Source organism: Sorghum bicolor, chromosome 2 (genome assembly GCF_000003195.3).
Source record: "Sorghum bicolor cultivar BTx623 chromosome 2, Sorghum_bicolor_NCBIv3, whole genome shotgun sequence".
Taxonomy (NCBI): domain Eukaryota; kingdom Viridiplantae; phylum Streptophyta; class Magnoliopsida; order Poales; family Poaceae; genus Sorghum; species Sorghum bicolor.
Window position 1 is genome coordinate 62,754,210 of NC_012871.2, and position 140,896 is coordinate 62,895,105.

General features: G+C 43.4%; 10 protein-coding genes, 1 long non-coding RNA gene and 2 pseudogenes across 20 annotated transcripts; 8 read left to right on the forward strand and 5 right to left on the reverse strand.

Annotated features, from left to right (window-relative positions):
• LOC8083282 lies at positions 1,390 to 22,535 on the forward strand. Its single transcript, XM_002460354.2, has 4 exons — positions 1,390 to 1,591; positions 1,862 to 2,035; positions 7,978 to 8,280; positions 22,079 to 22,535. Exons 1-3 carry the CDS (start codon positions 1,469 to 1,471, stop codon positions 8,275 to 8,277), a joined length of 597 nt encoding a protein of 198 aa, XP_002460399.1. The 5' UTR covers positions 1,390 to 1,468; the 3' UTR covers positions 8,278 to 8,280; positions 22,079 to 22,535.
• LOC110432309 lies at positions 37,393 to 38,435 on the forward strand. The gene is made up of 2 exons (XR_002449736.1): positions 37,393 to 37,908; positions 38,069 to 38,435. It is a non-coding gene; the product is annotated as an uncharacterized LOC110432309 (long non-coding RNA).
• LOC8063746 (fatty acyl-CoA reductase 1) lies at positions 38,371 to 42,032 on the reverse strand. Its single transcript, XM_002462487.2, has 10 exons — positions 41,860 to 42,032; positions 41,655 to 41,758; positions 41,302 to 41,504; positions 41,132 to 41,232; positions 40,853 to 41,045; positions 40,566 to 40,727; positions 40,379 to 40,460; positions 39,991 to 40,257; positions 39,784 to 39,908; positions 38,371 to 39,695 (listed from the first exon to the last, which is right to left on the reverse strand). The coding sequence occupies exons 1-10, from the start codon at positions 41,936 to 41,938 to the stop codon at positions 39,527 to 39,529; spliced, it is 1,485 nt and encodes a 494-aa protein (XP_002462532.1). The 5' UTR covers positions 41,939 to 42,032; the 3' UTR covers positions 38,371 to 39,526.
• Positions 42,944 to 50,882, forward strand: LOC8063747. 2 transcript variants are annotated; one of them, XM_021454434.1, is made up of 10 exons: positions 42,944 to 43,324; positions 44,140 to 45,275; positions 45,366 to 46,059; positions 46,154 to 46,824; positions 47,351 to 48,599; positions 49,003 to 49,337; positions 49,422 to 49,604; positions 49,831 to 49,934; positions 50,276 to 50,367; positions 50,448 to 50,882. In XM_021454434.1, the coding sequence occupies exons 1-10, from the start codon at positions 43,165 to 43,167 to the stop codon at positions 50,483 to 50,485; spliced, it is 4,662 nt and encodes a 1,553-aa protein (XP_021310109.1). In that variant the 5' UTR covers positions 42,944 to 43,164; the 3' UTR covers positions 50,486 to 50,882. The 2 variants fall into 2 exon arrangements, with proteins under 2 accessions (XP_021310109.1, XP_002460401.2); XM_002460356.2 differs by having other exon boundaries at positions 42,945 to 43,324; positions 44,140 to 46,059.
• On the forward strand, positions 55,735 to 68,089 carry LOC8083285 (probable ribosomal RNA small subunit methyltransferase B). Of its 7 annotated transcripts, none has more exons than XR_002450302.1 (22): positions 55,735 to 55,950; positions 56,060 to 56,119; positions 56,211 to 56,267; positions 57,008 to 57,058; positions 57,135 to 57,185; positions 57,311 to 57,468; positions 57,958 to 58,071; positions 58,165 to 58,230; positions 59,077 to 59,160; positions 59,241 to 59,327; positions 59,609 to 59,700; positions 59,787 to 59,847; positions 60,244 to 60,300; positions 60,856 to 60,916; positions 61,195 to 61,302; positions 62,595 to 62,713; positions 62,884 to 62,955; positions 63,086 to 63,171; positions 63,247 to 63,343; positions 65,051 to 65,217; positions 65,410 to 65,497; positions 68,071 to 68,089. XR_002450302.1 is itself a non-coding variant. In XM_021454285.1 (21 exons), the coding sequence occupies exons 1-20, from the start codon at positions 55,839 to 55,841 to the stop codon at positions 65,183 to 65,185; spliced, it is 1,728 nt and encodes a 575-aa protein (XP_021309960.1). In that variant the 5' UTR covers positions 55,735 to 55,838; the 3' UTR covers positions 65,186 to 65,217; positions 65,410 to 65,819. The 7 variants fall into 7 exon arrangements, 4 of the variants coding, with proteins under 4 accessions (XP_021309960.1, XP_002460402.1, XP_021309961.1 ...); XR_002450303.1 differs by lacking the exon at positions 68,071 to 68,089 and adding an exon at positions 66,258 to 66,358; XR_002450301.1 differs by lacking the exon at positions 68,071 to 68,089 and adding an exon at positions 65,727 to 65,819.
• On the reverse strand, positions 66,471 to 67,369 carry LOC8083286 (annotated as a pseudogene).
• On the reverse strand, positions 70,926 to 75,672 carry LOC8063748 (cellulose synthase-like protein E6). The gene is made up of 7 exons (XM_002462489.2): positions 75,341 to 75,672; positions 73,513 to 73,831; positions 73,258 to 73,398; positions 73,041 to 73,172; positions 72,418 to 72,630; positions 71,753 to 72,322; positions 70,926 to 71,670 (listed from the first exon to the last, which is right to left on the reverse strand). Exons 1-7 carry the CDS (start codon positions 75,598 to 75,600, stop codon positions 71,119 to 71,121), a joined length of 2,187 nt encoding a protein of 728 aa, XP_002462534.1. The 5' UTR covers positions 75,601 to 75,672; the 3' UTR covers positions 70,926 to 71,118.
• LOC8063749 (probable RNA 3'-terminal phosphate cyclase-like protein) lies at positions 97,246 to 100,862 on the forward strand. The gene is made up of 6 exons (XM_002460358.2): positions 97,246 to 97,556; positions 97,652 to 97,801; positions 99,381 to 99,562; positions 99,643 to 99,818; positions 99,933 to 100,143; positions 100,452 to 100,862. The coding sequence occupies exons 1-6, from the start codon at positions 97,352 to 97,354 to the stop codon at positions 100,659 to 100,661; spliced, it is 1,134 nt and encodes a 377-aa protein (XP_002460403.1). The 5' UTR covers positions 97,246 to 97,351; the 3' UTR covers positions 100,662 to 100,862.
• Positions 102,145 to 106,062, forward strand: LOC8083287 (putative serine carboxypeptidase-like 23). The gene is made up of 8 exons (XM_021453557.1): positions 102,145 to 102,556; positions 102,757 to 102,864; positions 102,968 to 103,242; positions 103,342 to 103,587; positions 103,676 to 103,782; positions 103,885 to 103,971; positions 104,104 to 104,209; positions 105,821 to 106,062. The coding sequence occupies exons 1-8, from the start codon at positions 102,145 to 102,147 to the stop codon at positions 105,974 to 105,976; spliced, it is 1,497 nt and encodes a 498-aa protein (XP_021309232.1). The 3' UTR covers positions 105,977 to 106,062.
• On the forward strand, positions 109,250 to 112,788 carry LOC8086447 (annotated as a pseudogene).
• LOC8055827 (cellulose synthase-like protein E6) lies at positions 115,701 to 124,230 on the reverse strand. The gene is made up of 7 exons (XM_002462490.2): positions 123,836 to 124,230; positions 118,479 to 118,818; positions 118,061 to 118,204; positions 117,727 to 117,858; positions 117,189 to 117,401; positions 116,481 to 117,065; positions 115,701 to 116,397 (listed from the first exon to the last, which is right to left on the reverse strand). The coding sequence occupies exons 1-7, from the start codon at positions 124,114 to 124,116 to the stop codon at positions 115,825 to 115,827; spliced, it is 2,268 nt and encodes a 755-aa protein (XP_002462535.1). The 5' UTR covers positions 124,117 to 124,230; the 3' UTR covers positions 115,701 to 115,824.
• On the reverse strand, positions 126,943 to 128,826 carry LOC8063750. The gene is made up of 3 exons (XM_002462491.2): positions 128,535 to 128,826; positions 127,648 to 127,836; positions 126,943 to 127,359 (listed from the first exon to the last, which is right to left on the reverse strand). The coding sequence occupies exons 1-3, from the start codon at positions 128,784 to 128,786 to the stop codon at positions 127,282 to 127,284; spliced, it is 519 nt and encodes a 172-aa protein (XP_002462536.1). The 5' UTR covers positions 128,787 to 128,826; the 3' UTR covers positions 126,943 to 127,281.
• LOC110432876 (serine/threonine-protein kinase D6PK-like) lies at positions 136,056 to 139,914 on the forward strand. 3 transcript variants are annotated; one of them, XM_021453938.1, is made up of 3 exons: positions 136,056 to 136,283; positions 137,252 to 138,251; positions 138,670 to 139,914. In XM_021453938.1, exons 2-3 carry the CDS (start codon positions 137,404 to 137,406, stop codon positions 139,553 to 139,555), a joined length of 1,734 nt encoding a protein of 577 aa, XP_021309613.1. In that variant the 5' UTR covers positions 136,056 to 136,283; positions 137,252 to 137,403; the 3' UTR covers positions 139,556 to 139,914. The 3 variants fall into 3 exon arrangements, with proteins under 3 accessions (XP_021309613.1, XP_021309616.1, XP_021309614.1); XM_021453941.1 differs by lacking the exon at positions 136,056 to 136,283 and adding an exon at positions 136,412 to 136,602 and having other exon boundaries at positions 138,670 to 139,831; XM_021453939.1 differs by lacking the exon at positions 136,056 to 136,283 and adding an exon at positions 136,654 to 137,021 and having other exon boundaries at positions 138,670 to 139,831.

Genomic DNA, 140,896 nt, shown 5'->3' on the forward strand with positions numbered 1-140,896 from the left:
ACCTTAGTACCGCACGTGAATTATTTTTTATTCTTTGTTTCTATCTTTTTAGTTAATTTTCCCATTCTTAGGATCATGTTCTTGATCGACGCCTCCTACAACAATTAAAATGTGTAATTTCTTGCAGTGACTTGGGTTCTTCCGGTGTTTTTCAACATTTATTATAGATATTATCTACCAAATGCCTTCAGCGAGGTTTTTCATGCGCTATAAGCCTATAACTGATGGTAGCATTTTATTACTATTTTGGTAGCGTACATTCATTGCTGCAAGCTATTGTATGCTGATGTTGTCTTTTATTCATTGATTTCTATCATCCTTGTATGCTTATTTGATGAACAATACTATAAGAGCAACTCCAACCATTATGCAAATGGACTTGACATTTACCAAAATACATAAAACTCAAAAAAAACCCTCCAATCGTTATGCATTTGGACTTTGCATTTTACATAGCTATGCATTTGGAGGGAGAAACTTGGCATATATGCCAAAGGAGTCCGGCTATGCAAATAGAGATCACGGGATTCTCGGTAACACCTCACGGGCTTTTTTCTTCCCTTCGCGCGGTTTCCCTTCGCGCCGCCACCACTTCGCGCGATAGGAGAAGCATCGCGCGTCCTCCTTCGCCAGCTTGACTGATGGCAGCGACCTGATGGAGATCGGTACTGGAGCCAAGGGGCGAACCTGTACGACGACGAACTGATGGCCAACAGACGACGAACTGGTACGGTGAACGGGAACTAACGGAACGGGAGATCGGTACTGCGAACGGGAACGACGAACTGCGCAGCTCACGATCGGTACTGCGCGGCTGTTTGGCGCGGGAATTGATGAACAGGAGACGACGGCGAGCTATTTGGCGCGGGATCGATTGGCCGCGCGGAAAGGAGTGCCGCGAAACAAAATTTCCGGGAAAAAAAAGATGATGGACTTGGCATTTTGCATAACGGTTGGAGATCACCCGATTTTAGCCTTGCCATTTTCATTTAGGGGTTTGCAATTTGCCTAAAATACATAACTTCAAATGCATAATGGTTGGAGATGCTCTAACATAGTATTACGGTCGTAGCTACCCCGCTTTAACAATATATGGTATCTGTTTTTTCTCCATATTTGTGGTATTCTAATTATAGTTTCAAATGTTATTGTTCTGTATGCTTGCAGGATATGTCCGTCACTAGTTTGTCCTAAACAGAATATAATTTTGAGAACATTCTTGTTTAAAGTGTTCAAAGTTTAACTAAATATATAAATAAAAATATTAATGTTTTTGTCATCAAATAAGTCTATTATAAAAAATATCCTATAACAAATCTAATAATACTTACTCATTTTAACTTGATACTGATTTTACTAGAGGGAGTGAGTCCTCAAAAACCAAAGGACGACCCGCATCGACCGAGCCGCAACGCCACTGCAACCAAAACCAGCCGACGACCGTTCGTACAACCCAAGAAGGGGCGCAATGCCGGCGCGGCGGGGGCGGCCCAGGAAGGGCGACCGCCGGATCGACGCGGCCATCGACCACTTCACCGTCATGGGCTACGCGGCGCGCGACGTTAAGGCCGTCGTCACTGATCTCCTCAAGGTGATTTTTCGATTAGGTCTCTTCTTCTTAATTCCCCCCTGCAAGCAGCGTCGGGATTATGGCGGCACTGTAGGGTTTGGGTTTTCTGTTTGTCCGCGGATCGATTAGGGGTTCGAAATCCGTTTTTTTTGTTTGGTGCCGTGAACAGACATTTGCAAGGCGTTCTCTTGTGTTTGCGGCGATCGGCGCTTCAATTCGAGTGTGAATGAGAATGGATGAGTGCACTATCTGATGGCTCAATTGTGTGTTTTTTCTCTGCTATGGCTGTAGGTGTACGGGGGGCCTGATGCGTGGCCCTTACTGGAGGAAGGTGGCTCCTACCAGGTTGTGCAAGAGAGGCTCTTCGAGATCGAGGAGAAGGAGAAGGAGAAGAAGGACCAGCAGCTGCTGCTGGAGTATCACCAACAGCAGGATGGCCAGCAAGTGGAGGATGAGCTTCCTCAGGTTGGGTGATTCCTCATTTCTTTTTGTTGTCTCTCAAATTCTCACTCTCATTTCAGAACAACATGGCCAATATGGATCGTTTATTACTGCTCATACTCTGAAAAACAAAAAAACACCTAGTCTCTCCTTATCGAAAGACCCATTCCTGGTTTGCCCAACATGTCTACTAAAAAATCCATCATCATCCATGGTTTCTCAATTTTATCTAACTGCTGCCAAGGCCACCTAGTTTCAATTGTGATAGATCATATTTAGCAAATCGAATAAGAGGACATTTGGACGTCTGAATCGTCCTGCAAATCAAGACACATCTTTTGTTCGTTAGCAATACCCTGATGTCCCATTGTATCCGTTCTTATCACTTTGTTGGTACCAGCCCGAGTCCCACCTAACCAGAGTTAAGTGAGGGACTTCTGATAATATTTCTTTTTCAAGACCTCATGTTAGAGGCGTATGACATGGGCCTACCTAGTGGCTAACAGCCACTCTCAATTAGAGTCAAATCTGTTCAGCTAGTTAGCTGATTGGGTTAGTTTGGAAGGTTGGAGGAATAATAGGAAAGAAGAGAGGAATTATAGGGAGTGGTTAGCCAGGGAGGCTATTTATCTATAACCCGTATTAGAGGCAAGCCTTAATTAGAAGGAAAAGCCTTCTCTCTTGCCCGGTCGTGGGCAAGACCTCCGGCCAGCCCCCTCTCTTACTCTGAACACGATCTGCCACCATAACATTTGGTATCATAGATGCCAGGTTCTGATGAGGGTGACAAGCAGCCGAAGGTGCCACTGATGCTGCCGTTAGATCCCATCGCCAAGGCGCTGGCTGACCTCGCCCAGCAGAAGGCGTCTCTTTGGGCGCACCTAGAGGCCCTGGAATCCCGACCGCCGGCGACCACCACCACCATGCAGTCGGTGTTCCCCTGCAGCTTGCCGGCACACCCCTCCTTGCCATTCTCCATCGGAAGCCCTCCTCTCTTCCGGTCTTCCCTGTGCGGTGTGGACTAGTAGGCATCCGGTGGGGAGAAGGCATGGGTCACAGACAGGCGCGCACCATGTAGCGTCGCTGCATTCCACCATCGACTGCTGGGGGGTGCCTCCATTGGTCACTGTTGCGGCATGGCCAACCTTGGTGATGCGCGTGCTGACTAGAGATGACAATGGGGACATCCCCGGTGGGAAGTGACACCCTGTCCCCGTCCTCATCCTCGATTTCCCTCATTTTCCCCACTCCCCGGCCCCGATCCCATCTCGGGGAAGACTTTCTCCCATCCCCGTCCCCATCCTCGATTAGCGTTTCAGGCCTCGACAAGTCTGACATCCCAGAAGCGAAGGACGCCCATTCAAAGCAAAGGATTGAGGGGAAGAGTAGGACTGCAGGAGATTGAATCTGAGAAGGACGGAGGAGCAGCCTAGTCGAAGACTAGAATCTGGGAAGGGTGGAGGAGGAAAAGGGGATCAACATTAGGATTGGGAAAGAGGGTCAAAGGAACAACACAAAAGAAAGAGCAAGCATCGCCATGTGAGGAAGAAGGACAACATCGCCTTGGACTTGGGCGGCGCCACTGGCGGAGCCACCCTAGGGGCGGGGTGGGGCGGCCACCCCAGCTTCTGGCGAGCTCGCCCTAGACTCCAGAACCCTTCTTCCCTAGCACCGGCAGTGAGGCGAGCACGAGCAGGATGCAGCGACTTGTGGCGCTCGAGCGTGGAAAAAGAAAAGCAGAGGTGAAGAGAAGAAACGAGCACGGGATGGGCCTTTTCTTCACTTTGTTGAGGCCGACAGAGGTGAGACCGTGAGTGGGCCCTTGAAAGCTCACCATTGCACACAGGCACGCTCCTTCCCCAACCAGTGGATTCGTTCCCAAATTTCTAAGGAAAAAGTCCACTTTAGGTCCCTTAACTTTCACGAAAGTCTAATTTTCATCCCTGAGCTCTAAAACCAGACAAAATACATCCCTCAACTTTTAAAACCGTGCACATTACATCCTTGACATGGTTTTGAAAGCGGTTTTGTCTTTTTCTTTTTATTTATTTTGGCTGATTTTTTTTGAAAAATCACAGTAAATCACATAAAAATTATAAAATAGAAAACTCAATTTTGTTGAACTTCAGATGAGTAGATCTACACATTAAATATATAATATAGTATATTTTAGTATAAATTTTTTTGATGCAGCTTTAGATATATGCTTTTCTATAATTAATTAGACTAATTATAGCTATAGTTTCTATGGTCCAATTGTGATGAAATTTATATGGTGGGCTAATTATTCTATGATTGAGTTGTAGTAAAAATTTCATACTCATTGGATCATGTATTACTTAGTTATAGATTTATTTAGGTTTATGCTTGTTAAATCTTAATAAATCTATAACTAAGTTATACATGATCTAATGAGTTTTAGATTTTTACCACAATTTAAACATATAATAATTAGCCCAACATAAAAAATTCATCATAGTTGAACCATATAAACTATAGCTATGAACTATTCTAATTAATTATAGAAAAACACAGATCTAAAGATACAACAAAAATTTTCTATTAAAGCATACCATATTATATGTTCATTGTGTAAATCTACTTATCTAGAGTCTAACAAAATCAGATTTACTATTTTATGAATTTTATGTGATTTACTATAATTTTACAAATATTTAGCCGAAATAAATAAAAATGAAAAAGACAAAACAGCCTTCAAAACCGCTCATAACCATGTCAGGGACGTAATATGCACGGTTTCGAAAGTTAAGGGATGTATTTTACCCGGTTTTGAAGTTCAAGGATGAAAAATAGACTTTCGTGAAAGTTGAGGGACCTAAAATGGACTTCTTCCAATTCCTAATCGCCATCACGGCTTGCGACGAAGCTTGCGAGGTCACGCCCGCCGCCTAGGTGCCCACCGGCCACCGCGGCTTGGCCTCTGCGCTGACTGCCGAGTGCCGACCGTCGTGCAGTCACCAGATCGCCTGACGCTGTGCGTCGCTCGACATTGGCTGTTGGCGTCCCCGCATCAACCGTCGCTGGCTCGCCCCTGGGCCAACCTCTGCGGTCCCTGTGCGGCCTCAGCCTCGCCCGCCTCCCACGGGTCGGCCAAGACTATAGGATGCAGGAGCTGCTCAACTGCTACTGCTTTGGTAGCTCTGTTGCGAGCCTGTGCTTGCCAGCCTGCGATGGAGGGAGGAAAGGAACAGGTTCACTAGGAAACCCTGCTTTTGGTAAGCGTGATTGGTTGTGTGATACTAATTTTGTGTTTAGCATGTAGTTTGTGCATAGAGTTCGCCCCAGGTAAAAAAAAATTCTGGCTCCGTCATTGGGCGCCGCAGCATCGGTGTCGAGGGCTCGGCTGCTGGCGCATTGCAGAGTTGCATGGAGGTAGAGGACCGCGACTCTGTGGTCGCAAGGGCGACATAGAAGGTGAAAGCGGCTGCTACTGGTGGGAGTTTGGGAGAGGAGCAATGATTCTAGGGTTTCATGGTATATATATCAGTGCTATGGGCTTGGAATGAAAATACACTAGCTGGACATCTTTTGGCTTACCTTCTCGTGGTCTCGATGGATTTCAGGGGCAGGGACCTGTAGAACGTCCCCGACCCCGCCTCACTTGACAGGACTGACTTTTGGCATCTTAAGCTCCCCGCGGGGATGAAATTTGGCCCATTTTAATCCCCTAATGGATGAATTCCTCGTCGGGTATCGAGAATGGAGGCCCCGTTGCCATCCCTAATGCTGACGGCGCAGACAGTCGGAGCTCCATTTTCCTCGGCAAGATGTATGGCTCAGATGTTGTGCTTTGCTCATCTGTTCTTGACCTGCGGGGGGTAAGACAGCCCCCAGGCATTGCATTAAGAAGAAGACCTTCTCACGCAGGTCGAGAAAACCCTCGAACCCCTGCCCCACCCATACACAGCGGCACCGTAGCCCATGTGAGAACGACCGGGACTTGGCCTTAGACCTGTGCTTTGGCATGGGACAGACGAGGGGATTTTTTAACCTTAGCCTGAAAATTCGCTCCCACGGGGAGTCAAACCCAGGACCTAAGGAGTGCCGCCGGGTTCCTCTAACCAACTAGACTAGAGGCCCTTTGGCTTGCTCATCTGTTCTGATGGGGCTGGGTCTGGGCTCGTCGCTTGGGCTGGATGTGGTGGCCAAGCTGCATGGGCTGCTGTGCTCTTGTTTCTTCAAGACTTCAGCCCATGTGCGGACTGCTCCATGGCATCCAGGTGGTAAACTGGTAATACGTGTGCAATCATTGCGTTCAGATGGTGTCCACGGTCCACCTTCCATTGAGGAGGCCACCAAAATAAAGAGTCAAAATCTATTTCAGGTCAAGAATAATAAACTGAGCCGGGACATAAAAGGCTTGTTTTTAAGTGTTAGGTTTGTGTCGAGTCAAGTTATTGTTATGAGCTAGTTAGGTTGCAGCTCGAGGATGAGCTGCTTGTCAGGCAGGGGTGGTGTTAGAGGCGTATGTTGTCATGTGGGGCAAGAGATTCACCCGTAGAGCAAAGAAGGCAAGCTCAGCAAATCAGGAAAGTGGCTAGATTGGTGCCAAATTGAGGGTAATCCTGGGCGCACCATTAGCAGATGCAAATTTAGAAGCTTAGCAAGAGTGATCGAGACAGAATTACGTGGTGATTGGGCTGCCTAATGGCTATGTATACCATGTGCTACAATGAGAATAAGCAAGCAGGAATTAGAAGGAAAATCCTTCTCTCTTGCTCCGCCATGGGCAAGGCCACCGGCCGGCCTCCTCTCTCCCTCTCAACCCTAGCCACCACCGTAACACCTCACCGGATACCTGTGTATTTCCATGTTAAAAAGAAGTTATGTGCAAACTTAAAGGGTTGAGGTTAATTCATGAGAAAAAAAGATGCCATACTGTGTCTATAATGACAAAACAAACTGAGCAATTAAGTAAAATATACTGACATCTTGCACACACACTCCTAAGTGCTGCAAGCAACCTGCTTCACCTATTCTCCACTGCAAGGCTTCTTCTCTGATGTTTTATATCTAACTGAGATTGTACCACATTTTGTTGACAAAATATTCTGCTTTTTATCTCTTTCCAAGTGCGCAAAACCAGGTTGGTGGGTAGTTCTGAAAGAACTGATTTCACCACCAAATAACTTTGAGTTGGTATTAATTTTTGTTTCAAGCCAACAATCTTACTTCTGTATGTGTCCATGAACATTCAAATGCCTAAGTATGCAACATGAACCAGTGTAAATGAAAAGTTTTATGGCCTTGTTTACTTTCAATTTTTTTTGCAAAATAGGAATAGTAGCACTTTCATTTGTATTTGACAAATATTGTCCAATTATGGATTAACTAGGCTCAAAAGATTCGTCTCGTCAATTCCGACCAAACTGTGCAATTAGTTTTTATTTTCATCTATATTTAATACTTCATGCATATGTCTAAAGATTCGATGTGACGGGGAATCTGAAAAATTTTGCAAAATTTTTGGGCCATTTTGTGTTTGTACAATAATATATCTTGGATATCGCTATGACTTTTGGTATTACCATGTTTTCAGGGTCATTAAGTCCCTTACACTACAATGATGATGCCAAAGTTGATACTGGCACAATGCAGCAAACTGAAAGTTAACCAACTGTCAGTCTGTTGTTTCGTCTAACTAAAGACCTTTGGGTCATTATTCATTAATTTATGATTATGGTTTCTGTTGTTATCCAATCGCCACATGCTTATGCATGTTGTGGAATTCTCAAATAGGATGATATAAATTTCAACACTAGTAGAATGCAGAAAACTAAAAAAGAACAGTAAACAAACTGTCATGCCATAATACGACATTTTTCTCTAAGCAGAAACTCTGAGTCATAATATACGATTATGACTTATGTTATCTATTTGATGATGCATATGCATGTTGTGAAATTGCTACTGGGCTAAATCCAATATGTTTTGTACATTTGTAGCACCAAGAACCAGCAGCAGATGAGGAAGCGGAAGACCCTATGTTCATTGAACCACAAGATACCATATCAATTTCAAATGAGGCACCAGCAGAGACTAAGTCAGCAGATAAGGAAGTGGAAGACCCTATGTTCATCGAACCGCCTGCTCGTGAAGCTGCATTGGCACTTAATGCTGCTAGGACTGGCCCAAGGCGACCCTGCTATGGATGGCTTAGTGAGTCAGAAGATGAGGAAGAGGAACAACCTACTTGTCAAAAACATGAGGTGCATGTTCCAAGTCCAGGAGAGCAAGCCCAGTAGATGGTAGTGCACCCTATTACTATGCTATTATTGAGTTGTTACTTAAACTAAATTTCTATAAATAGTCAACATCTTGAATTTTATTGCCACTGTGACTTTGATCCAAAGATGGTCAGTATGGCTTATGATCTCCTCAATTATGAACTATGCATTCCCTTGTCACCATGAACATGATACTAGCCATATATCACATAGCAAGGCAGGCATGCACTATTGAAACCTCCTTGTAATCAATAAGCTATTAAGCTACAAGCCTACAAGATAGTCAATGGTGTTCTTCTGAGAAACGAACTTGCTGGTATAGGCTCTCAAAGATGCCGCTGCAGTGGTTTGGTATGTTAAAATATTAGGTAGAGAAAAATATATACAGTGGTGTTACTGTTGGGGAATGGCCACATCCTTCCCCCTGGTGTCGTCTGAGGATGCCCTTTAAGCCCGGGAACCTCCGACCTCAGGAGCGTCGGAGGATATCCTCCGCCCAGGGAACCTCCGTGCGATTGCGTGCGAAGGACCCTGAAAAGAGACTATTATTGGCAATTCGTCTCGTCATGATCTGTGCAGGGACTGATACTGGCGGAGGACCACAAGCAGAGAAAGGAGCAGCCTCCGACCCTCCCAAGTCCGAGGATGGCGAGGGACGCGGAGGATGCGAGGAACCTCCGACGAGTCCAAGCCGAGGAACCTCTGACATAGACGCGTCGAGGGATCGGCGACCAAGCAAGCCGAGGAACCTCCGACACACGAAGTGGCGAAGGATCCTCGGTCGCGCGAAGGATCCGAGCCACCGACCAGCTGAAGCTCTAGACAGAGGATGCGTGTGGGGTTTGTAGTGTGAAATTACACAGATGACTTAGGGCCAGTAGACTGTAATAGGAGGATATGCTGGGATATTCTCCCACCGTCACGGGGCATTTTTGTAAATATCACTAGGTCGGTTTTCGAGCCCTATATAAGGGGGGATGCCGTCATTAATAAAGGAGAGAGGGCATTCATTGTATTCACCTACTGTTGAGCTCATTGTTCATTACTGTTCACCGTCTCACGGCACCGAGTGAGAAGGTTCTCGATCCACAGTGTTGCTGGGGAGTGCGGTGAGCATTTTCTCCAACATTGGCGCCCACCGTGGGGCTCGAAGGATCACCCGCGATGGCTGGAAAGAGAACAAGCACCACAAGACCTCGGGCAGAGCCCTCCAGGAGAGGAAGGCCGAGAAGGGCCGAGCGGAGCACGTATGCGACCGCAGAGGGGGAAGGCTCTGAGGGCGAGCAGCCGGAGAACGAGCAGCCGGAGCCCGGCCAGGAACCTCCTCCCGCCGCGGGGCCGGCTCAACCCACGGCCACGCAGGAGCTACAGCTACTGCAGACGCAGCTGCAGAACCTTCAGCAGGAGCGAGACCGGATCGCTGCCGCCTACGCCGCCAGCCAAGAGGCAGCACTGGCCGCGGCACAAGCTGCTGAGATCAGGCAGCAGCTTTCGATCCTGCAGGCAGAGATCCTTAGCATGCAACCTACAAACCCCACGCCTCAGCCGACGATCCAGCCCACTGTCCTGCCCAACACCGGCCCAACGTTAGATGCGCAGCCGGCGAACTACGGTGGCACGCTGCGGAGCACGTTGGACCTTCGTTCCCCTCTGTCCGAAGGACTGCAGACCTCGCCTTGGCCAACAACCTACAAACCGATCACGCTCCCTAAGTTCAACGGAAAGGCCGACCCTCGCCAATTCCTGATGAGTTTCGAGGCAGCCGTGGCCTCAGCTGGAGGGAATGAAACTGTGATGGCTAAATCCTTCGTGATCGCAGCCGAAGGAGATGCCTTGGCATGGTACTCAATGCTCAGGCCCGGGTCAATCTATTCGTGGGAGAACCTCCGAGACAAGATTTTGGTAAATTTCCAAGGATTCGCTGTTGAGTCGCTAACCTCCACAGACCTGTTCCAGTGTCGCCAGAGTCAAGGAGAAGCACTGCGGGAATATTTCCAAAGGTTTGTGCAGACTAAGGCAAGAGCACCCGGCGTGTCGGAGGAGGTTGCCATTGAAGCAGCCATCAAAGGTCTTCGCATAGGGCCCTTTGCAGCTCACTTGGCCAGAGAAAAGCCAGCATCCATGCACGAGCTGTACCATGAGTTCGAGAAGTATTGCAGGTCCGACAATGACTACCGCAAGAGGTTGGAAGACCAAAACTCTCAGAAGAGGCAGAGCAATGACAGAAACTCGCAGAAGAAGAACCTTAGCCAGGATGAACGCCGGCCACAGCGAGAGGCTGGTGGACAGATGATGAATATTGAGCAACCAAAGAATGACGGGCCGGAACGTAACCGTCCACCGGCGGAAACGCGAAACTCGGAACGCAGACCCAATCAAGCCGGAAGAGGGGGCCGAAACGCAGAATGGCCGAAAAATCAAAATCAGCGGCCACGGAAGCAATATTGTTTCTTCCATGGGGAGGAGAAGGGTCACTCCACCAGGGATTGCCCGGATGCAAAGGAAACTCAGAAGAGGATCAAGAGCAGGTCAGCTCCACAACCTCCGACACCAGTCGCTCAACCTCGGGAGGTGAATCACACATTCCCTCAAACCTTCTACCAATCATATGTCGGAGGATCAAGCCAGCAGCACCTAGCTCCAGCTCAGTCGAACGCGCTAGCCTCCGCTTACTATCCCAGCTTCCTACCAGCTTGGCGCCCAGCACAGCAGCCCGCGGATCACAACCTTCCACCAAACTATGTTCCTCCACGATCCCCACATATTACATACATCGAAACCCCGCAGCCCCACCAGCAGTCACTACCTCCTCCCCCTAATCAGCTGCAGCTACTCCAAGCTCCACCCCCACCAAAAACCGAACCCCACCCCGATAACCAAATCGGCCCTCACACACCCTTACCTACGATTGGAATGATCTTACCAATAGCTGGAGGGTCCTCAATGAAGTTCCAGACAAAGAAGCAGAAGAAGGATCACCTCCGGCTCGTTAACAACGTTGCAGTTCAAGGGCCAGTAAGATGCACCGATTGGTCCAGAACCCCAATAACCTTCACCGAGGAAGATCTAAGGTTGGAAAGCTACCCTCACACAGATGCCTTGGTCATAACAACGAATGTTGCGGGTTGGGGAGTAAGCAGGATCTTAGTGGATTCAGGGAGTTCCGCAGACATAATATTTGCCGGAACATTCGACCAAATGAAGCTCAGCAGAAGCCAGCTCCAACCTTCGGAATCACCTTTGATCGGGTTCGGAGGAAAGCAAATACATGCTCTGGGGAAGGTCGCCCTGCCCGTATCCTTCGGCACATCGGAGAACGCAAGAACAGAGTATGTCACCTTCGACGTGGTAGACCTGCACTACCCATATAACGCCATATTCGGGCGGGGGTTCCTGAACAAGTTCAATGCGGCCGCCCATATGGGATACCTGTGCATGAAAATCCCAGCTCTGCACGGAGTGATCACAGTTCACGGAAGTCAAAAGGAGGCAAGGAACATAGAGAAAGCAATCTACAAGTCTTTCCGGAACATAAACTCCGTAGACTCCACGCAACAAGAAGCTTCCCAGCCACCAAACATGCCAAGGGGGAAGACGGACCTCCACGATCAGGAGGAAACGAAATGTATCCCTCTGCAGGAAGCTGTTCCAGATAGGAAGGTCACCATCTCCGCCACCCTCAGTAGAGAGGAGGAACTCGAGTTGCTGGACGTGTTGCAAAAGAACCAAGATATCTTCGCTTGGAGTGCCGCTGACATGCAAGGAGTCAGCAGAGACATCATAGAGCATTCGCTGGACATCGATCCAAGAATGAGGCCGAGGAAGCAGAGACAAAGGAAAATGTCTGAAGAAAGAACCTTAGCCGCGAAGGCAGAGGTACAAAGACTCCTGGACGCAAAGGTCATCAGAGAAGTCATGTACCCGGAATGGTTGGCGAATGTGGTCCTGGTCCCCAAGAAGAATGGCAAAATGAGAATGTGCATAGATTTCACGGATCTCAACAAGGCTTGTGTCAAAGACTCCTTCCCCTTGCCAAGGATAGATACTTCTGTTGACAAAGCAGCTGGTTGTCAGAGATTTTCACTACTGGACTGTTTTTCTGGATACCACCAAATTTGGCTCAAAAAAGAAGACGAGGGAAAGGCAAGCTTCACAACTCCATTCGGCACGTATTGCTACACCAGAATGCCCGAAGGTCTTAAAAACGCTGGAGCAACCTTCTCCAGAATGATGGAGAAGGTTCTGGGAAGTCAGCTGCAGAGAAACATCATAGCCTATGTTGACGACGTTGTCGTCATGAGCAAGCGCAAAGAAGATCATATCAAGGACCTGCAGGAAACCTTTGTCAACCTCAGATCCGCCGGTCTGAAACTCAACCCAGAGAAATGCGTATTCGGGGTCAGCAAAGGAAAAATGCTGGGGTATATCATCAGCTCTGAAGGAATCAGAGCTAATCCAGACAAGACAAAGGCAATCATGTCAATGGCAGAACCTTCAAGCAGGAAAGAAGTGCAAAGGTTGACCGGCCGAATAGCAGCCCTCAACAGATTCATTTCAAGATCCGCAGAACGAAGCCTTCCATTCTTCAAAGTGCTGAGAGGAGGAGGCAAAACAAAATGGGGTCCGGAACAATCAGAGGCCTTCGGGCAACTCAAGAACTATATTGCGTCCAGCCTGGTGGTAACTGTGCCCGAGCCGGACACTCCACTACTGCTGTATGTGGCTGCCTCCGAACACGTCGTCAGTGCTGTTTTGGTACACGAAACAAACGACAGCAAGGGAACATTGCAAAGACCCGTCTACTATGTGTCCGAAGCTCTGTCAGGAGCAAAATTGAACTACACGGAGATAGAGAAAATTGCGTACGCAGTCTTGTGCGCATCAAGGAAGCTCAAGCATTACTTCCAAAGCCATGAGATCAAAGTACCCACTTCACAGCCATTGGGTGATATCCTTAGGAACAAGGAGGCTTCCGGACGTATAGGAAAATGGGCGGCTGAACTATCTCAGTTTGACATCACTTATGTCCCCAGAACCTCCATCAAATCCCAGGCCCTGGCTGACTTTATGGCAGATTGGACACCTTCGAACAAAGAAGAGGAGAAGGTAGTCGACCAGCCGTGGACGCTGTACACAGATGGCGCCTGGGGGCAAGCAGGAGCAGGAGCAGCAGCCGTTCTGATCGCACCATCTGGGCCAAAACTAAAATATGCCGCAAGACTCGAATTCAAAGCGACAAATAACATAGCTGAGTACGAAGGTCTCATCCTCGGACTAAACAAAGCTAAGGCTTCAGGAGCAAAAACCCTGCTCATCAAAACGGACTCCCAGGTGGTGGCAGGACAAGTGGAGAAGGAATACTTAGTACACAACCCCGAGCTGGCAAAATATCTGGCTGTTGTAAGGGGGCTGGAGAGAAGGTTCAAGGGGTTCACCCTGCAGTACATTGCAAGAGCCGAGAATTATGAGGCAGACGAATTAGCAAAAGCAGCAGCCAACAACACCACCTTGCCAAAAGGAACCTTCTACCAAATTGTTGCAACACCCGCAACCGAGTCATTGCCAAAAGCTTTTCGCACAGTCCTGCTGCCAGAAAGCGAAGACTAGAGGCAGGCAATAACTGACTCCCTCGAAGGCAAGACAGCCGCAGAAGAAGAAGCACTAACCAAGAGAATGGAGGCAAGAGCAAGAAATTACACCATCATTGATGGAACCCTGTACAAGAAAGGTGTAGTCCAACCTTTGCTCAAATGCATATCACAAACCGAGGGCAGAGAGCTCCTGCAAGAGATACACTCTGGGATGTGCGGATCTCACATTGGACCTCGCGCATTATCTGCTAAAGCATTAAGACAAGGCTTCTACTGGCCAACTCACATCAAAGATGCTGAAGAAATAGTGAAGACATGCAAAGCCTGCCAAACCTTCTCACCAATTCAGTCAGGACCTTCAGCACCAACTCAGCTTATACCAGCATCATGGCCGTTGCAGAGATGGGGAATGGACCTGGTAGGACCAATGCCAACTGCCCAGGGGGGAAACAAGTTCGCCGTCGTGGCCATCGAATACTTCACAAGATGGATCGAAGCTAAGCCACTGGCAACCATAACCTCTGAAACAATCAGGAAATTTTTCTGGCAGAACATAGTCTGCAGATTCGGAGTTCCAAGCCTGCTCACAGTTGACAACGGAAAGCAGTTTGATTCAGACAGTTTCAAGGAATTCTGCCAACACATAGGAACCAAAATCGCCTTCGCATCCGTCTACCACCCAGAGTCAAACGGGGCAGTAGAGAGAGCAAACAGAATAATATTCTCCGCAATCTCCAAAACTCTACTCAGCCTACGAAAGGGGAAATGGGTCGACGAGCTACCTAGAGTTGTGTGGTCTCATAACACCACAGTCTCAAGAACAACTGGGTTCACTCCATTCAAGCTCTTGTATGGGGAAGAAGCAATGTTGCCCGAAGAAATCAAACACCAAAGCCTGCGATTCATGAAGCAGCAGCTGGCTGAAGATGAAGACTACTGCAAGGAAACCTTAGAATCAATAAGACTTGAGGCAGTGGATAATATTACCAGGTACCAACAAGAAACCAAAAAATGGAGAGACCGCAAGGTAGTACGAAAAGACATACAAGATGGGGACCTGGTACTCAGGAAAAGAGGAGACCACCCAAACACCGGTAAATTGCAACCCAAGTGGGAAGGACCTTATACAGCAATACAAGCGGGAAGGTCGGGATCCTTCTACCTAAAAGACTTCGAAGGTAGAACCTCCACCCACACGTGGAACGTCGACAATCTACGAAGATTTTACATTTGAATGTAAGGATGACCCCTGCAAAATAAGCGACGGCATCCATGTTTTTAGATACGTTTGTTTTCCTTTTCTCTCTACCTTTTTGCAAATCCAAGGTCTGCACTCTTTTCCTCACAGGGGTACTCCTGCTAGGAGGTGAGATTTTTAACGAGGCAGAACCTATGTAAAAACCTCTAAGGTATAAAGAGGAATACACCCCAGAAACAAAGGTAAAAAGTCAAAAAACAGCCAGCAACGAGGCTGTAGCATTCGACGAAACATCACGTGATCACAAGGACCCTCCGCAGCTTTCAACCAAAAACTAAGAAAGCTCGGAACGTCCTCAAAGGTGAAAAAGCACCAAATCCTTAGCAGAAGACCCAGCCAAGAGCCGGGCAGCAAGGACAACTTGGCCAAGAGCCGGCAGAAGACCAGCCAAGATACCTTCGATCTTATCTTGTTCAACCACAACAGAATCAATGGAAGTTAGACTCAGAGGTCTCTGAAGGGTATCGCACGAAGTCTCGTAACATCCCTTCAGAACCTACGACTCACATACCCGAAGGTTCTCCTCGACAACACTCCACGGGAGTTGAGCGAAGGAAAAATATAGCACAATTCATCAGAGGCTCCTTCGAACCAAGAAAGTCGAAGGTCCTAACGCGAAGGGGCAACAATCCTACGCACGCAAGACGACCACCAACGCCTTCGCAACATCGGGCATCAAACACAAACCCACTATAGCAACACAAAGTTTCGCAAGATCAACACCGCCGTGACGTGCATCGAAGAATACCATGAAGGTTGTAATGAAAATGAGCGCGAAGGTTGTAACAAAAATCTTCACAAACTTCAAAACTTTATTAATGATGAAGAAAACATTACAAAACACCAGTTACAATGAAAGAACAAAATCATCCTCCGACCGCTAAAAAGTCGAAGGTTATAACAAAAACATCCTCCGACCTCTAAAAAGTCGAAGGTTCTAGCAATCATGCACAAATCAAATCCTCCGTCAACTTAACAACCGAAGGATCTACGAGTCACGTACAAACCTCACGCACGAGTCACCAAAGATCCTAAAATCACTACAATAATCCCGTGCAAGATACTCAACCAAATCATCCACATCGAGCGAAGGTCGCGCAGCTCTCCACCAATCTATTAACCAACCATTCGCATACAAGTCGCCCCGCTTGAACGTTATTGGCGTCACGTAGCTTCCTTCGACAAAACCCGAAGGAAGAACTTCACCTTTAGGAGAGGATCGAACAACCTGCGAAGGTAAACCAACTCAAAAAACCAATACGTCGAACGAAGGATCCAAACAAGCCTAAAAGTCAAAGCATCGAACCTCCGCACGCCCAGGCAGAAAACGCTCATACATGTCAGGACCCTCCAGCCAAAAAGATTCCTCAACCTCCTCTCCAAAAAGGCGAAGGATAGGATACTGCAATTGTGTAATTAAAACAAAACAAGTCAAAAAAAAACATATAGCCAAAAGCAAACAAAAACAAAACAAAAACCAACACCTAAGCCGGAGGCCATGAACCTCGGCGCGCAAGCGAGCGGACGAATTCAGATCGTTCGTCATCTAGGTCGTAACCAACAAACTCAAACATATCCACCACTCTCATATTAGGAAAAGCAATCCGCCAGTACTCCCACAACTCGCCAGAAGCATAAATTCCTTTATAGAAAATTGAAAGCGGAGTTTCGCTAAGATCCTGCGCAGGTCCTCCGCCAGAGACCTGCGCAGGATCGAAATGTAAAACATAGGCTTATCCGAAAACAACACAATATATTACATTTTCAACAGTCTTTACAAATTAAGCAGAACCTCCGACCTTACTTACAAAAAATCGTCACACGCACGGACGCAAAAAAGACTAAGAAAAACCTACAAACTAAATAGCCTCACACCTGAGGCGGAGGAGGAGCAGAAGTCTCGGGCTGCTCTGAAACCTTGGCATCAGATCCCCCCGGAGCTTTGGCACCAGCATCGCAAGCCTCCGCCTCAGCCTGGGTCGAAGGATGCGCATCGCCTGGGGGGCGCGAAGGACCGGCCTTATCAACCTTAAACTTCTTCTTCGCAATCTCCTATAAAACAGTTATCTTAAGTAACATTTAAAAGTAGCAAAAACAATGCAAATGAATAACCAAATAATACAAACCTCAGCTCGGCGATCCTCCGCCATTTTCTTCGCCTCAGCCCGCCCAAACCTAATCCAAAACGAACTGATAAAGTTCCGGACAGATTTGCGCAGGCTGGGGGTGCCTTCGCCAACGTCCTCCGCCGCAGCAAATTCCTCCTTGGCAACTCCCTCCACGTGAGAGCAACCTCCGCGGCGCAAAAGCCTAGCGAAGGAGCTAACCGCGGCCAAAGCCCCAAAATCAACAGCACCCCCGACAAAGTCAGGGAGCATGCGGATATGAGACTTCAGCCATGCAAGAGCAGCCCCAACGTCGCCGCCGAGTGGAGGAGCAGAGGTGCTACCCCCAAACTTCGCCAGCGAGTCGGCATAGAGCCCAACAATAGCTGCAGCCTCCGCTTCCGCCTTCTGCATGCGAGTCTGCAGCTCAGCCGCAGACATCCGCTCAGCGTCAAGCTCCTTGCGAAGGCGTTCAGCAATGTCCTCCGCCTTCTCGGCTCGCTGCAGGGCCAAGTCCCTAGCTCTCCCCGCCTCAGTGACACTCGTGCGGAGGACAGCCGCCGAAGCTTCGGCATCTTCTCTCTCCTTCTTCAAGGCCTCTGACCCAGCCTTGTAGTCATCCCTTTCCTTTCTCAGGGACTCAATTTCCCGCCGGACGGAAGAAAACCCCCTAACCTCCTCCGTCAGGCGAGCCTTCTCAACCTCCAAGGCCTCGTTCTCCTTCTTCAGAGCACCTATAGCCTCGTCCCGGCAAATAACCTCCCGGGAGCAGCGCTTCTCCAAGGCGGCAGCCATGTGATGACCCTGCTCAAAAAAATAAGTCACATCCAACCTCCGAGCAAAAAACAGCGAAGGAAAATATAACACATCGCAAACTTACAAGGCTATGGTGCTCATATTGCACGCGGAGTAGCGTGTCAAAGTCCATGTTGCGAAGCTTCTGGCGGAAACGATCTGTAAATCAAAAACAAGTAAGAAAAAAAATCGTAAGAACCAAAAACCCATTAGCGGAGGCCAGACTACGAACCTCCGACCAAAGAATGAACCTCGCGCAAGGCATCAGTCCAACCTGTGATCGAAGGATCAGAAGCACCTGCGCAAAACCAAAACCAACCTTAGAATAAAATATCAAAAAACAAACCAAAGAGTTGAAAAAAGAAGAATAAACTCACCGGGACCAAGAACATCAGCAGGCGAAGGCCTGCTGGCCAATGCAGAAGGCGCAGGCTCGCATCGCGGAGGAACGGCAATTCCTTCCTGCGCAACGCTGGCACCTTTAGCCAATTCCTCCGCGGTGGCCAACCCAGCAAAAACATCCTCTGAAAAACATATAAATAACATGAGACCAAAACAATCAAAAAATAATATACAGAAAAACAATAATCAACAAAGAATTTTACGCATGTATAATGAGTTTATACCATCTCCAGCCGGACGCGAGATATCCTCCGCCCTCCTAATCCTCCGAACAGAGGCAGACTCTGCATCATCACTGGATTCCTCTCGCCCATCCTTCGGCGGAGATCCTCCACCGGCTAAAGCCTCCCGCGCAGGACTCTCAGTCATCAAAGCATTTGCCTCCCGCGCAGGACTCGCCTCAGGAGCCTCCGCGTCGGAAGACTCCTCCCCAAGAAGGGACGCGAAAGGCGCGCGTACAGAAGAGACCGCGCGTGAGGCTTCAACCTCAGGAACCCCACCAGCGGGAGCGGCCTCCGCAGGAACGGAAGCCACCGAGTTAGACTCGGCAGCAGAAGAGCGAGCGGAGGAAGACTCCACAGGAGTCTCTAACGCAACCTCCGCCCTTCGCTTCTTTGCAAGTTGCTTAACAGCACCACCACCTTTCCTCTTCTTAGCCTCCGCCGCAGCAACGGCCTTGGAGGAATCCTTCTTCTTCTCCAAACCTAGCAGAACCTCCGGAGGAATGACATAATCCTCATATTTAATCCCCAACTCCTCAAAAACACGGTTCAAGCGGGGCATTGTACCGAGCGTAGACCTCCGCTGAAGAAATTCCTTCTCCGAGATCTTCCCAACAATCCTCCGAGCAGAAAACTCCACACGTTCAAGAAAGGACTCCTTGGTCTCATCCTCCGGCAGACCCGCGCCAAACCGGGAAAACGGCAAACCCTCCGGAGGACCAAAGACTGGTACCTGTACCATTTCAATGGTGAACTCATCGGTCCTGCGGCCAAGGGGCCAATAGTCAGCGGCGACCATCTCCTCAACCAAATCCCGACCTCCGGAATATCGGCAAGCCTGCGCAAATGCCTTGTCGCAGGCCAGTCGTCCCTCCGACATCTCTTGCGAAGGATCAACCTTCGAGAAGGGCTTCAACTCCTTCATCAATGACGCGTAAGGATAAAACTTTTCAACACTACCATCATCCAAATCCCTTGACGCAACGGGAGTCTTCACGTAGAACCAGGCTCTCATCCAATCCTTCTCCCACTTGCCCTTTTGGCAGTAGGAGATCTCGCACCTTGGCCCAGGCATTGTGCGTCGCGGCATGAACGCACAGCTTCCAAACTGCGCAATGCGCTCAACACCTTCGGCATCCCTCACCTTCTTAGGCTGGCGCTGTAGTTCAAAATACGAGCAAAAAGTATCAATGTGGGGCATGGCTCCGTAGGATTCACACGCCCAGGCAAATTTGCTAAGGGTGAGTATCCCATTGGGGCTGAAATGCTGCAGCTCCACGTTGAAACTCTCCATCACTTCGCGAAGGAAATGATATGGAGGCATCCGAAGCCCACAGGTAAAGAAATCCCTGAAAACCACAGCATAACCTTCCTCAGGCGCAGGTACCGTTTGACCTGCAGGAGGAGCCTTCGCACGACCTTCCTTGAAAAACCTAGCCTCAACCATATCAGGTATATCCTCCGCCCTAACAGTCGACTCCCCAAACTCAAAGGTAATTGCAGCCATCTCCTCAAACTCCTTCGCACTGATTAGATCACCAACAGAAGCTTCGACGTCAGACAACGTCTCCTCCAGATCTTGAGCAGCAGCTACCTCAAGCATCCAATCTTCAAACCTCCGCAACCAACCACCAGACCTAACACTAAGGAAATTACTCAAAGGACCAGAAAAATCTGACCTTGAAGGATGAGGCGAAGGAAAATGAGCCACCTTATCCTCCGCAAACACTTAAGAGCTGTACGCAACTAAAGCAAACGCGAGCAGCTCAAAGAGCGAGATGTGGCGAAGGAAGGAATGCAAATAGCAGGCAGCAAGGATGAGACCCAAGAGCCTCCACCGTGCCCCTTTTATAGAGGGGGGCCTGCGGCAACGTGACCGTTGCGATTCCCCGCGCCCAACGGCTATAAGCGAAGGAATCGGCCTGACCGTTGCGATTCCCCAATACCAACGGATAACTCAAACGGCTATAATATCCTCCGCAATCTAGCACGCGAAGGATATCAGACTATCAGAGCAACAATGATCGGAGGATCCTGGCAAAATAAAGAAACCAAGAAAATTTATGACTAAGTAAAAGAAACAATATTCCAACAATGCTAACAAACACATCCTGCGCACCAGGGGGGAAGGCGGCAACCATGCTCGTAGCCTCCGCAGCGTGGCATGTTTTTGAGCACATGGACCGCAGGAGTGCCATTAGCCCAAAAAGGGGGGAACTGTTGAGGAATGGCCGCATCCTTCCCCCTGGTGTCGTCTGAGGATGCCCTTTAAGCCCGGGAACCTCCGACCTCAGGAGCGTCGGAGGATATCCTCCGCCCAGGGAACCTCCGTGCGATTGCGTGCGAAGGACCCTGAAAAGAGACTATTATTGGCAATTCGTCTCGTCATGATCTGTGCAGGGACTGATACTGGCGGAGGACCACAAGCAGAGAAAGGAGCAGCCTCCGACCCTCCCAAGTCCGAGGATGGCGAGGGACGCGGAGGATGCGAGGAACCTCCAACGAGTCCAAGCCGAGGAACCTCTGACATAGACGCGTCGAGGGATCGGCGACCAAGCAAGCCGAGGAACCTCCGACACACGAAGTGGCGAAGGATCCTCGGTCGCGCGAAGGATCCGAGCCACCGACCAGCTGAAGCTCTAGACAGAGGACGCGCGTGGGGTTTGTAGTGTGAAATTACACAGATGACTTAGGGCCAGTAGACTGTAATAGGAGGATATGCTGAGATATTCTCCCACCGTCACGGGGCATTTTTGTAAATATCACTAGGTCGGTTTCCGAGCCCTATATAAGGGGGATGCCGTCATTAATAAAGGAGAGAGGGCATTCATTGTATTCACCTACTGTTGAGCTCATTGTTCATTACTGTTTACCGTCTCACGGCACCGAGTGAGAAGGTTCTCGATCCACAGTGTTGCTGGGGAGTGCGGTGAGCATTTTCCCCAACAGTTACTATTGAGCAAAGTAGAGTATCATGATTTTTGAATATGATATAGCAGTGCAGGACACATTTGAGGGTTTTTAAAACTAAACCCTACGTCCCTACTGGACAAGACATCAGAACCTTACATTGAATTTAAACCCCAGAAGCCACTTTGTTAGGGCGTCTCCAGTCAACTTGCTGGTTCAAAGGGAGGAAAGAGAAGGGGGAAAAAAAGAGGGTGGGGATCAAGTACACATAACAGTAATCTAGAAGGATGGGAGAGCAGTGACACAGAAGTGGTTGGAGATCGTCCACGGCTTGCTTCTTGAGCTATCCTAAGCGATGGTTATCTTTTATTAGTTTTGAATATAATATCCTCCTCGCTAGTGATTTGGATTGCCGTTGGACACACCCTTATTGCTAAATGCTGATCCCTATTCCATATCAGGATTGCCATCTATTCGATGTTAATCTAAAATCGTTTTGCTTGTTCTAATCACTAATCCTTGTTTCTGATTTGACAGGACGGCTGATACCAACCTGTCAAGGTCCATGATGCTCCACTAAGATGCAGAAGTCTTGGTGTCGCAGACCAAAAACTTTACTTTCAGAAGCCTTTTACACAAGGCTACCAGTATAGCAGAAGTATCTGACAATATAGAACGTGTGCTTGATGTGTGTTAAGTAACAATATAGAACCTGTTTAAGTAGAGCATGTTCCACCTGTTTAAATGAGAGCCAACTTTGATTGGAGCAGTCTGCAGTGACATAATTAGAAGCTGAGAATAAGAGCTTAACTTAGATTGAAGTAGTGACATAATTTTAGAAGGTGAGATGATGTTTAATCGGTTAATCTAGGCGTTGAAATGCTTATGCATTAGTGGAAAAGGTTGTTGATAGGAGACTACAGAGCTGGTGACGTTTCTGTCAATTTACATCCTTTTTCTGTCAGTGCAAAAACAAAAGATTCCGTTGCCTTGACTCCCGGGTCTCTCGGGTGAGAGCCGAGTATCCTAACCTCGGATTGTATGTCACTGGTTGAAGGATAATTTTTGAGAGTACACATGAATCTCTTGATGGCACAAATGTCCTGTGCTTGCTGCATGCCATTCTGCTTCCGCGTCAAATGTTTATGCTACCTCTTAAGAATCCGTCAAACCTTCGCATTGTTGATCCGATCACGATCAGATGTCTGGGATGCCCGATGAGGATGGTAAGTAGGGATGAAAACGGTATAGATATTTTCTGATCGTATTCGAGATCAAATTCGTTTAGAGAGATTTAGATTTGTCCGTATTCGAGTTCGAATATTCAACCTCTGATACCATATCAATATTCGAATATTTAAATCATATATTTATGATGTCGAGAAATATGAAAATAAATATGATATTGGTGATATCTGTCCGTATCCGATCCATTTTCATTGGTAAAGCCTTTTTGAGCCTCGCTAGAGCACACGATCCAGAAACTCATGTTTGTGTCTCACAACACATCTAGAAAAACTAGCAGTATTCTTTTATTTGGATTTGCTATTTAGTACTCCCTCCGTTCCGAATGCAATTCTCATATTTCGAAAAGTCAAACAATTTAAATTTTAACTAAAATTATATGAAAATTTACTAACACTTATGAGACAAAAAGTATCATTAGATTAGTTCTAAAATATATTTTCATAATAATTTTGTTTCAAGTCATAAATACTAATACTATTTACTATAGTTTAGCCAAAGTTAGGCTAATACACGTTTTTCTGAATGGAGGGAGCGCTAGTGCTCTCAAAAAGATGCCATATTGTATCTTTTTGCAGTATTGAATGAAGATAATTTTTATATGAAAATTATAGATCTCGACGAGATCTACAACTTTTTAGTTTTGAGTTTTTCCATTTAAAGTCACTAAGAAGTTAAAAAAATTAATAACATATTTTTTTAACACCGTTAGAGCCTAATCTAACGACAGTGGTCTGGAGGGCAAAAAATATTTAGAGTAGTGGTGTTGAAGTCTGCTGAACTTTTCCAATGGCTCATAAGTAATTACAAGTCTACTGAACTTTTCCAGTGACTCATAAGTAAATTACAATCTTTTATAGTGTCTCATAAGGAATTTCCTCAGGTATTAATGTAAAATTAGTTTTTGTTCTCGTATTATATTTGAGAACAAATTTTGAATGCTAGAATACCCTATATTATAGGACAGAGGGAGTAGACTCCATACCTCATAGTCATAGAGCTTTTCTCACGAAGCTAAAATGCCATAAGCTCTTAGCATCTCTAAAAGTTTGGCAAAACAACTTGACATCCATATAATTTTGGCAAAATAAGAAAAAATTGCCTCCAATAGTTGGGCAAATCAACTTGGCAAAAATAGCAACCTGGCATATCATGACTCATCACTCTAAAATAGCAACTTGGCACATCAACTTGCCATTGCGATTTCCGACGCTGCGTTTCCTCCCCCTTCCCCTCCCCCCTTGCGCACGAAGCCTTTGCACCTTTCCTTCACCCCCGCGCACGAAGAAAAGGGCGTGCCTCTCCTTCGTCCACGTGAAGAAAAGGTCACGATGTCGCTGTTCTTCGTTTCTCCTTAACGCGAAGCCAAACCATCCAGCGTTAAGGTACGTGGTTCCCTCTTTTCCCCATAGTCGATCTTTATGCGTAGCTAGGGTAGTCGGTGTCCGCTAGGGCAAGGGCGACGCTGTGGGTAGTCATCGTTCTTCTAGGGTTCACGCTAGGTCTAGCGCCAGGGAACCGATCGATGAAGCTACGATGTGGCGGCGACATCATTTGCGTGAATGGGAGGAGGGGAAGCGCGCGGAATTAGTAGCGCTCGGTCCAAAAATAGCAAACTCTTGAAAAGAGACTACTTTTTACTCTCTATATTGTTTTGGGAGTTGGCAAATCACAAGATTTGCCAAGTGAAAAATAGCAAACTCTTGAAGATGCTAACTACCCCGCTTTAACAATATATACTGCATGGTATCTATTTTTTTTATTTTCCACAAGTATTTCTTAAATATAATAAATACACATACCAAATTATAGTTTCAAAACATTATTGTTCCGTATGCATGCAGGGCGTGTCCGTCACTAGTTTGTCCTAAAAAACTGCAAACATAAAAACATTTATTATATTAAAGTGTTCAAATTTTAACCAAATATATAAATAAAAATATTAACGTTTTTATATGATATCAAATAAGTGTCCTATAAAATATACTCAATCCATCCCATATAAGACGTTTGACTTTTTTTTACACCAAGTTTGACCATTCGTCTTATTCAAAAATTTGTATAAAATATCACTTCTTTTGCCGTAGCTTGGTTTATTAATAAAAGTTCTACAAGAATGACTTAAATTTAACTATGTTTGCATAAATTTTTTGAATAAGATGAGTGGTCAAATTTAAAATTAAAAAAGTCAAATGAATTATAATTTGAGATGGAGGGAGCAGTGGCGGACCTAGGATTTTACAACAGGGTATGTCATACAAAAAATTTCTTATGCAATTTGATAAAACCATTTTTAATTTGTACCATATTCCAGTTAGGTAAAAACCACATGCATTAAGCTAGAAATTATGACATATTATGATATAAATAGTTCAAATGAAATAAAAAATATAACCAATAAAATAGAATTATAATATTGCGTGTCTTACTTATTTACCAACCACTTTTTGATGACATGAATATCTCGATTATACCATCTTCATTTACTGAAGAAAAATATCTTGCTTAATGAATGTGACTAGACAACTAATGTTGAGTTCAAACTTTGTAAAGGGAACATGACATTATACATATACATAGCTACAGGTTTCCATCCCATTTCATGGAGTATCTCACATGGCACAACAAGATGTGATGAAAAAAATGCAAAATAAGTGACAAAACATATTATTTATAGTTATAATATCTATATGGGACAAAAAAAATGAAAAAACAAAAACAAAAACAAAGAAACATGTGAGGTCCCGTGGGACAAATTAAGAGAGGATGAAAATAGAAAAATAAAAGGATGAAATTTATTAGAGCATCCCAACCGTTTTGTATAATTGGTTTGGCAAATGAGGGAGTTTGCCAAGCCTAAAAAAAATATGGCAAAGATAAAAGAGACAATCTCCAATGATTTGGCATTAATCACTTGGCAAAAAAAAAGAAAATTATGGACCCATACATTTTTTTTGCCGAGGTTTTCTCCTCCCCACGCGTTAGGTGAATGTTGCGGCAAATTTATTTCTGCCAAGGCGCTGAGGTCACGGCGTTTGTGCATGGCCGTTCGGAGTTTGGCGGCTGGAGTCTTTGCCGGCAAAAACGATCCGAAGGGCATCGATGGAGTACTTGACGTTGATGGAAGACCGATAGGCAAAAACACAAACAATTAGGAGGACATCGATGAAATATCTGGTGTTGATGGAAGATCGATGGGCAGTTCGTAGGAAAGTCTGGTGGCGGGATGTCGCCAAACTCGCACGACCTCAACCCGTAGTCGCGCACGGACTTCGCGCCAGTTTCCTAATGCCAAGTGTGAACAGGCTTGGCATATATGCCAATTCTTCCTCTCTTTTTGCCAAGTTAAAAAAATTGCAAAGTCCAAATGCCAAACCGTTGGATAAGTGGTTTTAAATTTTTTTTGCAAATACATGAATGCAAAGCCTATTTGCAAAACGATTGGGAATGCTCTTATATATAGTTATTTTTAAAGGAGTCAAAGTCAAATAGAAATTAAATTTAAAAACGACATTATACATTGCTCGCAACTAAGGCTTCACAAGACACAAGAAGATAGGATGAAAATAGGTAGACTTAAGAAAGAATTATATTATCTATAGTAATTTTTAACGACACAAAAAATGGAAAACAAAAACAAAAATGAGCCTGTAGGGGATTGAATCAGCGACCTCTTGCTCAAAACATTAGATGCTTACCACTGGACTAACAATCTAAAAATTATGTTATCTAATAGATATTAATATAATTTAAGTACAAGGCTGCCCCACATGGTATGCCGTGGCCCACCTGGCATACTCTGTGGGTCCGCATCTGAGAGGGAGTATCTCACAACACTTCTAATAATAATACCCATTTGATGTAAAAAATATTTATATTCTGTATGATTACATTTGATATATTTTAAGTGGAAACTGTTTTTTTAGAGGGAGTGATTACTCAAAAAAAAAAACAGAGGGACGAGTCACGTACCATTCCGAGGCCGGAACGAAGTACTTAGGACCCGTAGGCTACAGTCTGTAGGAGTAGCACTGTCGCATCGCCCGAAGCGCCGAACCGCAACCAAAAGCCCCAAACCAGCCGACGACCGTTGGTAACCCTAAAAGAAGGGAAGGAGAGCAATGCCGACGCGGCGGCCTAGGAAGGGCGGCCGCCGGATCGACGCGGCCGTCGACCACTTCGTCCTCATGGGCTACGCCGCATACCACGTTCGCTCCGTTGTCGGGTCTCTCGTCAAGGTGATTTTCGATTAGATCTCTTCTTTTTTCCCCTGCAAGCAGCGTTGGTTTATGGCGGCATCGTAGGGTTTGGGTTTTCTCCGCGGATCGATCGGGGATTCGAAATCCGGCTTTTTTGGGTGCTGTGAACAGCCAGTTGCAAGGCGTTCTCTTTTGTTTGCGGCGATCGGCGCTTCAATTCGAGTGTGGATGAACAAATGAACTAACTGATCGATCAATTGTGGTTTTTTCTCTGATAATATGGTTGTAGATGTACGGGGGCCCTAGCCGTGATGTTTGGCGCCTAGTGGAGGAAGACTCCTATAAAGTGGTGGAAGCCAGGCTCTTGGCGATCAAGGAGGAGAAGCAGAAGGAGGATGGCCAGCAAGTGGAGGATGAGCCTCCTAAGGTTGGGTGATTCATCATTTCTTTTTGTTGTCTCCCTCAAATTCTCACTCTCATTCCAGAACAACATGCCCAATATGGATTGTTTGTTACTGCTCATACTCTGAAAAACAAAAACCACCTGGTCTCTCCTTATCGAGAGACCCATTCATGGTTTGCCCGACATGTCTACTCAAAGACTCATCATCATCCATGGCTGCTCAGTTTTACCTAGTTTCAACTGTGAATTATAGACCATAATATTTAGCAATTCGAAGAAGAGAACTACAAACCAAGACACATCTTTTGTCCATTACCATTCATGCCCTGATGTCCCATTGTATCCACTTTTATCACTTCGTTGGTACCAGTCCAAGTCCCACCTAACTAGGGTTAAGTGGGGGACTTCTGATAATATATATGGGTCTACCTAGTGTCTAACAGCCACGCTCAGTTAGAGGCAAATCTGTTCAGTCTTCCTTATTTAGGTGACTGGGTTAGTTTGGAAGGTTGGAGGAATAATAGGAAAGGAGAGGAATTATAGAGAGTGGTTAGGCAGGGAGGCTATTTATTCGTAATCCGTATTAGAGGCAAGCCGGAATTAGAAGGAAAAACCTATTGCTCGGTCTTGGGCAAGGCCTCTGGCCACCCCCTCTCCCTCTCAAGTTCTCGGTGATGCACATGCTGACTAGATATGGCAACGAGGAGGGAGTGACACCCTGTCCCCGTCCCCGATTTCCCACATTTTCCTCACTTCTCGGCCCAATCCATGTCTCGGGGAAGACTTTCAACCGTCCCCGTCCCCAATTGGTGTTTCAGGGCCGTCTGACATCCCCGAAGCGAAGCATGCCCAATCAGAGCAGAGTGTTGAGGGGAAGAGGACTGTGGGAGATTGAATCTGAGAAGGACGGAGGATCAACATGAGGATTTGGAAAGAGGGTCGAAGGAACACCACATGAGGATTGGGAAAGAGGGTCGAAGGAACACCGCAAAAGCAAGAGCAAGCATCACCATGGGAGGAAGAAGGACAACATCACCTTGGACTTGGGCATCATAACATCAGTGTCGAGGGCTCGGCCGCTAGTGCGTCGCAGAGTTGCATGGAGGTAGACGACTGCGACTCCATGGTCGGAAGGGCGACAAAGAAGGCGAAAGTGGCGGCTACCGGTTAGAGTCTGGGAGAGGAGCAATGATGCTAGGTTTTCACGGTATATATATATCAGTGCTATGGGCTTGGGCTGAAAATACTCTTGTTGGGCTTCTTTTGGCCTATCTTCTTGGGCCCTGACGGATTTCAGGGAATGGAAGGTTAGAATGTTCCTGCCCCCGCTTCACCGGATAGGGCTGACTTTTGGTCCGTTAAGCTCCCAGCAGGGAGGAAATTTGGCCCCACTTTGATCCTCTAATGGATGAATTCCCCATCAGATATCGGGGATCGAGGCACATTGCCATCCTTAATATTGACGGCGCATACAGGTGGAGCTCCATTTTCCTTGGCAATATGCGTGGCTCAGTTGCTGGTTGTGCCTAGCTTATCCGTTCAGATAGGGCTGGGTTTGGGCTTATGGCTTGGGCTCGATGTGGTGGCCAAGCTACATGGGCTGTTGTGCTCTTGTTTCTTCAAGACTTCAGCCCATGTGCGGACTGCTCCATGGCATCCAGTTGGTTATACGTGTGCAATTATTGCATTCAGACGATGTCCACCTTCCATTGAGGAGGCCGCCAAAATAAAGAGTCCAAATCTATTTCAGGTCGAGAATAATAAACTAAGCCAAGATGTAAAAGGCTTGTTTTCAAGTGTTAGGTTTGTGTCGAGTCAAGTTATTATTATGAGCTGGTTAGGCTGCAGCTCAAAGACGAGCTGCTTGTCAGGCAGGGGTGGTGTTAGAGGCGTATGTTGTCATGCGGGGTAAGAGACTCACCTGTAGAGCAAAGAAGGCAAACAAGAATTATAAGAAAAACCCTTCCATCTTGCTTGGTCGTGGGAACCTGGCATCGCTGATACCAGAGTAGTAGAATCGATGATCCCACAATGACTGCAGAGGGTGTAGGGGTAGGAGACCGGTGGCCGGAGCCTGAACCCCGGGCGTCGAGTGGGTGCCGTGAGGGTATGCGGGAGGGAGAGGAAAGGGACACAGGGGAGAAGCCTAGCAACAATACTGAATTGTTGCTTTGCTTAACTTTCTTTCACGGATATTAGACATTCTTATTTCCTTGAAGGGGTCTAGAGGTGCATGCCAGCATGCAATGACCAGGAAGCAGTCACTGCAGTTAGCCACGGACACAGTTAGGGAGGATGTATGCCGGTCATAACACACATCCTTATTGCTAAGGGCACTCACAATGCAGACTCTATCATAGAGTCTAAAGTTATTTATTACCTCGAACAATGTGGACTTGGAATCTAAATAAGACTTGGAGTCTTATTTTTTCTACCTATTTCTTCAATAAATATGCTGCCACATCAGCAAAATACCATAAATAATATGTAATTAAGTGTCTTAGACTCTATGATAGAGTCTTGCATTGTGAGTGCCCTAAATGCTGGTCCCTATGCCATATCAGGATTGCCATCTATTCTATGTTAATGTTAAATCGTTTTGCTTGTTCTAATCACTAATCCTTGTTTCTGATTTTGACAGGGTGTCTGATACCAACATGGCAAGGTCCATGATGCTCCACTAAAGACGCAGAAGTCCAATGCTGTGTTTTTGGTGTCGCAGAAACCAAAAAAACTGATTTTCAGAAGCCTTTTACACAAGGCTACCAGTCTAGCAGAAGTATCTGACAATATAGAACGTCTGCTTGATGTTGATGATGAGTGTTAAATACTCTAATAAATAACAATACAGAATGTGTGTAAGTATAGCATGTTCCGCTTGTTTAAATAAGAGCCATCTTTGATTGAAGCAGTCTGCAGTGACATAATTTGAGAAGCTGCGAATAAGGGCTTAACTCTGATTGAAGTAGCGACATACTAAGTACAGTAGTTTAGAAGGTGAGATGATGTTTATTTCAATAATCTAGTCTAGGCGTTGAAATGTTTGTGCATTCGTGGAAAATATTTTGATGGGAGAACGATTGCAGTGCTGGTGACGTACTGATGTAGTCTCTCACTGCATTCGTTTTCTGTCAGTGCAAAAGAAGGGGAACGCTTTCTGTCAGTGCAAAAGAAGAGGGCAGTTTTCGTTTTCTGTCAGTGCAAAAGAAGAGGAAAAAAAATTCTGTTGCTGGGACTCAAACCGGGGTCTCTCAAGTGAGAGCCGAGTATCCTAACCAGCTAGATTACAGTGGATTGCACTAGAGGTTCTTCTGTAATCCTTTAAATCAACGTGAATATTAAAATTGTTGAGACACCGTGACGTTTTCTTGTGTGACTGTACTGTGACGAAAGGTGGGTTAGATACATATTGATTTCCCGAGAATTAGCAAAATGCTACTGCTAAAATCTTCACATTGTTGTCTTGTCCTTGTATTCCCGGTAATTAACAAGGCTTGGAGGACCCTCCAAGATTTTTATGCATATTATTATTTTCTTTATGCATTTTCACAGTCATAGGTTTTTTTATAAGACAGTCATAGATTTTTTGGTCGGGTGAGGCCACAACCTCTCAATTTACCTCCGCAATGGCGCAACACACCCAAAGGCAGAGGACTAGAGGAGAGCAGAGCATAGTTTTCTCTCACTAGGAGTAGGAGTGTCTGGTTGAAGGCTATGCTTGCAGAGGGAGTCCACAAGAATCTCATCATGTCACTATTGACCTGTGCTTGCTGCATGTCTTTCTTCTTATCGTCAAATGTTTATGCTACCTGTGTTCAAGAATCCGTCGAACTTTGGCATCGTGGATCGGATCATGATCAGATGTCTATCTTGAATGCTCGATGTGTATGGTAAAGCCTTTTTGAGCCTCGCCAGAGCACACGATCCTAAAACTCATGTTTGTGTCTTACCACACATCTAGAAAGCTAGCAGTGTTCTTTTATTTAGATTTGCTATTTTAGTACTACTACGTGTATCGTATATACTCGACTTGTAATATACTAGCGCAAAATTGACAATGCCTCAAACCAATGTTGACCCGCTTTCTAAATCCTCATGTTGATCCACTTTTCCTCCTCAATCCTTCTAGATTCTAGTCTTTAACTTGGCTGCTCCTTCGTCCTTCTCTCCTACGGCCCTCTTCCCATCAATCCTATACTTTAAATGGGCATGCTTTGCTTTGGGGAAGTCAGACCTATCTAGGCCCCAAAATGTCAATCGGGGATGGGAACAGGAGAAAGTCTTCCCCGAGACAAGGATCAAGGCCGGGGAGCGGGGAAAATGAGGGAAATCGGGGACGGGAACAGGGTGTCACTCCCCACCGGGGATGTCTTTGTTGCCATCTCTAGTCAGCATGCACATCACGGAGAAGGTGACAAAGGTGGTCAAATCACAATAGTGACAGCAGAGGCACCCTCGTGGCAATCGATTGCGGAATGCAACAGTGCTACATGGTGCGTGCCTACTCGTGACCCATGCCTTCTCCCGACCGGATGCATAATGACGAGAGGTGCGTCGGGAAGCCGTAGGGAACACCGGCGACATGGTGGTGGTGGTCGCCGACGGTCGGGATTCTAGGGCTAGAAGGTGCGCCCAAAGAGAAGCCATCTGCTGGACGAGGTCAGCCAACACCTTAGCGATGGGATCCGATGGCAGCATCACCTTTGGCTGCCCTCATCAGAACCTGGCATCTATGATACTTGATGTTATGGTGGCGGATCGGGTTGAGAGGGAGAGGGGGTCGGCCGGAGGCCTTGCGCAAGATTGAGCAAGAGAGAAGGCTTTTCCTTCTAGTTCCAGCTTGCCAGATAAATAGCCTTCCCTGTCTAATCATTCTCTATAATTCCTCTCTTCTTTCCTATGATTCCTCCAACCTTCCAAACTAACCCAATCAGTTAAATAAGGAAGAATGAACATATTTTCCTCTAACTGAGCATGTCTGTTAGACACCAGCTAGGCCCATGTCATATGCCTCTAACATGACGTCTTGAAAAAATATATATTATCAGAAGTTCCTCACTTATCCTTGGTTATGTGGGACTTGAGTGGTACTCCCTCCGTCCACGGATACTAGGCACAACTAGATTTTTGAGGTGTCCACGGATACTAGTACCAACAAAGTATGAGCAATAATAAATGGTCCATATTAGGCATGTTGTTCTAAAATGAGAAAAATGAGAATTCGAGAGAGACAAAAAAAAAGAAATGAGGAATCACCTAACCTGAGGAGCCTCATCCTCCACTTGTTGGACATCCTGCTGATGGTGACAATCTAGCAGCAGCTGCACTTCCTTCTTCTCCTTCTCCTTTTCCTCAATCTTGAAGAGCCTGTTTTGCACAACCTCATAGGAGCCTTCCTCTAAATAGGCACCACATATCAGAATTGATCAATTGTGGTTTTTTCTCTACTATGGATGTAGGTGTACGAGCCCTAGCCCTGATGTGTAGCACCTACTAGAGGAAGGCTCCTACAAGGTTGTGCAAGACAAACTCTTTGAGATCGAGGAAGAGGAGAAGCAGAAGCAGGATGCACAACTGCTGCTGGATTATCACCATCAAAAGAAGGACAACATCACCTTGGACATGGGCGTCGTAGTGTCGGTGTCGCGGGCTCGGCTGCCGGTGCGTCGCAAAGTTGCAAGAAGGTAGAGGACCATGACTTCGTGGTCACATGGGAGACAAAGAAGGCGAAAAGCGGCGGCTACCGATGAGTCTTGGAGAGGAGCAATGATGCTAGGGTTTCACGATATATATATATATATGTATATATATATATATATATCAGTTCTATGGGCTTGGACTAAAAATACTCTTGTTGGGCTTATTTTGGCCTATCTTCTTGGGCCCCTGATGGATTTCGGAGAATGGGAGCTGTAGAATGTCACCACCCTGCTTAACCTGACGAGATGACTTTTGGTTCGATAAGCTCCCCACGGGGAAGAAATTTGGCCCATTTTATCCCCTATTGGATGAATTCCCCGTTGGGTAGCAGGGATCAAGGCCTCGTTGCCATCCCTAATGTTGACTGCACAGACAGGTAGAGTTCCATTTTTGTCAACAAGATGCATGGCTTAGTTGCTGACTTATTGTGCCTAGATCATCCATTCAGATGGGGTTGGGTCTGGGCTTGGGGCTTGGGCTGGATGTGGTGGGCAAGCCGCATGGGCTGTTGTGCTCTTGTTTCTTCAAGACTTCAGCCCATGTGCAAACTCCTCCATGGCATCCAAGTGGTTATACGTGTGTGTGATTATTATGTCCATACGATGTCCACCTTCCATTGAGGAGATTGCTAAAATAAAGTGTCCAAATCTATTTCAGTTCAAGAATAATAAACTGAACTAAGGTGTAAAAGCCTTTGTTTTTAAGTGTTAGGTTTGTGTATCTCAAGTTATTGTTATGAGCTAGTTAGGTCACAACTTGAGGATAAGCTGCTTGTTAGGCAGGGATAGTGTTAGATGCATATGTTGTCATGTGGGGCAAGAGATTCAGTCGTAGAACAAAGAAAGAACAAAGAAGGCAAACGAGAATTATAAGGAAAATCCTTCCCTCTTTCTTGGTTATGAGCAAGGCCCCCAGCTATCCCCTCTCTCCCTCTCCACCCGAGTCGCCGCCATAACAAGCAGCCAAAGGTGCGCCGCTATTGCCGGATCCCATCGCCAAGGCGCTGGCCAACCTCGCCTAGCAGATTGCATCTATGTGGGCATGCCTAGGCCATGCAATCCCGAACGCCGATGACCACTACCACCACCATGCCATCATTGTTTGCCCTGCGGCTGATCGGGCTTTCGGGCGACAACCGTCTCCATGGCAGATTTGAAGATGAAGGTGCCCGCCAGGTGTTGGCAGCGGTGTGGCTACAGACTGCTTCTCATAGCCTACTAGCGTGTCGGCGGGTGCTGAAGATGCCCCGCCTCCAAGTTGTGCATTGCCACGAGGAGGACCTTCATCTTGTCCATCACATCGGGGATCTAGGGCATACGCCACCCCCACCCCGCGATGGGTAGTGGGCATGCGGTATTGCGGTGGAGGCGGTTGGGTGAGGAAGCAAACCCCTCCTCGCCATTCTCCATTGGAAGCCCTCCTCTATTCCCTGTGTGACATGGACCAGGAGGCATCCGACATGGAGAAGGTGCACACCGTGTAGCGCCGCCACATTATGCCATCGACTGCCGCAAGGGTGCCTCTGTTGGTTGGTGTTGCGGCATGATTGCCGCAGGGGTGCCTCTGTTGGTTGGTGTTGCGGCATGGCCACCTTGTTGCCTTCTTGTTGATGTGCATGCTAACGGCGTAGACAAGCGGAGCTCCATTTTCCTCGACAAGATGTGTGGCTGCAGTTGTTGTGCCTAGCTCCATTCGGATGGGGTTGGGTCTGGGCTTGTGGCATGATTTGGATGTGGTGGCCAAGCTACGTGGGCTGTTGTGCTCTTGGTTCTTCAATATGTCAGCCCATACGTGTACTGTTTCATGGGATTTAGGTGGTTATACGTGTGCAATTTATTGCATTCAAATGGTGTCGACCTTCCATTGATTAGGCCGCAAAATTAAAGTATCCAATCTATTTCACGTAGAGAATCATAAAATGAGCCGAGATGTAAAAGGCTTGTTTTTATGTGTTATACTTGTATCGAGTTGAGTTATTGCTATGAGGTTGGTTAGGTTGTAGCTCGAGAACGAGCTATTTGTCTAGGAGGGGTGTAGTGTTAGAGGCCTATGTTGTTATGTGGGGCAAGAGATTCACCTGTAGAGCAAAGAAGACAAGCTCAGTTTATCATGAAAGTGGCAAGATTAGTGTCAAATTGAGGGCAATCCTAGGCACACTATTAGCTGATGCAAATTTAGAAGCTTAGCAAGAGTGATTGAGACAAAATTAAGTAGTGATTGGCCTGTCTAATGACTATGTATACCATGAGCTACCATGAGAATAAGCAAGCAGGAATTAGAAGTACTCTAATAAATAACAATACAAAATGTGTGTAAGTAGAGCATGTTCTGCTAAGAGCCAACTTTGATTGAATCATCTTGTCAAAAAAAACTTTGATTGAAGCAGTCTGCAGTGACATAATTTTAAAAGCTGCGAATAAGAGCTTGACTTTGATAATGTGGTGACATAATTTTAGAAGGTGAGATGATGTTTAATTCAATAATCTAGGTGTTGAAATGCTTATGCATTCGTGAAGAAGGTGTTGATAGGCGAAAGATTACAGTGCTCGTGACGTAGTTTCTCACTGCATTCCTTTTCTGTCCGTGCAAAAAGCAAAAATTCCATTGCCGGGACTTGAACTCGAGTACCTTAATTCCTAACCAGCTATACTATAACGGATTGTGTGCAGTGGCGGAGTTAGGAACAACTTTTAGGAGGGGTCACTTTGTCTTATGAAGCTCAACGTTTACACAAATACTAGATCAATTAGTCACTAATTGTAAACCTCATGCTAATTAAGACCTCAAATACCTAACAAATAGTATCAAGTAGACTCAATTAAGTACACATACCATTTAAATAGCCTATATAAAGAATAGCTCTGTAGATTAGTATGGAAATTTAAAAGAAAAGTAACGATTAGATATTGATTGTTAGCCTAAAATTACTACTTAGGCTCCGCAAGGGGGGCCAAGGCTCAGGTTGGTCTGGCCTTAGCTCCGTCAGTGATTGTGTGAGCGGTCCTTTTGTAATAATCTTATATCTGAACATGAATATTAAAATCGATGAGGCACCACCACCACGCTACGTACTGACCTTACTGTGCCGAAAGTTGGGTTGATAAAAATCAATAAATTGGTAGATATACAGATTGATAATCAGCAGAATGCTAATGCTAAACTAAAATATTCGCATTGTTGTCTAGTCTTTGTATTCCCTGGAATTAAACAAGGCAGGAAGGCCCCTCCAAGAATTTTTATGCATTTTATTATTTCCTTTCTGTATTTTCAGTCATAGATTTCTTGGTCCTGTACCAGAAACGGCAAACAAGAGCACTGCCAAAGTGCCAAGTGCCAATGAAGACTGCCCTGGAAACAAGGAGGGCGAGGCGGTGAGGCCACACATCCTGAACCTATGCCTCTCAATTTTACCTCCGCAATGGCCAGAGCAGAGCGAGAGGCAGAGGACCAGTAGAGAGCAGGAGCACTGAGCATGGCAAGTTTTCTTTCACTAGACTAGAACTGTCACCAGAGGATGATGCTTGCAGTTGCAGAGGAAGTCCACAAGAATCTCATCATGGCACAAATCTCTCTCTCTCTCTCTCTGTGTGTGTGTGTGCCTTATGCTCCCTCTGTGTTCAAGAATCCGTCAAAACCTTGGCATCGTCCATCTGATCACAATCAGATGTCTGTCTGGGATGCTCGATGAGAATGGAGCACACGATCCTAAAACTCATGTTAAATATACAAGCGCGGTAGCGCCCATTTTCGAGTCGAGGAGCACCCGGCACATGTCCACTTCACCCATCCAAATATCCGATCGCTCACCTCGGCATGCGCACGCTCCGGCTGGCTGCGCGCTGGCGCGACCCCGACCACCAACCGCGCACGCACGCCCCCTCGCCGCGCGCGCGGCTCTGCCCCTGCCTCACCTCCCGGCGTATATATATATATATAGTCGGGTTCCTCGCTCCCGTCATCCCGCGTCGTCCTCACGTCCACGCCCTGCCATAGCCCACCCATAGCATTAGCGCACCCGAGCTAAGCAGCCAACTTGGGATCGCCAAGCCCGAGAGGGCCAAGCAGAGACACACGTATGTCTCGCGCGCTCGCCTTTGCGGTCCTTCTCCTGATGGCCGCCGCCGCGGTGGCGCCGCTGGCCTTCGCCGAAGAAGGCGGGGAGGAGTCCATCCCCGGCGCCAAGGAGTCCGCGAGTGCCGGGTACAGTGGCGCCAAGGTGTTCGAAGGTACGGCGGTCGGCGCCGACCCCGACCCCTCCCCGTTCAGCGGCCTGCCGGCCGACCCGGCGCCCGACGCGGGCCCCTGAGGCCACGCACCGTCGTCATCGTCGTTCCCGTTTCGTCCGTGTATGCTTCACGCGTCGTCGTTACTCTTCTCGCGTTGTCATTCAATAATATTTTTCTCGTACTTTCAGCCACAGCCAAGCCATCTCTGGAATGTTCAACCTGCATGCTGTTTTCCTTGCGACCGTTTTTCTTTGGCTGTCGACGATCGATCGTGAATCCGTCACGCAGCAGTGAGCTGAGCATTCTGCTGTCAGTGTGGGATGAACGATTGCCCATGGACAACGAATGAATTTGAGTATATATTAAGTACTCACACTGTCGCACACCTGCTGTACCTGTACCCATTTCTTTGGCCTTTTCTCCTTTCAATATGCCGGAGGATCTTGCGGAATATCATCTCATCTCGGGCAATCGTTGATCCCACACGCGAGATGCTCTGTGGCATGGCCCTTGAATTTGAATATACTTTAGACTCCATCAACGGACACACAGTGCTTAATATATGATGCACAACAGTACCATGCATGGAAACTGGTAAGCATGGTGCCCTTAATATAATACGCAGCACAGTATTTTTTTCCCCTCTCGCAGCTCGACTGATTATTTATTTATGCATGGTAAGCATGGTGCCTTTATTTATTTATTTATTTGAAGTGGGACTGACACTGACTGGTTTAAGCTCATCACATCCCAGGTCTACCTCGTGGAACCCTGTTATGCGGTTTATGCTTTATACTACATTTTCACTACTCAGGATCATGTCTTGCATTACATTGCATTGACAAATCTGTTGGGAAGATGATTGAGCTATCAGAATTTTTCAGAATGGGTTGACGAAACTGTATCTCTTCCGACTGATTGAATATCAGTGGCAGCATTAAGGAAAGTCATCATGGTACCAGTCGTTGTAGATTATGACTGCCGTGAGACATCTTCCCAACGAGTACATTCTGCATCCTGAGCCTGTGTGTTTTTTCAATCTAATGGTTCAAAGGCTACACAAAAGTATTGTACATGGTGACTTTTGCACAGTAATACAGAGGATTCCTGGAGTTCTAGCATGGCAACATTTGCACACTGGACAGAGGATTCATTTAAAATGGAAGTTCGATGGGAACTCTAGGGAGGCTCTATTTCTTTGACACACCTTCTTGTCTGTAGTCTTCTAGAGCCTAGCCCTTGTTGCTTTTGCTATCCTTGATTCATATTCCATGACACCAGGACTGTGAATTTCCGTAAATAAAACTTCTCCCAATTAATGAACTTGGCGTCACAGGGGATCATCTCTGTGTCTTTCATCCATAGTCGCGATAAGGTTCTGCATGTTGGAGTCATCAAACCAGCAAGTGCAGCACAGGGGCACAAAATGGGAACAGTTCTTGATAAAGAAATGGCCTAGAATTTTCTTCTTGGAGCTATGCCTATCTTACCTCCCTTTGAATAACGTGACTGGCCAGTATGCCTCTCCAACAGCCACTGTTACATCATATTCTCTCTTGAGCCTAATATTGTAAAAAAATCCACTGATATTGTAAAAAGAAAAGGCTCACATATAGGGGTGAGTGGAAGAAAACTAACTTCCATCTAGGTGAATGGGAAGATTCCTGAGAGGTGCCTGGCCGCTTGCTTCCTCAGCATCCGCTCCGAGAAAAAGGCCTTTAGATCAGCTTCATAGACAAATTGTAGTTCATAGTTTCGTACAAGAAAAAAAATGGGTTCAATTCTTGTGTAAGATTGACTTTCGAGAAAGAGACCTTTAGGTCAGATCTCACAAACTGGAGTTCAAACACGAAAGAAATTGTCTTGATTCTTGTGTAAGATAGACCGGGAGGTCTGTAATACCACATGACTATGCTTTGTCTTCTTGCATGCATACAAATTGACAGATTTACTGTAGCATTATAGCAAAACGCACAGAAATCATAGAGATTTTCATTACAGGCATCCACACATCGTTTTTATTGCCACAGTATAAGAACAATGCCCGATCCAATGTTTGAAAAGAACAGAGCAGCAGATATGTAGCATGCTGAATTTTGTACACTGCTGTGAAGTAGAGTATTTGTTAGAATTATATGGGTTAGTAACAGTATTTGTTCCAAATGGAAGTTAGGTTCTCTGAGATTGATTTTCAGAGCTTGTGTAAACTCTTTTAAAGCCTAGCCCTTGTTGCTTCCCTTGATTCACATTCCATGACACTAGGGAAGTGGATTTCCATGAGGTACTTCTTCCAATTAATGAACTTGCTATCACAGGGGATCAGTTCTCTGTCTCTTTCGTTCAGAAACGTGATAAGCCTCTGCATGTTGGAGTCATCAAACCTGCAAATTCAGAACAAGGGTAAAAATGGAACAGCTCTTGAGCAGGGAATGGTTTGTGGTTTCCTTCTTGGAGCTATCTCTACCCTACCTCCTCTTGAAGAACGTGCCTGCCTGAAACACTTCTGCAACAGCCACTGTGAAATTGTACTCTCTCTTGAGATGGTTGTATCTGTCTTGCTCCCCAGTGGTAGATAATCCACGGCGTACCATATCCTGCAACCGAAAATAATGACATGCTCTAGGAGAATATAGTCACAAAATTCAATGCTGAAGTTATACTTAATTAAAAACCAACCTCCAAAGGCATCTTGTAGTGTATGTCCATGTGCTCATAGAAGCTGTCCATTGTTGCTGGCACAACCAGCTGCTTCACCTTGATTACCTCTCCCTCTGCACCGACAAATGGTTTCTCCAAGAAGTATCTGAACATTGCATGCAGCAGATCTCCAATCTTTAGTGGGTTGCGCATGGAAGAACCAATATGGTAAATCAAGTCCAATGGTCCTTGAGGGTGGCAACTGATGATACAAAGCATCGCATTGACCACAATGTCTGCAGGTACCTGTAAGGCATACATATAAAATAATCAGCTGTCATGATTTAAACTAGTGTAGAATCTATGATAACCTAGTTTCCTCTACAACTCAATTCTTTAAGCTCAATACAGGAAGAGTTTATCGTACAATGTCCATGATGGTTGTGACATCTCCAGGAAGAAACTTTAGATGCCCCATACCATAATTAGTAACCCATACGTCAATTGTTCTGCATCCGTTTCACACTTTGAAAGTGAGTTGCCTATGATGACAGAATGGACGTTCTTGAAGCAATCAAGTGAGAACATATGGTTCGGGATGCTGAGAAACTGACTTGATTCCTTCTATCCATCCAGGAAAAGGCTCCATCAACGTGCTTGTTGTGGAAGTTGGGCGGATGATGAAAATTGGGAGCCGTGATCTGTGTTCATATGCCAGCATCTCAGCCATCGCCTTTGTAAAAACATAGGTGTTCATCCATCCAAACTTCCGAGCCCTGTTTAGCCACCACACAGAGATTTTGAGACATCATTCTGGACGGTGCATCATGTATGAAAGTGAAACTATTTAGATTGAGTTGTGCATGTGATGAATAAAAAATTCAAAATATAGAGGTGAGACCTTTCTGTCCCAATCTTCTTCATGGTGTGCCTTATAGCATCTTCTGAAGCACTGCTGCAAACTAGCTCTTCCAGCTTCGCCTCTGCAAATGCTATTTCTTCTGAAATATCTAATTCTGATTGGCCATCATAGCTCCTGTACTGTTGAAGTGGCTTCTCCAGCACGACTCCTGATTTCTTCGAGTTAACGTAAGCTGAAATTTTATAACAACTATCGCGATTAACAAGAAATCTCTTTTGTTGGATGGAAGCAAACTGATGCAGAATTTTCAGGTCTCACCAGTTGACACAAGAAGAACGAGCTCTAGCTTTACACATCTCAACGCGACGTCCAGAAGATGCTTCATGCCCATTGTGTTTATCGCCAAAGCTGTATCATATCTGCACTTACGAGTTATGATTAGTGCCAGCAACATGAACACATCTGTGAGAGTAGCCTGCTGAACCTACCTTTCTCTGAAGTTAACTGCAGCAGCCATGTGGATGATGATATTTGTTTCTTTCACTATATCTTCAGCAAGATGAACATTCCCTATACCCAAATTGTTCAATGAGACATCTCCTGCCACGGGGAAGATCTTGTCCCAGAACCATGAAGTGAAATGGTTTTGGTACTTCTCTCGCAAAGAGAGGAATATCTGAAGCTGCATAATCTGACACGACAGGTAACAGGACCAAGGAAAAAAACATGAACTGGATTAAAACTTAACTAAATCACACAACTTAACCACAATACGATAAAGTCCCTAAGACGGTGTGGTTGAGATATGAACACAGCAGAGCAACGAAGAGAAGAGGACGACCTCTGAGCGGACTCGCTCCGTTGCTGAATCCTGGTCACGGGCGCGCACGAGGAGGTACAGCCGCTTCACCCGCGGCTGCAGCCGCAGGATCTTCTCTACAAGAACTGCAGCTCATAACCCAACGAAGCATGAAACTTCAGTCGCAGAATCCATTCAAACCCAACAGCAAACTAGTAAAGATTCAAATTCAAGGCGTTGCCGTTACGTTTCGCTATGAATCCGGTGGCGCCCGTGATGAGGACCGTCTTGCCGTGAAGGCGCTCCGCGACCCCGGCGTGTTCCATGGCGAGCCGCGAGCAGGACGCCAATGGCGTGCTCTGGAGTCTCCACACTCCTCCCGAAGTCCCGAGACGAGTCGGTGGTGGTGGGGCCGGGTGGGCTATCGTCTTCTAGCACCTAGCGGGGTCGCCGGATTGGGAAACAAACGGAAAGTTGCCGTGTTTAGGCCTTGTTTAGTTCTGAAAAAATTTTACAAAATTTTTCAGATTCTCTGTAACATCGAATCTTAAACGTATGTATGGAGTATTAAATATAGATGAAAATTAAAACTAATTGCACAGTTTAGTCGGAATTGACGAGACAAATCTTTTGAGTCTAGTTAGTCTATAATTGGATAATATTTGTCAAATACAAACGAAAGTGCTAATATTTCTATTTTGTAAAAATTTTTGAAAGTAAACAAGGCCTTAGTTTAAAAAAATTTCGAATTTCGCTACTGTAGCACTTTCGTTTTTATTTAACAAATATTATCCAATCATGAACTAACTAAGATCAAAAGATTCGTCTCGCGATTTACAGACAAACTGTGTAATTAGTTTTTGTTTTCGTCTATATTTAATGCTTTATGCATATGCCGTAAGATTCGATGTGACGAAGAATCTTAAAACCTTTTTGGATTTCGGGGTGAACTAAACAAGGCCTAAGAAGTCGACACTGTAGCACTTTCGTTTGTATTTGACAAATATTGTTCAATCATAGATTAACTAGGGTCAAAAGATTCGTTTCGTTAATTTCGACCAAACTGTGTAATTAGTTTTCATTTTCGTCTGTATTTAATACTTCATGTATACGTCTCTAGATTCGATGTGACGTGGAATTTGAAAAAATTTTACAAAATTTTTTTAATAAACAAAGCCGTCCGTAACGTGTCAGTCAACTTTAGACTGGCATGTGGGACCCACCGACGGACCCACCAGGCATTCCCAACGCGCGCCCCGCGACAGAGCGAGACAGATCCAGCCATCCAGGCCGTCGGGCCACTGACTCCCGAAGCGGTAATCGCCGCTCCTCCTCACCGTCCCTCACAGGCCACAAGGCCACAGATCTCGTCTTCCCATTCCCCACCTTAGCCTCGGCGGCCCTCCTGCCCGATTCAAAATTTTCGAGCCTTTCGCCGCCGTCTCCACACCCGCTCGCTAGCCGTTGCCCGGTCCTCTTCCACCTCCATGCCCAAACCCTAGGCCCCGCAGCGACCTCCGCGAGAGCCGTGCCGAACCCGAGCCGGTCAGCCATGGAGCACCTGTTCATGCAGGCCTTCAAGAGCAAGGACCGGGTGGCCGCGCAGGCGCAGCACCACGTCGACTCCTACTCCAGGATCCTCGCCTGCAACCTCCTCGCCGCCGGTCACCAGCCCCCGGAATGGCTCCTCCCTTCCTCCGCCCTGCCCCAAGGTGCGTCCCAACTCCTCCCTTGCTCTTCCGTCTCCGCGCTGGTGATTCGGGCGTGTTCCTGAGCGGGGGCGGTGTGGATTGTGGTGCCCGATCGGGGCTGATCTCGATTCGGACCAGGGCTCGCGTAGCTCCACTGGTAGGGTTGGTTGGTAGTGGTGATTTGAGCTTAGGTTGCCCTATAGCAGGTTGTAGCTAACTAGAATTTGGTTCTAATGATAACAGTTTGTGGAGGATTGATTTGGTTAGCTCCTCCATGATTGTTAAATGCGAGATACTTGAGGTGAGTTGTCTGTGTAGGGTGTTCGTTTTCAGTAGCAAGGAGGCCATAGGCTTAAAATTCGCTGGCTAGTAATAAAATGGCTATACTTTCCCTCGGGTTTGTGTTAAGATGGTCATGACAGAAGTAATTTCATCAAAGAAGTGTTGTGGATGAGGATGATGTTACTTAGATTTAGAAACCTAGGGTTTTGCCTTTTGGTATGACGACTACAACTGAACATTAGCGTAACTAAATATACATGATATGGTTTGTTGTTGCTACTATATTGTAATTTCAATGGTTCCACAAGTAATACGATTTTCAGCTAACAAATGAAAAAAAAAATTGGACTCTGTTCTTTTTTTTTGGTCTGCAGTATTACTTATAAACATTTGTAACATTGAAATACCTAAGTGTTGCGCCTCAACCATCCACTGAATGTTCCTACATTATATTTAGCTTTTATGCTGTGAATGTTGTTTCGTGTTATCCATTTGTGCACTGTTACTATCTCGCATTTTATTCATATATATTGAAGTACTCCATTTATGTGTAGATCTGAATGGCAAACCAATTGTTCTGACTGGAAGACAGATTACAACACCAGCCATCGACAGGACCGTCTTTCTGCCTCTAGCTGTTCCTAACACTTTGTCCACACAGTCAGGGGATCAAAATGTACATGATGCCTACCCAGACACTAATTGCACTGCTCTTGGTACTACTAACCAACATGAAGAGCAGCAGCAAGAGCAGGCTTTGCTTACCCAGCAGCTTACTGAGTTTTGCACTGCACCCAAATTGTTTTCAAGGATTCAGCGTTCCAGGTCAAGGCAAAAGCATATTGAAGATCGCCTACATGGAGGAGATCGAGCTGCAAAGAGTGGAAGCTGTGATGATGTGCAAGATGGGATGCATAAGTCTAACCTTAAGACTGTCGGGTCAAGCAGAGCTGCTGCATCATCATCTTCTGTGCCATGTGATGATGTCCCAAACCGTGCTGAAACAACATCAGGTTCAGGTCAGGGTGGTGGTTTTTGTGCCATTCAAGGGAAGGCAACTGACTTCTTGAAGTGCGACAACAATCCTGAAGACCAAGGAGTTAAGTTAGATAGTTTCCCACCGCTGATTGTAGAGAACAAGATTATCTGTTCTGGTAGCAATGTCGGGGTCAGTAACAACTGTGCTATTAGAGATTCACTGGATGTGCTACTTCCAGATTTCTCTAAGCCAATCACTGCAGATAGTGTGTGCCATCGAATTCCTGAAACTCACTTACTGGTTGAGCCAAAAATTCTTCAATTTGATGTTGCTGAATCAGTTTGTATGAATCCTTCCAGTGAACAAACATGTCAGCAACAGGAATCTGGTCTAGAAAGGCTTGATCTTGCTTTTACAAATCCGTCAAGTGAAGACCCATCTACCAGCTCTCAGGGGCCTCATTCTATGGGAAGGTTGTTGCTTAATCATGTTAGGTCAGGGCATTTGAACCATGACAGTGCATCAGTGGAGCAGCACCACAACTATACTTCAGAATGCGGCCATCATGATCTTACTAGTATGCCTTCTCCAAATAAGAAACCATCTCTGACGTTTTCTGCTGATGCACTGAATTCTATGGGTGAACCATTACTTCATAAGAATACAGAACATATTCCTGAAACCAATTCTTTGGGAAAAGCATACCCTAAGGTCAGCCAACCGCTTGAAATAGATACATCGAAGAGTAATGGAACCAATTGTTCTGTGGTCAACTCACTGCCTGATAATGATACACTGCAGGGTATTGTGGATACTGACAAACCGAAATCTCATGTCTCACCTCCATGCAGTGGACCTCTGCAGCTACCTACCCAACTAGCTGATGCAAGGTTTGCGGCTCATACATCACCAGGAACATCACTGAGCAGTTTGTTAGGGGTGGATGGGTGTAATCACCTTTCAAATTTGCAAAAAAATGACACAAATAGCCGATGCTCCAAAGGCAGATCTGCTGTAAGCCTAGAGCTGCTTCCACCTCATAATTTTATTTCCACTGATGCTTGTCAATCAACGCACTTGTCTTATGGAGCACAAAGTAACAACAAACATTCCAGTGGTGCTGTTGCTGCTGTGGATGCCTCTAAATCTGCAGATAGTGAGTTATCTCGGGAACAGTATTTATTGGTCAGACCATCTTTGGAATTTAAAGGAAGTATTTCCGATGTGGGAACTCCCTTGGGCCATCCTCCTCTGGGCATGCAAAATGAGATGCTCAAAGCAGACCAAGTATTCGACTCAGTCAATCGCTCTTCAGGAAAATTGGGTGATGATGCTCATGTCAGCAAAGCCTATGGTGGTTCTGCTGATAACAGAAAGAGCGAATCTGTGGTTCCAAAATTTAGCCTGATTAGTTCATCTGGAACCAGAAATATGCAAGTAACAGAGAGGAATGTTGTCGCTTCATCAGGAAAAAACAATGGAAAACTGCGACAAGGTATTGTGACTGCTCCTTGTAGATCATTATCTGTTTCCTTTCTTCTTAGCGAATGTCAGTATGATATGTTCTTATATAACTTGCAATCTTTCAGGAAAAGAACAAGAGACTCCTCATGCTAAGGATGATGTGCAAGTAATTACTGATTCATGCACAGCCGAAAACATTGAGAAAATGAAGTCTCCATGTAAGTCAGAATCATGTGACAAGAACAAGCGCCAGGAGGATAGAGGACATGCTCAGAAGAAGTCAGCTGCAGATGGTGTCCAGATTAATGAGGGTATGTCATCCAAAAGAAAACGAATAAAGTGCCAAGACACTGTGCTTCCCAATTCTCAAGACACAAATCCATTATCTCCAAATCACCAAGATGGTATTGGCACCCATGTGGTAACTGCAGAAGAAATCTCAATGGAAACACAACCTTCTGGTCATTCCTTCCTAAGAAGATCAGGATTTGATGACTTCATGCTTCTCAAGTCTGAGATAAAGAATGATGTAATGAACCACAGTATTTCAGTTGCAAGTGATGTTCAACAAAATGAGAAATGTTCTCCCAAGCTAAGAGATAAATTCAGCCTATCCGAGGTTGCTCTCTGTAACTCTTCTAGTGCAAAGGATTTATCACCTAATTTTAATAGTGGTATCAGCAGCAGGAATGTAGTTGAAGAAATGGACCTCCAAAACTGTCAAGTACAAAATATTTTTGATGTTGCTGCAAGTTCTCCATTGGCTAGCAGCTCCATGGAACTCTGCAGTCAAGAGGTATGTGTTTTCATCAAGTGTTTCAGTTCTTCTCCATTCTGAAATTGTGAAAATGCTAATTTAAAAGATTATTCCTCGGATTCTTTTTTCAAGTGCTTCATGGAGTTGGATGGTTTCAGTTTATCTAAGTGCAAATTGGTTCAGTATCTGTTTTTTAAATATATTGTTAGACTTGTTGGTAGGTGAATTTCATTTGTTAGCATTTTTAGGTGGCAGAGTTTGCAATGTTCATTCTTGGATAGGAGCATGTTGAAATCAGCTATCAATGTACCGGAACAGCAAGCTGTCTTTAGATCACCCGAAGTACATATAGTCCTTTTGCCTTTTTATTTTTTTGGTGGTGGCTCATGTTGGCTTTCAGCTCTAGCCTGCCTACCACAACTTGCTTGGCAGTTGGCACAAAAAGGCTGTGTTGTTGTTGCCACTGCTGCAGTGTTTTCAATGTTCATTCTGAAACCAAGCTTTTTGTTTCTTTTTGTGTTAGTAAATTCCAGAGCATCGACAACTTTTCTTCTTTTGTTGGCAGGAAAATACTTACTTACAAGGTGAGGGCTTAAGTGTTGCTAATTCCGATGTGGAACATCCGCGGAGGGCTCCTCAGGTGGATGAAACATTGTCTCAGAGTGTGACATTGAATCCAGCAAATTATTGCAGCACTGATTCAACAAATATATTCCCGAGTTATGCATTGGATCAACATGGTAAACAGGAATTTGCTCCAGTTGCATTGTTTCATGAGAAATTAAGTTATGCCTCTGACGTGGAAGTTGATAGGAAATTTGTAAGTGAATATCTATCAGGATGTTTGCTATCTGATGATACTACCCCAAGGCAAAAGGATGATGACTCTGTGGAATTTAATGATGCAATGCCACAATTTGAGAGCTTTGATTTTTCTCTTCCATTGGATAGCTCAAGTACTGAAGAAAGTAAGTTTGGGAGCATTCATGATTCCAGACAATTTGGTACATTTAATTCTAATACCTCTAATAAATATAAGATGAGCACAGTAAGTGGCATGCATCAGCTATTGGCAACTATGTCAGGGAAAGCTGCAAACTGTTTGTTTAATGATGATGGAAGACAACACAGTGAAAGTATTGATGGCAGAATAACAGATATTTTTGGTTCAAGTGGATTGGGACATAAGGCTTCTTTCATTACTTCTGATGTTGTAGCCTCATGTTCCTCAAATGCTGCAAACAAACAGGATAATGGTGAAACTCCATTGACCCCTTCTGTTGAAAAGTATTGTCAGGGGAAACTTTCAGAAAAAAATGGATCTGTTTCACAGCATATGGGTTCAATTCCTGAGCTTTTGTGCTTCCGAATTGATGAAGACAGTGACATTGCAGAAGAAAATGATTACCGAGAGATATTACGTGGATCTGTAGGCAACCAGGGGCAATCTGGAAGAGAAGCTCTTCAGGATATCACTGGACTATGTCAAGGCATTGGGAATTCTACCTCTTATTCGATAGGTATGATTGTGGATACAGGTGACACAGACATGACTGTAGAAACTTGCAGCAGCGAACTCAATCATCATCCAGATCTTAGGAATGATGGTGATAACAAGAAGCCTAAAGAAAGTTGTGCGTCTTTATTAAAAAAAGGAGGGAAAATGTCTCATTCCCTCCATAACAGATTAAGCAAGAGAGAAACAAGACAGAGTGAAGCAAATCCTGGCAAGCGCTCTAAGCCTAGCAATATTGTTGCTAATGTGGCATCTTTTATACCTCTTGTGAAGCCAAAGGTGCAACCAACAGTATGCGGTATGTCTCATTTGTTACTTCCACTATTTCATATTCCCTCTATCCCAATTCCCAAGATACAGGGCATATTAGCAATTGGAGGAATCGATCTTCACATGTTTTGACCAATAATTACTCAAAATTTGCACATGTTTAGAGTTGAACCACAAGGTTCCTACTTGGAATATCATTAATACCGATATTGATTTTGTATCAATTGGTAATATACTCTATGAGAGATTAATGGTCAAAGTGTAGTATGGTTGACTTTCTCCAAACATAATACACCCTATATTTTGGGATAGAGGGAGTATTAAAATGAATAATTTATGCTAAATCTATTTCGCAACTGATCCTTGAGTTAGAAATATTTGTTGAGTTGTGCTCACAGAAGGCCTCTACAAATGGGGTTTCTGTCTTGTAGTGAAAAAAGATGTTAGAGTGAAGGCACTTGAGGCAGCTGAAGCTGCAAAACGTCTTGAAGAAAAGAAACAAAATGAACGAGAAATACGCAAAGCAGCAGCAAAATTAGAGCGTGAGAAACTGAAGCAAGAGAAAGAACTAAAGCAAAAACAGGAAGAGGAACAGAAGAAGAAAAGAGGTGCCGATGTGGCAACAAGGAAGAGGCAGAGGGATGAGGAGGAAAGGAGGGAAAAGGAGAGAAAAAAGAAATGCATTGAAGAAGCTCGAAAACAACAGAAGCGACCTATGGAAAGAAAGCATGCCAACACTGGGAAAGAAGCTCATCCAGAAGCTCATGTGAGTAGAAGCTATATTGTTTACGTCTACCAAGTGCTCCTTAATATGATTTATATTTGTTACTAAGCATTTAAGTCGTTGCAGGATAATAAGGAGCTGCAGAAGAATTTGGCTGAAGCGGTGAGAGTCCCAGTAAAATTTGATGAAATGACAGGTCTTGGAGGAAAGGCCACTAACAGTAACAATGAAATGGTTGTGATAACCGATGAGAGGCCAGCAATTTTTGGATCTCATTGTCAGGAAAATATCCCAAACAGTATTGAGGAGGTATGTTCTAGTCTTCGCTTAGCTCTGTCTTAGAAAGAACCTTGCGAGATCTTAAGTCTTAGGAAGTGCTGGGATACAAAGACAGCAGATTATTTTGGATGGGGAAAATGATGGAGATTCTCCAATTGGGCTACTTTGATTTCATTTGGTAGTGTTATCTCACTTCAGTGTCTTCAAAGGTTCTAATTGCGAATTCTCTGCTCTGTGGTTTGTTGAACTTTTGTAGTCATACATAATGACTCCATATAAGGATTCTGATGATGAGGATGATGATTTTGAACATAAAGAAGAATCAAGGCGTAGAAGGAAATTGGTTCCTTCATGGGCTCGGTATGTGTCTACCTTACAATTCCAGAATCTCTTAATAACATAGCTGCTGTTCTTTACATATGTTATGTTGATGTGATGCCTGATGCGGTATGGCAAAGCTCAGGAGCCACAACAGAGGTTCCTTTGTACTATCCTTGGTGTTGAGCTCAGCGCAAGTGGGGGTCATAGGATGAGTTTATTTGCATAATTGATAATTGATGACTTGATTCTTCTAATTTTAATAGTGATTATCAGATGCAGCAGAGAAACTCAAGGCCTCTCAGTCATGCCCATTTCTCATTTTATTACTTGGTTTTCCCTTGAGAGGTTGCTAATGACACGGTCTCTTCTCTGATTTGCAGGGGAGAAAACTTGGAAAACATCTTATTATCCAATTATGTTTTGGATGCTAGAAAAATCTTTGCACGAAAATGCTTCTCTAATCTCTCTGAAAGTAATCCCCCATCCATCACTATCATTGTGAATTAAATTCATCCTGGTAGCTGCAAACGCTTACTTTCTTGTTCTTTGCAGCTTGTCCTGTCCAGATTCCACAACGTGGGTTCAGATGAGTTTCCTGGTAGCTGCAAACTGTTGGTTGTATGCTGCTGTCTTTCGTGAGGCATTTGTCATTTGGCTTCTGTCAGCAGTATGTGTATAAGCTGGTTTCACTAGTTTCACATATGTATAACAACATTCCTGTACCATTAGGCAACTGCGGCAACGATCGTTGTTGTACATAGTTTCGATTCGATTAGTTCACGAAGGCTTTTTCTTCGTCGCACTCGCACTATTCTCTGTGCAAGGAGATAACCTGTTGGTTGACAAAAGTAGTGATCTTGTCTGGGCACTGTGCTCAAAGGAGCATCATGGCTGTTAAGCTACTTTTCTGTACATTATGTAATGCCATGAATTAACTTGTACTACACATGAAATCGATAATTGTTGACTATTTTTTATGCAAAGAAATGACGTCTTGGAATGTTAAAACGATTTGGATCAAAGGATGCAAAAACTTTGTTACTGAATAACGTGTGGCTGGATACTCTATAAGGAAAAGGAACGCGGATCGAATTTTAGCGGTAAGGGACAGTGGAACACCGAGCAACAATATGCCCTGACCCATGAGAATGTTGCGGTAGAAGAATTGCACAATATTTCCGCAGAAGTTAATTTATGTACGTGTAGTGTTCGTCCGGCCTGGGACTGCGAGCGCAGGACATTTGGTGTCCGGTGACGAGGCAGTCCTGGCCATGCCTTCTTCCCGTGCAAAACGAAGACGATCCACGGAAGACGAGGCCTAGTGACGGTTGAGTCCAGGTCGCGGCGCCGGCGCGGCGGCGCTTGCCGTAGCCCCAGTAGGCATACTAGCTCCGCGGCCGCATCCCGCATAGTGGCGAGCGGATCGACGACAACGAAGCCCTTTGCGGATGGCAGGGCATGTCCCGACGCAAGTCGGCGCTCGTCGCGATGATCGCCGCCGGCCGTGGCGTGCCGCGCGCCACGGACTCGAGATCAACGGAAGTAGAGCCGTGCGCCGCTCCTCACTGGCCCCGTGGAGCTTGACTGCTTGTCTTGATCCCTCGCCCGCCGCAGGTCCACCTGCACCCACAAGAATTGTATTGCACATGAAACAGCCACGCACGTAACGTAAACCACGAGACTGGGAGATGATGGTTGGGTGGCCTGTCGGCGATGACAGTGAGAGCAGAGAGCACACGGCCCTCGCAGAAGCGAGGCTTCTCCTCGCTGGTGCTGGGTTGTGCTCTCTCTCTTCTGTCATCACTCACTCCAGAGGTCCACTCAACCGCTCTCCATCATGCCAGCCCGGGCCGCCGGCGAGGCGTTCGTCCTCCCCCCTTGACACGAACCCTCCCTGCACCAAGGAAAACCATGTAGTCAAATTAAGAGACGGCGCCATCGATCGTGCCTCGGCGATGCCAATAAGCCATCCATCTGCCACGCCACGCCATCGTGCATACGATGGGAGGAGCACCAGCAGATGGCCTCATGGCCACGCCCGGGTCATCAGAGAAGTCTGGGTGGAGTTGCTTATCTTCGCCGGGAGGGAGAGAAGCAGCGTGATGGACGACCAAGGTTTCCGATGCATGCTCGCCTGCCGCTGGCTTGTGCGCGCGAGGGTGTGTGTGTGAGTGTCCGGGTGAGCTAGCACAGTGAGGCGTGGCAGCGAAACGTCCGCGGCTCAAATAAGCCCAACGCGCCGGGTGAGGCACGTACGGCCGGTGGCTCGCTCTGCCTGCCGCTGCTGCTGCTGACTAGCAGAGCGTGGGAAGCGTGTTTACTCGGGGCGCGCCGACCCGAAACGGCGCCGAGAACGTGGCCCTGCGGCCGCGCCGCGGCAGCGGCCATATCCGGCAGAGAGCGACGGGGGGGAAGAGAGAGAGACACCGTACCGCGCGTTATGTCTGGCTGTTGTAAATTCAGTTGTTGTGGGGGGTCCGCGCTCCGCGCGCGCGCGGCCGCGAATTAATCCGCCGCGGCGCGCGCTGGCCTGCAGCCGCTGCGGAAGCGCTCGTGCACGTCGCGCTCGCGGCGCATGCAGCCAGCAGCTGGGCTAGCGTGCACGCAGCAGTCGCGCGCGCGGCCAGGGTGCAGGAGTGGAGTGGAGGGAAGGTTGCTGTAACTGCATGCAGAACCAGTTGACGGATTGAGCTTTGAGCAACAGCCGCACTGCGCGCATGTAGGAACCGTTGCAACTTGCAAGTGAGACATTTTTTTTTGTGTGTGTTTTGGTTTTGGTGCATAGATTGTGACACACTGCCGAAACACTCGTTCCTGACAACCAGAGTTCCTGTCAAAGGGCTCACTCCGTTTCATGGCAAAAAGTTAAAGAGTTGCTTAGCTAATCAAGTTCAACTACAGGCTTGCTTAGGTCTCGGTTGTTTCTACAAGAATTGTTCCCTGGAAATAGCTAATCCCTCCATCCTAAATTATAAGTCATTTTAAGAATCTTGGAGAGTCAAACTATCCTAGGTTTGACCAAATTTATGTGATAAAATTAATATTATTTTATACCAACTAAGTATCATTAGATTCTTCCTTAATTATATTTTTATAGTATACTCACTTTATGTTACAAATCTTAGTATTTCTAATTTTGGTTAAATATGAAAAAACTTTGACTCTCTAAGATTCTTGGAATCACTTATAATTTGGAAGGAAAGGAGTACAATTTCTAGCCTCAGGAGCCAGGACAATCGAATGAGCTCTCTTTCAAATCTCGACCTGCATGTCGCAAAAAGTATCTACCTAAACCTTCATCGATGATCGATCAGTGGCTGACACCATCACGGCGGTAGCCATTTGCCACGTCTGTGATCTTACGGAGCACCAGGCGCAGGCACGGTGCCTGTATATATATATATATATATATATATGGTGGCGTTTATTTAGACTAGCAAGAACACATGTCGCATCTGAGTCGCCAGTGTAGGGGTTAGATCTCGTGGGATCTAGCGACAGGAAGAACGTGTTGTACACATGAGCCTGAGGTCCGGAGGTGTGGGCACTGTCCGCAAGCCTCCGGACCTTGCACGTGCCATTGGCCGAGGCCAATGCGACGATGGCGTTGCAACCTCTATGCCGCACAGGATGTCAGGATGTAGATCATGGGTGCGATATGCGCGGCGACACAATAGATGATGAGGTTGTGTGTCCATACGTCGTTTGCGTTGTCACGTTCAGGAGGCCAAGGACGGAAGGAGCCCCAACATGGTCATCCTAACGGGGCGGACCCATAGGGTATGCCAAGTGGGCCACGGCATACCCTGTGGGGCAGCTATATATGTACTACTTAGTATTGGATTATGTATATAAAAGCAACTCCAATACTACCCTAAACTTCACTTGGCAAATCTTGGATTTTGCCAAGTGTAAAACTCAAATGCCAAGTGAGAAAAAGGCTTCTCCAACAGTTAGCTATTTTTTTGGTAAATTTAGACTATCTTGTGATTCCTGAAAAAATCAGAGGGACTTTTATGTAAAAGTTGCAATCTATTTAAGGCATGTGTGAGCGAGCGTGGTACTCGAGCGTGCATGCTGAATGTGTGGGCCCCACCGCGTAGGTAGGATGTCAAGCGCTCCCAACGCTCCCAAATTTGAGCCAATTGGCCCTCTTTTTGCCAAGCATCCTATTTTGCCAAGTGCATATAGGGTAGTACTGGAGGAGCTTTTTCCATGTTTTACCAAAAATTAGGATTTGTCAAGTGCATATAGGGTAGTCTTGGAGTTGCTCTAACAAAATCGTTTGAAACTAAAAGTCTGGACAATATATCTTTGTAGCCTGATGGTAAGCTGTTTGATCTTTAACCGTGAGAACGCTGGTTTAACTCCCTGTATTTGCATTTTTTTTGTTTTTATTTTCTATATTTTTATGTTTCCTTAAAAACTAACTTTTTATATGTTCCCTTAACTGTAGATCATTTTTTATTTAGTTCTGCTCTGTATTTATCTTTTTTTCCCAGTTTTTGTTTTATTTTTCTATTTTTATGTTTCCTTTAAAGACTAACTTTTTATGTCCCTCCAAAAACTAACAGTAGACAATACAATTTTTTTAGTTTTTGTGTTGTATTTTTATCCTTTATTTTCCAATTGTTTTCATCTCATTTTATTGTGTTTTATTGTGTCCTGTGAGATACTTGGAATGGAGATCTATAGCTATGTATAGCATGAAAATTAGTAGTTATGCATGGTATGGAAATTGGTAGCTGTATATAGTGTCGTGTCAGCTTTACTAATTATGCATTCCTAATGTTGTGCATCAGGAATATTAGTGAGATCAGTGGTTAGAGATTGGTTTATGGTTCGTCCAACATTAGTTTTATCATGTGAGTTTTTTTAATAAAGTTTAATTGATAGGGTTTTTATTGAATGAAATGGTTTTACCAAATTGTATAAAAAATTTCGTGTGTGGCATGCCCTGTGTTAAAATTTTAGATCCGCCACGTCAAAAGTCTGAAGACTTCTTTGTTGCAGGTAAGTATATCTCGCTCATGGTGAGGAAAGCTACGAGCGAGGTAGCAACACAGATGCTATGGAGAACGAAGAAATGAGCGCCATGAGAAAGTTCCTTTAGTAAAGAAACTCTGATACCATGTAGAAATGGTTGAACGAGTTGCTCACCTCAATTGTTACAAAAGAATACAGGAGATCAATCAACAAAAGATCGAGGAGCGATCGAGGAGCGGGTCATCATACATCTTTGAGCTCGAGGCAGCAGACGGCGCTGCCACCGTGGGCGTGGAAGGAGAGGGCCAAAGTGAGAGTCTGAGGGCGTGCACGCACCCGTACACACACAAGGCCAGAAAGTGGGTGTCGTAGGATGCCGCCACGAGTGTGGCGCGACTGGCTCAGGGACAGACAGCTTGCGCGGGTGCCGGCAACCACCACTAGAGCAGCGCGGTGGCTGGGCAAACGTGGGAAGCTGCAACAAACGTGGTGCCGGTGCCGACGGCCGGCCACGGCGAGGCCAATCCGCGGCGTTTTGGCGGCCGGCAACTCAGCCACGACATCGCCCGTGAGCGCGTACGTGGTAGGTGGTGATGGGCGTCATCTTGTGGGAGGCCGGGCCGCCAGGATGAGGTCGTCTCAGCTCCGCCCCGCTGCGAGAAGAACACCATGGCGAGTTGGCGACGCCCCTTATACGCGGTGGTTTTGGACTTTTGGGCAACAAGTAATTAACGAAAATGTCAATTTATTGATTGATGGGCTTGTACAAAAGGCCTCCATAAAGCACTCGCATATGGGCCTCCATGGAGAGAAAGCCGGCCTAATTTTAACCTTCGCACTATCTCGTCCCTGCCTGCATTTCTATCGTCACCACCACGCTTTCCTTTCGTTAACCTCTCGTCGGCTCGTTGCTTCCTCCCTACACTCCAGCCGCGCCAACGCCCCAAATCCCAGCATATGGAGGGGGTTGCGCCCGCCGTCTCGCTGTTCCGCCCACGCGCTTCCGCACGCCCCACCATTGTCCTCGCCGAGAATTCCGGCAGCGCCCGGAGGAGCCCTGGTGCAGGCGGTAATCCAGATTCCCCTAAATTGTACGTTGTTGGGTTAACTACGAGCGCTCGTGTAGCCCTGTAGCTTGAGCATTTTGTTGTTGTTGTTGTTGTTGGATTGTTTTAAAGGGAGGAGCAGGGGGGTTTCAAGGCTTAGTCCGGAGATGTCTCCCGGCGGGGCCAGTCGGAGTAATTGCTTAGATGTTCTGTGCTTTTGTTTGGTGAGTTAATTTAGAACTGTTGTATGAATCGGCTCAAGTGTTTCTCCTTTTGTTGGAAGGGATGAGTAAGTTACGGAAGCACGGTAGCAGGGAGGCAGAGGCTGCAGCTCGATCAGGTAAAAACTAAAATGTACTGACGATCACCATGTATTTGCTTAGCTGGTTAACCGATTATGAAATGTTAAGATATGTGAAGCGTGGTAGTAAAACAATTAGGATCAAATTTCTAAGCCTGTGCTTATCCAGTCGAATCTTCACCCATTTAGTAATGCAGTATTATTCCAATTTCTTTGCTGTGTCTACTGAAGCACTGATGCATTTCCTTCAGTGAGTAATTACTGCACCCTGGAATGCGTGTAAATTATTTTACAGATATTTGTTCCGCAATATGGGATTCTTTTTTTTGATAGTTATGGATATGCTTATAGCTTGCTACCGTTGTTGTTGATTGTTGAGTATGACTGCCTTTGGACTTCTCTTGTGGTAACAGTAAGGTCAATTGCCATCTTAAGCCTGCTACTTGTTCTCGTATCATTTGAAACATCTTGTAATTTGTCCCACTGTTTAACCATCGAGTTCATGTTGCTGGATTTCTCTTTTTGGGACTGCTGGAGCAAGACCTTGTTAATTCTTGTGCTGCAAACTAAGTTTTCTTAACTCCTGCAGTACCAGTGCCTATTGAAATGTTTTTTTTTTGGTTTTATAGTGCTCGGGGATGTGTTTTGCTATTGGCTTGTGAAACAAGAGAAAACACCTGTTCTCAGAAAGGATATTATTACCTGTGCTAAAAAAAAGGTTTACTGTGTTTAATGTCAGTGTGGTTCTAGCTACCAATCAATATCTCTGATTTTTTTAGGAATCACTAGAGTTCCAAACCTTGGTACTGCAGTTTCTACTAAAAGAGCAGGTAAAGAGTTCTATTTCAATAACTATAGCTTATTTGCTCACTTTTATATTTTGACATATTTTTTTTTCCTTCTTAGGGATGAGTAAGGATACGGTTATTAATTTGGACGTATCTCATCACAGAGCGGGTAAAAAGTTATAGTTAAAGTTCTCAAATTTTGCTATTCATATGTAGTTTCCTTCATAAAATTTTTGGTGATGATACAATTATAGGGGCTTTGTTTAGTCATTTATGTTATCTGTGTCCTGGTAGCAGTTGCAGTGGTGAGGTTGCTAAGAATCGAGAAGGGAAAAGCATTTGTAGACCTTTTGAATGAGAAAGCAAATGATTCTGGAGAGAAAGAGATAGGATATGTGGAGAGGACGCTAGGTTTCAGCACACGCTATTTGGATGACAGGGACATAAGACTGGTAAAAGTTATATCTTGCACATGGTGAATTGCGGTTCTATTTGCAAATTTCTATTTATTCAAAATGCATGCACTATAAGACTAATAAAAGTTACCTATAGCACATACTTATTTGTGTTTTGTTATCTGATTTCAATTTATCACAAAAAATCATACACTTTTGGGTTATTGTGGGACTCTTGAACTATTTATCTGCAACAACAACAAACTACAACAAAGCCTTTTAGTCCCAAGCAAAAAACAGGCTTGTTGGAGTGGCAACCATATATCCCTTCAATATTCAATATTCAATGAACATATAGCCAACCATTTCTGAGTTCTTTTTGGCATCTTCACTTACTACTACTACCATGTATAAGCTGTGGTACTGTGATGACAAACATGTTTGTGCGAATGGCTATTAAAGTAGTAACTATGTTTCAAGGTTTGTATATGCCTGTATGAATGGGCTCAAAGCTTCTGTTTCATTTTCTTATACTTACATTGTTAGGTTACTGTCATAGTTGCTGGAACTGTGCGTTGGAAACGCTACCTGGATTATCTAATCATGTCGCTATGCAGTGAGGAGAAGGTTTTCAGGGAGATGGAGCCACTGCTCCTTCAGGTCTCTCCTATTATATATATATTTTGGATACTCATCACTGTAGTTAACTCCACTCTTGTAAAACCTTAGAAGGCAAGCACTTTGTGATTTCAGATATTGAGAATTGGCTTTTTTGAAATTCTCAAGCTTGATGTACCTGCTTATGCTGCTGTTGACGAGGTACGTTGATTTTTTCTTTCTTTCCTTTTCCAATGCTTTGAAATTAAGTTAGCTATTTGTGTGGCTTATACTCTTGTTTGATCAAATCATTAGCAGCTGTTTTCAGTTTAATAGATGTACATTCTGTTTTGTGTAAGTTCCACAGCACAAATGTGACATCGAGCTAACAATTCATTGATCTATTCTTGTCACGTTTATACCATAACAGAGAGTTTATTGTAATTTCTGTTGCTTTTTCTGATAATAACTATATGTGATTAGCCAATTATCCAATTCTTGTTTTTGGTGTATGTTCCACAGCACAAATATGACATTGAGCTAACAATTCATTGATTTATTCTTGTCATGTTTATACCATAACAGAGAGTTTATGTTGCATTTTGGTGATAACTACATGTGATTAGCCAGTTATTCAAATTCTTTTATGCCTGCACTCAAATATCAAATGGCAACTTTAGTTGTTTCACTTTCCCCAGTACCCAATATCTATTATTTCTTCGTGGATAATAATAATGATGAATGGTAAGAAGAATCTTTTGAAGTTCTTTGTGCTTTTTTTTTTTTTTGCACAACTTTCATTTTTTGTATTATGATCATACATATACTTCCGACATGACTCCAGAAAAAAGATATAATGGTCATTTTCAGTAATCTGAAATCAATTCACTTCATACACTAATCGTTTTTATTGGGATTTGAACCTTTTTATGTCCTTTCTTTGAGATACATATTGTAAATTTGTCACTTGTCCTACTAATGTTAATGTTAAACTGGGCAATCGTATATATTTATCATTGCTTTTTAAAAAAATGATCTAACAATGTATCCTGCAAATCCAAATTTTAGAATGTAAAGCTTGCTAAAGTAGCTTTAAGGCCTGGTGCTGGGAATATGGTGAATGCAATTCTGCGTAAACTTGTATTGCTAAAGGTATGTGTAGTAGACTTGATTTAATCAGCCTGATGAATAGGATGGTGTTGCAACATGCTTTGTTTCTCTTCATAATTCAGGAGACAGACTCTCTTCCTCTTCCAAAGATAGAAGGCGATGATCGTGCCCAAGCTCGTGCTCTTTCTATAATTTATTCTCATCCTGTTGTAAGTCTGCTCTTCTTTTAAGAATTTGTTATCTTCTTTTATATATTTTAATTGTACTGTGTTCTTCCTTGCTAGCTGCTACAATCAATATACTCACATTTCTGAAGCATAGCACTTGAACTAAATTTTTTTTGGACCAATATCCCTATTACCTGGGGTCTTGTAGCTGTGGGATGTTCAACATACTTGTTGTTTCTGGTTAAAAGTCTTTGCCTGAAAATAATGCAAAGAAGATCATGACCAATTATAATTTGTAAACTATAATGTGTTCTGCATTGCAGTGGATGGTGAGAAGATGGATACGATTTCATGGAAAAGATGAAGCTCTAAGATTGATGAATTGGAATAACAGTGATCCTCATTTCAGTCTAAGGTTTTAGCCAATGTTATTCTACAATGCAATGCACATGCTCTGTTTCAAGCGCTGGTTGACTGACCTTTATATACTTTGCTTCATAGGGTGAACACATCAAAAGGCTATACTAGGGCTGACCTTGTAAAACGATTGGAAAGTTTACAGGTGGTTCCATTAATCTTCTTACGTCCTGTTCTGTTGTGTATGAGTTTGAGTATAATTTCTTAAAACCAAGGATGACTGAATGATGTATGTAATTTTGGATTTTGCCTAAGCCATTTCAGTTTACATGGGAGAATATCAATCTTGATATAGAGCTAGTGAGGTCTATCTCAGTGGGAGGGAGGGAAGGAGGGATACTAATGGGCTCTGGGCCTCTTTAGATACTAAGTCCATGTCCCTTACAATTCTTCTAATTATATTCTGTAACCCTCATTATTAATTTGGCCCGCTAACTTATTTGGGAGTATTCTCCTACTATATGTCTTACCGACCATGGCAATCTCTAATATCATTTCCGTTTTAATGACAATTTTGTAATCTAATGGATGTTTTTTGTAGGTTCATTATGAAGAATCGGTTATGGATGGATTTGTCCGCATTCAGGAAGGGATGCAGGTACATTAGCTGAATAGATTTGTCTTTCTACTAGTTATACACACTTTTCATATATTGACATGATTATTTCATATCCTCTGTACCTTTTCTTTAAACAAATGTGATCTGTTTAATACACTCACATCTGTACCATTTCAAAACCTAGTAAACATGTTGAGTGCATAAGATGTTAGCTGTCATTGCATTTCCAGGAAAGTGATCTGAGAGCTTATTAAAAAATGAACCTTAAATACTTAAGATTTCTAGCAAATAAAATTGTAAAAATGGATAATTCTATGCCTCTGATTGATTTAGATGTTATTTCGATTGTTATAATTATAACTGTCAATCAGTATAGCTTACCATGCATCATGTTGGTTAAGTTTGTTATTTATGATGCAAGTTCGTTTGCATTCAATTAAGGGACCCTTGTGTGGATTCGCTGTTTTCCTTGAAGAAGGAAGAACAATTTTATGATTTATCCATTACCAAACCACTGATTTCATTTCTCATATTTTCTTGATTATGCCTCTTTTTATGCTTGAAATTGGACAGCTTAATTTATTCTTTGTATAGGCAGTCCTACAAGCTGGATTACTGAAAGATGGCATTTGTGCTGTGCAAGATGAGAGTGCAGGCAAGTTACGGTAGTTATTTCATGATCACTAAGCATGTCCTTATCCAAAATGTAGTTACTGCATTAAAATGACATTTTTCTAAAATTAGATTACTGCGTTATTTTTTTTTCTAAAAAAGAGATTACTGCAATTAAAAAAATGCTCTTAGCAAATAATAGCTCACGGCTGTAGAAAGACATTCATCTTTTCATACCACTTCGGTTTAGTTGGGAGTGACACAATTTCATTTGAGGAAGTTATTGATAGTCTGTGATGAGTTATGAAAGACCTATTTCAGGCCTTGTAGTGTCTGTGGTCGATCCACAACCTGGGGAAACAATTGTTGATTGCTGTGCTGCACCTGGTGGAAAGACTCTTTTTATGGCATCACGGTTGTCAGGAGAAGGTAAGAAAATGGAATGGACAGAGGAGTTTAATTTTCTAATGATGTTGTAATGCATACTGTAATAAAGTTGTTTTACTGCTATCTCATGAATACAAGCATTCACAAATCCCACTTTTAGTTGAAGGTGTCAAGCTGTACAGTTTAACTAGCCATCAGATACTATTCTGGAATTGCATTTGCATGGATATAAAGTTTATACCTGACGAATACACTTAGTTTGACAACCACTGGAACATGGATATCAATTACCATATGCCTGAGGGTGCATATAATCTGGCTATTAGCAGTAAAGTGATTCATTCCAATGTTCACTCACATCTCCACTTCTGCTGATATCCTGAATCCTGATTATATGCACCTTCAGGCAGGTTATTGATATCCATGTGCATTGGTTGTGAAAAACATGTGAGTGAATTTTGGGACGAATCACTTTCCACTTCGTATTGCTGATAGCCTGATTATATCCACCTTCAGGCATGGTTGTCAGGTATAAATTTATATCCATGCAGTTCCAATGGAGCATCTGATGGCTAGTTAAACTGTATGACCTTGATACCTTCACTTAAAACTGGAATTTGAAAATTCTTGTATTTAAAGTCAACAAGTACATAGATGATGTTTTCTGGTCGGCTGGTCGATCCTGGTCGACCTGGGACCGACCAGGCGATTAATCGCGATTAATCAGCGACCAGGTCGATTAATTGACCCTGGTCGTCCAGGCATATCAGCTGGTCGACCTATATATATACCTCTATATATACACTATATTATACACAATAAAGGAAGCATCAAGACTGCATTAGTGTAAACCAACATTCCTCTTCATCTTCAACTTGTGCTGGCACCTCTAAAACAGTCCTTGAACTCTTTTTGATGTAAACCAACATCTCCTTAACTATTTCTGGAGAACTGGGACAACCAACAGCATCTCCATACCCCCCACATATCTGCCCAGTCAAAAAAGCCCAAAAACAGAGCACACAACCTGGTCGTCCATGTCCTAATCGGACGATTAATCGCGATAAGTGGACGACTAATCGGACGACCAGGTTTCTGGTCGACCTTGTCGGGTCGGACCTCCTAATCGAGCACTCCTGACCGACCAGGACGATTAATCGCGATTAATCGTGATTAATCGGACGACCTGAAAACAGATCTCACAAAAGTCATTTCAGAATGTTTTCTTTTGCCAACACGTTTGACGTTTCCCATTTTATGTGATTCTGATCGGATAACATATGTCAAATGGATAGTAGCTTAGAGACTTGTGATGATCATGTACTGTGGTACAGGGAAGATACAGGCTCTGGACATAAACAAAGGTCGCTTGAGAATACTCATGGATGCAGCAAAGTTACACGGTCTAGATGATATAATCACCGACATCCATGCTGATCTTCGACTATATGCTGTAAGTTCCCATGAAAGTTCACACAAACCCGGAAAAAGAACAGAAGATTTATAACACTCCTCCAATGGAAATATTTTAGAAATATGACTAGTGATCATCACGGTTTCATGGTTAATAATTTGTCCACATATATGATAAGAAAATTTTGCCCGTGTGGACATATATTGCAGAAGGAAACCACTGCTAAATATGACAAAGTATTGTTGGATGCTCCATGCTCTGGGCTGGGAGTCCTTTCCAAGGTACCTTTCTTCATCAAGTACATCTCTAACATTTCATCCTTCTAGTTTTCATTTGAACCAATCTGGAATTCTGGATCTGGATCTACAAGCTATTGCATTATAAAATTACTTTTTTTTTAATGTTCCTAAGAGGGCGGACTTACGTTGGAATAGACAGTTTGAAGATTTGGAAGAGTTGATATGTTTACAAGACGAGCTTCTTGATTCGGCATCAATGTGAGATCCCTCTATAAAATCATGCAAATTTGTCTGAACAACATCTGAGGTTACTTACAAGGGTTTTACTTGCAGGTTGGTAAGGCCTGGTGGTATACTAATCTACAGTACGTGTTCAATTGACCCTGAAGAAAATGAAAAGAGGATTGCTGCTTTTGTTCAGAGGCATCCGGTACTTTTTTCATAACAATCAGCACTATTTTTTTGGTTCAAGTTATAAACTCAATATTCAACTTGAATGATAAAAAGTAGGTTTGCCCTTCCTATTTGGGGACTGTTGGTATTATAAAACTATTATTATATTTGTTGCATTGTTTTTCCACTGAATTAGCAGTAGCACTATCAATAAACTTTTTTTTTCTCGAACACGCAGGAGAGCTGCGTATCATTATATTAAAAGAAGAAGAAACAGTCTTACAAAGGCTCCGAAAGCCTACTCAAACCCACACACTAGTACACAAGGAATAAATCACCGGATACTACAAACAGGACGACCAAACAACCAATGCTTCCATCATACTAAGCCTCCAGCAGAAAGCATGGAGAGCCCCTTAGCTCCTGCAGAACTCCAACAGTAGGCTTCATCTCTTGCTAGTCTAAGAGCCACATTAACACTAGGAACAGAACCATTGAAAACACAGTCATTTCTGTGTCGCCATATGCTCCAGGCTCCCAGAATTACCAGTGAGTTCAGCCCCTTCCTCACCTCCCCGCTACCGGCTTCATCGACCTTTCTCCACCAGTCCTGAAAGGACTGATCAGAGGGCTGTGGTGCAAGTGTAGTAACTCCGAAAAGTGACAGTAGGGAGAACCAAAACTGTCTTGAGAACACACAGCCAATGAGCAGATGATGTATATTCTCCTCATGTTGGTCACAGAGAGGACATCGCTCCGGGTGGGGGAGATTTCTCCTTGCCAGTCTGTCCGCCATCCAACATCTATTATGAGCAGCAAGCCACAGGAAGAATTTGCATTTGGGAGGCGCCCAAGATTTCCAGATTCTCTTAGCAGGTTCAAAATAAGTTGCCCCCACAAAAAGAGCATCATAGGCGCTCTTTGCTGTGTAAAGACCAGAGGAGGAAAATCTCCAGATATGTTTATCAGGGATATCCTCAAACAGCTGAACCGAATTCAAGGTGTCCCAGAGGCCCAGGTATTGAGCTAAGCCTGCCATACTTATTTCCCCGCCAGGAATGTCCTCTATCCATTTCTCATCAGTGAGAGCCTCCAACACCGTTCGCTTGTTCAGGATCCTCTTAGGGATCAAGGCAGCAACGAGAGGTGCAATATCCTGAATTCCCTTGCCGTCCAGCCATTTAATAACTTGATTATTTTTAGATAATAGTAGATAGAAAGAACGCTCATAAGGAGTCCTATTGAAACCAAGAAATATAGGCCTGCTTGCCATCCACACCAGAATAGATAGAGTTTTCCGAAGAAACCTGCTAGTGGAGGAAGGCCTCCTAGGGATAAGAGACATAGGGCTAAAGAGAGAGCCAAAAAAGGATCTTTCGTGTATAATCCTGCATAATCTCGAATTTACCCTTTCAAGATCCTTGCCCAGTAACTGGAAGTTCTTCGTATCCAACCATTCCCACTATATTCTAGCCCTACTATTTCAGGTCTAAAAAATGATATAGCTCTTGGTGTATGACACCAAAATGTGCACATTTAAACTTTCTGTAGCATTAGTTTTTTTTCTGCAATTGGAATTCCTGCATCATGATTCATGTCTACAACCTTGACACTTCGTCATGTTCCTTTTTTTGCATACAGAATGTTTCGTAGTTTTTATTAACCCAATAAAAATATTGTTTTGATTATATTTTTTGAAATCTGTATATTAATTAATTAATTTATGATTTATGATATGCTGTAGGAATTTGCTCCTCAGAGTGTATGTGGGTATGTTCCTACAGAATTTATCACGGATGAAGGTTTCTATTCCTCAAATCCAACTAAACACTCTATGGATGGGGCATTTGCTGCACGTCTTGTCCGGTCATCACACTAAGGTTATAGGAGTTGCCACAAGGCCACAGCTAGGTGAGATGGAATCACATGTATTGCCCTGATGTTTAAGTGCACCAAGTCACTGCTTCAACATCTTTATCTTACATGTTCTTGAAATTCCGTCTGCGTTTCCTTCTTGCATTCTACATTAATAAGCATGGTGCTTTGGCTTCACAAAAAAACATAGTCAAATTCATACCATATTGCTTCTTGTACGGCATGCAGATTAGTTGCATCATGAACAAGAATGCTGAGGATGCCCTGAAGAAATCCATTTGATGAGTAATGTTATAAATGTATTTTTCAAGCCAAGGTACTAGAACTACACCTGCTTGAATGGTCTGCCACTGTGCGTCTCTATTTAGTTGATCCTAATGTAGTATGACTATGACACTTTTCTCTAATGCTGCAAATGGTAGAGTTAGTAGTGATAAGCATTTCCGGATGGATGCACTCATCCAAAATTCCAAATGTAGCCTAACAGACATACATTTAGTTAACTATGGTATTTTAGAAATTACTCTAGTGCATGTTATTTGTAGGCAATACCCGACAAGTGTCGTCATTACTCTGTGGATGAAACAAGGTTTTTTATCAGCATGGAAGTTATATATATCATTCCTTATTTGCAATCATAAAGTGTGTAGTTATTTTGTCTATGCTTGGGCTGTATAATTGCTGCCAGTGAATGTGAACTGAGATGCCTGGCCTTACAGCTAATTTTCTAGTTGAAGGGGATTTTGTGCAACTAGAAATCAAATGTAGCATGTAGGCGGGCACCAATTCTATTAGAGTGATGCAAGTGACAAGTGAGAGATTTGAAGAACTGCCACATGCTATTTTTGTGTACATCTTACATACTGCTGTGTATCTTGTTTGCCACAGCAGAAGTTGCACAATGTCCTGTAAACTCTTTGCGAGCTATGTGGCACATACTGTTGTCACTTGTGTGTATCCGATTACCTTCATCTCAAGTTCCTTTTTTTTAATATCCTCTCATTTTATAAAGATTATTACAATAATTAGCAAGCAAGGCAAATCTTTTTATTTGAGGATCTAAGAATTTTATACAGAGCATGCCATAAGTGAAGCTTCATCGTACTGGAGACATTGAAATGTTGATACATATCATACACTCATCGAGCTGCAAATAGTTAGAGTGTTTGCAAGGCCATTTGTTTGGTTGGGAACTTCCAAGATGAAGCTTGGACTTCTCCCTTTATGTAATTTTGCATTTTCTACTGTCTAAAAGTCTGAGTCTTTCTTTTGATCCATCTTATGGGTATCACTAATTTATTATGTATTTGCTAAATACATAATCAAAATCAACATATCGACTTTTAAAAAAACAGAGAAACATATTAATTTGACCTTTGAAATGATGAGGCAAGGCAACAGACAATGCCCCTCAAAACATAACACATAGGTAGTGCTACTGTGACTGAGAATCACAAAGCCAATGGAAGCTAGTGTGACTGAGAATGGTATTCTCCCTCTGTCTTTCCTGAGGAACATTGTCTGTTGCCTCATCATTACCATTCTCAGGAAATTCGCCAGTGCCTCTTCTGTGATCTCAAATTATTGGTACAAAGAGGGCCACAATCACAAAGCCAATGGGAACTAGTGTGACTGAGAATGGAATTCTCCCTGTGTCTTTCCTGAGGAACATTGCTTCATAGATTGGGATATTAATGATAACTAGCACCCCACAGAATGACCTGGAGGAAAAATATATTCAATGCCATATGCCAGGTGCCTGTGAGGATTTGACATAGCCCTCCCAACAGGCACACATGGTTAATGCAACTGTTGCAATGATCACATATTCTGGTGAAGATGATCCAAATTCCATAATTTCTTGCTCGTACCTTTTCGATTCATCTTTATTGCTGACCTTTGATGTAACTGCAAACCCCATCTTCGACAGTCCTACCAAATTCCTGATTGTGTCAATGACACCATAGAGGTATGAGGTTATTCTTTTAATTATCCACATCCTCTGTCCATTCCACCACCCCTTCAATGTTTCTCCGGATAATAATGCTTCATATAGGTTGTACATATTCTCCACCGATGAAACATATAGGAAAGGTATGACCCATGGACTCATTATCCGAATGACTAAGGGCCTTATGCGAATAAAAGATGAGGTTCTCACTAAAGGTTTCTTTATTATTAAGATGGAACCAAGACGAGATTCTGGTATGATTCATGGGTTGGAGACAAGCCTCTAAAACTTACATACCCTTCTCTTTATAATATAGTGCGTGATCCTCATGCAACTGTATCTAAAGTGATGTCATCTAGCTCCCTAAATATCTCCTTTATAAGGGTTCTAGTGGATAATAAACTTTTAGAATGGCTAAAATTAGTAGCTCAAGTTTCTAATGTGGGTCTGGTGGAGGGTTCAGACTATTTTAAATGGAACCTAACCACATCTGGGTTATATTCAATCCGATCTTTGTATCTCCATCTTATTGATACGCACCACCCTTTTTATCATAAGAAACTTTGGAAACTGAAAATTCCTCTGAAGATAAAAATTTTCCTCTGGTTTCTTCAAAAGGGTGTTATACTAACCAAAGACAATCTCGCTAGGAGAAACTGGAAAAGGAATCAGAAATGTATCTGCTGCAATATGAATGAGACCATCCAACACTTCTTCATCGATTGCCCTTTAACCAAAACTATTGGGAGGATTATTTTCTTTGCTACTAATCTAACCAACCAAAATCTATTAACCATATGTTTGGTACTTGGCTTCGAAATCAAAATAAGACGATGAGAAGTTTGATCTGGGTTGGGGTTGCTGCCTTTTGTTGGGCTATCTGGCGCTGCCAGAATGATGTTATTTTTAACAAACTCAAAACTAACTCTATTATACAGGTTATTTTCAGGGGAGCATTCTGGCTATGCTTTTGTGTCTGGTTGCAGCGTGATGAGCAAGCTAAAGCCTTCCTTTCGGCGATAAGCAAAAAGTTGAAAATTATTGCCTTAGATATTTCAAATAAAGGATGGAAACATTTATATAGTTTGCTCTAGTATCTTGGTCATTGTTCAAGGCCATGGATTGCTCTTTCATTTTGTTTCAAAAATTTGTAATAATTGGCTGTGTACATCTCTGGATGTAGAGGCCGGATATTTATCCATTATCTAAAAAAAAGCAAATTTTCCTGTAGGATTAATGAGCTAGCTAGACAAGCTATGATCTCTAGAGATAATTGTGTTTGGGACGATGATCCACCGGGTTTTATTGTTCAGCTTCTAGCAAACGATGTAACCATATTTGATCAATAAAGTTTACCCAATGTTTCAAAAAAAAATCCTCCAAATTGATTCGTATCCTTTGTCTTCATTAGTTCCAAAAAGGTCCCGGCCCCTGAACCAGTAGCATCGTCGTCAGCCGCCTATTTCCACCAGAGAAATCGTTGTTTCCTGAAGCCTTTCACCCTTAGCAGCCGGGGGCAGGGTCTTCTTGGAAAACGACGGTGAAAGAAATAGCGTCCACTGTGACTTTGAGGTTCATCCACAGACTTTTTTTTTAAACATCTCCGAAAAATCGAAGTGGACTGGTAAATTCACTCCACTCAATTACCAATGCTTATCTTGCTGCACTATATATATGACAGTATCGTCATATCACTATCAACTCATCATAAATATATATAGGACCGGACATTTATATATATGACAAAAAAAGGAAAAGCGTCACGATCGAGCAAGGCCGCCGCCCGCCGGCTGCGGCTGGACGGGAAGATTCGCTCAGTGTCACATTGGACGGACGGAAAGCTCTAGCTCAAGACTAGGAGGAAGAGGAACACCCGTGCAGTAATCGCCTCGCCACTTGATTGGACTACTAGCTACTGACTACTGTAGCAGCTAGTCACTGTCCGTGTGGGCTTTTTTAAACATTTTTTAAAACAATTTCTAAATCAAACACTAGATTTTTTTAAAAAAATAACACATTTGGTCGTGCCTAGAGCCACATTGCGTCTAAATAATTCTACCGTGCTATACACACAGCGGCGCGGTAGCATCGATGATATAGCAGGGTCTAGCCCCATGACCGACTGACATAGCGGGCCTATCGTGCCACAGATCTTGGTACGGTAGTGCCGCACCATACAGCACGGAACATAGTAGTGCACTTGCTCTTACGTCCGTCGAGGACTGCATGCAGACAAGTGTTCGTGGGCCCTAGGGTGGTCAAGTGCGATGCCTAGGCTTATGTTGTACGGAGTACTACTCCATATGTGGTCAAGTGGGGGCCAAGGTGGTGTGATGGATGTGATGACGTGTTGTGTTTTTGCCTACCACCATGCTCACGCTCCAGCATGCATAGAGGCAGTGAGCTGTAGCGTCAAATCATCTAGCCTATACCAAACCCTAAGCATTAAGAGAATGAGATTTCAGATTTGGGAGGGCTCAAAACTCAGAAGCACTTACTAGGGCGGCAGTAGGGATTGCACGGCTGGCCAGCTGCTTGGCACGCCTAGTGCTGGCGGTGGGATGTGCGCACGTCGTGTGGGACGGTGGCATAGTGTGGCCATGGGGTTGCCGCTCGATGAGGCCACGACGAGCACACGTGGGGGGCGGGGATCCGGGGCAGTGGTGAGCCAATGTGGTGGCGATGGCTAGCACCTGGTTCGTGTGCTGGTGAAGCAGGGATGGATATCCAGTGGACAGTGGGGCGGGCGAGCGGGTGGTGGATGCCGATAGGCGGCCGGCCGGGTGGGCAGGCGGGCAACAAGGTGTTGAGGCGGCGTGTGGATGGGGAGCGGAAGTAGAGAGAGACGCTTGTATTTTGTTTTGGTTGGCTAGGGTGACTTAGGGTTTCCATGTGAATTTTGGGCCAAACTTTTAGGGGGAGCGGTCCGAAAACATCATGTTAAATTTAGCAACAAATGGTTCTACTTAGTTATGATATATGACGACTGATGACTCAATACAAAAATAAAATATTTATAGCAACAAACCATCAATTGTGGTATTCGATGCTAGCGATCGGTAGTTCGAGAGAAATCTTTAGCAACTAACCGTTCAATGATAATTGTTAACTTTTAGCACAAACTTTAGATGGTATTTTGGGGTTGTGGTGTAGTGTACGAGGTCTGATTCTTTACACAGGAAAATATTAAATACAGCAGAGTAATCATCCTCTGCATTGCAGATCTGATTAGCTAAAAGTAGATGAAAGCTTAAACTACTACAACTAGGTTAGGCAGGCCCCTAAGCATTTGATGGTCATGTGCCTCTGCTCGTACCCGTTGGAACTCCAACTAGGTTTCGAGGCCCAAACCTCAACGGGTTTTGATGCCCAAACCACAAAACCGCCTAGAGAAGCGTATCTACTACATCTCCTCTACAATCTCGACATGTATCACTGTCATCCTTGACCGCTCTATCACCAAGTCCTCAAGCACTTCTACTTGACTTGGTCAACACGATATGCTCCTCCTCATGTGCTCTTGCTTGTTGATGTCTCCAAGTGTCAGCCATCCACGGCCAGTCTTTCGGCTATTTTGGCCCCTCGGTCTAAGTCTCACGTTCATCCTTTACTGCTCCTACTGTATCAGCATGACACGTCTTTACTTGACCTTCTCCATAATAGTCGACCATCTCTGTGCTCCACACCTGCATATCAAGACATATTGCACACGTACTCATGCAATGATTAGCCTTCAAACTCAACCAGAGCCTTGATCATATCCGACTCATCACAAACTCGACACACAAGGACACGTATCAATATTTCGAGGACCTTTTTACTTTTACATTAGACAGCTGAACGCACTCCTTGCATACAATACATTGTGCATCGTGTATTTTTTGTATAGTATAAATTGCACGATATTAATCGAGGCAGAAAATTTTACAATCAAATATGGATAGTAAAGTGTTTGTTATACCCTCGGTGCCTTTTTGACCTCAAAATCAAAAGAATGGTACAAAGAGGGCCAGCATTACAAAGCCAATGGAGGCCAGTGTGACTGAGAATGGTATTCTCCCTCTGTCTTTCCTGAGGAACATGGCTTCATAGATTGGGACATTGATGATCACTAGCACCCCGCAGAGAATGACTTGGAGGAAAAATACATTCAATGCCATTTTATTCTCGCCACTTGCCAGGATTATTTGATATAGTCCTCCCACCAGACACACAAGGTTCAATAGTGCAATGGTTGCGATGATCACATATTCCGACGACGGCGTTCCAAATTCCATGATTTCTTGCTCATACCTTTTTGATTCATCTTCATCGCTTACCTTTGGTGAAACTACAAACCCCATATTTGACAGTCCCAACACCTTCCGGATGGTGTCAATGACGCCGTAGAGGTATGAGGTTATTCTTTTGACCATCCACATCCTTTGTGCATTCCACCATCCTCTCAATGTTTCCCCACATGATAATGCCTCATATGCGCTGTAAATATTCTTCACAACTGAGACATATATGAAAGGTGTGATCCACGGACTCATTACCTAAAATACATAATTAAGAGCATCATGTTACTTTCAATGCAAATCACACGAACTGAAGACTAGTTATATGTAACATACATACCTCAGGGAACAAGGGGATGCCCTTGAGAAGGAATAGTGAAGGGATGACAACATAATACAGTGTAGGCAGTGAGTTGGGTGCCCATAAACCATAGATTGAGTATCCCATTTGATGGGGTAACTTGGTTTTTCCATGCCCATACAAGAAGGGGCAGAACTTTGAAAGAAAAATACTGAAATTACCCTCGCTCCATCGCTTGTGTTGCAGTATTGTCTGAGCAAGTGTTGTTGGCCCTACACCGATAAATCCAGCTCTTGGGAGATTGCTATAGACCGACTCCCATCCTCTACAATGTATCGCCAGTCCGGTGATAACATCTTCCACTGGGCAGCCATATTTCAGTCCCATCTCATCTCCCCACTGCGTGTTATGTTCGTAAGTGCAAGTTGCTAATGACTTTGCTTTCTCTTCAGTCTTTTCTATGCAGCTGTGCTCTGTCTTGATTCCTCTGTCCCAGTCTTCCTTGTAGTCTTTGGTGAACCTCCTGCCGCATAGGGTCTCCCTTCTATGGAAGCATCCAGTGCCAATGTACAATGGGCCGCCCCAAGTGTCCAGACCGCTCAACTCCACCTTAAGATTCAACACCAATAATGTTAGGGTCAAGGCATGCATAATGACTGCATATTCTGCCATGTGAGAACTGTATTGAAATATATTTTTCTGACCTCATTGATGACATTGAGGGAGTTACCATATATGTTGTTCTTGGTCATATTATTGTAGTTCTGAGGGTACTGCACAAATGCGATTTTGTGACCCATTTCTTCATCAAGGAAGAAGCACATCGCATCTCTAATTGAATCGCTATTGTTTGAGTACATATCGCAGTCCACATTCATGATGATAGGGCTGTTGCTTATCACTGATGACACCCTTATCTGCATTTCCGAATGAAAATCTAACAGCTTAGAAATATAAACTGTGATTAAAAGAGTTTGTTTACTAGAATTGTCAGACTCCGATCCCTAGTCTGTACTTTATGATATCTGGTAGTCATGAGTAGGTTCTCATATGCAGAAGCAGGACCAACAGATCTGAATTGCACATTCACAAACTCTCTGTTATGATTTTTCTCCTAATAAGGAAATGAATCAATGATAGCATGTCCTGACCTTTAGGCTACTTTTACCATAACTAGAAACTTTGTGTATAATTGTTTCAACAAACTTGTTTCTAGTAGCAATTATAAGCAAACATGTTTATACTAATGTGAAGCATGGAGTTCACAGCATATTTGCTAGGTTAGATCTAAGATAATGGAGTGATGTAGTCTGATTAGTGAGCATACCAGAGCGTTCATTGCCCCAGCTTTGAAGTTATGGTGGTATTGAGGCCTCTTCTCTCGTGCCATGTACACCAGTGTTGGCAGTACATTTCCTTCATTGTCAACTGCATTGCTGTTCTTTCCATCTATCAGAATCTAGAAAAAGGAACAAGTTTTTTAATATAAAAAAAATCTGGAGTCTTTAGCAATGCGAAGTTTGGAGGGATGGGAAGAAATGCACCTGAACAATTGGGTGGTGATCCTTTGAGGTAATACCTGTATTCCACTCTGAAAATCCTTTATGTTGAACTTTGATTTCTTCAGGAACCTTGCCTGACCTAGCAGCGGAATCGATTCGCTCTGTCATTTCTTCATACAGGTCCTGCACAAAAGAATACCAGTTGCCATGACAAACATGTGAGTGCCAATGTATTCCTGCTGCCTACTAGCTAGTCATCTGCATATACAAGTCTTTAATTTTGGAAAATACACATACTTTGACGGATGACCACTCTTGTAAGGCGTGTGGATCATGAGGCTTATCTGACGCCGCAAAGTAAGCTGCCGGTGACCGTGGCTCAATGTTATACCTCCTGCAGAATGGAAGCCAGTGTTTTGCGAAGGCAGAGATCTCCCACATGGCGTAGAAAGTTAGAATGGATCCCCCATCGTCCGAGAGGTACACGCTCAGTTTCTCAGGGGGGTAGTTGTATGCCATGAGTGACAGGACTGTGGCCATGACAAGGCTTGGTGGCTCCGACTGCGGGTCCGCTGTGCATACGAAGATGTCCACACAGGGAAGCCGGTCTCCAAATCTGCTCCAAATGACATGAATACATGATACGGATGTTATTAAGGTTCAGTAATCACTTGTTTGTTTTTCTTCCAACGATGACATGCTGCACAACAAACGTACTATAGATTTTTTGTTCTGAGAGAAAAAACAAACAGGTATGGTGCAGTCAGCTTTCTAGAACCCATGCCATCGTAACCGTTTTTATAGGCTTATGCAACGCATGATGCAGAAGGACCAAAATGGACCCAATCTGATGCGTATGTCATCGAATTGCCCGTAGGCGTAGCCTATCTTATCTGGTCCTGGGTGCCTGTGATCTGCAATCGATCTGCAGCACGGTTTCAAACTTTACTGTACATGCAAACGGTTTTTTGAGGGACCTCAGGTTTTTCCCACACCTGTCGCAATTTCTAGTTGCCCTTGGAAATAGCAGATTTATAGACACGCGTCACCTTCTGAACCATTCCTTGAAATCGATTTTTAGGACAATTCGTATATGTCGGCATGTCTCTAGAAATAGGTGTGTTGTTAGAATAAATTCATAATTTTTTATTTGGAGCTGGATGAGGACAAAACTTTATATATAAATTATACAAAGTTGATGACATTTTCATTTGGGCTCGTTTATATTCATTAAAAGCTCTCAAATATATTTTAAAAGTGAGTGTTTGATTTTTTTAAATTTATATAGAGGCATGCTTCTGAAAATAATTTGTATATACAAGTCATAAAGAGACTCGTCTTTTTTCTTTTCTTTTTCTTTTTTTCTAATGTATTTCATTAAGGAGTAATTTAGATCCCCGTTCCAATCAAGAGTAGAGGATAAGTTTCTCTTTTACAATTAGACTCTGTCTAGAGACACTCCGGTCGGCTCCAGTTTCACCATCGTAGTAATATTATAGTAGATCCATGAGCCTCAAAACACTAGCTCCTCCACTTGCATGTAAAAGGCTTGTGCGAAAGTACTGTTCGCTAATTTATTATAAGAGAAAATACTATTGAATGACTGGTAGATTCGGCGGATAAGCTTAAACAAATAGGTAGGGTGGTACATATAAAGCTAAAAATTAGTTACGGACGCTATTTATCTAGAACGACTTGCAATTTGGAACGAAAAGAATATTTAGATATCAAATAGGAGGTCCAAAATTAGATTAAATATAAACTAATAAGAGTTAATAATGAGGCTCATTGGTGGTCATATTGTCCATTAACTCTATTAGCTTATAATATATAATAAGAGCTAATGGAGCTACTACGTGGCTAAGAGTCCATTAACTTTTAGTCCATGATTGATATATGTTTAGTCCATTATCATAAGAGAGTTAATTTACTTTTAGCTCAACGAGCTTTCTTAACACAAACAGAGCATGTTGGAGGGATCATATATAAGGATATATCCAGCGATGCACCAAGAAGTTCCTAATAATCGCGTGAAAAATGATTGGACGTGCAACAAGGGTCGACAATATCGACCGAAAGTATGCATGCATGCACACAAAAAAAAGTCGCAAATTGATTAATGAACCTGGCGGCGAGCCTGTCGACGAAGGCGCGGCGGCGGATGGGGCACCAGCGCACGGACTGCGTGATGACCCAGTAGAAGGCGAACCACAGCTCCGCCGCGAGCATCCCCAGCCACGCCGCCCTGCCGGGGCCGGCAGCCGGGACGTGCGTCGCCCTGTAGCCGAGCAGCAGGCATATCCCCAGGAACACGGTGACGGCGTGGAGCCTGTACAGGGCCCTGCCACCGTGCTTCTCCGTGGCGAACAGCCTCTGCCTCTCCATTGTTACGAGTATTTCGCAGTGTGTCCCTAGCTAGATGAGCAGGAGTTCAGTCAGTGAGGGAGGACCTCGAGCAGCGGTACGGTGGTGTATATAAGGTCAGTATGAGTGGCTCGTTTCAATACATTATTTCTAAAATAAATCTGTTGAGAGAGCATCAATGAAACGAACCATGAAACAACCTCCACAATGCATTAGTTTCACCTTGACGTTTTCTAGGCTGGGCAAAACATTTAATTACTGTAAAATGATTGGATCACATGCAAGATGGTGAAACACGATTTAGTCCTCAGTGGGGATTTCATCCTGTTTCACCGCGTGGGAAACAACGTCCGCGGAGTTTCACCATGGTGAAACTACTTCCTTCTCTCTCCTCTTCGTTTCATGCGGAGTTTCACCATGGTGAAACTACTTCCTTCTCTCTCCTCTTCATTTCATGCAAAAAGTACAGTTTTGCTGACATGACGCTCTAATAAATATGTATGACATCCTGATGAAACCTCCATTGGCCTAAAGCCGATGGATCGTCGTGCGTCGTTGCTGACGCGCCCGAGAAGGCGGCCTCTAGCGACCAATGCAGTTGATCGTTAAGACACTCGGCTCTTCTTGTTGTATTAAACTACGGAACGGCCGGTACGGTATATATGACGCTATTGGATGATGGCACGAGCCACAACAAGTCTAACAAGACAGTGAGCGGTAGCCGGTGGCGTATACAGTAAGAGCAAAAGGCTAGCTAATACGATATGGTAGAAAGTATTAATTGTTGACTGATTTATTATAAGAGAAAAACACTGCTGAATGATTGGTATATTCGGCTGATAAATCCAAACGAATAAAACACACCGATCACACCTTGTCCAAAACGACCTATGGAGGGAGTACGTATGCGCTTTTTCCCCTGCTGTTTCCGGACCATGCGCGACGGTGTAACGTATACGTGTATGTGTATTATGTATTGACCACGCCAGGGCTGCTCTCGATATCTCTCTCTATATAGTATATCAATATATGCACCAGGCCAGGCCAAATAATTAACGACGTCACGGGTTACGACGCCTGGCACAGTGTAACTCGATCTGTAGCTAGCTAGCTCGTCGTCGTCGCGCCAACAAGTTCACTCCACCATATCGGGACGAGAACGTCGTCTCTATTATTTATTGGCGATCCTTCATTTTTTTTTTCTCCATGGGATGATGCCATGATGGGAGGACAAATCCAAGTCGTTTGCCGCCAGTGGCTAGCTAGCTCCTCGATCGTGGTCAAGCGATAATAATCAAAAGCTATCCGCTGTTATTAGGTTCGCCCACTTGATTATATATATTGTGTACCGCTACTACACTATATGTTTATATATTATATCTGCCATTATAGCCGCCGGGGGTCTTTTTTTTTAGTTTTTTTTATTTATGGTTACTGTACACTATGTTAGTGCTGTGTGATGAAGGCGGTATAGTCGTCGGTGTAGTGGTGTAAAGTGTACTTCTATCTTATTATTACATTGTCATCGGCTTGACAGCCACATTCACGGACAGGATAAGCCAAAAGAGTAATTAGGCTGCTTTCCAATAGGTTGTAACATGCACATTTCTTAGATGTATTTCATATCATGCATGCAGCATATTTATTAATCACTGTCATAAAGTGACATGATATCATGCAGCATAAAAGTTGTTTGTTTTCCTGATAATGTAATACTCTTCTTTATGACGAGATAGCTTTGGATATAAATTGGGATTTATCCTTAAAAAGTGTTTGATAAAATGAATCATCTCAGGATTCGACGACTCACACTTCCATGGATTTTTTTTTGAGAGGGAGGAGGAGGAGGAGGAGAAGGAGGAGGAGGAGGAGCGAACTATCCCCTATGGGCACTCACGTGGATTCATGCTATGTGTCCATACATGTATATAGTTATTTGATTATGTGGACTGCTGTGTATATTAAAGAGAATTAGTTCGAAAGAAAATCACAGCTCGTACGATAGATGAATATACATGGACACGTAAAATGAATTTACTTATGGTGGGCGACCATGCATGCATGGGTGTAGGGTGGAGATAGTCCCCATCCAATTTTTACTAGCGGATGTGTTTTAGCCACAAGAGTAGCATATATTTGTACGGCATGCCATAGTATTTATGGACCGTCATCGTCCACGTATAGAGAGGAGTAGCATTCCTCAGCTCGCACGGCGCTCGCGTATATCCATCCGACCGTCATCGTCCACAAACGCCACGGCGTTGAAATCGTGGGTCTCCATCAGTCTCCAAATAATGAGCATATCTGGCCTCTCTTGGCAAATTAAGGAAAATAAAATAAAAATGAGTATCTCTCCGATTTTCTAAAGAATGCCATTTTGAGGTTGTCTTAAGTTAAATATCTTAAACTTTGACTACACATAAATCTTTTTAGGTTAAGTAGCACTTTTATTTGTTTATGGCAATTATTGTCCAACTATTCACTAACTAGACTCAAAAGATTCGTCTCGTCAATTCCGACCAAACTATGTAATTAGTTTTTATTTTTATCTATATTTAATACTTTATGCATGCGTCTAAAGATTCGATGTGATGGAGAATTTTGAAAAAATTTGAATTTTTGGGTAGAAGTAAACAAGGCCCGTGTTGCTGTCTAAACCAACGTTCTTTTAAGAAAGCGGAGAGAGTACACATCTGACACGAATGATCGAGCATTATTGATGAGCTGATGTCTCCTTTGATTGGGTCCAGCCGCGCGCAGTCGTCACAGGTGAAGTGTCCGAGGCCTTGTTTAGTTTTTAAAAAATTTTGTAAAATTTTTTAGATTTCCCGTCACATCGAATCTTTAAACACATGTATAAAGTATTAAATATAGATAAAATTAAAAACTAATTACACAGTTTGGTCGAAATTGACGAAACGAATCTTTTGAGCCTAGTTAGTCTATAATTTGATAATATTTGTCAAATACAAACGAAAAAACTACAGTGTCGATTTTACAAAATATTTTGCAACTAAACAAAGGCCCGACTTGAAGAGGGGCGCCCGGCCACTCCTCGAGAGTGCGGCCGGCCCCGTCACACACGGGCCACTCGTCAGTCGCAGGTCACGGTCACAATAAAATCGGCGGGGATCACTTGCACAGTCGCACTCTCGCTGTCGCAGCAGCCCCACACAAAAACGGATCGGAGAGACGTTCGCGCGCGCTACCGACGGCGTGCGAGTACCGTGTGGTGGCTGGCTACCCTTGTTGTCGCTGTCGCGTTGCGATGAGCGTCTCCATCGGGCAGTATGGACGCCATATATACAAGTCAGTATTATTTTGTCTTGCACAGCGTCGTCGTCTAACCACACAACTCTTTCATGAAACCGATGTTTAAAACAGAGGTGACCTCTGTTATTATTAGACTTTAAGGCACTCACAATACAAGACTCTATCACAAAGTTCAAGACATTTAATTACATACTATTTATGGTATTTTGCTGATGTAGCAACATATTTATTGAAAAAATAAGTAGAAAAAATAAGACTCTAAGTCTTATTTAGACTCTAAGTCCACATTGTTCGAGGTAATAATAACTTTGGACTCTATGATAGAGTCTGTATTGTGAGTGCCCTTAGACTACTTTCTTCATTTTAAATCATAAATTATTCTAGGTTTTCTAGATATACATAACGGTTGTCTATTTAGATGTGTTTAAAAAAAACATGTATCTAAAAAGGTCATAATAACATTTGCAATTTAGAAGAGTGAAGAGAGCAGAATTTTTAGAGACATGCATGAAACTAAATTATATTGTATAGGTTGGTGATATCGTGCGTATCCGTCGTTGCGGTACATACCATCATCGATCCTAATGTGGAATTGTGGCGCCTTCGTAGCCACTTACATATATGTGGACTCCTTGTCATACGCTGAAAACATCGCTGCTGGTGTCTGGTGGAGTTTTCATTGTTGGTATACTGACAACCAGAGGACCTTACATCCTCTCACCTTCGCAATCTCGGTCGTGTCATGTGCAGCTTTGGGACATGTACACTCAAACAACTAAGTATTATTATGGTACTGTGCATATGAGGCTAAGACCTACTCTCTATCTCTCTCTACATTTTCATTCATATATATAGTATCCTAGTAGGTAATATAAATTTGATCTTGGTTGTCGTCATTTGAAGAATACATTAGTAGCCCTTTAATTTTAGAGTTGTCATCTAAATGTACACATCATTACTTGAATATCTTAATTCAAAAATCTAAAATTTAGACTTGAACATGCCATAGACTGGGCTGAAAAAAAACTCTAGCTTTTCGGCTCAATTTTTTATGTCTATACTCGATGTTTTTCTAAACGTTAAACGGTAAATAGTCGGTCACCTGCTGTTTAGCTATTATTCGGGCTAAAAAGTCCATTAAACGGGCTAAACGGTCAATTAAACGGGCTAAACGGATGATTAAACGGAAACGGTATACCACTGTGTAGCGTTGACACGGCGTTTAAACGGTCTAAATGGTCGTTTAGGTGAACAGTGTCTATACTAGTAATGCCCCATAAGCATAGTATGAATTATGAGAGCTGAGGATAAGAGCAGTAGAGAAAGCGATAAGATGGCAATTTTTTTTATGTCTATACTAGTAATGCCCCATATGCATACATAGTATGAATTATGGGAGCTGAGGATGAGAACAGTAGAGAAAGCGAAAAGATGGCAAAAAGACAACAGAGCTTATCTGCTTACGCATATTGGTGAAAACGGAGTGGGTAGACCTGGAAGAAACGAATGGATGAGTGGCTTTGATCAGTTGTTAGGCCAATCAAGAGCAAGGTGTCACAAAATCACCATGGAACTCTGCCTCAAATTTGACCAAATCTTTTGGAGCGTATACATCAAATTTGACCAAATCTTTTGGAGCGTATACGTCAATAAGGCTCTGGGGTATTGACTGCAATATTCTTTGCAGTAGCAACTGCGGCTTGGACGTTGATATGAACTGGAAGCGCAACTTGAGGAGTAGTTGCGGTAGTCACGGGTCCATATCCCGTGAAAACACTTGTGATATGCTGCCTCAATTTTAATTAGGCCCTTGTAGAGGCCCATGCTAATCCATGTGTGTTTGATGTTAAATAAGTAAAGTCCACCACCGGCCCCTAAACTTGTGTTGTCGTGTCATCCCGGTCCCTAAACTCACAAATCGATCGTTTAGGTCATCGAACTTGTTCGTATGTGTTATCTTGGTTCCTAAACTTGTTCAGTTGTGTCATCCTAGTCCCTAAACTTAGAAATCATCCGTTTAGGTCCTCAAATTTTTTTCAGTTGTATCATCCCGGTCCCTAAACTTGGTTTTGAATCTCATCTGGATCAAAACAAAGCGATCTAAAAACTCTATCAAAAAATATTTCGTAAATTTTTTATATAAACTCGAATGAAGATAAACTTTATACCAAAGCTATAGTCCTCGGCATAATCTACAACTTTGTAGTTAAAAAGTTTTTTATTTGAAGTCGTTTAGTGTTATAAAATTTAATTTTAAATTTTAAAATATGTAAACTTATAAAAAAATATTTTGGGACCCTAAACGATTTAAATTTAAAAACTTTTTAACTGCAAAATTGTAGATTACGTTATTGCCTACAATTTTGATATAAAGTTTATCTTGATTTGAGTTCATATGAAAAAGTTTATCTTGATTTGAGTTATTTTTCAATATAGAATTTTTAGATTCGTCCTGTTTTGACCTAAATGAGACTTAAAAACAAGTTTAGGGACCGGGATGACACGACTGAACATGTTTGAGGATCTATATGGGATATTTTTAAGTTTAGGGACCAGAATGACACAATCGAATAAGTTTAGATACCTAAACGGTCGTTTTACGAGTTTAAGGACCGAGATAACACATCCGAACAAGTTTAGAGACCGCTGATGGACTTTACTTATGTTAAACTGTGGAGGCCCTTGTTACTTGATACATACTACCATGGAAACAATTTCTAGGGTGGTCATGAACGGCCAACGGGGCAGAACAAGCTGGTGTCAAGGCTACAAGGACCGTCCTACTCAGATTCTAGAAAAAGTTAGCTTTTGGCTAGTATAAACCATTGTCTTTGCGTTCGTCATCAAGTTCGGCCTTTTCGTCGAAGCCCACAATCATCGTTTCAAGTAGCCCCAGTTTCAGTACCAACATTGCCCCCATATAGATTATAAAGATGCGGCCCTTGTAGGGACGGGTTTACAACAACCTATAGAAATACATTTTTAAGAATAGTGAGCATCTTCAACAGTTTCCTAAATGAATTTGCTATTTCTTGTTTATTTAGTAAAACTAAAAAATAATCATTCCAACAGTTTGGTAAATGGGTTGTCATCTTTTGTCAACTTGTCATCCATCAGCACCGTGTGTCCATATTTGTCAACTTGCTATCCAGCAGATTAGTTGATTTGGTTGTTGGTTGTGAATCTTCTTTTTAAGTTTATCAAGCCCAATTCACAAACTGTTGGAGAAAATCTCGCTTGCCATATGTTTTAGCAACTTGCCAAATCACAAGATTTGGCAAGTGAGTTTATCAAACTATTGGAGATACTCGTCAATCATCTGGGATTGCTTTTCCACTAATGGTTGCCTTAAGTTAACCTATTATAAAAAATTATTTTTACGGACGATTGGTTTAAGGTAATCACCCTTAATATAGTGATTAGAGATGACGATAGTATTAGGTTTTGTCACACCCATATTTTAAGAACAAAATAGGATGCATAAAAGACTCATATGTGCCCCAGGAATAGTCACACACATAAGTAGACAAATCTCAAATGTACCATTGCAGTGTTTATTACATAGCGGAATATATATTGAATCACATAGTCTCATACAAAAATGATAGCATAAAGTAAACAACGCTCTCGACGGAAGCTCCACACAGGGACACTGTTGACTGGTTGACTCCAAACCTAGTACTCATAACGATAATCCTCATTCCAGTCATCTTCATTATCATAACCTGAGGTGTTGGGAAATTGCAAGAGTGAGCACATATCGTACTCAACAAGTATAACCAGGGGTTCATGAGGCTCAAATAGCTGACACTGGTTTGACTGCATTTAGCTTTTAATGGTGGATAGCATGTTCATAATTAATGAGCAATTGTCAAGGAAGCTGAAATAATCCATTAATCCCATGATCAAATGTAAGCATAATTAATCTCATAGCATAAACGATAATCAAATGAACATAATAACATAACAAGCTCATCATCTTAATGTAGATGTCCCCAAGGCCGCTCCTGACCGTGAGCTCGGCTAGTATACCAGTTTTACACTCTGCAGAGGTTGTACATCTTTACCCATGAGTCATGATTTACCCTTTCGCCCGAGGCCCGTCGACCTCTTAACCCACTACCAAGGAAGGTCGGCAGGGATCACTATGAAGCCTTTCAAAAGTTCGTCTAACAAGTTAGGGCCGCAAGGTTTCCTTTGCGCGCAGATATAGAGCCCCCCTTCCGATGGCACAATGACTCGCAGCCTATACTCATACAGACAGAGGCCACACTATACCCAAAACGGTTCAGCCCCTCCGCCCTTTCGGGTAACCGCTAACAAGCTAGAAAAGGGCTTCATACTGAGCTAAAGCCAGAGCCATAATAGCCCTCATGGTTGCACTGTTATCCCGGGTGATCACGTACAGACAAGATCTCATACAGTTATTTGTCATTCTTTTATGTTCATTGCATAGCTATTAATCATCTTACAAGATCATGGATTATATCAAGCACTAGCACATCTACACCAAATGCATATCAAGTAGGTAGCAAGGAATACAGGTAACAATTGTCTATGATTTTGCTAAGGTCATCAAGGTGGACACATGCATATGATAAATATTGTATTAATTGTGTATAGGTAACAAGGATGATCCCAAGTTATACTTGCCTTGATCAAAGCTCTCCTGAGCCTGCTGGTCTTCAAATACTTGATCTTGAGCACCAACGTACGGCTCACGGTCTAATCCCAATCATCAATCAACAACACGCAATCCAATGTAGACAATCATACACGAAGCAAACAAGATATAATTAGAACAATACACCAAACAGTGGTAAAACCAATATAAAAGTTTATCAAAATTTTCTACGCAGCGCTACGATCACACAAACGTAAAGTTCACGAAAATCGGAATTAAAACGTGAGAGATATGAATTTTCTAAGATTTCCTATAAAGAAATAATTAATTAAATACTACTGCAGAATTAAAAAGTTTCAAAACAGTAAACTAATATTTCTAACATGTAGAGATCGTAAATACGAATACAACGGAATTTGAATGGACAAAAACGGAGTTAAAATGAATATTTTATGAGCATTATAAAATCAGTGGCAATTCTGTAATTTCTGCAAAACGTATTTGAACTCGGCCGACAGAAAATACGCTTTCCCACTTCGAAAACGGAATCTTGCTCAGGGCGCCAAGGACCGCGGGGCAAATATGGAAAACTATCAGGGACTCTTTACGAAGAATTGCAGCGAAAGGGTACGTTTTAATCCTGGCCGTTGATCTTCGGTTGAACGGTTGGTAGCCTTCCTGGTCACCCACATCCGGCCGGAGTTGGGCACCGGTTCGGTGGCGCCATGGCCACCGCCCGGAAGCTCGCCGGCTTCTCGTTTCCGAGCACCGTTTCCAGAAAGAAAAACACCGGGATGAAGAGGAGCTCACCACGATCTCGTCTAAGCGCTTGGTTGGGTCCGAGAGCTAGCAGAGGGGCGTGTCCACGCGCGGCGGCGAAAAGGGCTCCCGGCGAGATCCAGAACTCGCGAAACAAGGCACGGGGACTCGGTTTTGGCGACCTAGATGCGAAAACATGACGAGGGAGCGATGCTGGAAGCTTTATAGTGGTCGGTTTGCGCGCTTGGCAAGGAAATCCCGAGAACTCGGGCCTCGGTTCGATCCGGCCGAGTCCGTCTCGCCCACGATGCTGGGAAGAAGATGGGAGGGGCGAGACACTGCCGGGTGGGGTCAGTTGTCAGCGACTGAGAGAGAAAGGGGGAGGCGCTGTGCTGCGGGGCCGGCTCGTCAGCGAGCCAAGGCAGAGGGGCGCGGGGGAGGGGAGCTGGGCCTCGGCCTGGAAGGCTTCCTTTTTTAAAAAAAAAAACCTTTTTCAAAAAGGATTTTGAGGACAATTAAATATAAACTAAATACAATCAACATAAAATAAAATATGTCTCAGCATGAATGCACAAAATCATGTTACTAAGCTTATGATAAATTTTAAATTTCCACAAAATTGTTTATTTGCTACATTAAATGCTCACTAAAATTCTTAAATAATTCAAATTAAATCCTATTAATTGAAATTCAAATTTTGGATGTTACAAACTCTACCCCCCTTAAAAGAATCTCGTCCTCGAGATTGAGCCAGGTAAACACAAACCACTGTGTAGTTGTGACCCTTTCCAGTCATCCTCTCTTTTCCAAGTTGCTTCTACCTCTAAAAACCGATTCCAATGCACTAACAAATTCATGTCTCTAGTCAAGTAACATACCTGGTAACTTATCTGAAAATTTATTCCCTACCCAGTCCTGAAGATCAACACCATCATCCAGCTGATTCACTGTAGCTGTGGGTGGAGCCTGCACTGCTACATCCACACTGATTCTCTCTCCCTTGGGTGTTGTCACAACTACTACTTTTTCTTTGCACTTAATTTCCGTAGCATATTTCTTCATCCAATCCAAACCCAATATCACATCTATGCCTGAGGTTCTCATAACCATGGGACTAACAGGGAAATCCACCCCCCTTAAAGAAAGACTTGCTGAGGGGCAACAATATGAAACTGGTATAGTCCCTCCCGGTGAGTTTACTAGCATATGGGTTTTCAGGGCAACTAGTGGTATGCTGTGAACTCTAACAAATGCTTGTGATATGAATGTATGCGAAGCTCCAGAATCAAATAAAACTGTAGCAGGAATAGAGTTGATACTAAACGTACCCATCATAATCTCCGGTCCCTCTTGTACTGTCTCTGCAGCCACATGGTTCACCTTTGCTCCATGAGAATTAGACTTTTGATTGTTGTTCCGCTGGTTGAATCTCTCCGGGCAATCATATGACATATGACCTTCTTTCCCACAGCGAAAACACCTAGTAGGGGTATTGGGAGCACTTCTCTTCATAGAGGTGGCATTTGAATCTCCGGAGCGGGAAGTCTGCTGTCCACTCTGTTGATGATTAGGATTACGCTGAGATTGTTGGTTGCGATCCCATTGACTAACTGGTCCCTGAAAGCTCTGTTGATTGCTCTGCTGAGAATTGAAACGTTGGCGGTTGTTGCCTCCAGACCCTTGTGCTAGCATCCTCCTCTTCTTATCCTGACCTTTGCGCATGTTATCCAACACAATGGCACGGTTCACCAGAGCCTGGAATGTAGGGTAGGTATTTCCAGCCAGTTGCAATCTGAGTTCATAGTAAAGACCTTTCATGAAGAGACGTTGTTTGTCAGCATCTTCTCTGACTTCGTTTGGAGCATAGCGAGCCAACTGCTCAAACATGTCATGATACTCAGCCACAGACATAGAACCCATCCTGAGAGATCTGAATTCTTCCTGCTTGAGCTCCATCATTCCTTCATTGATATGTCGTGCTCTAAAGTCTCTGCAAAATTCTAACCAAGTGACAGGAGGAGCATTGTTGGGACGAGCAGCTTGATATGACTCCCACCAGGTCTGAGCTGCTCCCTGAAGTTGTCCAGAAGCATACAACACCTTCTCTAAGTCATTGCACTGTGCTATGTTTAGTTGCCTCTCCACAGCACGTAACCAATCATCCGCCTCCATGGGATCCGCTGAGTGTGTAAATACCGGAGGTCTTCCCTTCATGAATTCCCCCCGCTTATCTCTCACATGAACAGGTGGTGATGTTGGTGGAGGTTGTTGTTGTAGGTGTTGCATGAAGACGTGCATCATCTGATTCTGAGTTTGCATAAGTTCCTCCACAGTAATTGGGGCATTGTCACTATTGCCACGGCCTCTGCCTCTGCCTCTTCCCCTTGCTGCCATCTGCATTCCAAGGTATATAAACACATCTTAGTAATGTCCAACATGACAATTACAAGAGTTAACCGAATCTGAAATTTTCTGGGTAACATCCAACATCAGCAGATCAGAAAATCAGTAATATCTCGAGTTCCAGAATTCAAAAGGATACATGCTGTACACCGTTGGAAAGATAAAGAAATTGTCTACAACTTCCATTTAGATCATATTACCAGATTCCAACGTGAGGTTAACCAAAAACTGGGTACAACCGAAACTGTTCCAGAATTCCAGACTGCGCAGAAACCTCAACTTGAAACAGTCATAACTCTCAGCTCATAATCGATGCTATGGTCATTCTTGCGGCATTGGAAAGATATGGAAGTCTACTTGTTCCCAGAAAAATTTGATGGACATTGCATGAACAGATTTTGAGATGTACCAGATTCATTGCAGACTGCTCCATAAAACAGCAAAGGACAGAAACAGAATTTTAACCAACCCCAACTATTTAGTTCATTAATCCTTATGCCTTAAGCCTATAAACTAAATGAAATTGTAGAGGAAATCCACAAGATCATTGCACTCATTACAAAGATCCAAATCAAGCATAAGCATAATAACAAACCAAACCAAGCATCAAAGGTTCACATTTCAAGCATTAACTCAACTTGCGGTACTATCGTTCTCTTCCTATTAAGGGCAAAGATTCCTAAAATTCTCTTTCAACTATGTAAGCAGGTGGTAAGAGAAGGTTCTAAAAGCATATTCAAAGCAAGGAGTGGGGATGAGAACAAGTCTTTAAAATAAGCAACAAGGTGAAGATGAATAGGATATAGTGTAGAAGAAAATATCAAGGTTTATAGAACAAGGATTTTATAGCAATTTCAAAACCTTATGACGGCCAATTTCTAACTAGGCTTGCGTCCGACAGTCAACAAAGCTCTGATACCAATTTGTCACACCCATATTTTAAGAACAAAATAGGATGCATAAAAGACTCATATGTGCCCCAGGAATAGTCACACACATAAGTAGACAAATCTCAAATGTACCATTGCAGTGTTTATTACATAGCGGAATATATATTGAATCACATAGTCTCATACAAAAATGATAGCATAAAGTAAACAACGCTCTCGACGGAAGCTCCACACAGGGACACTGTTGACTGGTTGACTCCAAACCTAGTACTCATAACGATAATCCTCATTCCAGTCATCTTCATTATCATAACCTGAGGTGTTGGGAAATTGCAAGAGTGAGCACATATCGTACTCAACAAGTATAACCAGGGGTTCATGAGGCTCAAATAGCTGACACTGGTTTGACTGCATTTAGCTTTTAATGGTGGATAGCATGTTCATAATTAATGAGCAATTGTCAAGGAAGCTGAAATAATCCATTAATCCCATGATCAAATGTAAGCATAATTAATCTCATAGCATAAACGATAATCAAATGAACATAATAACATAACAAGCTCATCATCTTAATGTAGATGTCCCCAAGGCCGCTCCTGACCGTGAGCTCGGCTAGTATACCAGTTTTACACTCTGCAGAGGTTGTACATCTTTACCCATGAGTCATGATTTACCCTTTCGCCCGAGGCCCGTCGACCTCTTAACCCACTACCAAGGAAGGTCGGCAGGGATCACTATGAAGCCTTTCAAAAGTTCGTCTAACAAGTTAGGGCCGCAAGGTTTCCTTTGCGCGCAGATATAGAGCCCCCCTTCCGATGGCACAATGACTCGCAGCCTATACTCATACAGACAGAGGCCACACTATACCCAAAACGGTTCAGCCCCTCCGCTCTTTCGGGTAACCGCTAACAAGCTAGAAAAGGGCTTCATACTGAGCTAAAGCCAGAGCCATAATAGCCCTCATGGTTGCACTGTTATCCCGGGTGATCACGTACAGACAAGATCTCATACAGTTATTTGTCATTCTTTTATGTTCATTGCATAGCTATTAATCATCTTACAAGATCATGGATTATATCAAGCACTAGCACATCTACACCAAATGCATATCAAGTAGGTAGCAAGGAATACAGGTAACAATTGTCTATGATTTTGCTAAGGTCATCAAGGTGGACACATGCATATGATAAATATTGTATTAATTGTGTATAGGTAACAAGGATGATCCCAAGTTATACTTGCCTTGATCAAAGCTCTCCTGAGCCTGCTGGTCTTCAAATACTTGATCTTGAGCACCAACGTACGGCTCACGGTCTAATCCCAATCATCAATCAACAACACGCAATCCAATGTAGACAATCATACACGAAGCAAACAAGATATAATTAGAACAATACACCAAACAGTGGTAAAACCAATATAAAAGTTTATCAAAATTTTCTACGCAGCGCTACGATCACACAAACGTAAAGTTCACGAAAATCGGAATTAAAACGTGAGAGATATGAATTTTCTAAGATTTCCTATAAAGAAATAATTAATTAAATACTACTGCAGAATTAAAAAGTTTCAAAACAGTAAACTAATATTTCTAACATGTAGAGATCGTAAATACGAATACAACGGAATTTGAATGGACAAAAACGGAGTTAAAATGAATATTTTATGAGCATTATAAAATCAGTGGCAATTCTGTAATTTCTGCAAAACGTATTTGAACTCGGCCGACAGAAAATACGCTTTCCCACTTCGAAAACGGAATCTTGCTCAGGGCGCCAAGGACCGCGGGGCAAATATGGAAAACTATCAGGGACTCTTTACGAAGAATTGCAGCGAAAGGGTACGTTTTAATCCTGGCCGTTGATCTTCGGTTGAACGGTTGGTAGCCTTCCTGGTCACCCACATCCGGCCGGAGTTGGGCACCGGTTCGGTGGCGCCATGGCCACCGCCCGGAAGCTCGCCGGCTTCTCGTTTCCGAGCACCGTTTCCAGAAAGAAAAACACCGGGATGAAGAGGAGCTCACCACGATCTCGTCTAAGCGCTTGGTTGGGTCCGAGAGCTAGCAGAGGGGCGTGTCCACGCGCGGCGGCGAAAAGGGCTCCCGGCGAGATCCAGAACTCGCGAAACAAGGCACGGGGACTCGGTTTTGGCGACCTAGATGCGAAAACATGACGAGGGAGCGATGCTGGAAGCTTTATAGTGGTCGGTTTGCGCGCTTGGCAAGGAAATCCCGAGAACTCGGGCCTCGGTTCGATCCGGCCGAGTCCGTCTCGCCCACGATGCTGGGAAGAAGATGGGAGGGGCGAGACACTGCCGGGTGGGGTCAGTTGTCAGCGACTGAGAGAGAAAGGGGGAGGCGCTGTGCTGCGGGGCCGGCTCGTCAGCGAGCCAAGGCAGAGGGGCGCGGGGGAGGGGAGCTGGGCCTCGGCCTGGAAGGCTTCCTTTTTTTAAAAAAAAAACCTTTTTCAAAAAGGATTTTGAGGACAATTAAATATAAACTAAATACAATCAACATAAAATAAAATATGTCTCAGCATGAATGCACAAAATCATGTTACTAAGCTTATGATAAATTTTAAATTTCCACAAAATTGTTTATTTGCTACATTAAATGCTCACTAAAATTCTTAAATAATTCAAATTAAATCCTATTAATTGAAATTCAAATTTTGGATGTTACAAACTCTACCCCCCTTAAAAGAATCTCGTCCTCGAGATTGAGCTAGGTAAACACAAACCACTGTGTAGTTGTGACCCTTTCCAGTCATCCTCTCTTTTCCAAGTTGCTTCTACCTCTAAAAACCGATTCCAATGCACTAACAAATTCATGTCTCTAGTCAAGTAACATACCTGGTAACTTATCTGAAAATTTATTCCCTACCCAGTCCTGAAGATCAACACCATCATCCAGCTGATTCACTGTAGCTGTGGGTGGAGCCTGCACTGCTACATCCACACTGATTCTCTCTCCCTTGGGTGTTGTCACAACTACTACTTTTTCTTTGCACTTAATTTCCGTAGCATATTTCTTCATCCAATCCAAACCCAATATCACATCTATGCCTGAGGTTCTCATAACCATGGGACTAACAGGGAAATCCACCCCCCTTAAAGAAAGACTTGCTGAGGGGCAACAATATGAAACTGGTATAGTCCCTCCCGGTGAGTTTACTAGCATATGGGTTTTCAGGGCAACTAGTGGTATGCTGTGAACTCTAACAAATGCTTGTGATATGAATGTATGCGAAGCTCCAGAATCAAATAAAACTGTAGCGGGAATAGAGTTGATACTAAACGTACCCATCATAATCTCCGGTCCCTCTTGTACTGTCTCTGCAGCCACATGGTTCACCTTTGCTCCATGAGAATTAGACTTTTGATTGTTGTTCCGCTGGTTGAATCTCTCCGGGCAATCATATGACATATGACCTTCTTTCCCACAGCGAAAACACCTAGTAGGGGTATTGGGAGCACTTCTCTTCATAGAGGTGGCATTTGAATCTCCGGAGCGGGAAGTCTGCTGTCCACTCTGTTGATGATTAGGATTACGCTGAGATTGTTGGTTGCGATCCCATTGACTAACTGGTCCCTGGAAGCTCTGTTGATTGCTCTGCTGAGAATTGAAACGTTGGCGGTTGTTGCCTCCAGACCCTTGTGCTAGCATCCTCCTCTTCTTATCCTGACCTTTGCGCATGTTATCCAACACAATGGCACGGTTCACCAGAGCCTGGAATGTAGGGTAGGTATTTCCAGCCAGTTGCAATCTGAGTTCATAGTAAAGACCTTTCATGAAGAGACGTTGTTTGTCAGCATCTTCTCTGACTTCGTTTGGAGCATAGCGAGCCAACTGCTCAAACATGTCATGATACTCAGCCACAGACATAGAACCCATCCTGAGAGATCTGAATTCTTCCTGCTTGAGCTCCATCATTCCTTCATTGATATGTCGTGCTCTAAAGTCTCTGCAAAATTCTAACCAAGTGACAGGAGGAGCATTGTTGGGACGAGCAGCTTGATATGACTCCCACCAGGTCTGAGCTGCTCCCTGAAGTTGTCCAGAAGCATACAACACCTTCTCTAAGTCATTGCACTGTGCTATGTTTAGTTGCCTCTCCACAGCACGTAACCAATCATCCGCCTCCATGGGATCCGCTGAGTGTGTAAATACCGGAGGTCTTCCCTTCATGAATTCCCCCCGCTTATCTCTCACATGAACAGGTGGTGATGTTGGTGGAGGTTGTTGTTGTAGGTGTTGCATGAAGACGTGCATCATCTGATTCTGAGTTTGCATAAGTTCCTCCACAGTAATTGGGGCATTGTCACTATTGCCACGGCCTCTGCCTCTGCCTCTTCCCCTTGCTGCCATCTGCATTCCAAGGTATATAAACATATCTTAGTAATGTCCAACATGACAATTACAAGAGTTAACCGAATCTGAAATTTTCTAGGTAACATCCAACATCAGCAGATCAGAAAATCAGTAATATCTCGAGTTCCAGAATTCAAAAGGATACATGCTGTACACCGTTGGAAAGATAAAGAAATTGTCTACAACTTCCATTTAGATCATATTACCAGATTCCAACGTGAGGTTAACCAAAAACTGGGTACAACCGAAACTGTTCCAGAATTCCAGACTGCGCAGAAACCTCAACTTGAAACAGTCATAACTCTCAGCTCATAATCGATGCTATGGTCATTCTTGCGGCATTGGAAAGATATGGAAGTCTACTTGTTCCCAGAAAAATTTGATGGACATTGCATGAACAGATTTTGAGATGTACCAGATTCATTGCAGACTGCTCCATAAAACAGCAAAGGACAGAAACAGAATTTTAACCAACCCCAACTATTTAGTTCATTAATCCTTATGCCTTAAGCCTATAAACTAAATGAAATTGTAGAGGAAATCCACAAGATCATTGCACTCATTACAAAGATCCAAATCAAGCATAAGCATAATAACAAACCAAACCAAGCATCAAAGGTTCACATTTCAAGCATTAACTCAACTTGCGGTACTATCGTTCTCTTCCTATTAAGGGCAAAGATTCCTAAAATTCTCTTTCAACTATGTAAGCAGGTGGTAAGAGAAGGTTCTAAAAGCATATTCAAAGCAAGGAGTGGGGATGAGAACAAGTCTTTAAGATAAGCAACAAGGTGAAGATGAATAGGATATAGTGTAGAAGAAAATATCAAGGTTTATAGAACAAGGATTTTATAGCAATTTCAAAACCTTATGACGGCCAATTTCTAACTAGGCTTGCGTCCGACAGTCAACAAAGCTCTGATACCAATTTGTCACACCCATATTTTAAGAACAAAATAGGATGCATAAAAGACTCATATGTGCCCCAGGAATAGTCACACACATAAGTAGACAAATCTCAAATGTACCATTGCAGTGTTTATTACATAGCGGAATATATATTGAATCACATAGTCTCATACAAAAATGATAGCATAAAGTAAACAACGCTCTCGACGGAAGCTCCACACAGGGACACTGTTGACTGGTTGACTCCAAACCTAGTACTCATAACGATAATCCTCATTCCAGTCATCTTCATTATCATAACCTGAGGTGTTGGGAAATTGCAAGAGTGAGCACATATCGTACTCAACAAGTATAACCAGGGGTTCATGAGGCTCAAATAGCTGACACTGGTTTGACTGCATTTAGCTTTTAATGGTGGATAGCATGTTCATAATTAATGAGCAATTGTCAAGGAAGCTGAAATAATCCATTAATCCCATGATCAAATGTAAGCATAATTAATCTCATAGCATAAACGATAATCAAATGAACATAATAACATAACAAGCTCATCATCTTAATGTAGATGTCCCCAAGGCCGCTCCTGACCGTGAGCTCGGCTAGTATACCAGTTTTACACTCTGCAGAGGTTGTACATCTTTACCCATGAGTCATGATTTACCCTTTCGCCCGAGGCCCGTCGACCTCTTAACCCACTACCAAGGAAGGTCGGCAGGGATCACTATGAAGCCTTTCAAAAGTTCGTCTAACAAGTTAGGGCCGCAAGGTTTCCTTTGCGCGCAGATATAGAGCCCCCCTTCCGATGGCACAATGACTCGCAGCCTATACTCATACAGACAGAGGCCACACTATACCCAAAACGGTTCAGCCCCTCCGCCCTTTCGGGTAACCGCTAACAAGCTAGAAAAGGGCTTCATACTGAGCTAAAGCCAGAGCCATAATAGCCCTCATGGTTGCACTGTTATCCCGGGTGATCACGTACAGACAAGATCTCATACAGTTATTTGTCATTCTTTTATGTTCATTGCATAGCTATTAATCATCTTACAAGATCATGGATTATATCAAGCACTAGCACATCTACACCAAATGCATATCAAGTAGGTAGCAAGGAATACAGGTAACAATTGTCTATGATTTTGCTAAGGTCATCAAGGTGGACACATGCATATGATAAATATTGTATTAATTGTGTATAGGTAACAAGGATGATCCCAAGTTATACTTGCCTTGATCAAAGCTCTCCTGAGCCTGCTGGTCTTCAAATACTTGATCTTGAGCACCAACGTACGGCTCACGGTCTAATCCCAATCATCAATCAACAACACGCAATCCAATGTAGACAATCATACACGAAGCAAACAAGATATAATTAGAACAATACACCAAACAGTGGTAAAACCAATATAAAAGTTTATCAAAATTTTCTACGCAGCGCTACGATCACACAAACGTAAAGTTCACGAAAATCGGAATTAAAACGTGAGAGATATGAATTTTCTAAGATTTCCTATAAAGAAATAATTAATTAAATACTACTGCAGAATTAAAAAGTTTCAAAACAGTAAACTAATATTTCTAACATGTAGAGATCGTAAATACGAATACAACGGAATTTGAATGGACAAAAACGGAGTTAAAATGAATATTTTATGAGCATTATAAAATCAGTGGCAATTCTGTAATTTCTGCAAAACGTATTTGAACTCGGCCGACAGAAAATACGCTTTCCCACTTCGAAAACGGAATCTTGCTCAGGGCGCCAAGGACCGCGGGGCAAATATGGAAAACTATCAGGGACTCTTTACGAAGAATTGCAGCGAAAGGGTACGTTTTAATCCTGGCCGTTGATCTTCGGTTGAACGGTTGGTAGCCTTCCTGGTCACCCACATCCGGCCGGAGTTGGGCACCGGTTCGGTGGCGCCATGGCCACCGCCCGGAAGCTCGCCGGAAGCTCGCCGGCTTCTCGTTTCCGAGCACCGTTTCCAGAAAGAAAAACACCGGGATGAAGAGGAGCTCACCACGATCTCGTCTAAGCGCTTGGTTGGGTCCGAGAGCTAGCAGAGGGGCGTGTCCACGCGCGGCGGCGAAAAGGGCTCCCGGCGAGATCCAGAACTCGCGAAACAAGGCACGGGGACTCGGTTTTGGCGACCTAGATGCGAAAACATGACGAGGGAGCGATGCTGGAAGCTTTATAGTGGTCGGTTTGCGCGCTTGGCAAGGAAATCCCGAGAACTCGGGCCTCGGTTCGATCCGGCCGAGTCCGTCTCGCCCACGATGCTGGGAAGAAGATGGGAGGGGCGAGACACTGCCGGGTGGGGTCAGTTGTCAGCGACTGAGAGAGAAAGGGGGAGGCGCTGTGCTGCGGGGCCGGCTCGTCAGCGAGCCAAGGCAGAGGGGCGCGGGGGAGGGGAGCTGGGCCTCGGCCTGGAAGGCTTCCTTTTTTTAAAAAAAAAAACCTTTTTCAAAAAGGATTTTGAGGACAATTAAATATAAACTAAATACAATCAACACAAAATAAAATATGTCTCAGCATGAATGCATAAAATCATGTTACTAAGCTTATGATAAATTTTAAATTTCCACAAAATTGTTTATTTGCTACATTAAATGCTCACTAAAATTCTTAAATAATTCAAATTAAATCCTATTAATTGAAATTCAAATTTTGGATGTTACAGGTTTGAAGATTATCATAGTCTGGGTTGGTTGCATAATTAATCCGACTAGCCATCAAAGATAAAAAGCCATTCTTATGGCACACCTCGTGCATGACGAACTTATAAAAATCATATGAATTTGTTGAATTTCCTTTTGGTGAGCTTCAGGAGATGGATTGGTCAGAGCTAACTGAATGAAAACATAAAAAAACAAATTAGATCTAACTTGGGTTTGTGGTGTGGCCTCTACCATGATGAACTTATTTTTAACCCGTTCGCTTCTCTTTATCAGCCGTATTTTTTTTGCTAGCCAGTTTTTCTCTCACTATAAATTAGCCAACAGTAATTTCTTCAGCCATAACTTTTCAGAACAGCGAGCATGCTTACTCTTCTTTGAAGTTCATGCATTCATGCTACTACTAGATAATAATGTTATCTGATTTATTGTGAAAGAAAAATACTATTAGCTGACAGAAAAAATAGAAGACAAGCGAACGGAGCCGAGGCAATATCTAACCTTGCAATTAACCGTCCACAGGGCCAGGATGCTCGTCGCTTGGCTACCGAGCAATGCAAGAACTCGCCCCGGCCCGTCCGTGTAAATAGCGACAACAAAACTCTGAGCAGAAACAAGAAGGCTTGGGCCTTATTTACTTCCGAAAACTTTTTATTTTCCGAAACTGTAGCATATTCGTTTTTATTTACAAACATTGTCCAGTTATGAATAACTAGGTTTAAAAGTTCATATCGCGATTTATAGGTAAACCGTACAATTAGTTTTTATTTTCGTTTATATTTAGTGCTTTATGCATGTGCCGTAAGATTTGATGTGACGGGAAATCTTGATTTTTTTTTTGTTTTTGGGGTGAAATAAACAAGGCCTTGGAACAATGGCAACTTGTACCTGCCTTTCTTTTGCTTAAGCTGGAAATCCAATCGACAATTTGTATGTATTCGAATTGAAACACACTCTCTCTCTCTCACTAACGGGATAAAAAACGTATGTAAGTGGCGAATTTAGGATTTTAATCTGGGGATACAGATAAAAATGATATAGTTCATCAATATGGATATAACATAATTAGATTACTAAATGATGATAAATAGTTGTAAATATAGAATGTTGAGGCTGTTGTATGGGTTGAGCAGACTAACAATTGTATATATGCCACATGTTATTAAAGGGTATATATACTAGATGTTTTTCAAGAAATTTTTTTTGGAGGGGGGGATAGCTATACCCCCATGCAAGTATAGGAAGAATGCTCCTACTGATCACAAGGTTATGTGTAGGGCGTCTATAATGATGCTAGCTACGTAGCTAACTTACGTGAAGGTGAAAGACAAAAGTAAAGACTATTTTATATATATTTGTTTTTTATTTTATTATTGGACTCATATATTACTCTCTTAGATTTTTGAACTACGTGAAATAGATAGACTATTTACTCATCGCTAGTGATTATTCTCTTACTTTTTATCTGTCCACATCCTAATAGCGCACTAAAGGCGAGTAGCTTGGCCACAGATTAATTATGTTTGTAGCAAAAAATAAAATTAAAATTATTTTTTGAGCAAAAAAAATTATTATGTGGCGACACTTCACCATCTCCCTAACATGGGCCATTACTTGAGGCCCAGGAGACTTCAGTGTGGGCTTACTAATTCTATATCCTTCCTAAAAAATAAAAAACTTCCTCTCAAAAAAGAAAAACTAATTCTATATCCGACCCCACACGTCAGTCTCCTCAACTGCTCCCAATCAAATTCCCCCAAGGCCCAAGCTGCGGCCACCCGCCGGGACCAGCCTCGCCGCCGCGCGCCAAAACCCTAAACCCTCCCCGCCTCCGCCTCCGCCGCCGCCGCGCGACCGCTCCCACCAGAGATGGGGCGAGACAAGAGCCGGCGTCTCTCCGGCAGCCGCGACTTCCGGCAGCGCCTGGTGCTGGCGACGCTCACCTCCACCGCCGTCACCATCGTGGACATCCGCTCCGGGGACGCGGCGCCGGGGCTCCGCCCTCACGAGGTCTCCCTCCTCCGCCTCCTCGACAAGATCTCCGACCACCACACCATTGAGCTCAACGATACAGGCATGGACTTGCCCCCGTGAGCTTGATTCTATTGTGCGTCCGCCTTTGTGTTTGGTTCCGGGGGTGCTGGTGCTTATTGGGGATGGTGCTTGCAGGAACGAAGCTGAAGTACCGACCGGGAGTGATTATAGGGGGAAAGGGCCTTGAGCACGATTGCGGGGTACACCGGGGTATTGGCTACTTCCTTGAGCCGCTCATACTGCTTGGTCTATTTGCGAGGGCTCCTATATCGATTCGGCTCAAAGGTAAGGGCCTCATCTGTTTATGTTGTGCTTTAAGTGTCAGGCCAAATGGATTGATCCAAAGAATTTGGTGTGGAAATTTTCTTCCTGGATGAATTTCTTTGCAGTTGTACCTGATTTCAATAGCAATTGTTTGGTCTGAATTTCGTTAAAGTGGTTGCATTGTGCTAGTGCTTTAATTGTCAGGTTGCGGGTTGAATTTCGTTAAATTTTCTTCACAATGCATAGAGTGGCCTACATGGTTACATGAAAGCAAAGTTGCATGAGAAGTGTGCTTCCAATGCCTCCTTGGCTAGGTCGTGAGCTACTTCGATTGTTTCTTGGCCTATTTTCTTGCATACAAAGGGTTGTCAGCTACTTTGTTTGTTGCCCAGCCTAATTTCTTGCATACAGAGGGCCTTTCTTTGTTGTTGTTGAAGAATCCGCTGATAGAGGTTGACATCTCCAGACTCCTAGCTGCTCGATCATGTTCTCTTTTTGTGAAGTTGGTTGTCTGTAATACGATTCACCTGGATGATTTTTTTTTGAAAGAAACTGTTGGGGTTTGCACCCCTCCAGTGTTTATTGAAAAGGCGAAAAAACAGTTACAGCCAAAACTAAGAGAAACAAAAGCAGAAACGAGGGGGGGGGGGGGGGGGGGGGGCAGGAAAGCAGGGGAGCAGAGGAATAGGCTCTAAGAGACAAAGAAGGAGAGCTCGATCATGTTCTCTTTTTGTGAAGTTGGTTGTCTGTAATATGATTCACCTGGCTGAAGTTGAGTGCATTTGCCACTATGGACGCGAGTAATACACCTTGTGATTCTGCATGAAGAGGTCCCTGTACTTCTCACTTTTTGGGCCTGGATGAAGATGCCTCCTGGGATTAAGGTTGCATTATCATGGATGAAGGAGTTCTAGACTCCATAGTCCTGCGTTCATCTGCTGAGTAGTGCCACAATTTGTGCTTTTATTACCTGTCCTCCATTGGGTGCATTGGCTAGGATTGGTGATGTAGCTGAAAACCAAACGCCCCTAGAAAAAGAACTAGTGAAAAATAGATTATCTTTTCTACTAAGCCACACCTGGTACAATGCTTGTCTATGTGTTTGGAGTAGTTGCCTACTTGTTAAGGCTTGTTTGTAGCTTCCATGCAAATGTTCTAAATGTGGTTGAAGGAACTTGTAGGTCCATGCACATTTTAGCAGTTGAAGGATGGGCTGTTGTAAGCTTGGCTACCTTGTGTTGTTGCTGGGTATTGAGTTTCTCTTGTGTCTTGCCAACTGCTTATATGCTTCTTTGGAGGTGCACATCCCTGATGTTGATGGCTGCCAGCTTAGGATATCTGGGACCTCATGGGTACCTGCTCAATTCAGTTAGCATTCTAAATTTTTGTGTTTGTAATCCATAACTCAGACTTTTAGGCAAGGTTGTATGTCCTGCATTTTCCTGAAGAAGGGCATGGAGCTGTTGGCACTTTTAGGTGACCTGCTTAATGCAGTCAATAACTAAAAAAACCCCCCACAAGTCACATCTCTAATTATCTTCTTCTCAAGGATGGCTATGTCATGTATTGATTCAGTCTGAAACTGGTATCCTGCTTTTAGGAATCACTAATGATACGAAGGACCCTTCTGTGGATACTTTCCGGACAACAACCTTGCATATGCTCAAGCACTTTGGTGTTCCTCTGGAGGGTTTCGATCTAAAAATTGATAGCCGTGGATCTCCTCCTCTTGGTGGCGGTGAGGTGTCTCTCTGGGTTCGCAATATAAATAGCACATTGACGGTGCGTTTCGTTTTGATTTCCTGTTGATTATATGTCAATTCTGCTGTGGCATTGACATCTGATGCTAAGTACTTTCACAGGCAGCAAATTGGGTAGATGAAGGTATGGTGAAGAGGATAAGGGGTGTTTCGTTCGCCACTAGAGTATCGCCACAATTGCAAAGCCGCATTATATATGCTGCACGTGGAATCTTCAATCGCTTCATTCCTGATGTTCATATAGACAAGGATCATAGATCTGGTTCTGCTGGTGGGAGGTAGTTTTCCTTTAACAATCCTGTTGAATTTTGATAACTGCATTCTTTCCTGTTGTCTCTTAGCTGTCACTCAGAAATTTGCCAGATCTTTTCAACTTTTCTTTGATGTGGCAGGTCACCAGGCTATGGTGTAACATTAGTTGCTGAGACCACTACGGGATGCCTGCTCTCTGTAGATGTCACTGTGAGTTGTCCTAGTGTTGATGAAATAAATGAAGAATCTGAGAAGCCTGAGCTGACTTCTCCAGAGGATCTTGGTGTTCAAGCTGCATCAATGCTACTAGAAGAGGTGGCTCAAGGAGGTGTTGTTGACTCTACACATCAGGTCTGTCTTTCTGAGTTGTGCCTGATTTATACTTGATGATGGCCCTATATCTCGTTATGGGCTCAGCGAAGCTTAGACAGGGCAGTGAAGCATTTTGTTCTTTTGGCCAGTTTGTGTCTAGCTGCAAGTTCTACATGGCCTGTGGATTAATAGATATGAAAATATTTTTTTTCAACAATCTACTCTTACAGATTGATGTCCTTTCTTGGACTGACAGTGTTGTACATTTATGTTTGCCCATCCTGGTAATATTCCATGCATAAGTTACAAACGTTTTTGTTTATTGAGTTTCTCTTAAATGCTTGCAGGGCCTTCTATTTATCCTGTGTGCTTTATGCCCACCTGATGTATCAAAGGTTCGAGTGGGACAGCTGACTCCATATGGTATAGAGACACTTCGAAACATCAGAGATTTTCTTGACGTCAAGTTCATCATCAAGCCTGATCCCAATTCGAACACAGTTACATTAAAATGTGTTGGTGCGGGAGTGAAGAATCTTGCTCGGAAGATTTCATAAGCAACAGGACCATATTAATCTGATAAAGGATTCATGATACATCAAGAGACTACTATGAGACCCTGTTTGTAACTGCAGACAGCAGTGGAGTTTCCCTTAGCTGCTCCTGCTGAAATTCTGTTCGAGGTCACGCATATTATAGACTGAAAACCTAAATTTTAAGGCATCTAAGTCGGCTTCACTATTTTAAATTCCTGTCAACAGTCTCTGAGGTCTTGTTTAGTTCTATTTTTTTGGTTTTGGGTACTGTAGCAATTTTGTTTTTATTTGACAATTATTGTCCAATCATAGACTAACCAGAGACTAACCAGGCTCAAAAGATTTATCTCGCGATTTACAGTCAAACTGTACAATTAGTTTTTGTTTTTATCTATATTTAATGCTTCGTGCATGTGCTGCAAGATTCGATGTGACGGAAAATCATGAAAAGTTTAGTTTTTGGGGTGAACTAAACAAGGCCTCGGCTTTGTTTAGTTCACCTGAAATCCAAAAAGTTTTCAAGATTCTTCGTCACATCGAATCTTGCGGTACATGAGTAAGCATTAAATATAGACGAAAACAAAAACTAATCACACAGTTTGACTGTAAATTGAGAGACGAATCTTTTGATCCTAGTTAGTCTATAATTGGACAATATTTACTACAAACAAACGAAAGTGCTACAGTAACAAAATCCAAATTTTTTTCACATCTAAACAAGGCCTGAAACAAAAGTATTGTTTCCCACATCCCCAGTGACATTCTATGCAGATACTTTCGAAAGAAAACAAGCCGTGCAAATAATGGCCATGTACATATGTTGCATGTACTGTATGTTGTATGTGCATTGCATGGTCTCTTATGATTTCCAAATGGATACTCTCGCCATTAATCCTACGTCCGGCCTGGCCTGCAGTAGTAAAAGGTTATATTAGGACAAGGATTACACAAATCATATGCAAATTGCCATCGTACCTCCCAAATCATCCTTTTGAACGGAGAATGGATCAGAGATAGACCGGCAACGGACCAAAGACTACACTACAACAAGAACTCCTAACGGAACGGCCTCGCTTGTGTGCTTTTATTAATCGACCCACATGCTCTCTCTCAGCAGCCGGCAACATCCAATCAAAAGAAGAAGAAGAAAACAGCCGGCAACGCATGTCCTTTCTCATGGTCATGGGAACCATGCTTTGCCATCTCCGAAAAGAAACCATGCATGGCGGATCGGAGCTCCGCCCTAAGATGACAGACAGGACGAGGAGGAAACAACGATCCCTAGAACGGCAGAATGCACAAGGCGTACAGGTACAGCTAGCTGCAAGAAGCCTTCCGCTAGCTGTTCGTTTGCACTCGAAACATAGCCATTGAAGAATCCAAAACTGCTCTTGCAGGAAAAAAAACTTCTCAGGTCCTTCATCGGGGGCCTTATATAAACCCATGCCAAGTGAACTGTAAATCTCGCACAGACATACATTTCACCGTTATATTACGTGTAAAGATGAGGAGCAACAAAAATGCCTCTTCTCTCATCTTGTACGTTTTGCTCTTCGTCATCTGCGCCGCTGCACTGCACGCAGATGCGTCCCAAGAGGATCAACTGAGAAAATTCATTAGGTCTAGGAGGGACAGTCGTCGTAGTAGCGATCAGGGCTCGTTTAAGGTGAGTAACTACATACGCCACAGGGTCGCCAGTAGCCTCCTGAGCACAAGCTCCTCCGACAGCGAACAGAGCGCCCTGAAGGCGGCTGACAAGATCACTGCGCTGCCGGGGCAGCCAGACGGCGTCGACTTCGACCAGTACAGCGGGTACGTCACCGTCGACGAGAGGAATGGCCGGGCACTCTTCTACTACTTCGTGGAGGCGCCGCAGGATGCCTCGACGAAGCCGCTCCTCCTGTGGCTTAACGGAGGTACGATTACGAAGCTATATATATATATATATATATATATATATATATATATATATGCATGCACAGCTCTTCTCTGAATTGTGGTAGAGCAGTTGCTGTATACTAGTTCTGGAGTTCATGTATGTCAGTATATGCGTGTATTTCTGCATGTTAATGCATCAGTATGGGTAACTAACCTGGTAATTAACCGTCTACTACAGGGCCAGGATGCTCGTCGTTTGGCTACGGAGCAATGCAAGAACTCGGCCCGTTCCGTGTAAACAGCGACAACAAAACGCTGAGTAGAAACAAGGATGCTTGGAATAACCGTATGCATTCTTCTCTTTTGTTTTAAGTTCAGAAGTCATTGACTAATTAATGACAATTTGATATATATGAAACTCTGATGGGATAAAAACGGTGTATATGTAGTGGCTAATGTCATCTTCTTGGAATCGCCGGCGGGTGTTGGATTCTCCTACTCCAACACAACCTCCGACTACGACCTCAGTGGAGACCAAAGGACGGCTGATGACTCGTATCTGTTTCTGGTTAACTGGCTGCAGCGCTTCCCCGAGTACAAAAGCCGTCCATTCTACATCTCCGGGGAGAGCTTCGCCGGACATTATGTGCCCCAACTTGCTGCCACCATCCTAATCCAGAATTCCTACAACAGCAAAACTGCTATAAACCTACGGGGCATCTTGGTACCACCTGATCTTACTTGAAGCAGCAGGTTATAATTAACTTTGCAAAAATCACAAAATTGTCCATAATGGTCATATGTATATCCTTTTTCCTTCAAGGTTGGGAATCCACTTCTGGATTGGAATATGAACTTCAAGGGTGCAGTTGACTACTACTGGAGCCATGGGTTGATGTCAGATGAGGTGTTTGACAACATAACCAGGCACTGCAATTTTGACAATTCAGATGGTGTGGTATGCAATGGCGCTGTAGAGGCGGTGGATGCTGGCACACTTGATCCTTACAACATATATGCCCCAATTTGTGTTGATGCGGCCGACGGAACATACTACCCCACTGGCTACGTAAGGCAACGATTCATAATGTTTCACTTCATATATTTGATTCTGCTAAAACTGCCGTTCTATATATAACATTTTCCACATCTTGCAGTTACCTGGATATGATCCATGCAGCTACCATTACACATATGCCTACCTCAACGACCCAGCAGTGCAGAGTGCTTTCCATGCTAGAATGACAAGTTGGTCAGGATGCGCGTAAGATCTTTTGATTGGACCCATCAGGCTAATGTTATATTAGTGAGCTACCTAATTACAAAGTATGTCTTGTTTCACCTCAAATTTGTGTGGTTTTTGCAGAAACTTGAACTGGACAGATGCACCGATTTCCATGGTGCCAACAATCTCATGGCTAGTTCAGAAGAAGTTACCTGTCTGGATTTTTAGGTAATTTAGTGGTGACTTTTCAGTGGCAACAAATTAAACGTTCGTGGACAATTAACTGTCCAAAGAACCTACAGTAATAATATATGTATCGTACAAAATGAAAATAATGCCATTATATCAAAAAATTTTCAGTGGCGATTTTGATTCCGTATGCCCACTTCCCGCAACGAGGTATTCCATCCATGATCTTAAACTTCGCATCACAACTCCATGGCGTCCATGGACAGTAAACAAGGAGGTAAAATCTATACATGCCAAAGTAATATTTATACCATCCACTATTGCTGCAAATAGTTTGTATTCCTTATGTTGCAAATAGTTATAATTTACTTTAACTTAATTTTACTAAGTTTTTAGAAAAAAACATGTTACTCTGTTTTTTTTCAAATTGTAAGTCATTTTGCCTTTTCTAGGTACATCTTTTGCTATGCACCTATATCTAGAAAAGACAAAATGATTTATAATTTGAAATGGAAAGACTAGCATTTATAAGTTCAACAAAGTATCATGTCATATTTCATAGAAAATTTAATGAAATTAATTTGACATTGTAGATTTTTTCTATAAACTTGGTTAAAATTAGAGGAGTTTGACTTAGGAAAACATGAAAGTAAACTGTAACATAGAACAAGGAGAGTGTGTTACTGTTACTAATTTGAAGCTCTAAAATAGCCTCCATGTTAATTTTTACGAGACGTGCTAGAAAAATAATAAATACTTAAAATTATAATAAAAATAAAAAACATGCCTTTTTAATTTGGTAGGTTCCAAACAATAGATCCTTGAAATTACAACTTAAATAAAAAACATGTTTTTTAATTTGGTAGGTTCTAATTATCACCACCACTAAAGGCCATCAAATGTATTATGTTTTCTAAAAAATTACGCACTTATATCATTATGATAAATTTATAAAGTAACGACTAGATTTACAACTAAATTACCCATGTCTACCATATAAACCCCTAAATTTGCATCAAAATGACCCACTAATGATAATTTAAAATAAATCCTTAATTTTGTATCTAAATTATCTACATCTAACATTAACAAAGACAATTTAAAGTAACCCCTAAATATACATCTAAACCCACATCTGCCATAATAAAAATAATATGAAGTAATACCTTGAGTTTGTATCTGAATTACCCTCTTCTATCATTTGTTAAAAAATAAACCAAAATATACCTCAAACCAATCTTGAGGACTTCATGCAGGTTTAACTGGACATATGTACCACCTTAGTACTTAATAATGCAATCTACAGTCTAAAATTTATATTTTTAACAAAATACAAAATGAGAGATGACAAAATATACAATAAACATAAAGTTTTAACTTAAATTGAGGATAAAAAATTAAAAGCAACTAATAAATTCAAAATTTGCAAATCAAAATGCAGGTTCATAGTGCCCTGAGACATGGGCTGCAACAAGATCCACCATAACTTAAGCTAGGGTCTAAATAAATGCATATTAAAGGTACGTGAAGGTGCCATTCAGAGAGGGAAAGTACATATATAGATGAAAAACCATATAGATAATAAGTTAAACAAATGAATAGGGATTGTCGAGTATCTATATGTGTATGCATCCACGAAATGACAAAAGAAAAAACATGCAAATTATTATAAGTAAATTTCATTAGTTGTAGGTACTAAACATAAACATCTAATACATATGTCTTCTATGGTTCCAGACCATGTGGGAGCAAGGGTTGATGGACTAGTAAGATATATATTTATTTCCTATGGAAGTCTTATGTGCATCTCATCTTTAGAATAAAGCCTTACATATATACAATTTTGTAATAAGCTCTGGCTCATGAATTTTGATGATTGTGCTTGCAGGTTGGAGGATATGTTCAACAGTATAAGGGAGGATTCACATTTGCCTCTGTGAGAGGAGCTGGTCATATGGTTCCGTCCTCCCAGCCCGAGAGAGCATTAGTATTATTGGACTCCTTTTTCAAAGGGGTGCTCCCACCGTACATAATGGAGCAGTAATTCCTAAATAGAATATATGCTCAATGGAAAACTCAATAAATAGGAACAAAACTTTTTTGCGAGACAATGTCGGTATTTTCATTTAGTATAACTTTGATTGATGTTGGTTTAATATTATATGGTATGTGGTTATTATAATTCAAGTTTCATGTTTTCCCTCAGTGGACATGAATTTCGGTATGTGTGAGGTGACAAGAGTACTATGCACAAAGATTGAGACAATGTACTTAGTATGGACTCTGTTATCCTATTTTTCTATTAAGTTGGGAAACTTTCTATTTTCTAATGTAATGATCGTGAGTATGGTTCCATTATGTTGGTTTCAACACTATATTTATTTGGATTATTTGCGACGTCCTACTAGAGTTGTTTATGGATTGTTTGTTTTTGTGAATTAATGATTCTAGATGAAATGATGCATCATGAGTCTATGTCTTGTGAAATGACTCTATTTCTCATATTAGTACTAATTATTATTTTGTTAGGAAGGAGGTGATATAGATCAACTCATTCCATCTCGTGAAGCAAATGAAAAAATGAGTAAAATGATAATGGACTACCTCATTTCACACACCAAATACCCCCTTAGCCACCAAATGTGACCATACCCAAGGCTTATGGAAATGTACAACTTTAAGAGGTAAAACAGTCCACCTATATATAGAAGTTGATTTTCATTTATAGTTCACTTACTCAATAAACAAACTAGAATTTTAAAATCAAAATTCTGACTCTTTTGCCCATCTGTGATAGTCCTAGGATATCATGGGCATCTAATTTTCAACTAAATGCATTACCATACAACCTCAAAGTACATAAATAAGATTATTACAACGGTTTAGATACAAGCCCTTTATAGTAACGAAGCTTGGTGATTCTCTAATCCACAAGCATCCTTGAGTGTAGACAGGAACCCACTACTAACCCCAACACCACTGCATGTCCAAAAATCTACACACCACTAGATGTGCGTAAGCCATGCTAGTCAGAACCAATGAGATCTAGGGGAAGTAGAAAATGAACTAAAAGCATGTATGGTCTGTGTCGAAGGTGTGACAGATGATTCGTTTGCCACACACCTTAGAAAGTTGGTGGAAAAATGAACTAGCAAATGGTAGTTGTGCCGCAACACGAACTAAATGCATGACGAAAGGTGAGGCGTGGAAGCTATGCCACGACATGGTGACCTCTGGAAACAAACCAAATAGGCCCTAGATCTTTAGCATCTTGATGCAGGTTGGGGATCCAAATCTAACATAGAATAACTACCTACAACTAAGATTAGATCGAAACAAACATGAGAATGCATCCAAAACCCCAAATTAGAGTCATCATGTTCTAATCATTAGTGATAGGTTATAACTTATAAGCCCACCATGCCATAGTTAAAGTTGCATAGTGATAGAAGTTAGTTGATGCCCATCACTACTGCACTAACAAGTGATTGGCAATAACTCATCACTTTTGAGTCTATCGCCTTTGTTGGATTGAGATGAATGACTAGAAGGAGTTGCATAGTGACATGAGTTAGTTGATGCCCATCACTACTTGCCACCTTAGGTCTGGGTGTAGACATGATGAAGCTCCCTTTTTAGGTCTTGCCACCTTAGCTGCATAGTGAAATCACTGTTGAACTCATTGTTCCACATCCTTATAAAGGGATCAATACTATATGTAATGATAATGTGAGATACAAGAAAGACAAATTTGAACCAACAAATTGGCTATGTTAGAAAGATCTGCCAAACCGTAGGATACAACCGAACCAATTGTTCCCCAGTGGAGTCGCCAAAAAGTATGTTGAAGCGAATTAGGTCACCGCACCTGTAAGAAGCTAGATCACTCGGTATAGATACGGGCCAAAGATTAGCCAAGCCAGCCCTCAAGTTGGCTTCTACAATGTGCTCGTAGACAAACACTTTACCTAGTGCCTCTAGCGATGAGTTTGTACACAAGACACATCTGGAGGAGCCTCATTGGGAGCGTGATATGCAAGGCATGCTGATGATGTCTCATAAAACCCCAAACCCCAAGCGGCTATGGGTTGCGTTAGTCGGCCTGACCACTCTAAAGCTTCGTCATCGTCATTCCACCGGCCATGCAGTGGCGATGAAGAATGAGGAGAGGTAGTAGATGGGAAAGAGAGGGTTGTCGATTGTGTAGTTGGATTACATCATCGGCCGTGATCCTCTAATATATATAGAGAGGGTGGTTTTCATTATCGCAGTAGGAAACCTGAGCCAAATGAAGCCTACAAGTTTCCATAGACATTGAGCAAGTTTAGATAAAACTCAATCTAGACTGGATTTAGGGTAGAAAACCTTCTAAAAATCATGATTAATCCATTCATGCTCCAAATGAGGTGATCCATATATGTTTTTCGATCAAATGGACGAGAGGAGTACAATGGTGCAATTTATTAATCAATTTGGAGAAGTTTGACAATCCGTACTGACCAGTTTTGAAAACAGGCCAAACCGGTTTCTGTCAACATCGGTCTCACTATTTTTAATTACTCTTCTGCCAACACAACACAGCCTCTGAATATGTACGCTCCTTTTTGGAACAAAAGTATTGATTCCCAGTGTGACATTCTATGCAAGTAAGAAAGAAAACAAACCGTGAAAATATTGGCCATGTATATATGTATGTGCATTGCATGGTCTCGTACGGTTGTCAAATGGATACTTTCTCATCATTAATCCTACATCTGGCCTGCAGTAATAGAAGGTTATTGGGTGGGAGTGGGACAAGGGGTACAGACTACAGAGAACATATGCAGAATTTTTTTGACGGTCAACATATGCAGATTGCCATTGGTTACCTCCCAAATCATCATTTTAAACGGAGATGTGGGCCGGGAAAAGACCAAAGACTACACTACAACAAGAACTTCTAACGGCCTCGCTTCGCTTGATTTTATTAATCGACCCACATGCTCGCTCTCAGCAGCCGGCAACATGTTCTTCCTCATGGGAAACATATATTGCCATCTCTGCGAAAGAAACAATGCCGGATCGGAGATATCCTAGCTAGCTCCGCTCTAAGACGACGACAGCCCGAGGAGGAAACAAGGATCATAGAACGGCAGAATTGTACAAGGGCGTACAGCTAGCTGCAAGAAGCCTTCGTTTGCACTCGAAACATAGCCATTGAAGAATCCAAAACTGCAATTTCAGAAAGCTTCTCAGGTCCTTGATCAGGGGCTTTATATAAACCCATGCCAAGTGAACTGTAAATCTTGCACAGCCATACATTTCACCGTACGTAAAGATGAGGAGCAACAATGCTTCTTCTCTCTTGTACGTTTTGCTCATCATCTGCGCCGCTGCACTGCACTCAGATGCGTCCCAGCAAGAGGAGCAACTGAGAAAATTCATCAGGTCTAGGAGGGACAGTCGTAGCAATAAGAACACGTTTAGGGTAAACAAGTTAGGAAACAGGGTTGCCAGTAGCCTCCTGAGCACAAGCTACTCCGACAGCGAACAGAGCGCCCTGAAGGCAGCTGACAAGATCACTGCGCTGCCGGGGCAGCCAGACGGCGTCGGCTTCGACCAGTACAGCGGGTACGTGACTGTCGACGAGAAGAATGGCCGAGCGCTCTTCTACTACTTCGTGGAGGCGCCGCAGGATGCCTCGACGAAGCCGCTCCTCCTGTGGCTTAACGGAGGTTAGGAAGATAATATATATACATATGCATATCTTTTCTCTGATTTGTGGTAGAGCAGTTGCACTGAGTTTGAACCTAGTACTACTAGTTCTGGACTTCTGTCAGTATGTGTTAATGCGTGTGTTTGTTGCATGCTAATGCAAATTAACCGTCCACAGGGCCAGGATGCTCGTCGTTTGGCATCGGAGCAATGCAAGAACTCATCGGCCCGTTCCGTGTAAACAATGACAACAAAACGCTGAGTAGAAACAAGAATGCTTGGAATAATGGTATGCATTATCTTTGTTTAAGTTCGAAAGTCATTGACAATTCATATGGAACTCTAATAATGGGATAAACAAAAACCGGTATGTAGTGGCTAATGTGATCTTCTTGGAATCGCCGGCGGGTGTTGGATTCTCTTACTCCAACACATCCTCGGACTACGACCTCAGTGGAGACCAAAGGACAGCTGATGATGCGTATTTGTTTTTGATTAATTGGCTGGAGCGTTTCCCTGAATACAAAAGCCGTCCGTTCTACATCTCCGGGGAGAGCTACGCCGGACATTATGTGCCTGAACTTGCTGCCACCATCCTAATTCAGAATTCCTACAACAGCAAGACGGTCATAAACCTTCGGGGCATCTTGGTAGTTGGTACCACCTGATCTATTTTTTTCTTTGTTTGTTATTAAAGCAGCACTACAGCAGGTTATAATCAACTTTACAATAATAGTCAAATTGTCCATAATGGGTATATATCCTTTTAATTTCCTTCAAGGTTGGCAACCCACTTCTGGATTTGAATATGAACTTCAAGGGTGTAGTTGACTACTACTGGAGCGTGGAGCCATGGGTTGATGTCAGACGAGGTATTTGCCAACATAACCAGGCACTGCCATTTTGACAATTCAGATTCAGATGGTGTGGAATGCAATGGCGCTCTGAATGGGGTCGATCCTGGACATATTGATGGTTACAACATATATGCTCCAATCTGTGTTGATGCGGCCAATGGAGCATACTACCCCAGTGGCTACGTAAGGCAAACGATTCATAATGTTTTGGCTTCACTTCTTATTAAATTTGGTTCCGCTAAAATTGTGTTCTAGATCACTAACCTTACGTTTTCCACATATTACTACGACAGTTACCTGGTGGGTATGATCCATGCAGCTACCATTACACCAATTCCTACCTCAATGACCCAGCAGTGCAGAATGCTTTCCATGCTAGAATGACAAGTTGGTCAGGATGCGCGTAAGATCTTTTGATTGGACCCATCAGGCTAATGTTAGACTAGTGAGCTGCCTAATTACAAACTGTCTTATTTCACCTCAAACTCGTGTGGTTGTTGCAGATACTTGAACTGGACAGATTCTCCGATTTCCATGGTGCCAACAATCTCATGGCTAGTTCAGAATAAGTTACCTGTCTGGGTTTTTAGGTAATTTATTAGCGGTGACTTTTCAGTTGCAACAAATTAAACTATCCAAAGCACATATAGTAATAGTATATGTATCATACAAATGAAAATAATGCCATTATGAAAAATTTTCAGTGGCGATTTCGATTCTGTATGCCCACTTCCCACAACGAGGTATTCCATCCATGATCTTAACCTTCGCATCACAACTCCATGGCGTCCGTGGACAGTAAACATGGAGGTAAATTCTATACATGCCAAAGTAATATTTATAACATCATCTATTTGCTGCAAATAGTTTGTATTCCTTATGTTCCAAATAATAATTATAATTTACTTTAAATTAATTTGATAAATTCATAAGTAACGAGTGGATTTATATCTAAATTACCCACATCTATCATATAACCCCCGTGACTTTGCATCAAAATGACCCACTTCTGATAATTTAAAATAAATGCTTAATTTCATATCTAAATTATCAACATCTATCATTAACAAAGACAATTCAAAGTAACCCCTAAATTTACATCTAAAGCACCCACATCTGCCATAATGAAAATAATATAAAGTAACACCTTCAGTTTGTATTTAAATTGCCCATTTCTATCATTTTAAAAAATGAACCATAATCTATACCTCAAACCGATCTTGAGCACTTCATGCATGTTTAAATTGACGTACCATCATAGTACTTAAGACTTAATAGTGCAATCTACAATCTAAAATTTTTATTTTTTAATAAAATACAAGATGAGAGTTGATAAAAGATATAGTAGTAAACACAAAATTTCAACTTAAATTGATGATAAAAATTATAGCAACTAATAAATTCAAAAATTTTAAATCTAAATCTAAATTCATGGTGGCGCCATGAGACATGGCCACATGGGCTTCAATAAGATCCACCATAACTTAAGCTAGGGTTTTAAATAAATGCATATTAAAGGTACATGAAGTTGCCATGCGGAGGGGGAGAGTATGTACAGATAATAAGTTAAACAAATGAATAGACATTACCGAGTATTTATATCTGTGTTGCATCCAAAAATGAGAAAGAAAAAACATGCAAGTTAATATAAATATATTTTATTAGCTGTAGGTATTAAACATAAGCATCTAATAAATATGTCTTCTATGGTTCTAGCCCATGCAGGAGCATGGGTTAATGGACTAGTAAGATATATATTTGTTTCCTATGGAACTCTTGTGTGCATCTTTCTCTAGAATCAAGTCTTAAATATAGGGATGAAAATAGATCGAATAGGGATGGATATCACTAGTATTACATTAATTTTTATATTTTTGGTCGAATATGGATTGGAATACAGATAGTGTCAGTCATACTAGATAGAATACTATTAGATTTCAACATCATAAATATATGATTTAAGTATTTGGTTACGGATACAGTATTGGATGTTGAATATCCGGACTCAGATACGGACAGATCTGAACCCCTCTAAACGGATTCGGTCTCGAATACGATCGGAAACTATCTGTACCGTTTTCATCCCTACTTACATATATACAAGTTTGTAATAAGCTTGGCTTATGAATATTGATAACTGTGCTTACAGGTTGGAGGATATGTTCAACAATACAAGGGAGGATTCACATTTGTCTCTGTCAGAGGAGCTGGTCACATGGTTCCGTCCTCCCAGCCCGAGAGAGCATTAGTATTATTAGACTCCTTTTTCAAAGGGGTACTGCCACCGTACGTAATGGTGCAGTAATTCCTTAAATGAAATATATGAACCATGGCAAACTCAATAAACAGGAGCAAAACTTTTGAGACAATATAATAATTTTCATTTAGTATAACTTTGATTGATGTTGGTTTTATATTATATGGTATGTGGTTCTTATAACTAAAGGTTCATGTTTTCCCTTAGTGGACATGGATTTTTCGGTCTTTGTGAAGTGACAACAGTATTGTGCACAAAGATTGTGTCTTGTGCATGTGAGAGAGTGCACTCTAGCAGTCTGGACTCTGTTATCCTATTTTTCTATAAAGCTACGCAACCTTCTATTATCTAATGTAATAACCATGAGTATGGTTCTCTTTAGGTTTCAACACTATATTTGTTTGGATTATTGGTGATGTTTTTCTAGAGTTCTTTCTAGAGTGTTTGGTTTTGTGGATCAAACCATTCTAGATGAAATAAAGCATCATGAGTCTACCACTTATTTTAATGAAATGACTTCGTTCCTAGTACTAGTACTAATTATTATCTTTATGAGGAATGAGGTGATATAGATCAACTCATTCCGTAAAACAAACAAAACAAATGAGTAAAGTGATAATAGGCTACCTCATTTCACGCACCAAACACCGCCCTAGCCACTCGATCGACCCTACCCAAGACTTGTGGAAATAAACTGCTTTAAGAGATAAAACAATCCTCCTATAGAAATTGTTTTTCATTCATAGTTCACTTACAAACTAAAACAAACTAGAGACTCTTTTACCCCTTCTATGATAGTTCGAGTATATTATGGGCGTCTAATTTTCAACTATTTACATTGCCATACAACATCAAACTACATAAATAAGATTATTACAATGGTTTGGATACAAGCCCTTGTTGCTAAAATCAAACAAAAACACTGATGTTCTATTCGTAGGAGCGAAGCTTGGCGAATCTTCAATCCACAGGCATCCTTGAGTGCAAACGTGAACCGACCTACTAATTTCAACATCATTACAAGTCCTAGAATATCCACACCACCAGATATGTGTAGTCCATGGTCAACACCAATGAGATTTAGGGGAAATAGAAAATTAACTAGAGGCATGTATGGTCTACATGAAGGTTTGTGACAGACGATTCATCTGCCACACCTTAGAAAGTTGGTGGAAACAAAAATGAACTAGGGGATAGTAGTTGTGTCGTGGTGCGCTAAATGAAATGCATGACAAATGGTGTGGCATGGGAGCTATGCCGCGGCATGGTGACCTTTGACGACAACAAACCAAACAGACCCTCTTTAGCATATATATGTAGATCCAAATCTAACATAAACATAATTCCCTACAACTAAGATTTGATTGAGACACATAAAAAACGCATCTCAAACCCCAAATAGGAGCATTACTAGTATTAGTGATAACTTATAACTTATAAGCCTCACCATGCCATAGGTAAAGCTGCATAATGACAGGACTTAGTTGATGCCCATGCATTAACAAATAACAAGTGATTGGCAATTAACTCATCATTTTTTAGTCAAACACCTTTGTAGGATTGAGATGGCCGACTAAAGGGAGCTCCATAGTGATAGGAGTTAGTTGATACCCATGGTATACATCCGGACAAATTGGCTTCAATAGAAAGAAAGATCAGCCAGACTAAAGTCACCCAAAAGTATGTTGACGTGAATTAGGTCATCACACTGGTAAGGAGCTAGATCGCTCGATATAGGTGGGCCAAAGATTAGCTAAGCCAGCCCTCAAGTCGGTTGATGCCTATAGTGTGCTCACACACAAATACTTTATCTAGTGCCTCTAGTGATGAGCGTAATACACAAGACATAGCCAGAGAAGCCTTGTCAGGAGCAGGATACACAAGACATGCCAACGAAGTCTCTTGAAACCCTAAACCCCATGTGCCCTAGAGGGAACTCATCGGAGCGTGCGATGGCTATGGGCTGCCCTAGCCGGCTTGATCGCTCTAGAGCTTCATCGTCATTGATCCACAAACCATGCAATAGTGATGAAGAACGAGGAGAGGTAGTAGATGCAGTGGCGAAGCCACGTATAAGATGGTGGATGCGGATGCACCCACTAAAATTTTAAATATCAATGAATAGGGTTAAAATTCCACCATGATTATGATTCAAATCTATATATCTACAAGGCAGCCGCACCCCCCTCGAATTTGCTCTAGCTTCGCCACTGAGTATGTAGATGGGAAAAAGGGTAAAAGAAAGGTAGTAGATTGATTTTGTTGATTGTGTCCTCAATCGATTATTGTGATGTTCTAATAAATAAATTGGTGGTATTACTCTAGTAGAAAACCTTTCTTAAACGAAATATACAAGTTTTTCACGACTATATGAGTTTACATAAAGTAAAACTCAATCTAGACCAAAAAAAATGGTCAGGCCGGTTTCCAAAACCATCCTGGCTGGTTTTTACACGTAGAAAACCTTCCGAAAATCCTAACTAATTCATCTAGGCTCCAAAACACAGGTTATCCATATATGTTGTTCGATCAGCACACCAAGAGGAGTTCAATGGTGCAATCCATTACTCAATTTGGAGAAGTTAAAAAATATGGCCTAGCCAGTTTTGGAAACCGACCAAACCGGTTTCTATTGGGTCAGCCCCTTGAAAACTTGCGTTCTTCATCTGATCTCCAAATTAGATGATCCACATATATGTTTTTTTTGTTCGATGAGAGCCCATTATGCCTTTTGACAAAGAGTAGGTTAGAACTTCCTATGTACATCGGAACTTCTCGAAACTTCTGATGTAGAGGTGAGCTTAAGTTTGCAAATGATTAGAGGATTTACAGATGATTAGAGGATGCTCCCGTTCCAAACTTCCTTCCTTCCGTTGCTTCATGGCGTTTTTGCAACATTTTATTAGAGAAGTTTGATTTATGGTAAGATCATTATGAAGGATTAGTAGACAGCACTCAGGTTCTCAAAAATGTACTTTTTTATCTAAAAAGCAAAAGGAAGCATAATGTAATTATCTATTTCCCTTTGTTTTTTTTCTTTGGGGAGAGTTATTTTATTTATATTATACATATATGCGTGGCCTCTCAAAATACGTTCACCCAAATCAGACAGGCTGGCAGCACGAGCCCAAAGCAAGCAGCTACGCTGATTCTGAACGCCACTCTCCCTCTGTCCTTCCTCAGCAGCATCGCTTCGTATACTGGGACGTTGACGGCCGCCAGCGCTCCACAGAGCACAATCTGAAGGCAAAACTCGCTCAGGCAGCTCGCGCTGCCGCAGCCACTCGCCAGGACGCGGCTCAGCCCGCCGGCCAGGCACACGAGGCTGAGCAACGCGGTCGCCGCGACGATCACGAGCTCGGGGGACGAAGTCGACGAGGCCCCAAACTCCATGAGCTCTTGCTCGTATCTCCTCGACTGGTCTTCATCATCACTTACTTTTGGGGTGACTGCGAACGCCATGGCCGATAGTCCGAGCAGCCTCGAGACGGTGTCGACCATGGCGAAGAGGTAGGACGTCGTCCGTCTGATGATCCACATCCTCTGCCCGTTCCACCACCCTCTCAGCGTGACCCCGGAGCTCAGTGCCTCGTAGAGGCTGTACATGTACGTCGCCGCTGACACGTAGACGAACGGGATGCTCCATGGACTTGTAATCTGGAATGACATCGTCATCAGTGAGCATCAGAACAAAATTAAGCTTGAGGAGGCAAACTAATTAAGCATCAGAATCACCGTACCTCCGGGAATACAGGGATGCCCTTGAGGAGGCCAAGTGATGGGACGATGGCGTAGTACAGCGTAGGCAACGAGCTTGGAGCCCATAGACCGTAGATGCAGTAAGCGAGCTGCAGTGGCAGCTGGATCTTTCCATGCCCAAACAGCACCGAGCAGTACCGCGACAGCAGAATGGAGAAGTTGCCCTCGCCGAACCTCCTGTGCTGCAGCAGCGTCTGAGCAAGCGTCGTCGGAGCGAGGCCCAGGAACGCCTTCCTCTGCGGGTTGAAATAGACCGACGCCCACCCTCTGCACTGGATCGCCAACCCGGTGACGACGTCCTCCACCGGGCAACCGTATTTTACGCCCACCTCACGCCCCCACTGCGTGTTGCCTGCCTCGTAGGCGCAGGTCGCTACAGACTTGGCTTGCTCTTGGATCTCGTCGATGTTTTGTTGTTGAGGTTTTGCTGCTGTGATCCCTGTGTCGTCCCAGTCTTGCTTGTAATCTTCAGTGAAGCTTCTTCCACAGAGGACTTCCCTTCTGTGGAAGCATCCAGTACCGATATACGCAGGGCCGCCCACACCGTCCATTCCACATAGCTCTACCTTCAGATTTTTGACAGTGAAATGATGTACTTCAGTTTGTACATATGTCAAGGTTCAGAAGTCATGTCGTAGTTGTAGGTAACTTTAAAATTGCATGCATGTAACTTGTTTGGGTACACTGACCTCGTTGATGACATTGAGGGAGTTACCATATATGTCGTTCTTGGTCAAGTTGGTGTAGTTCTGAGGGTACTGCACAAACCCAACCTTGTGGCCCATTTCTTCATCCATGAAGAAACACAGTGCATCTCTGATCGAATCGCTGTTGTTGGAGTAGACATCGCAGTCCACGTTCAGGATGATAGGGCTGTTGCTTATCACCGATGACACCCTTATCTGAATTTCAGTAGAACATATATAGAAATGTTCAGTGGTGAGAAGATCAGGATGACAGTTATACTCTTCATCACGTTATGTCTGGACTGGATTGGTATATATATTGATGTCTGTTAGCCTTAATATTATATATTAAGATGGCAGTTGTGCTTATTTTAAGGACTAGGATAGTATTATTGGTAGCTATATATCTTTTTTGAGGAAAGGGTAGCTATATATCTTGGTACTATAGACGATACGAAACATATACTGATCGGGTGTTCATGATAATTAAAAATGTGAAGCGCATGCATTCCGGAGTAAAAGACTGATGACGTGAGTGCACCAGAGCGTTCATCGCCCCAGCCTTGAAGTTATGGTGATAGTGAGGCCTCTTCTCGCGCGCCATGTACACCAATGTGGGTAGCATGCTTCCTCCGTTGTCAACTACGCTCCGATCCTTCCCATCAATCAAAACCTATCAGGGATTCAAATGTTAGGCTCGGCCGGAGTGCATCTCATGAGTCATGACACCAAAAAAAAAGTATATTAGATGTTGGTGACTCAAAAGTTAAGAGTCTTTATTTTTGTAATAATGAGTTTTTTTGGAACAGAAAGAACACAACCTATATATAGGCTAGAACTACCAGCAGGCTTGACAAAATATGAAAATAGACCACCTGAACAATCGGCTGGTGATTTAGCGAGGTAACTTCTGAAGAATCCCACTCGTAAAATCCCCTATGCATTGCTTTGATTTCTTCAGGAACCTTGGCCAGCATGACCGCAGAGTCGATGCGCTCGGTCATTTCCATGTACGACTCCTGCATGCTCATCGACAAAGAACACATGGATCAGTAGAGTGTCGATGCAGCAGCCCCCAGTCCCTCACGAATGATTAGCTAGCTCCATCAATTACTCCAACGTACTGCTAGAATTCAGTGCTGCAGCAAATGCACTACTGCACGTACAGCCGCCATTACTGCAAACCGGCCGGCCTCTGCCTGCCTGCTGTCATGCTGTGGGAAGGAACAACGACCGATCTCCAGATGAAATGAAATGAAAGCATGCGTATTTATACTCCTAGTATTTATTTACCTTGACTAGTGACCATTCTTGGTCGTCGCTGCACAACAACGACGCACCAGCACGAAGCTTATCATCGTCGGTCTCCGAGAAGTATGCGGCCGGTGACCTCGGCTCGACGCTGTGTCTCCTGCAGAAGGGCAGCCAGAGCTTGGCGAACCGGGACGCCTCCCACAGAGCGTAGAACGTGAGGGCCGAGCAGCCGTCGTCGGAGAGGTAGACGCTCAGCTTGTCAGCCGGGTAGCTGTACGCCATGACCGAGAGCACCGCGGAGACTACCAAGATTGGCGGCTCCGACCGCGGGTCCGCGGTGCAGACGAAGATGTCCACGCAAGGGACCTTGTCGCCGTGCCTGCTAGGTAGCCATGCCCATGCAGGTAGCTACATTACGTTAGAGAACCTAGCTAGTAGCAACAATATGTCATTTAATTTATATGAACTCCTTGAGCAACCACACGGAAATTGAACTATTCGGATGTCCCTTTTATGCTTTCAGTCAAAAGTCAAAACAAACACTGTCCATGTCAAACAAGGCAATTCATTTATATATGAGGAAATCTTCTTTAATTTGTGTATCATTTGAGACGAAGGACCACATTTTTAAATGGGAGCCGGAAGTAGGTCGGCAATTATTAGGAGGCGTACCTATTCGCTTGAACTTATCTAGCTCTCGCAACAAATTATTATCAGCAGCATCAGTCGCTTTTACGGCCAGCCAAACACAGATGCAGCAGGTTATTTTCCTACCATCCATAGTGCATTTTAGTTATTTTAGTCGTAAAAGGCCAGCCTTGGTGAAAGTTTTATGAGAGTTTCAAGCTGACAGAGCATAATATAGATGAAGAGAGATGGTAAAACTTTCAGGGCTATCATAATACTAGAAATCACAAGTAGTTTCTATCGCTATTAATTTACATAAGCATTATACATAGAAGTTATGTTTTTAGTGAGTAGTTTCAACAAAATAATACAATCATATCTTTTGTCCCTCATTTATCTTTCACAACTCTTTATGTCTTGGTTCTCATATAGACATAGTTTCTTATTAAGAAATTATTCTCTCTCTCTCTCTTAATTACAGTGTCACGTCATCTTTTTTGCATAGTTAATTTATGGGAGTTTCATCCTCCTTGGTGGGAGTTTCACGAGAGTTTTATAACATTAAATAAGCTGACATGGCGTAGTATAGATAAGAGGAAGATGATAAAAGTTTCATGGAACGAAATGAGTTTCATGTGGATAAAACTTATCTACATTTTTTTAACGCATGGGTCTCTTGGAAACAATGACATCAAACCCCTACTAAGACTAGCCAAATATGTCGAAGGACTTTGTGTATTGTATAGGAACAAGTAACATAAAGGTTCAGAGCTAGCTGTTTCCATGGGTGGTTGATGTTTTCAACCATCCTTATAAATCAATCTCTAGGGATTCTCTGTTAGTTGAAGCCCTCTAAATGCATATGTAGAGGTAACTTTTGATCCAACTGCCTCTTAAAAGGTCAGACGGTCAATATATCTAGGTTTTCGTGTTTGATGGTACAAGTGGTTGTAACTAATGTATATTTTGCAGCAAACAATCACATGTGAGTTAGTAACAACTGAATTTCCACAAGTGTCAGACTTGTTTGATGGATATCGAATGGTGCAAAGGACGTTCGTGAAGACTAACAGAGACATTCGTTCTAATATATGTTATTAGGGTATTGTTTTTTCTTTAGTCATATAACTAAGGGGGGCTCCAAGGCACTCATCATGAGTGAGTTCGAGCGAGAGCATTTCAATGCACAGGAGTCTTAACTCTTAATCAAGTTCGAGGCATTAAGTGATCTCATTGAATTAGTTTTAAGTTAAGGATCTTAAATAAGTTGAATTGGTCAAGATCAGACTCAAAATAGGCTTAAAACACATTGGAATGTGCACCGAACGATTATGGTGATACCCAACAGATCATCCGGTGGAACTATACTCGAGGCAGTAATGACTTATCCTTAGTAACTTAGTGGTCACCGGATGATCTGGTATGTCTTTGTGACACCCGACATGTCATTCAATGAGGCTTAGCCCTTTGGTTGGTGCACAAGTGGCCATCCCATTGATGTGCATCGTGTGATCTGATGTTAATTGTGTGACACCTTAGCGGATCCTCCGGTGAAGCCTAACTTGACTTTGGTGGCAAGTAATCCAGTTAATTGGATTATGACGTGTGATCTATGTGACTGTCTCATTCCAAATGGATCATCCATTGGGACAAGCTTGATGTTGTGACATGTTGATGAACTGTCGAACTATGTCATTGTCGTATGATCTAGTGGAGACTTTGTGACTCCTAGCGTATCATCTAGTGGACAATATTCCAACACAACATCACAGTATGATATGGTGTAGGCAGAGGAGGCTAATGGATCATTCGGTGGTGTGTTTGGGTCTATCTTGTGTTTTCAACTCCTTCACCCTCTATAATTAAGGAATTGTCTCTCTCAGTGATTGTCATCACATAACGACTCAGTGGAGGACTTGGTGACCTTTCTTGGTAAAGTTCTTGTTGAGAGGGCTCAAAAAGGTGTGCATGGTTTGAAATCCACCATTCTGGAGTGAATTGGTATTTACTAGTGAAGGGGATCTTAACCAAGTGTTGGTAACTATTTGAATGCTCCAACATGGACTAGGGGGTTGTGATAACAATCTGATACCATAGGAAAAATCTAGTTGCCTCTTTGTCTATCATTTGTTTCTTGCATTATTTCTTGCCTTGCTTGTTTATGTGTAACTTCCTTTGAGTGACAACTAGGATTGCATTGTAGGTGTGCTTAGCATAGATATACTTCTTGCTCGATCTTAAGGACTTCTATCTTAATGTGATCATGAGCTGCCCATTAGTTATTTATCTCGTAGGTTGTATCAAATGTTGAGTGAACAACTTGATACATTTGGTTACTTTGTTTCTTTAGTTACCTTGCTAAGAACTTGACTAGCTTGATGGCCCTAGAGACCACTTAGTATGCTTTTGTAGAAATCTTAGGAACCAGGTGCTAGGGGATTTAGAATTTTTTTAGGTCTCAATTCAAAATTACGCTCTTAGACTATTCGGTCCTTTCAATTGACTCTAAAAAGTTTTTTGGACCAAAAAGCAACAAAACCAAAACAAATTGAAGGTGAAATGGCCTGATGTTTCGAATCGGCACTAAGCTGATGAACAAATTAAAGTTTCTATAAACTACCTTGGGGCAAGCTTCAAATTTAAAATCTTGGACTTGAGTGCTCGCTATTGGAGCTTCTATTGCTCTTTATTTTTCTTTATTATCTTTGCCCCTAGGGAGCTTATGTTACTCCCTTCCACTCTATTGGGGTAGTAAACCTTTGTAACATCACTGCCTATTGGTAATGATTTTTTATGCTTCTAAAAATGATAATTTTAACATATATTGTGCATAAGTTGGTAATTTAATTAGAAACACATGTATAGATATTTTGTGGTGTTTTTTAAAATTTAGATGCAAAGTGATGAGTGGATGTGAAGGGACACCTCAATATTTGTGATGGAATGCTTTGGTTGTTATTTAATGGATGTGAGGAAGACTAGATGGATGACGTGGCTTCACAAAATTATAGCAATAGTAGATATAATATTCTCTAATATTCAATGATACCTACCATGCTAAATGCAAAGGGTAAGATCGTACGTGATGAATATTTTGAGTGACATTTTGATTGCACGCGACTTTAAACATCAGGACCCAGGCAACAAAAAGATTAAGTGCGACGAAAGGAAGAGTGACATTCTGATCTCAGCAACAAGACTGTGCACTCCACACTACTCCACTACACATGATCTGAAATAAACCATAACTCCATTTCCACTGTGATCATTGGAGCATTTTTACTTGTTTCGGAAATACACACCAGAGGGCAATTTAAGTATCTTTGTATCGAATAAAAGCGAGTAAATTTAAAAACTTATTAGGCCTCCTTTGGTTCATAGGAAAAATGGAGGAAAAACATAGGACTGTAAATCCTAATCTTATAGAAACTGCAAATATTCATGTCTTTGGTTCATAGGAATGGAGTATATAGGAATAGTGTACGAGATTTTCCTTTGACTGCTACTTTGAAAGAAAACTATAGAAAATTTAGCATCCACTCAAACCTTTTTTGTAAAGCTACATGTTTATTGCAAGAATAATCATGAGAACTGAAGTTGTACTGTATGTCAAAATAGTATAGGGTTTGAAATTTAGTACCTTCATCCTAGGAAGTTTGCTCTGCTTTTACTCTAAGTCAAACTATTTTAAACTTAATAAAACTATAAACAAAATTATTAATATTTATGATATCAAACAGATATATAATGAACATATGTACTACTAATTAAATTTAATTAGTAGTACAAATAGTAGTAATCTTTGATACTACTATTTATTAACATTTGTACTACTAATTAAATAAGAATCACTGGCGTATTCTTTTGTATACAAACTTCAATTCAACTCTAAATAATTAGTTTAATTTAGAATAAAACTAAAATGTTAAAAAAGTCCAAACAGATGTATTACTTGATAATCTTGTGAATGAAGTATAAGAAGAACAAAAGAAAACAACTTAAAAGAAAGGGAAAAAACCACGGCTTCATCTCATATCTTTTCACAGGCCCGGATCGTTTTTTTTTATTGCGAAATTCTATGACCGCTCCAGCGTGTTATAGGCCTTGTTTAGTTGGCAAAAATTTTGGATTTTGGGTACTGTAGCACTTTCGTTTGTTTGTGGCAAATATTGTCCAATCATAGACTAATTAGGGTCAAAAGATTCATCTCGCAATTTACAAACAAACTGTATAATTAGTTTTTGTTTTCGTCTAAATTTAATACTCCATGCATATAGTGCAAAATTCGATGTGACCGGAAATCACTAGACAATATCAATCCGACACGCATGATGATCAAGTTTTGCTTTGACCAGCCCACCTCCAACTCGATCTCATCGCAACTTGCGACTGCCAGATCGATCTCTGGGTATTTTCGATGGGATTTAATTATTCCGGTCCGGTCTACCTAACACGCAACCGCGCTGCACAGTGACGCCGCCGGCCGGTCGCCGGCGACGACACCAACTCGATCGATCAGATCGTGCAGCGTTCCTTCGACGGCCATGCAACCAAACTACCCCGTCCTAGCTAGGCTCATCATCCGATCCGACATGATTTTTGCCGATGCACTGTGGGGCACAAGCCGTGCACACGGTAGGACGACGACATGAAGCGCACGCCGGCCGGCCGGCGGATGTGATCACTGTGATCAAGTGCACAACTTGTGTGGAGAAAAAAAAAAGAAGTATTGACAACGAGCGAGCGAGCTAAGTGCAAGACGGTCAGACCTGGCGGCGAGCCTGTCCCTGAAGGCGCGGCGGCGGACGGGGCGCCACCGCACGGACTGCGCGACGACCCAGCAGAGGCCGAACCACAGCTCCGCCGCGAGCATCCCCAGCCACAGCCACGCCTGGCTGCCTGCTTCGCCGGCGGCGGCGGACCTTCTCAGCACGCCGGCCGCCCGGCAGTAGAGCACCAGGCATATCCCCACGGACACCGTGACGGCGTAGACCCCGTACAGCGCCCTCGCCCTGAACCCGACACTCTCGGTGGCGAACAGCCTCGCCATGTCTCACGAGTCTGAGTCTCTGTCGGTTTTGGTTCTAGCCTGACGCCTGAGTGGGCGGCTGCTATGAGCTACTGTATGACCGATTGACCATGGCGTAGGTATACTCGATCGACACATCCACGCCAATAAATAATAAGCCGCATTGCCATGCGTCATTTTAAGACAATAAACACCACCCCCGCGATGACTAAGGGCATGCATTCCTGGAACCGCCTGGAATATTTCCAGCCCAGTACAAAATATTAAATGGTTTCAGGTCCGAAATAGTTCCACGCTGTTCCAGCCCAGAAACGAACGGGCCCTAAGGTGTCGCACCCAAGCTGAAACAAAATATGTTTCGTCAAAAAAAAGCTGAAACGAAATCAAGTGGGACCCGTATTTATAAATGAATTGAAAAAACAGATCAACTCTTTATGTCCTACACGCTGGCAACGTGGGCTTATTTGGATCCTCTAAATTTTAGACTATTTTAACTCTTACGACTTTATAAACACGTGATCTCAAATTGTACCTAAAGTTAGCCACCTCATAAAAAAACATTAGTTCATTAGACCACTAAAATGAATTAAAGTGGTCTAAAGTTTAGCCTTTAACTCTTAACAAACTAAACTTTAGACCATTGAACCCAAATAGGGCCTTAGTCTTACTTGCAAATGTGCTCATATGCATGCTATAATAGGATTCAATACGCCTTGGATTGACTCCTTCAATGACCGTTAACAACATTGTGGTAATTTAGTCTTACTAGCAAACGTGTTTGTGCTCTATAACGAGATACAATGCATCTAAGAATTGGATTTTGTATCATCACTAGAACTAGGTCGTCCTAACTCGTATGAGTACAGATTGTGAATTTGGATCACATAAGGGATATGAAGGGCGCATGGGCATTTTGGAAAATTAAAAAAGGATCGTTGGAAGAATGCCTTATCCCTTCACTCTTTACTATTAGGAGGTATATATTCTCTCTTTAACTCTAGGTAGATTTTGCCAAGTGATATCAATCATAGGTAATGTCATTTCACACCATAAACACTAAAATATATGAGGTATGATTATAAAGTATGGATCTTTACTATGACACATCACATCTATTATAATATTTATTTATATGATTTTATTATAGAGAAAGGGGTGTGCATTGACTTTTTTGCCCTCGCCTTCATCTTCTTCCTTCTAGTGACATGGATGTGTTCCTCTCTCTCTCTCTCTCTCTCTCTACGTCCACCTCCCTCCCACCCTAGGTTTGATGGAGTTACAGCAATGACAACGAGGGGGAGGACAACGACAACGCCGGAGGTCAGGACCCCTCATACATGAAGGAAGAGAAGGAGCCCGACGCTGGGAGAGAAGAAGATTTAAGGATGGGGTCCGATTAGCTAAAAGTCATGAAGTTAGTGAGATCTGCACGGGTCGAGGACCAAAGTGTCATGGTCGCACCAAAGGTTTATGACCTTGTTGGCCTTGGAGACGTGTTATCACTCGACAACTGGAACACCTTGCTCAACAAGGACGAGCAGCTTTGCCTCATCGCCTTGTTACCTAACTCTATCTCAGAAGGCAGAGCTACCATCACTCTATCTGGAAGGCAAAGTCACCATCCTCTGCCCTTCAATCACCTAGTGGCGACAAATATGGAGGTAAGGGTTTGGTGGTACAAGGATGGATAAGAGCTAGGGAAGGGAGAAGAAGGGGTGAGCATGGTAAGGAGGTGGAGTAGTGGATGAGGATGAGAGGGATGCATCCACGCCACTAGGATGAAGAAAGAAAGATGAAAGAAAGGGCAAAAAAGTCAATTCACACCCCTTCTTTCTCCTAAAATCATACTCCCCCCCTTTCAAAATTATAAGTCGCTTTGACTTTTTGGTTCATTCATTTATAGAGGTAAGGGTTGGATGGTATAAGGACGAGGAAGAGGGAAGGGGGAGAAGGGGTGAGTGTGGTAAGGAGGTGGAGTAGTGGATGAGAAAGAGAGGAATGAGAGGGATGCGTCCACACCACTAGGACGAAGAAGGAAGAAGATGAAAGAAAGGGCAAAAAAGTCAATTCACACCCCCTTCTCTGTCCTAAAATCATATTCCCTCCGTTCGATACTATAAGTCATTTTGACTTTTTTTTGGTTCATCCATTTTGTAAAGTATTTAGAAATATTATTTATCTAGATACATAGCAAAATAGATTTATCAAATAAGTCAAAGCAAGTTATAATTTGGAACGGAGGGAGTATTATCGAATTATAATCATTGTGAACTGTTGGAGCAAAGATCCATAGGTTTATAACGGTACCTATTATATTTTAGTGCTTGCGGTGTGAAATTACCAATACCATGTATGTTTGATGGTGTGTGGCAAAAAAATTGTCCAGACATTGGACGGCATGAGTTGCAGGTCCTTACCACTTCCCATACACAATACTCATTTCCTCCTCTAGATCACCATATAGATTATTTTTAAAAGGAAAATGAAGTCTTCAATAGTTTTAAAAAATAATTCCAGATATCGCCGCCTGTTCATTTATGCTGAGCACTAAATTGTAGCTGCAGAAGGGGTCCTACGTTTTTCAGTATTATTGGTGCATAATTTGTGAATAGTATCTTCAATCGGTCAGTCTTGTCAATTTTTTCCTTTGCTGCCAAGCAATACTTTTCAGAAGTACTAATCCGTACTTCTTGCATTTTTTTCCCTATGCATGCTAGGTGCTAAGCAGTATGCTGCGTACAGTGGATCTGGTTATTCAATGATACTTCCAATAGTTTGGATTTCGGACACATGCCAAATCCATTGCATAAACTATACTTTGAAAAATACTTCTACAAACTCATAAACTTATGGAATGTCTAATATATTTCAATAGAAACTTGTGGTCAGATGCATACATTGGAGAATAATAGTGTCCAAAACTGAGTACTTTTGCCTAGAAAGAGTACATTTTTGCATTTTGCATCATCAATGTATCTATATTCTTTATTCTCTCGGTCTATCTCCAAGAGGCCGGATGAAGCAGTTGTTTACCATGGTGAACCGAATTTCAGACCAAGGGTCGGGGCTTCACTCTCAGACTGCCGTCATAGTGGCCGTAATATCCGTAGGGTCATCGATGTATAATGCATTCAGATTCAGAGAAACCATGAAGCAGATACAAAGGGTGTTTCAGATTCTTCTGAATCATTTTTGCTTGGTAGTTTCTTCTGCTCTAGTAAAAGAATCTGCGATTACATCAGTAGCCCAATCCTTGACATCCTCCTACAGGTAAAGAATACAAATATCAGTAATAAAACATGCTAAGAGTAAGAGGTTCTTCAAGACATAAATTGATTACATGAGGATCCCATGAAATATCTAAACCTAAATGTGGGAAGTACTATGGCACAAGCTGTTGAATAACTGAACATGCAAACCATATAATTTCAGCATTGGGATAAATGGTGAAAAAAATAGTGGAACATATCAGAGGTGACAATGCCATAAATCATCCAAGAGTATCATGCAAAACTTCATTTCAGAAACTGACGATGAGAAATGTCTACTAACCAGCCGCACTGGCTCCCCAGTTCTTATACGGGCATGTGGACGAGCTAACTTTGATTCAAAAGGGGTCCTTGGCCTGACTTCTTGGACCTCCTCCCATTCTTCACGAGTCAGCATCCTTACTTTTCCTTGATCAGGGTGGCTATTCTTTATCTTGCGCTCTCTCCTTTCTTGATCCGTAGCTTCATGTTCCTTTCCACAGAAAGGGAAAATAAGATTCATAACATGATTTTGATATCCTAAAAAACATTGAAAAATGAAAAGAACACTATTCAATTTAGTTAACCAGAAGCTCAATATTAACCCTGCCTTAAAACAATAATCTAGAATCTTGATGATTCAGTTAACCAGAAGGGTGTACACAAATTGACACGAAAAATTAGTTCAAGATTAACCCTTCCTTAAAACAATGGTCTAGAACCTTGAGATTTAATTAACCAAGAAGGGTGTACACAAATTGTCAAGAAACATTAGGCAGCTTACAGTAAAAAATGTGAAACTGAATGAAAATTGTAGAATTGATCCGTATGAAAGGGAAGAAATGCTGATTGAATGTAATATCAAACAGATTTAATAGTACAAACTCATACTCAGGATAACACAAATCTACCGAGGCCCATGAAGAAAACATTGTATACACCTATATGAAGCAAATAGACACACTTGTCACAACTACAACTACCTTCAAAACGTACAGGTTACATGTCTACATGCCCAGATCTAACAATATGAAGATTCTACACTTCGCACCATAACCTTTCATAGCATTGAACAAAAGATTCGCATAATGTTCAGGTATTCAAGGAAATACACAGTACTTGCAATTGTAACACAAAACAACCCTAGGAGAAACCAGCTACAGCTACAAGGCCTAGGACACGGAGCAATACCATCATGAGGAGCTTGGTGAAGAGGGCCACGGCGGCGGCGGTGAGCACCATGGGGAGGGAGACCGAGTCGAGCCACGCCAGCGACTCGGGCGTAGGCACGAAGAACTCGTCGCGGCCCGGGTCGCGCCGCCGCCGCCTCGCGCGCTCCCGCTCTGCCACGCGCATCCGGAGGAAGTCCCTCGGCGAGGCTTCTCCCGCCCACGCGACCTGCCTCGCGGCCGCCCCGCCCCGCCGCAGCGCCGACCGCAGCATCGCCGCCGTGTCCACGCTCGCCGGCGACTCGAGAGGAGAAAATGGATACCAAATGGGCAATGGGCTAAGCTGTTTGTTACTACCAAATTTGGCCCATGTATGCCCCATGGGATCTCGGCCCGTTTTAGTAGTTCCATTTGTGTACCTGGGCTTCTTTCCTTTCCTTTCCTCGCAATTTTACTTTTATTTTCTTAAATAAATTACTCACTCAAATTTTTATTTCTAAAAGTGGATGTTTACTACTGTTCTGGTTCAACTTTTGTAAAGTACTTCTACTACCAAAAATCAAAACATCAACCGAGCGTGTAGAACTAGAAGTTGTTTTTTTATTAGCAACCGTTTTTAGTTTTGTTAAGGCCTTGTTTAATTGACAAAATGAAAAAGTTTTCGGACACTGCAGCACTTTCGTTTATTTGTGACAAATATTGTTCAATTATGGACTAACTAGGCTTAAAAGATTCATGCATGTGCCACAAGATCCGATATGACAGGAATCTTGAAAAGTTTTTTGTTTTGGGGTGAACTAACCTAAAAAAGGAACCGTTTTTCATGTAGTACATGTTGAATCTGCTTTTGGCTTTTCAGCTTTTCCAAACAGGCAAAAATAGAGAGACGTTTTATAGGTGTTTCAAGGGAAATAAAGAGATGAGGACAGGATTTTTAGCTATTACTAAACACCTACAACCTTTTCACAGCAATTTTTTTCATAGCTCATAATAGTTTTTTCACGGTCCATAGCTAAACTGAATAGGCCATTAATAAAACTATTTCTAGTTAGGTACTAAAAACACTAAAAAGAAAGTAGATCCGAGCGTTAAACTTTTGATGACTGATGTCCTTATAGGAGGTCAAGGATTTCAAAACCTACCCAAATTAGGCACTTGCTTGGGTGTTAGGCTTATGCTTTTTTTGGATACACTTGGACGACTAAACGAGCACGCTTTGTGAAGGAACGAAAGTGCTTTTTTTTTCCGAGTGACACTGAGATCGGCCTTTGCCGGCACCCCCCCTTTCTCTCTACTCGTATCCCGCATATCTCCCTGCTCCAGCGTCGTCACCCCGGGAAACCTGAGAAGATACAGCTTTGCCACATCGCCACCAGCCTGCAGCCCTGCACATCTCACATCACATCGCGGGGCAGCATGTGATGCGTATCAGCGCGTGAGGCTGAAAAGGTGGACGCGAACCCAACCGGGGTCCGGGGCGAGATCGCAAGAGGGGGCAGCGACAGCGGAGACATGCCGTCGCCGAACACCCGTGTCGCCGGCAGGGTGTCGTGTCCGTCGGTTGCCAGTCCACACTGCCAGCCAGCTGCAGATGGCACGGGTGACCTGATCGCGTCCCGGCTCTGAAGCCGGCCGCCTGAATTAGCTTTAGCTCTCGCGCGCGTCCTCCTGTCCTGCCTCCCTGGATTGGATCCATCCATCCGTGCGAACTGCCCGCCCGGCCTTCTTCAGCCTGCCGGAGTTTTCTTTGCCGGGGCGCCGGTGCGTGTTACGCGTGCAAGATAAACTTGTTTATCTTCTCCGTTACCAACAAATCTCTTTCGCTAATCGCCTGTCTTTACTCTCCTTTGCCGCTTTACCGGCAGGTGACCGGTAAAGGCTGGCGTTTTTGTCTTTGAGCGTCTTTTACACCTACACAATCACCATCATCACTTCACTCCAGTCGCCCCCATTGCCGTGCCCATCGCCATCATGGCTTTCTCTTGGAGCAAAATAATCACTTTGAGCAGGCAACCGTTGCCACCTTCGTCCATTGGCGCTCCGCTGCTCAACATCATCACAAACTCTGCATCATCTTGCCAAGCTGATATAACTCTGTGATCTGACCAGACTCACTCACAGTCACAGGTTAACCTGCACTGATATGATCTTAGCTTCTCCACCGTACGTGATCCAAACTCCAGGTCATCCATCATACACACTCTCTCTCTCTCTCTCTCTCTCTCTCTGCCTCGTTTGCAGAAACAATATAAACGGATAAATAAATAAAATCTGTTTGTGCCACACACTGCAGATGCACATGCCAGTTTCAGAGTTCAAAACAGTGCCTGATAGTTTAATGGGTGCAGAGCTTTTGGCCATGAGGGGCTCCATGTGCCGCTGCTCATGGCTCCAAACATAGGCTTTGTTGTATTGCCACTAAACAAACTCGTGGCCATTTGTCTATGCCGGCGGTCCAGCCGTCTCACCGGCGGCTGCTCGTTCGGACAACGGGACGGGACGCACTACTTGGCTACTGCTGCTACATGCATGTCTAGGCCACCGGCACACTGGCATGCACAGTAATCGGACCGGCGATTCGCCGGGGAACGGTCAAGTTCTCTGCATAGCATAACCTATCGATCTATCACTGATGACCTGACCTAACACTCGAAAGATTCCATGGACACGCATAGTAGATGTATATATATGTATCTATCTATCCAATCATGCATGGACCACGTCGAGTAGAATTAAATTGAATAGCCGGAAAGGGATTAGGCAGGCTACAGTGGTAGGGAGAGAGACCGGGGAGAAAGGTGGACGAAAAGAGATGGCGTATGTCCTGGAGTGTCGCCGTAGTGCTGGCCGATTGGCAGGTTTCAGGTTGCTGTCTGCTCGCAGACGCCATGATCGGCTGCCATGCTCCCAAGGACGACAGCGATGGAGTTATGGGCGACGTCGTTGATGCAGTGCAGTCTTCGGATTATTTGATCGATTCGATTTGTTGCAATACTGGATCATTTCTTTTCCCAGCAAGATAGCAGCTTGTCATGTTTCCTAAAGCCTAAGCCTTTACACCCCTTTGAGCGAAAGAAATTTGGGGATCAAAATCCTACATTATTTTTTTTTCTAGGCAACCATTTGTTCAACAGAACAATGTTTTTCTCTTACAACAAATCAGCATCAGCTGCAAAAAACGTTCCAACAACATCCTTTTGAAAATTGTTGGTTAAATAGGTACTTTCAAATAGTTCTACCAAGAGGTTAAACCTCGTGGAAAGTTTCCTTTGTATAAGTGTTGGTGTTTTTTCACCCAACGGGTGAATTTATATGAATGTTGCATTGCTTTTAGGAAGACGATGGTAGCATCTAAAGACACAAGGCCAAATCCCTACGTCCAATCTTAGAGATAGATTGAATGCATGTTCCTCGGTTGATTGCTTGAGGTTCTTACAATGGGTGTTGTAAGAAAAGTAAAAGAGATAGAAGAGTGGAGAGGGACTATCCGAATGAAATCTCGGGAGTCTGTCCCCTTGGAAGGGAAGCTTGGCTGCCCTTATATAGAGTCAAGAGCCAGGTCACGTACAAAGAGATAGGTTCTCTCGACCGAGTGATCATGAGCCTGGGAGGGAGAAACCTAGTCAACTTGGCTTGCAAGGAAGGCCGCCCTGTCCCAGCATCGGTGCACATACCAGTGTGGTTGTCAGCATGGTCTCGTCCCTATGTCACAGCATGGCATGACCTGATGCAAAAGTGTTGGTGGTGTCAACACTGCTGGCACAATGGTGGTTTGTCAATTGTCCTGTGCGACGTGAGCTTGTTATGGCCTTTGTCATCGTCTCCTGGTGGCGTCGTGGTGATAGTGCAGGGGTTGGTAGCCACCCCCGGCCACCCTCGAGTCGTCGGTCGCCTTTGTTGATCGTGATGCCAGTGGCCTCGATCCACAGCTGTGGGATCAAGACGGCCGGTGGCTTCACCAGTCTTGAGAGTCAACGCTAGGGTCGTGCGCCCATCCCAACCATATTGGGTGGGGTTGTACAACTGTCTTGTCAGACTGTATTTGAATAGTGGGATTGGTGTAGTCTTGTCTACAGCATGGCACTATGATGGCGTTTTCTCTGAGATGGTTGTCCCCACTATCCTGGGGAAGTGAGTGGGACGTGCATGTCCTTGTTAGGGTAGGCATACCTGATGGAGCTTGGCCTCTCCCCATTCCTTCCTAGGGTTCGGATGGGGTGAGGTTGTGTGATGTTGCATTGCGTGCAATGGAAGGGGATGAAAGGTTCTGGTCGACCACTTCTCTCGGTGCATGGCCCAGGTCCCATGTGTCTTCGGTGGGCCTCAGGTGCTAGGCTTTTGCTGATTGAGCCATCCAGGAGACTAACTAATCGATGCCCTAAGATACTTGGGTATCACTAAACCTGACAATAAGTTTTTCTACGCTCCATCCAAATGTTCATCTGAACTTCCTTATTAATATAATGCTTTATATTTTAACAACTCTTCTTCCTCTGTTTTTAGAATAACTCTTCCTCTTCATAGAATACATACCTCGTGGTATGGTCAAGAAAAAAACTTCTTTGATGATATTATGATTCTAACCCCTTGTCCCATCGCCAATGCCTTTATTTCTACAAACGGCTAGAAAGCCTCTGCAACCTATGCTTTTCTACCTCTACAAATTAGCTGGGTGCCTAGCCGCCTCTAAAAATAGAATTTATATAGGCGTCAGGAAACAAGAGATGCCTCTATAATTGATTTGTACAGATAGTTGTATTTCGAGCCGCATCTACAAACCGTTTCCCAAATCACAAATTTACCCAAAAATAGCAAAAATGTTTTAAACCCCTAGGAGACACCACCAGGTAGCCTCATGTGCGCGTCGTCGCTAGTCACATTGTTTTTCGCTCATACAGATAACCAAATAGCATTTTGCATCCACTCATTCAACCTCACCAAACACCTTTTTATTTATGAAATACAGTTCTACTACACCTATATCCACTTAGCTAGGATATATGACGCAACCCCCACCAACCAACCAAACATAGCCCTAGTAGAGGCCAGAGCTAAAAGTTCTTAGTACAACTCCAACATGGTCCCTACTTGATCCTCCACTGCTAAATATGAGTGCTTAGGAAAAAACCTGTGTCCTAGCAGAGTCCTACTTGAGCCCAAAATCTAGATGGGCACCCGAATCCTCCCTAGGGACCCTATTCCTAGGGGCTCACCTTTGGGCCCACATCTTGCATTTTCATCTGCTTCTTCCCCGCGCTCCCACGGAATTTCCCCCTCCTGGCTAGACCTCTTCGTGGTCGGAGCCATCGTCGTGCCACTAGTCGCTGGTTGCGGTAGGGTTGGACAACGCGCTCGTTGTCGCCAACTAGGTCTGTAGTGGGGCTAATGCCCACGTTGCTGCTCGCCTGGCCCTCATCAGGAACTAGCTCACTTGAGTTTGGCATGCCTCCACACAGTCACCTTGTCAGCGCGTGGCGGTAGCTAGAGGCGTTCATACTGGTGGCCAATGAACACCTGACGCATGCCCTTCCTCTTGGCGGGCAACAGCCTCCTCTCGATGATGGTTGGAGGCACTAGGGATGTGGTGAGGCCCGCCTCTTCCCTCAACAATCGGTGTGTGAGATTCAGGGGCACGATCCTCGCAATGGCTGGCACAAAACTAGGAGATCGAGGATGGGGAAGAACTGACTATGGCGAGTGGGTCCAATATAACAATGTCTATTATGATGAATTTGGAGGCTTTGACTTGAGTGCTTTTGCTAGAGCAGATGTAAAAAAAAATAGGCCCTCAAAAATGAGGAGAGCCATCAAATCAAAAGTAGAGACCCTGATTTGAGGGCTATTGCTCAAGATGTTCTTAGAGAAGTTTGATTTAGAGCAAAACCAAAATGACTTGTACTTTCCGTCCCAAAAAGTTTCAAGATTGATATCTAGCCGTGGGAGATCAAACAATTTCAATTTTATTCATAGCTCTTCAGCTTTTGACTAAATCTGCATAAAAAATACTAACATTTATGATACTATAAATGAATATTATTCTATTAATTATAAAATATATCTTAATAATAAACTATTTAAAGATATTATTTTTTATAAACTTCACAAAGCAAAGAAATTTGATTTGTTTACAACCTAGAACCATATATTTTTTTCTAGAGATATAAGGAGTTTACGCGGAAGAAGTTCTATCCGGGCGAGAAGAAAAGCCTCGATCAAAGCGGCTATGATTTTGGTCTCGTGGTTGTAGGCTCACTGCTAGCCCAACTCAAGACCGGCGCAGCCGCACCGAGATTAGCCCGCACCGCAAAATCAAGCGCGATCGGTTTAATCACTCAACTCGATATTTCGAGGTGTAATTCCAAGGCTGCTTTTGTGCATTCGAGACGAGCTAGTGCTAATGGACGAGGTGTGGCCATTTTTTAATTCCTCTATTACCGAAACTGCCGGCCATAGACTGCAGACCAGCCAGTTATCTGCAGTGTGTGTATTGCTACTCGGCACCAGGCGAACGAAGAAGTCACCAACACAAGAATTCCAATCAATCTTGAGCCGATATTCCAAATGACTGTAAAACGCAGTCTCTCAGGGTTGTTCCCAGCAAGAAAATCAAAATAAATCCTGAGGCCTTGTTTAGTTGGCAAAATTTTGATTTTTTGTCTACTGTAGCACTTTCGTTTTTATTTGACAAACATTATCCAATCACGGAGTAACTAGGCTCAAAAGATTCATCTCACAAATTTCAGATAAACTGTATAATTAGTTTTTATTTTTATCTTTATTTAATGCTCCATACATGTCACCAAAGATTCGATGTGACGGGGAATCTTAAAAATTTTTGCGAACTAAACAAGGCCGGTAAAATTTTTGAATTTTGGATACTGTAGCACTTTCGTTTGTTTGTGACAAATATTGTCCAATCATATACTAATTAGGGTCAAAACATTCATCTCGCGATTTACAGGCAAACTGTGTAATTAGTTTTTGTTTGCGTCTAAATTTAATACTCTATGCATGTGCCGCAAGATTTGATGTGACGAAGAATTTTGAAATTTTCTGAGAACTAAACAAGGCCTCATAACTTTCACAAAATCTTCAGAGATACGCACAGCACTATTCAGTTACTCGTCAAAACGATTGAAGATGTTGTCCCGTTACAATTTACAAACAGCGCCTTAATAAATAAATTTGTACTAGTGTTATTAGGATCGGGCCCACCTGTCAGAGTCTTTACCAGCGTATCCGGTGCTGTTTGCGCCGCGAGTCTCGGGCAACGCGCGACCCACCCCGCCACCCACGCCAGACGCCCGCGCCCCCTGCACGGCACGGCTGCACGCTGCGCGCAGGACCCAGGAGGGGCAGGCCTGGCGGCGGTTCCCCAAGCGCATCGGCATCGCGCCATAGATTAGCGAGGAGGAAGAGGAGTAACCGCTTTGTTGATCCACCCGAAAAGCGCATCCTTTTACCACCAAACCAGTGCCTTTGACCCGCCCGCTCGTCCGTCCCACCCCTCTCGCAGCACACCCTTTGTCTCTCCTTTGCACTTGGGCCTCACCGCCTCCGCCTGAATCCCCACACCAATCACTGGGGGGGACGGAGGAGGCCTCGCTCTCAAATCCGCCCAGTAGCCGCCGCGCCGCCTACAGGTACTATGCAGCTCAGGCCCGCGTCGCGCCGTCGCCATGGCTCGGTCATGTGAGTCTCCTACAGGTGCAGGAGGCGCCGCAGTCAGCACCGGCAGCGCCATGGTCGCTCCTCGGTCCTACTAGCAAAGGTATAGTGCCTCCCCCTCCTCCCGCGCTCGCCGTCGCCGGCTGACTGACTGACTGATTGATTGATTCGGGTGTCATTTTCCCCAGGTGGGGATGACCATTCCTGATCTGTTGCTTTAATGCCTCCCCCCCATCACTTTCCAGATCCAACCCACCTCTTCTTCTTCCTCCTCCTCCTCCCACCCCGGCGTCTTTATAAATCTCCCGCTGCCGCATTCACTGGCCACCGGAGTTATTAGTGCCCCCATGTCCTGACGCGGACGCGGGCGGAGCACACCACATGCGGATGTGCTGTGCTGTTGCCTGCCTCATATGATTCCGGTGTGCTCCATCATACCTGCCTCTCTCTTCTTCTTCTTTTTTCCGGGGGGGAGGGGAGAAAAGCGGGGGGGCAGCGAGTTGTGCGCCTTGTGAGCTCGCAGCTGTTCCAGGTTGCAATGCCTCTGCTGCTCTCCCGTGCTTTAGTTTAGTCTGCCCCCCGCCCCCTTTTCCTTCCCGTTCGCTTTGGTTGGGGACATCTAAAAAAAATTTCCCTTTCTTTGCTATAATCTCTCTGGCGCTGGCCCACTTCGCCCTCCCTATTTTTGTGGGGAATGCCGGGGTGGGGGCTTGTGATTTTTGAGCCCTCGTTCTAGTGCTTGGCCTTTTGGGGGAGTGTTGATGCGGCGTTATGGGGCGCTGGATCTGCTGTCCAACGCGAGTTCGTAGCACTTGCACTAGCTTGTCGGGGAGCCTGCGAGGTGATTTCTTGCCCATGGATCCTGAAAAGGCTCCTCTTCTCTTCTCTCTCTTTCTCATAGGTATCCGCCGCCGTGTGTTTGCTATGCCCGTTTTATTCCTGTCTTGCTCGGTGTGGATTAGTGTTTCCTTGTTTATTTCATTCGTTTTTGTTGGATGGCTCACTTTGCAGCCTGGTTTTCTTGCAGAAACTTTTGTAGTTCTGTTGCTAACGTGGTGAATTGATTTTCAGATCAGGAGTTGGGGATTGTGCTGCCACTCTGCTGAAAGTTGAGACAAGGTGGACAGGTTGTGGTGTTTCCCTGCCTGTTAGAGTCTGTAGTTCTGCGTTCCTGATCAACTGCTCTTACGCGATTGTTGTCATCTCAATCTGTTTCGCCAAGCATGGCTGGGCAAACGGCAAAGGCAAAGGAAGCAGGAAAAGATGACAGACAAGAACCTGGAGCGGAGGCGACGAAAGAGAAGCTACTGCCGTCTCACAAGCAGCAAGAGCCTCCAGCTTCTGTGGTGGACAAGGATTCTTCTGGTGTCTCTTCAGTCCCTGGTGATGAGTCGCCGCCAGTCCTGGATGGGGATTCTGGTGAGTTAAAAGAGGAGGAAAACTTGGATGGTAATGGGAATAAGGAAAAGAAAACGTCTCAAAAGAGCAGTACAAGTGACGGCTTTGCTTCTGCTAAAGTGAGTGATGGGACAAGTAGTTTGAGGAAGACTAGTGGTAGTGCGACGATGAGCACACGGGCTGATTTCACTGAGAGTGGGAAGAGTAGCATGTGCCGTGCGAGCACGGGCAGTGACATTAGTGATGAGAGCTCCTGCAGCAGCATGAGCAGTGCCACCACAAAGCCACACAAGGGGAATGATTCAAGGTGGGAGGCAATCCATGTGGTGAAGTCCAGGGATAATGCTCTTGGTCTGAATCATTTTAGGCTGCTTAAGAAGTTGGGTTCTGGTGATATAGGAAGTGTGTATCTCTCTGAATTGAGTGGTACACGGAGTTACTTTGCTATGAAGGTTATGGATAAGACTTCTTTGGCGAGTAGGAAGAAGCTGCTTCGAGCTCAGACCGAGCGGGAGATCCTGCAGTCCCTGGATCATCCATTTCTACCAACCCTGTATACTCACTTTGAGACAGATAAGTTTTCATGCTTGGTTATGGAATTCTGTCCTGGAGGGGACCTTCATACTCTTCGGCAAAGGCAGCCTGGAAAATATTTTTCAGAGCAAGCAGCAAAGTATGTACTTCTGCTAATGATAAGTTCAATATCTTACGTAATTCGCTGGTTAGCTTTATTTTTTTATCAGGAGTTGTGAAATGCTTATCTGCAGGTCAACATGTTTGCTTTGCAATTTTATTCTATCATAGTTTTGTGAGGAATAATTTGTTTGTACTCACACGGTCAGGTGCATATGACATGTTTACGCATTTTTATGTGCTAACAGAAACCTGTTTATTGCTGTCTGGGATACTGTCGCATGCCCCCCTCTTGTTGCATTCCTATGTTAGATGCTCATTTGATGACATGTATCTTGAGAGGCTTTAGGTGCTAATAATGTTGAAATTCTGACCTCTTTATAAATCTGTGCTATTTTCTGTCTTTATTAAAATGTCTTTCACTTATTTGGCACTGATTGAATATCTTGATGTTTCAGGTTCTATGTAGCAGAGGTGCTCCTTGCATTGGAATACCTGCATATGCTTGGGATTATATACCGTGATCTTAAACCAGAAAATGTTCTTGTTCGGGAAGATGGCCACATCATGCTGTCAGACTTTGATCTCTCTCTTCGTTGTTCAGTAAGCCTAACGGTGATCAAATCTGCAAATCCTGGCCTAGATGCAATGCAGAGGAACAATGCAGCATACTGTGCCCAGCCTGCTTGCATTGAACCATCCTGCATTCAGCCCTCTTGTGTAGCTCCAACTACTTGCTTTGGCCCCCGGTTCTTCAAATCTAAATCCAAGTCGAAATCCAAGTCCAAGAAGGAGAAGTCAAAGTCTGATGCTCCAAACCAAGAGAACCTCTTCCCAGAGCTCATTGCTGAGCCAACTGATGCTCGCTCAATGTCCTTTGTTGGCACCCATGAGTACTTGGCCCCAGAAATAATAAAAGGGGAGGGCCATGGAAGTGCTGTGGATTGGTGGACCTTTGGCATATTCTTGTACGAGTTGTTGTTTGGCAAGACCCCGTTCAAAGGTTCAGGCAACCGGGCTACACTCTTCAACGTTGTGGGCCAGCCCTTGAGGTTCCCAGAGTCCCCAATTGTGAGCTTCTCTGCGAGGGACATGATAAGGGGATTGCTAGTCAAGGACCCGCAGCACCGACTTGGGTACAAGCGTGGTGCTACCGAGATAAAGCAACATCCTTTCTTTGAGGGTGTGAACTGGGCTCTCATAAGGTGCGCAAGCCCTCCAGACATACCAAAGCCTGTTGAGCTCGAGTGCCGCCCAAAGCAAGTGCCATCAGCAAATGGAAAGGTCGCGCCAGTCGCTAACCAAAAGGGGCCAGATAATTATCTAGAGTTTGAGTTCTTCTAGGGAATTTATGTGATTTCTGAACTGAGAGAGAGCATCTGGGCTGATGCTGTTGAAAGAAAGTGAAAGATGATGAGCTACTCTAGGCATGTGCTTGGCTGGTTTTTTTTCTGCCATTAGACTGTATGCTCGTTTCAGGATATCCGAGTTGTTATTTTTCCGTGTTGAACTGCTTAACTCTAGGGTCTACTCAATCCATCATGTATGTTGAAATTTTCAGAACCCACCTATGGTACTTGAAATGGATTTCAGGTCTACTTGTTCTAGCTGTCTGTGTAATTCCTATTGTACTTTGTAATTGATTCTTCCTCTTAGAACATGTCTTGCTCTACAAATGCTGATATCTGAACATGGCATTGCTACTCATCTCAGTCTGTCGTAAAAAAACAGAAACTGGTGTTTGCATTTGTTGGTTGTCCGGAGGTGAGAGTGAGACCCCGGCAAGGCAAGGCAACAAGAAGCTTCGATCTTGTAAGGCATTTTTAGGGTCCCCGGTGGTATTGTTGTGGGCTTCTAGCAAATGATTTACCATTCCTCAATTCGCTGGGTGTTTCAGGCATTGGTACCTTTAGTGTTGGCAATGGGTAAATCCCCATCGGGTATGAACTTCCCAGATCCATTCCCATGACAATAATATGACACCACGGGTATCTCTATATACAGTACTGGGTGGGAAAATTTTTCCAGACCCATGGACCCATACCCATTTACCCATGGTGAAGGGTTTGCTCCGTTTGTGTATCTATGGGTACTGGTTTCACTCCATATTAGTACCCTAATAGAGTAAATATCCATCGGCTCGCGGGTCGTGGGTCCCCATTGACATCTTTAGGTACCTTGAATGTTTTGGCTTGGCTGAACTTCAAGGCCAGGCGAACCAGAGACCCAGAGCCTGGTTTAGCGCATGCACCATTGCACTTGCACCTGCACAAGTTTGTTTTATTGATTGACTCTTGAGCCAAGTGCAGCAGGAACGCTGTTTGGTTACAGTTAAGTTACAGTAAATTCAGTCGTTGCCAATCATAGACAGCGTTGTGTCCCCTCCGCATGTGTCATCGCTTCTAGTGAGCGCAGGTGAAACACGCAAACCATCGATTGGGCGACTAATTGTCTTCGGCTTTATGGAGGGAGGTAGGAATTTGTTGGACTGTTTTCTCAAAAAAAGAGGAATTTGTTGGGCTACTCAATTGACAAGTGGGCTGGTGTACTAAACATGTCTTCGCTCGGCCTGGCCCAGCAACAAGCAAACAACATGAGCACTCACAAAAGGGCCACCCCAGCACGGGAGAAGGCATCGAACGACCGCTGGTTAGAGTGATGATTTCTGAAGTTCACCCCTCAACT

What these genes read in the sequence shown, in the direction of transcription:
- LOC8063748 (XM_002462489.2), bottom strand. Translation starts at nt 75,600, where the DNA reads ATGGAGAGGCAGAGGCTGTTCGCCACGGAGAAGCACGGTGGCAGGGCC. An exon ending in GTCGACAGGCTCGCCGCCAG is followed by an intron (nt 73,832 to 75,340) that starts GTTCATTAATCA and finishes CATTTGGAGCAG; the next exon opens with ATTTGGAGACCGGCTTCCCT. An exon ending in ATCACCACCCAATTGTTCAG is followed by an intron (nt 73,173 to 73,257) that starts GTGCATTTCTTC and finishes TCCTTTTTCTAG; the next exon opens with ATTCTGATAGATGGAAAGAA.
- LOC8083285 (XM_021454285.1), top strand. Translation starts at nt 55,839, where the DNA reads ATGGAGGGGGTTGCGCCCGCCGTCTCGCTGTTCCGCCCACGCGCTTCC. An exon ending in AACGATTGGAAAGTTTACAG is followed by an intron (nt 59,848 to 60,243) that starts GTGGTTCCATTA and finishes TGTTTTTTGTAG; the next exon opens with GTTCATTATGAAGAATCGGT. An exon ending in ATCACGGTTGTCAGGAGAAG is followed by an intron (nt 61,303 to 62,594) that starts GTAAGAAAATGG and finishes ACTGTGGTACAG; the next exon opens with GGAAGATACAGGCTCTGGAC.
- LOC8063746 (XM_002462487.2), bottom strand. Translation starts at nt 41,938, where the DNA reads ATGGAACACGCCGGGGTCGCGGAGCGCCTTCACGGCAAGACGGTCCTC. An exon ending in CACCGGATTCATAGCGAAAC is followed by an intron (nt 41,759 to 41,859) that starts GTAACGGCAACG and finishes TATGAGCTGCAG; the next exon opens with TTCTTGTAGAGAAGATCCTG. An exon ending in CGTTCTTCTTGTGTCAACTG is followed by an intron (nt 41,046 to 41,131) that starts GTGAGACCTGAA and finishes ATAAAATTTCAG; the next exon opens with CTTACGTTAACTCGAAGAAA.
- LOC8063750 (XM_002462491.2), bottom strand. Translation starts at nt 128,786, where the DNA reads ATGCTGCGGTCGGCGCTGCGGCGGGGCGGGGCGGCCGCGAGGCAGGTC. An exon ending in TCACCAAGCTCCTCATGATG is followed by an intron (nt 127,837 to 128,534) that starts GTATTGCTCCGT and finishes TTCTGTGGAAAG; the next exon opens with GAACATGAAGCTACGGATCA. An exon ending in CTGGGGAGCCAGTGCGGCTG is followed by an intron (nt 127,360 to 127,647) that starts GTTAGTAGACAT and finishes CTTTACCTGTAG; the next exon opens with GAGGATGTCAAGGATTGGGC.
- LOC8063747 (XM_002460356.2), top strand. Translation starts at nt 43,165, where the DNA reads ATGGAGCACCTGTTCATGCAGGCCTTCAAGAGCAAGGACCGGGTGGCC. An exon ending in GGTGCAACCAACAGTATGCG is followed by an intron (nt 48,600 to 49,002) that starts GTATGTCTCATT and finishes TCTGTCTTGTAG; the next exon opens with TGAAAAAAGATGTTAGAGTG. An exon ending in TCCCAAACAGTATTGAGGAG is followed by an intron (nt 49,605 to 49,830) that starts GTATGTTCTAGT and finishes GAACTTTTGTAG; the next exon opens with TCATACATAATGACTCCATA.
- LOC8083287 (XM_021453557.1), top strand. Translation starts at nt 102,145, where the DNA reads ATGAGGAGCAACAAAAATGCCTCTTCTCTCATCTTGTACGTTTTGCTC. An exon ending in CCTCCTGTGGCTTAACGGAG is followed by an intron (nt 102,557 to 102,756) that starts GTACGATTACGA and finishes CGTCTACTACAG; the next exon opens with GGCCAGGATGCTCGTCGTTT. An exon ending in ACAAGTTGGTCAGGATGCGC is followed by an intron (nt 103,783 to 103,884) that starts GTAAGATCTTTT and finishes TGGTTTTTGCAG; the next exon opens with AAACTTGAACTGGACAGATG.
- LOC8055827 (XM_002462490.2), bottom strand. Translation starts at nt 124,116, where the DNA reads ATGGCGAGGCTGTTCGCCACCGAGAGTGTCGGGTTCAGGGCGAGGGCG. An exon ending in AAGAATGGTCACTAGTCAAG is followed by an intron (nt 118,205 to 118,478) that starts GTAAATAAATAC and finishes ATGAGCATGCAG; the next exon opens with GAGTCGTACATGGAAATGAC. An exon ending in GCATCCCTGTATTCCCGGAG is followed by an intron (nt 116,398 to 116,480) that starts GTACGGTGATTC and finishes ATGTCATTCCAG; the next exon opens with ATTACAAGTCCATGGAGCAT.
- LOC110432876 (XM_021453938.1), top strand. Translation starts at nt 137,404, where the DNA reads ATGGCTGGGCAAACGGCAAAGGCAAAGGAAGCAGGAAAAGATGACAGA. An exon ending in TTTTCAGAGCAAGCAGCAAA is followed by an intron (nt 138,252 to 138,669) that starts GTATGTACTTCT and finishes TTGATGTTTCAG; the next exon opens with GTTCTATGTAGCAGAGGTGC.
- LOC8063749 (XM_002460358.2), top strand. Translation starts at nt 97,352, where the DNA reads ATGGGGCGAGACAAGAGCCGGCGTCTCTCCGGCAGCCGCGACTTCCGG. An exon ending in TATATCGATTCGGCTCAAAG is followed by an intron (nt 97,802 to 99,380) that starts GTAAGGGCCTCA and finishes TCCTGCTTTTAG; the next exon opens with GAATCACTAATGATACGAAG. An exon ending in ATATAAATAGCACATTGACG is followed by an intron (nt 99,563 to 99,642) that starts GTGCGTTTCGTT and finishes GTACTTTCACAG; the next exon opens with GCAGCAAATTGGGTAGATGA.
- LOC8083282 (XM_002460354.2), top strand. Translation starts at nt 1,469, where the DNA reads ATGCCGGCGCGGCGGGGGCGGCCCAGGAAGGGCGACCGCCGGATCGAC. An exon ending in TCGTCACTGATCTCCTCAAG is followed by an intron (nt 1,592 to 1,861) that starts GTGATTTTTCGA and finishes CTATGGCTGTAG; the next exon opens with GTGTACGGGGGGCCTGATGC. An exon ending in TGGAGGATGAGCTTCCTCAG is followed by an intron (nt 2,036 to 7,977) that starts GTTGGGTGATTC and finishes GTACATTTGTAG; the next exon opens with CACCAAGAACCAGCAGCAGA.